The sequence below is a fragment of the Electrona antarctica genome (genome assembly GCF_951216825.1).
Source record: "Electrona antarctica genome assembly, chromosome: 6".
NCBI classification, from domain to species: Eukaryota; Metazoa; Chordata; class Actinopteri; order Myctophiformes; family Myctophidae; genus Electrona; species Electrona antarctica.
Window position 1 is genome coordinate 5,800,308 of NC_136811.1, and position 144,179 is coordinate 5,944,486.

The 144,179-nt window shown below is 44.5% G+C and overlaps 3 protein-coding genes across 5 annotated transcripts; all 3 read left to right on the forward strand.

The window, feature by feature from the left end:
* Positions 1 to 2,908: 2,908 nt before the first annotated feature.
* LOC306924415 (uncharacterized protein) lies at positions 2,909 to 36,467 on the forward strand (the record flags this gene model as incomplete). Its single annotated transcript, XM_079502909.1, has 3 exons — positions 2,909 to 3,099; positions 33,802 to 33,971; positions 36,276 to 36,467. Coding segments are annotated over exons 2-3 (360 nt in total), but the record flags the coding sequence as incomplete, so codon positions are not given.
* A 51-nt stretch (positions 36,468 to 36,518) lies between these two features.
* On the forward strand, positions 36,519 to 67,836 carry LOC306925719 (transcriptional repressor p66-beta-like). The gene is made up of 10 exons (XM_079504744.1): positions 36,519 to 36,667; positions 44,964 to 45,072; positions 45,762 to 45,890; positions 49,361 to 49,486; positions 53,842 to 54,012; positions 55,485 to 55,845; positions 56,380 to 56,582; positions 62,244 to 62,330; positions 63,488 to 63,896; positions 66,226 to 67,836. Exons 1-10 carry the CDS (start codon positions 36,606 to 36,608, stop codon positions 66,360 to 66,362), a joined length of 1,794 nt encoding a protein of 597 aa, XP_079360870.1. The 5' UTR covers positions 36,519 to 36,605; the 3' UTR covers positions 66,363 to 67,836.
* A 23,998-nt stretch (positions 67,837 to 91,834) lies between these two features.
* On the forward strand, positions 91,835 to 109,850 carry cmtm7 (CKLF-like MARVEL transmembrane domain containing 7). 3 transcript variants are annotated; one of them, XR_013790292.1, is made up of 6 exons: positions 91,835 to 92,076; positions 94,344 to 94,520; positions 100,960 to 101,058; positions 101,516 to 101,765; positions 103,074 to 103,155; positions 109,507 to 109,850. XR_013790292.1 is itself a non-coding variant. In XM_079504695.1 (5 exons), the coding sequence occupies exons 1-5, from the start codon at positions 91,963 to 91,965 to the stop codon at positions 109,518 to 109,520; spliced, it is 486 nt and encodes a 161-aa protein (XP_079360821.1). In that variant the 5' UTR covers positions 91,835 to 91,962; the 3' UTR covers positions 109,521 to 109,850. The 3 variants fall into 3 exon arrangements, 1 of the variants encoding a protein (XP_079360821.1); XR_013790293.1 differs by having other exon boundaries at positions 101,530 to 101,765; XM_079504695.1 differs by lacking the exon at positions 101,516 to 101,765.
* The last annotated feature ends 34,329 nt before the right edge of the window (positions 109,851 to 144,179 follow it).

The window sequence follows — 144,179 nt, forward strand, 5'->3', positions numbered from 1 at the left end:
TGTAGTTAATAGAGACTGTGTCCTGGCCAGGTGTAGTTTATAGAGACAGTGTCCTGGCCAGGTGTAGTTTATAGAGACAGTGTCCTGGTCAGGTGTAGTTTATAGAGACGGTGTCGTGGCCAGGTGTAGTTTGTAGAGACAGTGTCCTGGCCAGGTGTATTTTGTAGGGACAGTGTCCTGTCCAGGTGTAGCTCCTACACCTGGACAGGAAGCTTCAGACAGGCCTCCTGCAACTTCTGAGGCCATGTTGATGATGTCAGTCTTGGGCGATGCATGTGACTTCCTTGTCTCTGTCAAGGACTATTAAATGAGGACAGGAAGCGAAGACTGTACGGTGGACTCCATGTTGCTCCCTGGAAGGAAAGAAACATGCGCAATGGGCTATAATATGCAGCCAACACTTCCGCTTTCAGCTTCCTTGGTCTCAACTGCGCATGTTTCTTTCCTTCCATGGAGCGACATGGAGTCCACCGTACGGTCTTCGCTTCCTAACCTTATTTAATTAACCTTGGTATCTGTCTTTCCAGGGTTCGATTTGTAAATGTTCTTCCACTTACCCCCTACAGGGCGGCTGTGGCTCAGGAGGTAGAGCAGGTCGTCCAATGATCCATGGGTCGGCGGTTCGAATCCCGGCTCCTCCTGTCTACATGTCGAAGTGTCCTTGGGCAAGACACTGAACCCCAAATTGCTCCCGATGTGCGGGTTGGTACCTTGCATGGCTTCCGCCGCAATCGGTGTATGAATGTGTGTGTGAATGGGTGAATGTAATGCAAAATCTATGTAAAGCGCCTTGGATAAAGGCGCTATATAAATGCACCATTTTACCATTTACATAGGCTACAGCTAAATTATCACTTGAGGCCAATATAGTTCTGAAACTTATTTGGGCCTGCGGACCTCCATCTGAAAAGGTTTTGTTCCCTGCAGGGACCCCAAGAAGAGAAGATTTGTGTTCGTAAAACATTATAAAGTTATTCAACTTTTTTGTATATATATTTGTTCAAATATTTTCAACTATCTAGAAGATGCAGCGTGGAACAAAGTGACAACTTTTGTAGATCTGCTACTCTTGAATAGCCAACGGAAAAGTGGTTACATCATTGCGATGTATTATGTTTAACTACTTTTGCTGGGGACCTCCGCCTAATAATGCATGTAAATCTGGGGGTCGTTGAAATTAAAATGGTTGAGAATCACTGCTAGAGCAGAGCCGTACAAATCTTCTCTTATGGGGGGGTCCCTGGCATATATTTTCAAATGGGGGTCCGTGGGCTATAATGCGTGTCCATTTGGGGGGTCCTTGACATGAAAAGGTTTGAGGACCACTGTCCTATACATAGCCTCTTCATACTTCTGTGACTGATTGACTGATTGATTAAATACTTTATAGTTTGCAGAAAAAAATAAAATAAGTTTAGTTCAATACAAGGTCTGCTTATAACCCATAAGCACTATAGGCTTTGTTTGTTCCCATTGGGGTCCTTATCTTCATATTCAATTCATCTGATTAGCATGCAGCAGCAGCAGTGTACATGTTCTAAGGTGGATGGTGGAGGTTAAAGGGTTAAGTTGGCCATCGGACATTTTAGATGCAAACAACTCTGGGTTGAGAGACCATTGGATGTGGATTAAAGACCTGCCGGGCTTTATAAACTGGCCTCCGAGAAAACGCGACATGGATCCACTTATAGCAGGATCACACTCTCTCTCTCTCTGTCTGTCTGCGTTTCATATATGCATAGGGTACTTTATTATGCCTGCAATTAAAAACCACACACATTATCTTAATCAATCAATTAACCTAATTAAAAACGGAACGGTGCGAAGTGAATCTGGCATGAGGCAAAAGTTCCCAAACTCTCCGATTAGCATTCTGTTGCCGTTTATAATAACGATTAAAAGGGCTTTGTGTAAGTTTGAAAAGTTGCCAATGTGGCACTTTTCTTTCCCCTGGCATGCTAAGCCGCTTAGAGAGGCGCAAAAGTACCCCAGACCATTGAAAACGTGCAGTAGCGAAATCGCGCCACTGGGTGGCGTCGTTGAAGTGATCATCAAGACTGTTACTGCTGAGAATTAATTTAAAATGTTATAATAAACGCATTAATAATCCCATGGTTAATTAATTATAATACCCATGTGTGCGTGGTGAGAACAATACCATATTAATGGTGCTATGCAGGAGCACGTGCATTTAAAAAAATAATAATGTTTTAACAGTTACTATTAATAATTGCAGACAGTAGTCTCACACGATTCTCACAACAACATCATAAATGTGATATATTGATTCTGTTTCGCTCCCTAGAAACAATAGAATGCACTCTGCAGAAATCTATTATTGTACAGTATAGGGTACAGTGTCTCGCACGCACGCACACGCACACGCACACACACACTTTATCAATGTATAGGCTATTCAACAAAAAAATAGATCTGTACAGCAGGCTGTACTTAAATATTTGAAAAAATATTTAAAAAATATTTGAACTTTGGGGATTTGGATTTAACACAAATATTCTTTTCTAGGGGGGGGGGGGGGGGGGGGGGTCCAGATGGGGGTCCACCACGGCCTGTGTGTGTGTGTGTGTGTGTGTGTGTGTGTGTGTGTGTGTGTGTGTGTGTGTGTGTGTGTGTGTGTGTGTGTGTGTGTGTGTGTGTGTGTGTAGCCTACTGTACAGTGTGTATACACACACACACACACACACACACGCACGCACACACACACACACACACACACACACACACACACACACACACTCTCTCTCTCTCTCTCTCCCTCTCCACTTTTTTGTTCCCTCCCTCCCTCCCACCGCTGACACACAAACAACCGTCCATAATTAGTCTGTCTGCTGGTCGCTGTGGGATCTGCTAGTGCTCCGTGACTCTCTCTCCCTCTCTCCCCCTCTCTCTCTCTCTCTCTCTCCTCAGTCAGTAGCGTGTGTGTGTGTGTATATGTGTGAGTGTGTGCGTGCGTGCGTGTCGGTACCGGCGGGGCAGCAGGCTGCAGCTATAGTAGCTCCACTCCACCACGCCATCCCCGGAGCGGAGCCCAGCCCCGACCCGACCGAGGGAACCTGTGTTGCCGAACAAACAAGTCAGGTGAGACCGAGGTCTGGTCCGCGGCCTGGCCCTACTGTGCTGTGCTGTGCTAAGGCTGGCTGGCTGGCTGGCTGGCTGGGGCTGGCGGCTATATGGATATGGATGTATGGATGGATGGTTGGTTGGTTGGTTGGTAGGGGGTCCGGGGACCACCGGTCACTGGCTGGCATGGGGTTCTTCTGGTTCCGCTTGTTAAGAGTACACATTAACCGGCATTCTTAAAAAAACCCGTTAAAAAACCGTTATTTGTTCGAAATCCATTGTATAATTATGATGACGACCCGGGACTGTGTGTGACTGTCTTGTGTTCTAAATTCGGTTCCGTACGTAAACCGTTTTTTTGGGGGGGTGGGGGGGGGGTTCTACTATGAGTACAGTATTGGGACTTTATTATTATTATTATTATTATTATTATTCTTATAACGGTACAGGACTTATTTATACGCGCGGGTTAAATAGTTATTTATAGAAGGAAGCGGAGAGAGAGAGAAGGGGGGAGAAACAAAAACGTGTTTAAAATATTCTTTTAAATGATGGCATGCCGAATGCATAATGCATGCTCACTGTGCATTCATAAACGACCCTATTGTTTCCGCCTAGCTGTGATCGAGTGACTATACTGACGATTATAAAACACCTAAAAAAAATGATGATGATGGTGATCAGCTTTATTGTTTTAATAGGGATGATTATAAACCGTTAATTACTACTAATGCGTTACGACAGCGTACGTGGTGTCGCTTGCCGACAAAAAAAAAATCCCCCACGCCGCCGTCACATCTTTTCGGCAAGCGACAAAAAAAATTATGTCAAGTAGTAGCCGAGCCGAGGTAGTGTTTTGCGAGGATCCGGGGGGCTGCTATAGCTGTGTGTGTGTATGTGTGTCTGTGTGTGTGCGGGGCGCGTGCGTGCGTGCGTGCGCGTGTGTGTACTCCACTATAACCTGCCTGCTTGCCTTCCTGCGTGCGCGCGCGTGTTCGTGTGGGACTGGGTGCGTGCGTGGCGTGCGTGCGCGCGCGCGCGTTGCATGCAGATGTCACACGCTAGAAGTGAATGGTATAAATTCATCATCAGCCATTTAACGGCGAGGAGAGAGAGAGAGAGAGAGGAGACTTGTTTTTCTGTGAATGCAAATGGCCTCCAACCGCTGGAAGGAACAAGAGGAGCAGATCAGGCTTATGAAAGCCCAGGTTCTGGTGCTGTTTCTGGGGGGGCTTTTCTGACACGCGCTGTGCGCGCGCGTGTGTGTGATGTGTGTTGGACTGTATACTGTACTGTACTGGCCCGGACCCCTCTTCTATCTATCTATGATCAAACGAGGATGATACAAAAAAAACCAAAAAAAAAACCAGGGGGGCTTAAATTACAAACATTTCCACCCTGCACGCACGAAACAAACCGCACGTTTGATGTGATCCCCCCACGAGTCATGCTATTCTCATTTGCTGTACACAAAGACAAATTGATTTCCCCCCCCCCCCTCCACTTTTTTTTCCTTCCCCTTCTTCAGCTGTACGTGTGAGGCCTTTTACAGCTCAGAATGAGTTCATGAACTTGAACTGTTCATTTTCATGTTCTGTTGTATATGGTTCTGTGCTGTGCTGTGCTGTGCTGTGCTGTACTGTACTGTGCTGTGCTGTACTGTACTGTACTGTACTGTACTGTACTGTACTACAGAAGAAACCTCTTCCCGTTTCTTTCCTATAGAATCACAGCACTAGTCTGTAATAATCTGTATACATACAGCATATATTACATGTATATATTACTTTATATACACAATAGAGCAAACTTTTCATAAATCAGCAGTCTAGGTCTACTGTTATAGTCCTATAAAAACCCATTCTGGGCGGGAACCCCTTTTGGTGTTAGCATCATGTTATGCTTTAGCTATTGAAAAATAGCAGATCTACAAGCTCGTAGGTCTGCTGTTTTTGAAAAAAATCGAAGAAGGACTGACATAGAAACATAGCTTTTTCGGAAAACTGTCAGGATGTAGAAGACATTTTTTTAGAATCTGATCTCAGGTCAAAAATGGGATAAACGTCTAAATGGGTCTGCAGACAGACAGCGACAGTGTTGTAGGCCTTCTACTACTGTAGCTTTGTTTTAGCTTCTACTAGGAGGCTAACCTGATAATAAAGATACAAAGGACCTCCCATGTCACAGACAATGGGAAGTGTGTGTGTGTGTGTGTGTGTGTGTGTGTGTGTGTGTGTGTGTGTGTGTGTGTGTGTGTGTGTGTGTGTGTGTGTGTGTGTGTGTGTGTGTGTGTGTGTGTGTGTGTGTGTGTGTGTGTGTGTGTGTGTGTGTGTGTGTGTGTGGCCTGCAGTGTCATGGGGGGGGGGCTCGACCCCTTGAACCCTGGGCTCCTGGCCTTTGGCCCCCCTGACTGCACGGTTCAAGAGCTCCGTGAGTGAGTGAGCCTCGGAAGTCAAGCTTCCACTTGATCGGCGATTCTCAGCCTTTTGTCCATTTCAAGGACCCCATCCCCTCCCCAATTTGACGTGTGTTATTGCCACCCCAGTCTACACCGTATAAAGTCCTCGGTGTTAAATAATCTAAACTCTGAGAGCGTGTACACATGGAACCAAAAGTGGACCCTTGAGCCATTCGGAACGGGAACCCCTTTTGGTGTTCTTAGCGTTGGTATACTTTTAGCTATTGAAAAATAGCAGATCTACAAGCTCATAGCGCGGCACCGAGTGCCGCGCTACGAGCTTGTAGGTCTGCTATTTTTTGATAGCGAACGGTTTATAACTCGAATCTTTGCTTCTGAGGGGTTCCTGGAACAACATATTTTCAGATGGGGGGGGGGGGGGGTCGGTGGCCGATTACATAATGATTGTCGGGGTCCTTGACATGAAATATTGAGCACCATTGATATAGAAACATGAGGTATTTCAGAAAACTGTCAGGATTTTGAACTTGACATTTTTTTTAATTTCGACGTCAGGCCTAAATGGGTTAAGTGGGTCTCAGCGTTCGAGAAAAGCGTTCGGTGGGTGGGTGGGTGGGTGCACTTTGATGATGCTTAGTTGTGACATAATCTTTCCTCCCTGTCCAGAGTCAGAGGAGAGGAGACGGACGCCTCCATGCTGTGTCTCGGTTATTGTTTGTGACAAATTGTTTGTGCCTCTGTCAATACATTGCACTCCTCAATGGGCTCCTTTTCCGGAGGGCAGACAGCGGGGTAGCAGGTTTGGAGGTGTCGCTATAAGTGTTGCTCTTGACGTACTAGGTGTGCTAAATGGCTGTTATGGTTTTTACGTGTCACCGCGTGTACAGTCTTATTGTATTTTTGTGTGTTGCTGTGTATGTACTGTATGTATACAGTATGTATGTTTGTGGCAGCGGTGGCCGAACGGATTTCGGAGCGGTCTTGATACCGGAAGGTCGCCAGTTCGAATCAGCGGTCCGACACGTTAAAATTACCACCGCTGAAGTGCCCTTGAACAAGGCATTGAACCACTACCATGAAATGTTCTATGAGCAGGGCCTGGCTGGAAACAAGTTCTTGAGCTTAGCCCAGATACCCTGGGTAAATATAGTAATCATTTCATGTATGTATGTATGTATGTACAGTATGTATGTATGTATGTATGTATGTATGTATGTATGTATGTATGTATGTATGTATGTATGTATGTATGTATGTATGTATGTATGCATGCAGCTGGTCCTTGTGTCGGCCAAGACAAACCTCTCCCACGGGTGTCCGGGGCGAACTCGCCAGTTTACCGACTCGCCGAGATTTCGTGCATTTTAGTTTTTACTTCACCTTCATTTAAATTGCATTGAAGAGAGAGAGAGAGAGAGAGAGAGGGAGAGAGGAAGGATAGTTGTTTAGAGTTAACACTTAGAGAAAGTAGGGATGCTAAAAGTTTGAACACCAAAGTACCGAAACAATGTAATTCATTAGTAAACAATATCCTGAAATGTTAAGCCTAATATCATTGGTATTCACATACTCGCCTTTTTATCATCATCGTCATCTAGCTGACCATTTAATTGCACAAAATAATTCGATCACTTTGGGAATGAACTATAACATCTGTGAGTTTGACGTAATACACTGATGAAGACAGCATGGTGTTTGCATAACGATGAAGACATTGATGAAAAATCGTCGCCATTTTGGGTGGGAACCCCTTTTGGTGTTAGCATTATGTTATGCTTTAGCTATTGAAAAATAGCAGATCTACAAGCTCATAGCGCGCCACCGAGTGGCGCGCTATGAACTTGTAGGTCTGCTATTTTTGAAAAATCGACTGACATAGAAACATAGCTTTTTCAGAAAACTGTCAGGATGTAGAAGACAATTTTAGAATCTGATCTCAGGTCAAAATGGGTTTTAAGGGAGACAAAATAAGGTAACCTCGAACCTTGAATCAAACACTGGACATTCCTCAACGCTGCAGTCTGGTGGTCACTGTGGGACCGGACCAGATCTTAGACCGTGGTTCTGCCTACGGTTTCTTCCCGTTTATAGGGGCGTTTTTTTTTTTTTCTTCCTGGGATTCGATCGTAATTCCGACGGCACACGACGAGGGTTTCGAACGACAGTTTCGCTCACCAAAACATGTACCCAGGGGGCAAACCACCCTTTTTTTTAGGAAACCTGCATTTGTCATAACATACAAAGTTGTCCACCAGAAATAATATCTATGACCCCACAGGATCACAACCTATATGGACAACCCGGTCGATGTTTGTGTTTTGTGTTCATATTCATATCATTGATCAACCTGAGAAGTTTCGTGGAAATATCTCTCAGTTTAACATTTTGCCCTACTCACCCCCCATTATAACTAATAGGGGCTAATATTGGGGCGGCCATATTGGACTTTCGCCCAAAAATTGACCGGGTTGTCCATATAGGTTGTGATCCTACTGGGTCATAGATATTATTTCTGGTGGACAACTTTGTATTGTTATGACAAATGCAGGTCAACCCCCTTTGCCCCCTGGGTAATGTGAAGTATTTTGGTTTAAATGGGCTCTTTACTCCTTACTTTTACTCCCTATTAGTTTTTGTTTAGGTAGTTGTGCTGTTAACCCATTTTGACCTGGGAACGATTCTAATGTCTTCTAAATCCTGACAGTTTTCTGAAAAACCCCATGTTTCTCAAAACATTTTCATGTCAACGACCCCCAAGATTATCTGTAATTGGCCGCCGACCCCCATCTGAAAATATGTTGTTCCAGGCAGGGACCCCCCCCCCCCCCCCCCCCCAGAAGCAAAGATTTTAGTTCAAAACTTTGGCTCTGAAAGAATATATATTCAAAGATTTGCGCCACATTTTCATGATTTTTCAAAAATAGCATACCTACAAGCTCGTAGCGCGGCACTCGGTGCCGCGCTATGAGCTTGTAGATCTGCTATATGTTTCAACAGCTAAAGTACAACATGATGCTCAAAACACCAAAAGGGGTTCCCGCCTTTTAAAAATAACCATAAAAACCGTCATGAAAACATATTGGGATAATATCGTGTATCATGATACTGCTTGAAAAATATCAATAATGATATTATATTTTTCCATATCGTCCACCCCTAAAGTCTGATACTGTTGTACTGTGGGAGCTGACCAGTACAACCACAGTCTGATACTGTTGTATTGAGAGCTGACCGGTACAACCACAGTCTGATACTGTTGTACTGGGAGCTGACCAGTACAACCACAGTCTGATACTGTTGTACTGTGGGAGCTGACCAGTACAACCACAGTCTGATACTGTTGTATTGAGAGCTGACCGGTACAACCACAGTCTGATATGTTGTACTGTGGGAGCTGACCAGTACAACCACAGTCTGATATGTTGTACTGTGGGAGCTGACCAGTACAACCACAGTCTGATACTGTTGTACTGTGGGAGCTGACCAGTACAACCACAGTCTGATACTGTTGTATTGAGAGCTGACCGGTACAACCACAGCCTGATACTGTTGTACTGTGGGAGCTGACCGGTACAACCACAGTCTGATACTGTTGTACTGGGAGCTGACCAGTACAACCACAGTCTGATACTGTTGTACTGGGAGCTGACCGGTACAACCACAGTCTGATACTGTTGTACTGGGAGCTGACCAGTACAACCACAGTCTGATACTGTTGTACTGTGGGAGCTGACCGGTACAACCACAGTCTGATACTGTTGTATTGAGAGCTGACCGGTACAACCACAGTCTGATACTGTTGTACTGGGAGCTGACCAGTACAACCACAGTCTGATACTGTTGTACTGGGAGCTGACCAGTACAACCACAGTCTGATACTGTTGTACTGTGGGAGCTGACCGGTACAACCACAGTCTGATTCTGTTGTACTGGGAGCTGACCAGTACAACCACAGTCTGATACTGTTGTACTGTGGGAGCTGACCAGTACAACCACAGTCTGATACTGTTGTACTGGGAGCTGACCAGTACAACCACAGTCTGATACTGTTGTACTGTGGGAGCTGACCAGTACAACCACAGTCTGATACTGTTGTACTGGGCTGACCGGTACAACCACAGTCTGATACTGTTGTACTGTGGGAGCTGACCAGTACAACCACAGTCTGATACTGTTGTACTGGGAGCTGACCAGTACAACCACAGTCTGATACTGTTGTACTGGGAGCTGACCAGTACAACCACAGTCTGATACTGTTGTACTGGGAGCTGACCAGTACAACCACAGTCTGATACTGTTGTACTGGGAGCTGACCAGTACAACCACAGCCTGATACTGTTGTACTGTGGGAGCTGACCGGTACAACCACAGTCTGATACTGTTGTTGGTCACTGGGAGCTGACCAGTACAACCACAGTCTGATACTGTTGTTGGTCACTGGGAGCTGACCACCAGTCCGGTACAGTCTTATAAATATGTTGGTCAGTGGGAGCTGACCGGTGCAACCACAGCCTTCCACTGGCGGCGGTGACCACTGGATGAACTGGGGCAGCACACTTATCGGCGTAATCCTCTTGGTCCCCCTGTGGAACATAAGGCTGTGACTATATCTGCCTCCATCTGCTCCTGCCGTGTGACTGTCTCCGCGCAGCATGCTGCGCCTCCATCGCCCCCCCATGTGAGGTCTGCCATCTCCAGGTCTGAGGTCACAGTTTCTTCTCTGTGTTGTTGTACCCCCCTCCCCCCCCTGGTTTCCTCCTCCCAGGTGGTGGGGGATGCGGGCGGGGGGTTCCGTCTCAACGCATCAACGCGACTACAATGATTCAGACTTTCCCTCGATATAGATATTGGTCGATGAAGATGATAATAATAATAATAATAATAATAATAATACAACTTTATTTGTATAGCTCAAAGTGCTTTACAGAGCAATGGACAAAGAAAGAAAAGAAAAGCAAGGCATAAAACGTTAAAAATAATAGCAGTAATGCAATACCGTGAGCACATGAATAATTTAATAATTTTATAGAAGTATAGAAGTGGGTCTTGAGCTGTGCTTTAAAAATGTCTACAGAGGCTGCCTGTCGAAGGTACAGTGGGAGTTTGATGATGGCCTGATCCTGATTGGTTGATTACCCCCCCCCCCCCCCCCCCGCCTGTGTCAGAACGTACAAATCTGTCTTTCTTTAATGTAATTTCGTCCAATAATTATAAAAATATATTATAATATATTTTTCTTTCCTTTTTTTTCTTTTACTCACATGTTAGACACACACTAGCCTCCACACGGATCCGACACGCACGCGGCCGCACGCACGCTTAAAATAGTCCCTTTTCTCCTCAAAATGAGACAAACTACGATCCTTTGAGACCTTATAAAAGTCTAAAGTTTGACCACGCTATAAGAAAGTGAAACCGCCGTGCGTCGATGCATAGCCTGGAATGAGAATTTGTCTCAAATATGGGCGGCTATCACTCCCGGGGCGGGGCGTGGGCGGAAGTGACCCGTCTTGAAAGCTTATAGCGCGGATTTCTTTGGCACTGGGCCCACGTTGTGGCTTATAGGAGAGGCGCAGATTGTGTAAATTGTTTCATTGTTACAGATTAATCTTTACATTGTTGTTGCTCGTCGGTAGATGTTATTGGTAAATGGGCAGATGCTCATCGTTAGATTAATTAGTACATATATTGTCCAGTTTGAAATTAACCCATTTTGACCTGAGATCGGATTCTAAAAATGTCTTCTACATCCTGACAGTTTTCTGAAAAAGCTATGTTTCTATGTCAGTCGTTCTTCGATTTTTTTCAAAAATAGCAGACCTACAAGCTCGTAGCGTGCCACTCGGTGGCGCGCTATGAGCTTGTAGATCTGCTATTTTTCAATAGCTAAAGCATAACATAATGCTTACACCAAAAGGGGTTCCCGCCCAAAATGGGTTAATTAATTTGTTAATTAGATGTATTGTTAAAACAAGTATATATACATGCAGAAGCACGTACGTGTATAATATTAATCTGGACATAATCTGGATAATTATGAGACCAATACTTCATCACCTCCAACAGGGCCGCGGTTCGATACCTCTGCGGCGCCAAATGCGAGATTAGTCGCGGTCGCCGCCGCACATGCATATTTCATTTATTTTTATTTTTATTTTATTTTATTGTTTTGAGGGCTGTACACAGTGCTCCGAGCGACCTACCTGGAGCCCTATAGGCCGGGGAACTGTTCCACCTGCCCCTCTCGGGCCTCGGGGCGGCCCTGACTAGGGATGCTCCGATCGGGTTTTTTTGGGGACCGATACCGATTGTTTTTCTCATGATCGATAGGTCCGATACCGATGCTGATCTTGTGAAATGTGAAATTTTAATATTTCCAAAATGATTATAATGTCAAAAACCCACGTCAAAACTGTTCCTGTGTGTGTGTGTGTGGGGAGGAAGGGGAGAATGTTTAGGCCTGTCACAAAAAAGCAAAATTATGTTATATTATATACTGTATCTGATTTATACATACATATACATACATTTATACCACTTAAATGGTGTAAAAGATCAGTTTCTCCAGATAGGGTAAATTGCCGATCACAGATAGGGTAAATGCCGATTAACGATCAGGCATTTACGGAGTATCTCTACTCTAGCCCCTGACCCCCCAAAACAACTTTTTTTTAATAAATTTCTCACCCTGTGAAGCCTTTTAATTCTTGGATTTGTTTTCATTAGCAGTCAATTAAGAAAACAACAGACACAAATAAATGCTTGATGAATTGGTGTTAATAATAGGAGGCCATGGTCCAAAAAAAAAAAAGACCACCACTATTGTCAGAAGAATCCATTTATAAACTCCCACACAACTCTCACACAGTGTATATACATGTGTATATATAATCCAAGTGGCTGGCTGGTGGCGTCCAATAATATTATGCACACGGTATTTCCAAAACGCAGCATTTTCTTTTGCTCAAACAGCGTCACGCATGATCGAGGAGGAGCACACCTTTGCGAGAGTGTGTGCGTGCGTGCGTGCGTGCGGGCGTGCGTGCGTGCGTGCGCGCGCGCGTGTGTGTGTGTGTGTGTGTGACTGACTTCAGCTGGTTTTGTAACCCAGGGCACGCCCCAGGCACGTCAAATATTGTCTTCGTTTTTGCATTCTTCATTCAGCAACAAAGGCATGATGTGACAACAAATAAATAAAAATAAAAACATTTTTAGAAGAAGGCCGATGCACACCTCGAAGGTTAGTGACGGCCATGAGGGTCCCAAATGTTCAGAAGTGGTGTAAACCACTCCAACAACTGGCTTTGTACCCGTGTCTGTTCGTACCAGCATTTTTTTACCCGTGTCTGTTCGTACCAAAAAAAATGAGCATGGTTGCTATGGTCACCCAGTTCACACGGGTGTGATTTCATTACGTCAGACATTACGTCAGACCACAGCTGATCAGTCTATATAAGACCTTACACCACTCAGTTCACACGGGTGTGATTTTTTTATATCAAATCACAAAGAAAGACAAAGATGATGTATAGACCGAAACATCAATTTAACCCATTTAGACCTGAGGAAGATTTCTACAAATGCCTTCTAAATTCTGACAGTTTTCTGAAAAACCCCATGTTTCTGTGTCAGTGGTTCTCAAACGATTTCATGTCAAGGACCCCCAGAATTGTATGTAATTGGCCCGCCGACCCCCCCATCTGAAAAGATGCGGGGATGCTCTGAAAGAATATAACCTATTCAAAGAGTTGCGCCACGTTTTCACGATTTAAAAAAAAATAGCAGATCTACAAGCTCATAGCGCGGCACCGAGTGCCGCGCTATGAGCTTGTAGGTCTGCTATTTGTCAATATCTAAAGCATGACATAATGCTTTAAAACACCAACAGGGGTTCCCGTCCAGAATATAGGTTAACCCATTTTGGGCGGGAACCCCTTTTGGTGTTGAAAAATAGCAGATGGCGCGCTACGAGCTTGTAGGTCTGCTATTTTTGAAACATCGAAGAACGACTGACATGGAAACATAGCTTTTTCAGAAAACTGTCAGGATGTAGAAGACATTTTTAGAATCTGATCTTAGGTCAGAATGGGTTAATAAAGTCCATCCTTTTTACAAGACAGTGTGCGGGAACCTTTTGTTTGATTCGATATCACAGCCCCGTTCACACCAGCCGTGCCACGAGGCTGGCTGGCACCTTGCACTGCGTGAAAAGAGGAGTTAACGGGCAATTATGGGCACTGTATTTTGCCCGTAAACCTCAAGTTTAGCAGCGTATACAGTTAATATACGGTAATATACAGGTGTGATGGTACAATTCGGGAGTTTACCGGAGTTTGTTGGAAAGTTTAACGGGAGTTTCCTGTAATACAGGGGTTCCCAAACTTTTTTGGACCAGGTACCCCTTTTGGGGTAGACATTTTTCCAGGTACCCCCTCATCTGAAGCAGAAACCTTTCAAGTGTCCTGAGTCTTTTTGTTGTTTCTGCAGCATGCGTCCTGCTGTTACTGTTTTGGGTTGACTGATTTTTTTAGTAATCATGTCAGCTATTGGCCCAAAGCAAACATGGGAGAAACACAATGAACAACACAAAAAATATGTTTATTGCGCAACTTGGCAGAAATGACCACGTAGATAAACATAATTTTAATGTTAAAACAAGTTAAAAAAAATATATATGTTTTTTTTCTGGGAATTATTTTGGGTACCCCCTGGCTATGCGTCTCGTACCCCTAGGGGTCCGCGGACCACACTTTGGGAACCGCTGCTGTAATATACACATCCATATTCCATGCTTTTTGCGCAGTGTTGTGAGTGAGCAGCGAGTTGCATTGCAAAGCAGTGGTTCTCAACCAGTGGTCCGGGGACCACCAGTGGTCCTTGAGGGTGGATCCAGGTGGTCCCCACAATGACGGAGAGTCGGTAACCAAATGGACCCTTATAGATCTTTAACCCATTTTGACCTGAGAAAAGATTCTACAAATACCTTCTAAATCCTGACAGTTTTCTGAAAAACCCCTGTTTCTATGTCAGTGGTTCTCAAGCATTTTCATGTCAAGTACCCTCAAAAATATATGTATTTGGCCGCCGACCCCCATCTGAAAATATGTTGTTCCAGGGACCCCCCCCCAGAAGCAAAGATTTGACTTAAAACGTTTGCTCTGAAAGAATATATATTCAAAGATTTGCACCACATTTTCAAGACTTTTCAAAAATAGCAGACCTACAAGCTCGTAGCGCGCCACTCGGTGCCGCGCTATGAGCTTGTAGATTTTTCAACAGCTAAAGTGACATCATGACCAGTGACAAAATCATTAGGCAGATATTTTTTTAAACAAAATTTGTTTTTAAATATATTTAGATTTGTATTATCGTGAGAACGATGGCTTCAACCTTTGCATTGCAACTTTTCAGGAAAAGAAAGCCTGCCGTTTCTATTAGCTTGGATTCACCATCGATGATGTCACTGGTGGACGGGTTTCTGAACTGCCCACAGCCTTCCTATGAGACACAGACTGAGTAGGAAAAAATGGTGGTATTTTATCATGAACATTAGTTAGGACCAATTATAGGAAGAGAAGTTGAAAAGTGGTGAAGTGGTCCTTTAAAACACCAAAAGGGGTTCCCGCCCAAAATGGGTTAACTCTTGAGAGCGTCAAATGAATCCAAATGGACCGTTTGGCGGGTCCATTCGGTTTTTATTTTACGTTCTCAAGAGAGTTACGTTATTGTAATTATTATAACATCTGCACTACTTTAATTTAAAAGAAGTCTTACGCAATTAGAACATGTAGAAGAATTGTTGTTTTGATCAACGTTTGCCGTGTTATCTCTCCTATACGGTACCAGCGTCAATACATAGGGCGGCTGTGGCTCAGGAGGTAGAGCAGGTCGTCCAATGATCCCTGGGTCGGCGGTTCGAATCCCGGCTCCTCCTCCTGTCCACATGTCGAAGTGTCCTTGGGCAAGACACTGAACCCCACCTTGCCTCCAATGAGTCGGTCGGTGTGAGCTCGCCACCAATTGGTGTGTGAATGTGGGAAGTGAGGACGCTGGCGTCGACTGTTCGCCGCTTCACCTCCCAATGTATGAATGAATGAACCATTGTAAAGCGCTTTGAGCACTCGGAAAAGCGCTATAAAAATGCAATTCATTACATGGCATGGAATTGTGGATATCCTATATCCAACGATAAGAAAATATTTGGTGTTTGGGTCTGAGAGGCTAAATGTCATCAAATGGTGGTCCGTGGCTCAAATGCAGAATAAATAATGGACGTCTCAAGTTTGACTCAAAAGTGCACTATACATGGCCTGGGCCATGGCTCAGTGGTCCAGGCACCTTGGCTGGTAATCCAGTCTGGCAGTGTGCCGCGGGTTCGACTCCCGATCCCGACGGCCTTCACTGCATGTCTTCCCCCCATCTCTCTCTCCCCATTTCCTGTCAGCCTACTGTCTGTTAACCTGACTCCGCCAGATGGGGCAGCAGAGAGTACACTGGGTTCCCCCTCCTGCTCCCATCTGGGAACTCTCAGGCAGACTTGATGCCCGGCCACAAAACGGCCTGGCCAATCAGCAGCAGCTAGAGGCGGGATAGCTGCTGCTGATTTGGCCAGTGTACTCTCTGCTGCCCCATCTGGCGGAGTCAGGTTAACTGTCTGTCCCTCCATACAAAATATAAAATAAAGGCAAAAGCCACAAAAAAAAAACATTAAAAAAAAAGTATACTATAGCGTCCAACCAGTCATAACCCATGTTATTGTTCCCCAGTTCTCCACCCATCAGGGAGAAATGCTATTCTGTAACTTGCACCGCATTACTTAACACCAGGAAATAAATCACACCCGTGTGAACTGAGTGGTGTAAGGTTTTATATAGCATGATCAGCTGTGGTCTGACGTAATGTCTGACGTTAAAGATCTTTGGCTAGGTAGACTCGTCTTCTGATGTGATGATTTGTGACCATGAAGTTGATTCAGCTGGAGTTTTTGTCCGATGTGAGGTATTATATAAGGTAAGGTATTATATAGCCTGATCAGCTCTGATCTGACGTAATGAAATCACACCTGGATGTGATTTCACAACTGGCTTTTTTTGTGCAGAGAAAATGAGCATGGTTGCTACGGTCATCCAGTTCACCCGGGTGTGATTTAATTACGTCAGAAATTATTTTGAACATAGCAACCATGCTCATTTTTTTCTGCACACAAAAGCCAGTTGTAGGAGTGGTTTACACCACTCAAAAATATTTATTAGGATTGTATAGCTCACTTTAGTGTCATTTTGGGTTTCACAGTGGACTAGCTCACACACATGGGCAACAAAAATAATTCAGGATTTAAATTAAAATATAGCAAAATTAGCCGATCTACAAGCTCTACAAGATCGGCTATTTTTGCTACGACAGTAATATGCAATGTGGCCCCCCTGGAGTGAGAGTGGAACTATAGTGGCCCTCTGGAGTGAGTGTGGAACTATAGTGGCCCTCTGGAGTGAGTGTGGAAATATAGTGGCCCTCTGGAGTGAGTGTGGAACTATAGTGGCCCTCTGGAGTAAGTGTGGAACTATAGTGGCCCTCTGGAGTGAGTGTGGAACTATAGTGGCCCTCTGGAGTGAGTGTGGAACTATAGAGGCCCTCTCCATCCTCAAAGTTGCCCACCCCTGGACTGTCGGGCGCTGTCTTTTCCTGGTGTTTCGCCACCGGTCCACTTGGTTTTGAGGTTAGGTTTAGGCATAGTTTCTGTGAGGTTAGCGTTGGGGCATGGTGTTGATGTAGGCATAGGGTTAGGTTAACAGGCGAAAGGGCCTTTCTGTGTGGAGTTTGCATGTTCTCCCTGTGTCCCCTAGGGTACGTACCCTCACATGTTCTCCCCGTGTCCCCTAGGGTACGTACCCTCACATGTTCTCCCCGTGTCCCCTGGGTATAGACTCACATGTTCTCCCTGTGTCCCCTGGGTATAGACTCACATGTTCTCCCCGTGTCCCCTGGGTATAGGTATCCTCACATGTTCTCCCCGTGTCCCCTAGGGTAGGTACCCTCACAAAAAACATGCAGTAATCCTGGTCTCTAAACTGCCTCCCCCTGGCCACCCGGGGCGCCTGATGGAGGGGGAAGGAACTGGTTGGAATAACGTGTTCCTTCCACGCGCTACGTCCAATCAGGGAAAACTCCCCCCTGTCAGGTGTAAAGGAGCAACTTGGACACTCATGCATGAAGGAAGCATGAGTTCAAGTCCGTTGCTCTCCCCAGGTTGGCGGAGGGTGTGTAGAGCCCAGGATCACGTTAGATAATTGACACAGGGGTGAAAAATGGGTTACAAAATCGTGGGATAAAAAAAAAAAAAACCTTTACTTCAGTGTGTCCGTTTTTCAATACTTTACACCGGTGGTTTTCAACCCCTTTCATATCAAGGTCCATTATTTTTTCGGCATTCGAGCCACGAAGCACCATTTGATGAGGTTTCTTTAAAAAAAAAAAGGCCTCTGTTGATGAACTCGCCCCACATTTGCATACTGGCGTCTGGGGCCTGACATTGGTGCCCCACATTTAAGGTTAAACGCGAAGACTCTAGGGCAGTGGTTCCAGGGTTCAAGGTTTATTTATTTTCGTCTCCCCCCGAAGGAGAAATTTGTCTTGGACCCCAAGGACCCGCCCTGCAGCATACAGATACAATGCAATAGAATACAATAGAATACAATGCAAAAGGCAAGGCAAGGCATGGCATGGCAGGACAGGACAGGACAGGACAGGACAGGACAGGACAGGACAGGACAGGACAGGACAGGACAGGACAGGACAGGACAGGACAGGACAGGACAGGACAGGACAGGACAGGACAGGACAGGACAGGACAGGACAGGACAGGACAGGACAGGACAGGACAGGACAGGACAGGACAGGACAGGACAGGACAGGACAGGACAGGACAGGACAGGACAGGACAGGACAGGACAGGACAGGACAGGACAGGACAGGACAGGACAGGACAGGACAGGACAGGACAGGACAGGACAGGACAGGACAGGACAGGACAGGACAGGACAGGACAGGACAGGACAGGACAGGACAGGACAGGACAGGACAGGACAGGACAGGACAGGACAGGACAGGACAGGACAGGACAGGACAGGACAGGACAGGACAGGACAGGACAGGACAGGACAGGACAGGACAGGACAGGACAGGACAGGACAGGACAGGACAGGACAGGACAGGACAGGACAGGACAGGACAGGACAGGACAGGACAGGACAGGACAGGACAGGACAGGACAGGACAGGACAGGACAGGACAGGACAGGACAGGACAGGACAGGACAGGACAGGACAGGACAGGACAGGACAGGACAGGACAGGACAGGACAGGACAGGACAGGACAGGACAGGACAGGACAGGACAGGACAGGACAGGACAGGACAGGACAGGACAGGACAGGACAGGACAGGACAGGACAGGACAGGACAGGACAGGACAGGACAGGACAGGACAGGACAGGACAGGACAGGACAGGACAGGACAGGACAGGACAGGACAGGACAGGACAGGACAGGACAGGACAGGACAGGACAGGACAGGACAGGACAGGACAGGACAGGACAGGACAGGACAGGACAGGACAGGACAGGACAGGACAGGACAGGACAGGACAGGACAGGACAGGACAGGACAGGACAGGACAGGACAGGACAGGACAGGACAGGACAGGACAGGACAGGACAGGACAGGACAGGACAGGACAGGACAGGACAGGACAGGACAGGACAGGACAGGACAGGACAGGACAGGACAGGACAAGACAAGACAAGACAAGACAAGACAAGACAAGACAAGACAAGACAAGACAAGACAAGACAAGACAAGACAAGACAAGACAAGACAAGACAAGACAAGACAAGACAAGACAAGACAAGACAAGACAAGACAAGACAAGACAAGACAAGACAAGACAAGACAAGACAAGACAAGACAAGACAAGACAAGACAAGACAAGACAAGACAAGACAAGACAAGACAAGACAAGACAAGACAAGACAGTGACTCGTACAACATTTACCACACACACCAACATACCGAGTGCAAAAAGGAAACTTCGACTCATAACCTTGAGGGCGTTCCAGGGGGTCCCCAGCTAATTGATAGTTTGGAACCAAATGGACCCTTATGGGTCTGTAACTCTGAGAGTGTACACTCTCAGAGTTAAATTAAGATTGATTTTACAATATAAATTGGGGGTCCAGAGATAGAAATTCCATTAAATAGGGGACCGTAGTAGCCTAATTCAGTTCAAACTGGGGGTCCTTGAAATTAAACGGGTTGAGAATCACTACTAGAGCTGTAAATAATCTTCTCTCATGGGGGGGGGAGTCCCTGGCGTATATCTTCTAATGGGGGTCCATGGGCTAATGAGTGTCAATTTGGGGGTCCTTGACATGAAAAAGGTTTAGGAACAACTGGACTAGGGGGTGGTACTTGTTGTCATCCCCTGATGACCCCAATGATGTCCCAAATGAGAGACTCACTGTTGAAGATTCTTGGAATCGTCTGCCATATGATATTTCTAACATAAAACGTTGGCGTACTCAACATGCCCAGGTTCACATTCTGGCAAGTGGACTATATTGCAGTGTGTGCTACTGTGTAGTTCTCTGATGGTCATACAGTATTTGCTATGCAAATAAATGTGTGTTTAAAAAAGAAATCATATTGTGAACCCAGTATCGTGATTCGAATCGTATCGCGAGTTGCGTGAATCGTTATTTTTGCCTCTGCAGGCACCGCCTCCTTTATGTGTATAGAAACTTTGTTTTGCTCCTCCTCTTTATTAGTCCACCTCCACACAGAAACACCCGGGGCTTCTGTGTTTATTCCTGCTAACAACAACACTACATCTGAGAATCTGTCTTGAGAAGTTACTTTACTACTTGTCTGTCTGTCTGTCTGTCTGTCTGTCTGTCTGTCTGTCTGTCTGTCTGTCTGTCTGTCTGTCTGTCTGTCTGTCTGTCTGTCTGTCTGGCTGTCTGTCTGTCTGTCTGTCTGTCTGTCTGGCTGTCTGGCTGGCTGTCTGTCTGTCTGTCTGGCTGTCTGGCTGTCTGTCTGTCTGGCTGGCTGGCTGTCTGGCAGACAGACGTCTGTCTGTCTGGCTGTCTGGCTGGCTGGCTGTCTGTCTGTCTGGCTGGCTGTCTGTCTGTCTGGCTGGCTGTCTGGCTGGCTGTCTGTCTGGCTGGCTGGCTGTCTGTCTGTCTTGCTGGCTGGCTGGCTGGCTGGCTGGCTGTCTCTGTCTTCTTGCAGTGCTGAAGAAGTTCTCTTCTCTCAAGAACAGATTCTGACGAAACAAACAGCAGAGGGCGCTGTTTTTCCTTTTTTTGGCCGATGGGTTCCCAGATTGCTGTAGGCCTACCAGTGACTGCACAGCAGTTAACTTCATAGTGACTTAACTGTTCCCTTTTCCAAATAGCATCTATCAATATAGAGATCATACCTGCAAGTGCGTGCGTGCGTGCGTGCGTGCGTGCGTGCGTGCGTGCGTGTGCGTGTGCGTGTGCGTGTGCGTGTGCACACATATGTTCATTGGTTTAATTGATTATAAGCTTGTAGATCAGCTATTTTCGGGGCGCAACCCAGCACTCTTTATCTAGGCAGACTTGATGCCCGGCCACAAAACGGCCTGGCCAATCAGCAGCAGCTTCTAGCAGCAGCTTCTAGCTTCTAGCTGCTGCTGATTGGCCAGGCCGTTTTGTGGCCGGGCATCAAGTCTGCCTGAGAGTTCCCAGATGGGAGCAGGAGGGGGGAACCCAGTGTACTCTCTGCTGCCCCATCTGGCGGAGTCAGGTTAGGTGTAACGACATGGATTTCGAAACAAATTTGTTCAACGCAAAAATGTTACGTTCCAAGTTCAGGAGACTTCATGGGGAAAAAAGCAATTCTCCTGAATGCTGCCTTCCTTCCGGTGTTTATATGGCATGGAAAGGAGTGGCCGTTTTGCATTTCTTTCACCATGTAGTAAATGCATGTATATGCACAGAAAAACAAGGCCAAAGTCACTTATAATAAGCAGACATGGCAACACTGATTACCAGAGACGAAATGTTTTTATAATCGTCATGGGAGGGGTTTCTAAGGTTACTAAGGGTTATTTACGCCAGGGGTTCTCAACGTTTTTGGCCGGGGACCCCCGGAAATGCTTTGGCAATGTCTCGGGACCCCCACCCCGCCCCCTCCCGACCCCCAATATAAATTGACTGCTACAATAACCTTAAACCATTTTGGGCGGGAACCCCTTTGGTGTTTTAAGCATTGTTATAATTTAGCTATTGAAAAATAGCAGATCTACAAGCTCATAGCGCGCCACCGAGTGGCGCGCTACGAGCTTGTAGGTCTGCTATTTTTGAAAAATCGTGAAAATAAAATTAAAAAAATTATTTTTTGAAAATAATTTGGGGACCCCCTAAAATATTTTGGCGACCCCCCCGAGGGGTCGCGACCCACGGGTTGAGAACCCCTGATTTACGCGACGTTTGTTTACTTCCTGTGTAGTAGAACGGAAGTAGTTCTACGCATGCGTGACTTATGTCACGGACCCACACGGACACGCGCCACCTAGCGACCTGGCATATATATGCATGCACTTTGTAGCGTTTTCATAAAGTGTGCGTTCTCGTGTAAAGGGTCAATACAAAATGAGAACATTCTCTGGAGAGACCATGTTGAGCATGTTGTTTTACAGACGGGGTAAAAGGGCAGGGGCTGAAGCCCCCTTTGATGTCTATGTGTGCACGTCCCTGATTGGCCTCCATTGTTCTCTAGACCATGTGGGACCTGCTTTAACCCTGTATACACGACCTATTTGACAAAACTCTATTTGAAAACATTAAACGACATAAATCTTGCAACGTAAAATCTCTGGCACAAAATATTTTCAGGTGTCCATATTAATTTGAGGGTGCATGCGTTGGTTAGACATACAGTCCGACAACACCGGCGCTCCCGACATGCGTCGCCAGTTAAAACTAACCCGTGGCAGGTTAACACTCCGAACGCCCAGGACGAAGTTCTTTGTCCTTTCTATTAGTAACGCCCGTCGCCCAGGACGAAGTATTGTCCAAAAGACGAAGTTTGTTGATACGAGAACGGATCGCCTGGCTGTATAGCCCAGGCGCGCCTGCTGGGCTCTCCTCGGTGACGCGCAAGAGTGAGACGTCATCCAAAAACTCCCTCCCCTGTTTAGCTGATGAAAACGAAAATCTTAAAACGTTCATAACTCGCGATCTAAATCATCCCGTCTTTTTCTGAAAAAAGATCCTGTGTTAGACGGCGCTCCGCGGTCCAGTCGCTAGTCTCGATAGATTTATTCTTGTCTCCCGTTGTTGTCGCTCGATTCTAGAGTGGTGTGGCTATTGTTAGCTGCTACACAACATCATGAACTTCCGGCCGGTCCGTCCGGAAAAGGCGTCCGTGTTTATAAATCAACTGGGCGCATGAGTGTTAACTTTTTCGCTGCCATCTACGTTCATAAACGTAGCTAGGCTAACGGTACCTACTGGTGCTATCTACGCGTATGTTCGTAGACAACCGTATACTCCATATATGAAAGCGCCGACCGTTTGTTTACCTTTTAGCATTGCTCCGGCTAGTATGGAGCGCCTCCGTCCCCACCAGCTATGGGATTTTTAAATCCAGCTCGGTTGAGCCCATAGAGTATATAAAGGATAGAGACCGAACTGGAGCGTTAGCCCTGCCCCCCCGCTATTAATTTCAGTGGAAGTTGCTCAGTGGCGTTTTGAAGACTTTGGAAGTATAATTATAACTCAATGGCTCGAGCGAGCGGAAGTTTAGCCTAGCCTAGCCTAGTGCTTACGCACGTGACGTCATGAACGTGCGTCCACTTCCAATTAAGTGCTGCAATTCCACATTTCGCCAGTAGGTAGTAGCATCTTCAACGTTGGATAGCCTTACTGGGGGGCTTGGTTGAGCCTCAAAGCGCCGTATCTCTAAATGGTTCGAGAGCTGTCCATTGTGAGCCGCCGCGCATCCCGTCGACGATCGACGATAAATCATTTGTGAGTTTGTACCGCATCGCTGAGCACATGTAACTGGTTGCAATGCTAGCTAAGGGGTCTGAGCTAATGCGAGTGGTGATGTACTCATACAGTTGGAGGCCATCGATATTGTCCTTTTCTTTTTGCTGAGGTTTGCGTGATCTGCGCAAAAGGACAGTTAACCCATTTTGGGCGGGAACCCCTTTTGGTGTTTTAAACATTATGTTATAATTTAGCTATTGAAAAATAGCAGATCTACAAGCTCATAGCGCGCCACCGAGTGGCGCGCTACGAGCTTTGTAGGTCTGCTATTTTTAAAAAATCGTGAAAATATTTATTTCAGAAAACTGGAGGATTTAGAAGGATTTTTTTAAATTTTGAGGTCAGGCCTAAATGGGTCAAATGATAAGGGACAATATCGGTGGCACCAAACTGTAACAAAGGCCCCCGGAATAACCCGGAAGGGAAACAAGCACCGTAGAGTGAGAGCGGACAAGTGGCATTCCTTAGGTGTGCGTATGCTACCGCGTATGCTACCGCGTATGCTACCGCTAGCCGGCGTTAAGGAGTTAAAAACACTTAGCGCCATTGCAGTAGATGTACAGTTGGGTGCCACCGATATTGTCCCTTATCATTTGACCCATTTAGGCCTGACCTCAAAATTTAAAAAAAATCCTTCTAAATCCTCCAGTTTTCTGAAATAAATATTTTCACGATTTTTCAAAAATAGCAGACCTACAAGCTCGTAGCGCGCCACTCGGTGGCGCGCTATGAGCTTGTAGATCTGCTATTTTTCAATAGCTAAATTATAATGTTTAAAACACCAAAAGGGGTTCCCACCCAAAATGGGTTAACTGTCCTTTTGCGCAGAACCTCAGCAAAAAGAAAAGGACAATATCGATGGCCTCCAACTGTACGTCAATTAAAGCCTGTTATTTAATATTTAATTATAGCGCTTTCGATCAATCAAGCCATAATGCTACCAGGCATAGTCATCCATTCTACAGTATCTGTTTCTTTCAATTGCCTGTATTCCTTGTCCCAGATGGCATTTTTGGTCAAAACAAGGTTTATTTGATGGCACAGAGCCGATGCTGTGGAGCCCTCCAGTGCACCGGCATAGATCCGTTTGGTAAACAAGACCTGTCCAGGACCCGTTTAACTTCCTAGTTTGAGTTCAGTACCGGAAGTCTTGGAAATGTGGCTTTTCAAAATAAGAGCTCAACTGGGAAAAATGCTTTGTCAATAAATGCTAGCGGTCTAAGTGTTCAGAGTTAACCCGTCGTTTCCCTGTGAGTTTAGGTAAGGTTTGGGTTTTTGGGGTGTAGGGTGTCGGGACTAATGTCTCTCGGGGCTGTTAGTAGTCTATACGCCGGACCCAAACACAAGCCCCCCCGTTAATTTTAGGGGGGGTTGGGGGTCCCTCCTTCTCCTAGACATGAAGAAAACGGGTCCTCCTCCCTAAAACCCAAAGTGTTTACCTGTGGTCTATTTATAGCGCTGCAAAAAGCTCTTTGATTTACAAAGAGAACTCGTGACGACGGTGGTGGAAAGTGTTTTCACGTGTCTGTCCACAATGTGGAAAGAAAGGGAACAGAGAGACCCAATGTTTACAGTTTGTTAGTCTGGGAAGACGTGTGCGTGTGTGTGTGTGTGTGTGTGTGTGTGTGTGCGTGTGTGTGTGTGTGTGCGCGTGTGTTAAGCCATTCTGGACGGGAACCCCTTTTTTAGTGTTTTAAGCGTCATGTTATGCTCTTGGCTGTTGAAAAATAGCAGATCTACAAGCTCGTAGGTCTGCTATTTTTGAAAAAATCGTGAAAATGCTGGCGCAAATCTTTTGAATATATATTCTTTCGGGGGGTTTTTTCACTCAAATATTTGCTTCTGGGGGGGAGGTCCACTGGAACAACACATTATTGTCGGCGACCAAATTACAGATAATTTATGGGGGTCCTTGTCGACGTGAAATAGTTTGAGAACGACTGACATATATAGAAACATAACGGTTCTTCAGAAAACTGTCCATGATTTAGATTAGAATACATTTTTGTGGAATGGTTCCTGCCGGTCTAAATGGTTTAACCCATTTTGAGCGGGAACCCCTTTTGGTGTTAGCATCATGTTATGCTTTAGCTATTGAAAAATAGCAGATCTACAAGCTCGTAGCGCGCCACCGAGTGGCGCGCTACGAGCTTGTAGATCTGCTATTTTTGAGCTTGTAGGTCTGCTATTTTTGAAAAATCGAAGAACCACTGACATAGAAACATAGCTTTTTTCAGAAAACTGTCAGGATGTAGACAAGACATTTTTTAGAATCTGATCTCGGGTGAAAATGGGTTAATAAATGATAAACAGATCGAGTTATGTATGAAGCGGCGGTGCTGCGGTGGTGACGGTGAGCCGCTGAAAAGCACATACATAACAGACCTATATGGGTTCAGTCCCGTTTGTTCATATAAGCCACAAGTGTTAATGGTTTCACGGAATCACTGCTAGTGTTTAAGCATTCAGAAGAAAAAGAAGAGGGAAAAAAAATAACTGTAACGAGGGCATGTGTGTGTGTTTCGGCGTGTGTGTGCGTGCGCTGCGCGGCGCGGCGCACGGGCTACATGCGCACATACATATACAATACTCCCAGGCATTTGATGACTTAAACATGTGCATCGGAGGTGAGAAGGTTCATCTGTCCTGCATTTTATCCTGCGCACATACTTAACTGGCGTGCGTGTGCGCGTGTGTGTGTGTGTGTGTGTGTGTGTGTGCGTGTGTGTGTGTGTGTGTGTGTGTGTGTTGTGTGTGTGTGTGTGTTGTGTGTGTGTGTGTGTGTGTGTGTGTGTGTGTGTGTGTGTGTGTGTGTGTGTGTGTGTGTGTGTGTGTGTGTGTGTGTGTGTGTGACTCATCGGTTGGCAGGGTAGGTTGGTTGCACCGCAGGAAGTCTAGTGCCGTTTTGTCCGTCCCACACTACTCCACTCTGACCAATCACGGGGCACGGAGGAACATGTTAAGAGGCCGACTGTGATTGGCTGAGGAGGCAGCAAGATCAAGCGGAGGGAATGGGGAGGGGTCAGGCTGGTTATAGTTAGCACACAATGACTTAGACACACACGCGCGCACAGGCGCGTGCGCGCGCACACACACACACACACACATGCAGGCGCACGCACGCGCACACACACACACACACACACACACACACACACATGCAGGCACGCACACACACACAGTCACACACGACACGAAGACGACGCACATCACACACACACATGCATACATTACACCCATTATAAAAGCTTCAACATTCTTTATTGTCTCACACACACACACACACACACACACACACACACACACACACACACACACACACACACACACACACACACACACACACATGGGTTTTCAACATTGAAGCAATACACTGAAAAAACAGCAACAGAAATACAAGTTCACAATGTACATTACTGTAGATACCTCTGGTACAGTAGGTGCTGTGTACTGTACATGCCCCCACCCCCCCTCGGCCTCTCGCTCTGTCTCTCTCTCTGTCTCTCTCTCTCTCTCTGTCTGTCTCTGTCTGTCTCTGTCTCTCTCTCTGTCTGTCTCTGTCTCTGTCTCTCTCTCTCTCCTCCATCCCTGACCACACCTCATGTGGTTGTTTATAGCTATATATCTCGTGTTGTGTTTATAGCAGACTCCTCACTCAAATGTGAACTTGCAGTTTGGGCAACTCCAAAGCAAGCTCCACATGCCCCAGCATTGTATTTACCTGCCATAGTGTCAACCCCTTACCCCCTGTGTCGGATCAGTGGTTAGACTGGCATATTCGCCGATACCGATATGAACCGATAAGACCAAATAAGAGCCGATCCGATACTTTTCCGATACCGATACAGTATCGGGACATCTCTAGTTTTGAGTATATTCAGTCGTAGTTTTCATTTGTTCATAATCATAGTTAGTTTTAATAAAAAGTTCCTCAGTGAAAAAAGGTAGTGGACCGCCATTTTTTCTGACGTGGTTTTAGTCGACGGAAGGCTGCTTCCAGGCCCATTACATCAGTGCTTTTCAACCATTTTCATCTCAAGGTCCATAATTTATTAAATATTCCGCATTCGAGCCACGGATCACCATCTGATGAGATTTTGACCCAAGACTATAGAATATTCATGTTGCCGTTGGATCGGAGAGATAACAGGCACACGTTGATCAAAACAACAGTTCTTCCACATTCTCTTAATTGTGTATAGACTTCTTGTAAATTACACGTAATGCAATTGTTTTTAACAACAATTTGACTCTTGAGAGCTTGACATGAAACCAAAAAATCACACCTGTGTGAACTGAGTGGTGTAAGGTATTATATAGCCTGATCAGCTCTGACGTAATGAAATCAGCTCTGACATAATGAAATCACACCCAGGTGAACAGGGTGAACATAGCAACCATGCTCATTTTTTCTGCACAACAAAGCCAGTTGTAGGAGTGGTTTACACCACTCAAAAATGGACCCTTGTTATGGGTCCATTTGGACCCTTGTTATGGGTCCATTTGGTTTCATTTTACGCTCTCAAGAGAGATCTATAATACGGGTCCATTTGGTTAGAAACTCTCCGTCATTTAGCTGCATGGGGACCACCTGGAACCCCCTCGAGGAGGACCACTGGCAGAAGAAGAACTGTGCGTTACATAATGGTGTGTATTGTGGTGAACGGTATAGACTGGCTGCTCTGCTCATGCACCTTATGTCCCGTAAGAAGCCACGTTTGGACAAAAATAGCAGATCTACAAGCTCACAACGCGTCGCAGCGCGACGCGTTGTGAGCTTGTAGATCAGCTATTTTCGGGGCGCAACCCAGCACTCTTCGGGGCATCTGGTTAGGATGCCTCTCGGGCGTCTCCCTATAGGGAGGTCCTCGATGCACGCCGTCCCACTGGGAGGAGACCCCCCCGGGGCAGACCACCAAGGCGCAGATGGAGGGATTACATCGACTCACTGGCCTTGGAACGTCTCGGGACCCCCCCAGAAGGAAGTCACTGTTGTTGCTCTGGAGAGGGAAGTCTGGAGCTCTCTGGTGGAGCTGTTGCCCCCCGCGACCCGACTACGGATAAGCGGTTGAAGATGGATGGATGGATGAAAGCAGCACTCTTTAGCTAGTGGAGATGCGGTGTGTGTAACGACATGGAACAAATTTGTTCAACGCCAAAATGCTGCGTTCCAAGTTCAGGAGACTTCGGGTAAAAAAAAGCAATTCTCCTGAATGCCGCCTTCCTTCCGGCGCGTGGCATGGAAAGGAAAGGAGTGGCATTTTGCATTTCTTGCGCCATAGTAAATCGTGGTCTGGAGAGGGCAGTTGTTTTACAGACGGGTAAAAGGGCAGGGGCTGAAGCCCCCCTTTGATGTCTATGTGTGCACGTCCCTGCTCATGTCTAAACTTCATCATCATGTACAGTACACATGTACAGTACAGTACAGTACAGTACAGTACACATTGTACGTGTAAATATGAAGATGCCTTTTAGTTGTTGTTTTTTGTATTCTTTCTTTTGCACACCCCGTATTGCCGTCCTCGAGATTTTAACGATTCCGATTCTCATTCAATGCCAGACTAGAAAAGTTGCAATTTTGAAAAAATTGCAAAGTGTGGTTGCTGCAGTCGCTTACATACGCCCCTTCCACTAATATTGTTTTCCTTTTTTGTATGAATGTGTGTGTGAATGGGTGAATGTGATGCACAATCTATGTAAAGCACCTTGGATAAAGGCACTATATAAATGCACCTTTACACATTTATATTTTTTATATACTTTACACAAACCTGCGACCTGACCAGTGTTGTTTTCTGACAGTGAATTTTAGTTTTCGTCATAGTCTTTTTTCTTCTTTTTTTTTATGTTTTTTTGTGGCTTTCGCCTTTTATTTTTATATTTTTTATAGAGGGACAGACAGTAGGCTGACAGGAAATGGGGAGAGAGATGGGGGGGGGGGAGTGACATGTAGTAAAGGCCGTCGGGATCGGGAGTCGAACCCGCGGCACACTGCCAGGCTACCGGCCAAGGTGCCTGGACCGCTGAGCCACGGCCCAGGCCTCGTCATATAGCCTTTTGAATCATTTTCATTTAGTTTTAGTCACATTTTAGTCACCGGAAATGTTCTAGTGTTAGTCCAGTTTTTGTCGACTAAATGTAACGCGATTTTAGTCGACTAAATGTCACGCGATTTTAGTCGACAGTCTAAATCTACAGTTGATTTAGTCGACTAAAATGTGTTTTGATGGGCCTTGATGTCGTTGTAATGGCAGATTTTACACTTTGGTCGCATGCTGAAAATAGCAGATCTACAAGTGTGGTTGCCGCAGTCGCTTACATACGCCCCTCCCACTAATATTGTTTTCCCCTTTTTAGCCCTGTCTTGGTCAATGTGTCCTTCAGATTTTTTAAGGGGAAAACCACCCATTTTCAACATTTTACTGTCATTAATATACATTAGAGCTGTTGTGTGGAAATAATAAAAAAGTCCCCCCATTCTGTGTTTCCTAGAACTGTAATTATGAAAAAAATCATTAACATGGTGAAACACATCTTGATGACATCATCAAGATGTGTTTCACCATGTTAATGATTTTTTGCAGACCTCTAGTTCTAGGAAACACAGAATGGGGGAACTTTTTTATTATTTCCACACAGCAGCTCTAAGGTACATTAATGACATAGTAAAATGTTGAAAATGAGTGGAATGCCCCTTTAAGTGATTTGGAAATTCTGTAACGCTTGAATAATTGGTCTTTTGACCCTTTGCTACAACCTCTGTCCAATTTTCCTTGACTCTCTTGAAAAGTAATTTGAACATTTCTATAACGCATGAATAGTTTGGTCTTCTGCCCCTGCCCCTGATTGTAAAACATAGATTGGTTACGTAACCAACAACAGCCAATTAGCTACTACAAACGTTATGCAAAGCTCGGCCAATCACAGCGGAAGTTAGGTAGGTTACTCCAGAAGAATAATACAGTGTGACAATAACTGTAGTGTGGTTGCCCTCACACTAATTAATCATACAATATTTTCTTATTTTGAAAGCCAAAACCCCCCCGGGTCGTAAAGTGTCCTGCATTTTTATTTAAATTCGCCTGAAACATACATTTTTGTAACCACGATCATCGGCGCTTATAGTTATGGGCCGTTTGAATAAAGCTTTGTTTTGACCAAAAACGCAATCCGGGAAAACATTGAGGTGGATGGAGCGGACTTTTTCACTTCCGGTTCATTTCCTAGCAACCTGCAAGAGCTATTCATATGGAGGTTCTTGGGGGCAGTAGTGCTGTCGCCTCACAGCTAGAAGGTCCTGGGTTCGATTCCCGCTGGGGACGCTGTGGGGGCGTGTTCCCTCCTCCGCGTCATCGGTGCCCATACCCTTGGCGAAAGGGCCTTTCTGTGTGGAGTTTGCATGTTCTCCCCGTGTCCCCTAGGGTATAGGTACCCTCACAAAAAAACATGCAGTAAGACTGGTCTCTAAACTACCCCCCCTGGCCAGCCGGGGCGCCTGATGGAGGGGAAAGGAACTGGTCGGAATAACGTGTTCCTTCCACGCACTACGTCCGGGGAAACTCTCCCCTGTCAGGTGAAAAGAAGACTCCTCATGCGTAGAAGGAAGCAGTCAGTCCGTTTACCCCCCCGGTTGGCAGAGGAAGTGTAGCGCCCAGGATTAGATAATAAAAAATAAATAAATATGGTGGCTCTTCAAATGGAGCTTAGAAGACCACTCTTGAGAAGAACACTCTCGGAGTTATCATGGCCCCCCAGGAACCCCCAGGCACGCGCCCAGGGGGGCGTGCCGACCCGCGTCCGAAACGGTTGAGAAATGACAGAGTTACCGTGTGCCGGTCCCTCTACTGTACTGTACTGTCACTGTACTGTACTGGCACACCCGAAATCATCATATATACAGTTAATATGTGCGTGTGTGTGTGTGTGTGTGTTAGGTTGCGCACAGGTGGTGAAAAACAACCATGCTGTTTTCGTGCTCATACCCAGCCAGGCACCCACCCACCCAGCCAGCCAGCCAGGCCACCCACACACATAACTCCGTAAGGGAGTGGTTGCACCACTCAAAAAAGTGTGTTCCAGAAACCTTCCTTTCCTGGTTCCTAAGACCTGGTCCTCTCCCCCAAAAAAACGATGGAGCTTGCCCAAACAACTAATGTCACCCAACTGTTTTACAGTGGGGCGGCAGTGGCTCAGGGGTAGAGTGGCCGGTAGAGCAGCCCCGGAATGGAACCGCGAGGTTCCCATGCAGTTCGATCCATGTGGGCTCCCCAAGTGCCGAGTGGAATAGTAAAGAGAGTGGCGAAAGAGAGCACTTCCGCATTCCATTGTTACAATGGGAGTCAACGCTAGAGCTAGCACTACATAGAATGCACCGTTTACCATTTACACCAGGGGGCGGTGGTGGCTCAGGGGTAGAGTGGCTGGATGGTAACCGCAAGGTTGCCAGTTCGAACCCTGCGGGCTCCCCCAGAGTTAGTGTCGAAGTAGCCTGGAACTCACCTATGCTTTTTATGGCATAGGCAGCGCCCGGCAGGATCAGAAATCAGCAGAGAGTGAGAGATGTTTGCGCTACTCTATGCCGAATTGAAGTGGACTCGGACCCAGACTTTTTTTTTCTCCCTGGAAATAAAAACGTCTGGGTTTCCGAGGCTAGTGTCGAAGTGTCCTTGAGCAAGACACTGAACCCCTAATTGCTCCTGATGTGCTGGTTGGTGCCTTGCGTGGTTTCCGCCGCCATCGGTGTATGGATGTGTGTGTGAATGGGTGAATTGATGCACAATCTATGTAAAGCGCCTTGGATAAAGGAGCTATATAAATGCACCTTTAACATTTTACACAAACCTGCGACCTGACCAGTGTTGTTTTTGACTGTAAATTTTGGATTTTAGTTTTCGTCATATAGTCTTTTGAATCATTTTCATTTAGTTTTAGTCGCATTTTAGTCACCCGAAATGTTCTAGTGTTAGTCCAGTTTTAGTCGAGTAAATGTCATACGATTTTAGTTGACAGTCTAAATCTCCAGTTGATTTAGTCTAAAATGTGTTTTGACGGGCCTTGATGTTGTTGTAATGGCAGATTTTACACTTTGGTTGCATGCTGAAAATAGCAGATCTACAAGCTGAGTGGCCAAACAGCATTGACCACGCCTCCAGGTCTTAAGTTAAGTCATAAGACCTGGTACTTAAGACACGCATAATACTAGTCTTGTAGTTTTAGTCATCGTAGCTTAGTTTTCATTTAGTTTCCATTTAGTTTTCGTCAGTGAAAAAAGGTAGTCGACAAAAAAAATCACACCCGTGTGAAGTGAGTGGTGCAACTCCGTATGGGGGTGGGGGGGTGGGGCGGAAGTTCCAGACCCACAGGAACGCACCCAGGGTGCCGGCCCGATTCCGAGGGCCGCCCCGCGTCCGAAACGGTTGAGAAATGACAGTTACCGTGTGGGGGTCCCTCTACTGTACCCTCTACTCAGTAGAGAGTACTGTACTGTCACTGTACTGTACTGGCACACCCGAAATCACCATATATACAGTTAATATATGCGTGTGTGTTTGTGTGTGTGTTACGTTGCGCACAGGTGATGAAAAACAACCATGCTGTTTTTGTGCTCAGACGCACCCACCCACCCACACACACACATAGCTCCGTAAGGGAGTGGTTGCACCACTCATAAAATCATCTTAGTTTTAGTCGACGTTACCTGCGACCTGACATAATAAATAAAGGCGACTCATGTGAACTCATCATCATTTTTCGACCGCGGTCGAGATCATGGATTTCACAATGCCACGCCAGACTTTCCGGTCCTTCATTGCCATCCCCCAGTTCCTGCTTACTGATGCATGTGTCCCTAGCGATGACATCAGGGAACGACAGTTTTCTACCTCTGGTCTGCTTTGAGGCAGGACTCCAGAGAAGAAGGGAAGATATAACCTCATTGTCAGCTCTGTAGCAGTGGCCGGCAAACTGTGTTCTTCTGGATCGGACTAGTGAAGAAACACGGGGAAGGTTGCCGTATATTAGATCAGTCGATGGGTGGCTCTTCCAAGACAGGTTTTGCGCTCTCATTAGAAGGCGGGTGTAAGTGCCATCCAACCGTTTCTCTAGTTTCTTTGAAAGTGTCCATGTCTCGGAGCCATAGAGTAGAATCGGCTCAACGGTCGTCCTAAATAATATGTGAACTCACTCTCTCTCTCTCTCTCTCTCTCTCTCTCTCTCTCTCCTGTGCAGGTATGGAGCGGTTGAACGAGGAGGCGTTGAGACTGAGTTTGCTGAAGCGCAGCCTGGACACCTCCTCCTCCACCTCCTCCTCCACCTCCTCCTCTCTGGTGGGGGGCGGGGCCGCGGCGGCCGCGGCGGCGGCCGCAGAGAGGGAGGAGCTTCTGTGTAAGCGTGTGAAGGTCAGTGTTGTGGTCAGTGCATGGGGTCAGGGGGTCATGTACCCTTTTTTGTATACACTCGACTTCACTTCAGTGTGTCTGTTTTTTTGAGTGGTGCAACCACTCCTCTAGACAGCTATGTGTGTGTGTGGGTGTGTCTGTGTCCGTCCCTGTGTGTCTGTGTCCGTCCCTGTGTGTCTGTGTCCGTCCCTGTGTGTTTGTGTGTCTGTGTGTCTGTGTCCGTCCCTGTGTCCCTGTGTGTTTGTGTGTGGGTGTCCCTGTGTCCGTCCCTGTGTGTCTGTGTCCGTCCCTGTGTCCCTGTGTGTCCCTGTGTGTTTGTGTGTGGGTGTGTCTGTGTCTGTGTCCGTCCCTGTGTGTCTGTGTCCGTCCCTGTGTCCCTGTGTGTTTGTGTGTCTGTGTGTCTGTGTCTCCGTATCCGAGCACGGAAGTATAATATTGTCACCACCAAGTGTCACTGTTGTGCAGTGTCCCTGTTGTGCAGCCTAACACACACAGACAGAGGCCACGGAGGATAGCTTGTACAGTACAGTACAGTACAGTACAGTACAGTACAGTACAGTACAGTACAGTACAGTACAGTACAGTACAGTACAGTACAGTACAGTACAGTACAGTACAGTACAGCACCACTCACTTCAGACGGGTCTGATTTTTCAATACTTTACAGCAGCGGTTCCCAAAGTGGGGTCCGGGAACCCCCAGGAGGGGTCCTTGAGAGAGTTCCAGGGGGTCCCCAGCTAAATGATAATTAGGAACCAAATGGACCCTTAATATGGGTCTGTAACTCAGAGAGTTAACACTCAAGAGTTAAATTAACTTATTTTTTTGCAATATACATAAACCATCAGGATTTAGAAGACATTTCTTTTAAATTTCGACGTCAGGCCTAAATGGGTTAAGTGCTTGTTCTTCCCCCCTGGTACAGGTGGAGGGCCTGATGTTAAAGTACTTGTTCTTCCCCCCCTGGTACAGGTGGAGGGCCTGATGTTAAAGTGCTTGTTCTTCCCTCCCCTGGTACAGGTGGAGGGGCCTCATGTTAAAGTACTTGTTCTTCCCCCCCTGGTACAGGTGGAGGGCCTGATGTTAAAGTACTTGTTCTTCTCCCCTGGTACAGGTGTAGGGGCCTCATGTTAAAGTACTTGTTCTTCTCCCTGGTACAGGTGGAGGGCCTGATGTTAAAGTACTTGTTCTTCTCCCTGGTACAGGTGGAGGGCCTGATGTTAAAGTACTTGTTCTTCTCCCTGGTACAGGTGGAGGGCCTGATGTTAAAGTACTTGTTCTTCTCCCTGGTACAGGTGGAGGGCCTGATGTTAAAGTACTTGTTCTTCTCCCTGGTACAGGTGGAGGGCCTCATGTTAAAGTGCTTGTTCTTCTCCCCTGGTACAGGTGGAGGGCCTGATGTTAAAGTACTTGTTCTTCTCCCCCTGGTACAGGTGGAGGGGCCTGATGTTAAAGTACTTGTTCTTCTCCCTGGTACAGGTGGAGGGCCTCATGTTAAAGTGCTTGTTCTTCTCCCCTGGTACAGGTGGAGGGCCTGATGTTAAAGTACTTGTTCTTCTCCCTGGTACAGGTGGAGGGCCTCATGTTAAAGTGCTTGTTCTTCTCCCCTGGTACAGGTGGAGGGCCTGATGTTAAAGTACTTGTTCTTCTCCCTGGTACAGGTGGAGGGCCTCATGTTAAAGTGCTTGTTCTTCTCCCCTGGTACAGGTGGAGGGCCTGATGTTAAAGTACTTGTTCTTCTCCCTGGTACAGGTGGAGGGCCTGATGTTAAAGTACTTGTTCTTCTCCCCTGGTACAGGTGGAGGGCCTGATGTTAAAGTACTTGTTCTTCCCTCCCCTGGTACAGGTGGAGGGCCTGATGTTAAAGTACTTGTTCTTTCCTCCCCTGGTACAGGTGGAGGGCCTGATGTTAAAGTACTTGTTCTTCTCCCCCTGGTACAGGTGGAGGGCCTGATGTTAAAGTACTTGTTCTTCTCCCTGGTACAGGTGGAGGGCCTGATGTTAAAGTACTTGTTCTTCTCCCTGGTACAGGTGGAGGGCCTCATGTTAAAGTGCTTGTTCTTCTCCCTGGTACAGGTGGAGGGCATGATGTTAAAGTACTTGTTCTTCTCCCTGGTACAGGTGGAGGGCCTGATGTTAAAGTACTTGTTCTTCTCCCTGGTACAGGTGGAGGGCCTGATGTTAAAGTACTTGTTCTTCTCCCTGGTACAGGTGGAGGGCCTCATGTTAAAGTGCTTGTTCTTCTCCCCTGGTACAGGTGGAGGGGCCTGATGTTAAAGTGCTTGTTCTTCTCCCCTGGTACAGGTGGAGGGCCACCAGGCCATGGAGAGGCTCAAGATGCTGGCCTTCCTGAAGAGGAAAGACCTGGCGGGGCTGGAGGCCATGATGGGGCTGACGGAGTTCAAAGGTCACCACGCGGCCGCACACCACGGCGCGCTGCTGGCGGCATCGGCGGCCACGGCCGCCCGGATGGCGGCGGCGGCGGCGGGAGGCGGAGGCGGAGGCGGGGGCGGGGGCGGGGGCGGCGGCGGCGGCGCTTACGACGAGAGGACCAATGGGAGCCTGCGCCTGTCGTCGCCGTCCTCGTTGCCGGGGGGCGTGTCGTCGTCGTCGTTGTCGTCTCACGCTCAGCCAATGGGACGCAGCCGGAAGGAGAACATGGGGGAGGAGCCCGTGGACATGAGCGCCAAGAAGAGGTGAGGCGATGGGAGATAATAATAATAATGGATTGCATTTTTATAGCGCTATTCTATGCACTACGTGCTTTAAGTTGTGGCAAATCTGCAAAAAAAATGCTTACCACTAGCTTTCTTCACAGATGTGTTCATAAAGGTGTCTACAATCACATATAAATTTGTTCCAACCCAACTCACTTGGGAAACTTTGTGACAGCTGCTGAAAGTTGGCATACCATTAACAACCAATATAAGCCAAATAATTCCACATTTCATTATAATGTAAGTAGCATGTGACATGTCAAACTAGGGGTTTTCATGATGCTGAATCCATTCCAAGCATTAGTTTTCCACGAAAATACTCCTTGGGCTAAATTCGGCCATAGCCACTTGCCCAAATGTGCCCAAATGTGCTGACCTCATCACATTTGTGATGACGGCTATGGGCATTTTTAGGCAAAGGAGTGTTCTTTGTGCAAAACTAATCCTTGCAATGGATTCAGCATCATGAAAACCTCCTAGTTTGACATGTCACATGCTACTTAAAGTATAATGAAATTTGGAATGTTTAGCCTTATATTGGTTGATAATGGTACCCCAACTTTCAACAGCTGTCACAAAGTGTCCCAAGGGAGTTGGGTTGGAACACATTTATATGTGATAGTAGACACCTTTATGAACACATCTGTGAAGAAAGCTAATGGTAGCCTAAGCATTCTTTTTGCAGATTTGCCACAACTTAAGCTAACTTTTTTTTTAAATTTTAAATGTTTTTTTTGTGGCTTTCGCCTTTATTTTATATTTTTTATGGAGGGACAGACAGTAGACTGACAGGAAATGAGGAGAGAGCCACGGCCCAGGCCAACTTAAGCTAACTTTACCTAACTAAATGGTGGCGACCGCATGGAGACAACGCGGGGTTCAGTGTCTTGCCTTAAGGACACCTCGACATGTAGACCTGCTCTACCTCCTGAGCCACAGCCGCCCTACACTTAAGGGTTATTATGGTTCTTGGTTTGAACGGCCCTTTGGAGCTAGCTTGAACGGGAGTTAAGGGCCATTCGCACTAAGCACCTACTATAACTATAAACGTAATGGTGTTCAAAATCCTTGTAGCTCAAGTGGACGGCGGAGTCCACACGCCACAACTGAAACGACAACACTGTGGCGCGTCAGCAATAGCTGTCGTTGCAGTAGCAGCGCTCGGAGTGAACGGCCCTTTGTGCCTCGTACACGGTAGGGCATTAAGCAACTAGTCGACTAGTTTACTAGTCGACTAGTAAATCCACTAGTCGACCTTGTTGGTACTAGTTGACTAGTTGATAAGAAAAAAAAAGAAAAAAAAAGTTTATTTTTTTTATTTTTTCCCCGATTTTGTAGGCCTCAAGATCAGGTAGATTATAGTTATAGTCACCATGTACACAGTTTTTCAATGTACAAATATTTATATTTATATATTTTTTTTACATAATAGGTAGTTAAACAACTAGTCGACTAGTCGACTAGTAAACTAGGCAACTAGTCAACTAGTAAAAATGACTAGAAGTGAATGCCCACACGCTGCACGATATTTGCTCCGGTTATGCTGTCGGGGACAGAAACTCCCGATCTGACGTAAGATCGGGCTTTGACCGCCGAGGTTTTGCTCGCCGTGCGAGAAGATATAGCGCCGATTAAAAGCGCTCGCCGACGCCTTTCCCGAACGTTTCTGAATACCTAACAGGTTTGATATTTGGCTCTCTCGCCGACTGGACATCGTACAGTACGAAATGGGTTTGCGACCGCGTCCCGGGAAGGCCTGTATTTCGGCCAATGAGAACACAGGACAGCTGTGCTCACTGACACTTTCTTGTCTGTCTGTCTGTCTGTCTGTCTGTCTGTCGGTCTGTCGGTCTGTCGGTCTGTCGGTCTGTCTGTCGGTCTGTCGGTCGACTGTATCGATAGCGCGCACATACGGAGAGAGAGACAGAGTTATTTCATGAAAATCAAGATTTAATGTCATGTCTCGCTGTAGCGCACGTAGGCTACACGCTATCACAAACATTTCGCCCGGTGTGTGTGGCATGCACGCAGAGAGAGAGAGAGAGAGAGAGAGAGAGAGAGAGAGAGAGGCGTCCTAGCTGCGCGTGCGCGAGATGTCAAAATGAATTGGAATAAAAAAACAAATGCTGTAGCCTATTATGTATCGGGTCTGGATCGCATCTTGGTGAACTCTTGCAGTGTGTGATGCCTAGTCGGCTATCAATCGTTTAGTGTGAAAGCCACAACGATAATATGACAGCCGATAAAAAAAGACTCCTGTAGTGTGAAATACATAACGATCTGAGGACTCGCCGACAACTTTAAAACTCCTACAGTGTGTAGGGGCCATTAGGCTAGGTTAACAGGAGTTATTCCTGTTAAACGCCAGTTAGAATAGGTTAACAGGAGGTACTGTATTCCTGTTAAATGCTAATTAGAATAGGTTACCAGGAGGTACTGTATTCCTGTTAAATGCTAATTAGAATAGGTTACCAGGAGTTATTCCTGTTAAATGCTAATTAGAATAGGTTAACAGGTGTTATTCCTGTTAAATGCTAATTAGAATAGGTTAACAGGAGTTACTGTATTCCTGTTAAATGCTAATTAGAATAGCTTAACAGGAGTTATTCCTGTTAAATGCTAATTAGAATAGGTTACCAGGAGTTATTCCTGTTAAATGCTAATTAGAATAGGTTAACAGGAGTTATTCCTGTTAAATGCTAATTAGAATAGGTTAACAGGAGTTATTCCTGTTAAATGCTAATTAGAATAGGTTAACAGGTGTTATTCCTGTTAAATGCTAATTAGAATAGGTTAACAGGAGTTACTGTATTCCTGTTAAATGCTAATTAGAATAGCTTAACAGGAGTTATTCCTGTTAAATGCTAATTAGAATAGGTTACCAGGAGTTATTCCTGTTAAATGCTAATTAGAATAGGTTAACAGGAGTTATTCCTGTTAAATGCTAATTAGAATAGGTTAACAGGAGTTACTGTATTCCTGTTAAATGCTAATTAGAATAGCTTAACAGGAGTTATTCCTGTTAAATGCTAATTAGAATAGGTTACCAGGAGTTATTCCTGTTAAATGCTAATTAGAATAGGTTAACAGGAGTTATTCCTGTTAAATGCTAATTAGAATAGGTTAACAGGAGTTATTCCTGTTAAATGCTAATTAGAATAGGTTAACAGGAGTTATTCCTGTTAAATGCTAATTAGAATAGGTTAACAGGAGTTATTCCTGTTAAACGCTAATTAGAATAGGTTAACAGGAGTTATTCCTGTTAAATGCTAATTAGAATAGGTTAACAGGAGTTATTCCTGTTAAATGCTAATTAGAATAGGTTAACAGGAGTTATTCCTGTTAAACGGTTGTTAGAATAGGTTAACAGGAGTTACTGTATTCCTGTTAAACGCTAATTAGAATAGGTTAACAGGAGTTACTGTATTCCTGTTAAACGCTAATTAGAATAGGTTAACAGGAGTTACTGTATTCCTGTTAAACGCTAATTAGAATAGGTTAACAGGAGTTATTCCTGTTAAATGCTAATTAGAATAGGTTACCAGGAGTTACTGTATTCCTGTTAAATGCTAATTAGAATAGGTTAACAGGAGTTATTCCTGTTAAATGCTAATTAGAATAGGTTAACAGGAGTTATTCCTGTTAAATGCTAATTAGAATAGGTTAACAGGAGTTACTGTATTCCTGTTAAACGCTAGTTAGAATAGGTTAACAGGAGTTATTCCTGTTAAATGCTAATTAGAATAGGTTAACAGGAGTTATTCCTGTTAAATGCTAATTAGAATAGGTTACCAGGAGTTACTTTATTCCTGTTAAATGCTAATTAGAATAGGTTAACAGGAGTTATTCCTGTTAAATGCTAATTAGAATAGGTTAACAGGAGTTATTCCTGTTAAATGCTAATTAGAATAGGTTAACAGGAGTTATTCCTGTTAAATGCTAATTAGAATAGGTTAACAGGAGTTACTGTATTCCTGTTAAACGCTAATTAGAATAGGTTAACAGGAGTTATTCCTGTTAAACGCTAATTAGAATAGGTTAACAGGAGTTATTCCTGTTAAATGCTAATTAGAATAGGGGTTAACAGGAGTTATTCCTGTTAAATCTTTGAGAGTTTCAAGGATTTCTATATAGTTTGTAGACTTCTCTATGGCAGAATGGCGTTTTTGAATGATTTATTGAAAATTCTCTGTTGTGAATGTGTGACAACGAAAGACCTTCAGAGAAAGCTTGACTTGTCTGCTTCCAGGAAAAAAATGAACTGAGTTGATAAAATGTTTAGTTCTTGTGTTGGAAGCCATTTAAAAGAGCCTGCATTTACACTGTTTCTGTTTCTAGGACAACCAAAAAAAGTTATGCCCGGTTGAAGTTTTATTTTCTAAATAACTTTTTTTCTGCTGGGCATACATAGCCATGCAATATCTCATTTTAAAGGGTGAGTTGTCTAGTTCAATTAAAATAAAATAAAAAGTTTCTCACATGTACCACTGTAGATATTTTGCCATCTATAAATAGCATGGTCAGTCATGATCAATCTGACCTATCCAGCTAAAAGTCCCCATAGCTCTGAAATTGGAACATCATATAAACTCAATTCTTTTTTGGGGTAAAATTAGACATTCTAACGCACATTTTGATACATACCATGTTTACATAGTCTTACCAGTACCTTGTCTATTCATGCATGTATCTCAAAAACCTGTTATGAAGAAACACAGTTTTGATAAAAAACACATCCAAGGACATTGTTTTGATATGACTTGGTGCCCATGATATGTATCAAAATATAGACTTGAATGTATACTGTATTATAAAAAATAAATTGAGTTATTACCATCTACCGTTACAGAGTAAATCACAGTTGAAACTTGCTTAGTCATATACAATAAACCTCACAATAGTGAACAAAATAGTCATGACAGGTCTAACTCATTGTAAAAGCGTCTTTTATTTTTTACGACTACTAACATAATAAAATGATAAATATTACAGAAAATAAATAGGCCTACATACAAAACAGTTACTCCTCCCCTAGCTCTGATCCATAGCTCTAAATGCGCATTTAGAGCTATGGATCAGAGCTACTCCTCCCAAATGTCCCCAAACCCAGTCCTTGACGGTGTGTGTGTGTGAGTTAACCTGACTCCGCCATATGGGGCAGCAGAGTGTACACTGTGTTCCCCCCTCCTGCTCCCATCTGGGAACTCTCAGGCAGACTTGATGCCCGGCCACAAAACGGCCTGGCCAATCAGCAGCAGCTTCTAGCAACTTCTAGCAGCAGCTTCTAGCTTCTACTAGCTGCTGCTGATTGGCCAGGCCGTTTTGTGAGCAACTTCGCTTCTAGCTGCTGCTGATTGGCCAGGCCGTTTTGTGGCCGGGCATCAAGTCTGCCTGAGAGTTCCCAGATGGGAGCAGGAGGGGGGAACCCAGTGTACTCTCTGCTGCCCCATCTGGCGGAGTCAGGTTATGTGTGAGTAGGCTAAATAAAAAAAACACCCAAAAACTGCCCCCCCTGAAATGAATGAATGAATGAATCCGGTTCAGTGTCGGAGAACGCCATCGCAGTCTTGACTCTTCATCCTCCTCCTCCTCCTCCTCATCTGATGCCAGTTCTAAATATATAAAAAGAAATAAACATTTTAGCTGTAGTCAGTGCACGCTACTATTACATGGCGTTTTACCCGGCTGCTGGCGATCAATGATTTTATTGTGCAGTGTCTTTGTGGGCCGAGTCGTGGCATGACAAATACAAATAGATGCTTGTATAAGTAGTATCACGATAAAATAATATGGCAACGTTAGAATGAAACACCAATGAGTGATCGGTGGTCATGTAGCTAGCTGCCCAGGGTATATCCAGCACCATTGCGTCGCAATCATCCAGCAACATTGGTACTGGCTATTGCCCGGGCTTGTGGCCCGGCCAATAGCCAGTACCATTTGTGCAGTGTTTGTTAGCAACTACTACTAGCCAACAGCCAGTGGAATGTGGTGACGTGATGGTGCTGGATATACGCTGGGCAGCTACATTACACGCGATCACTCATTGGTGGTGTCATTCTAACGTCGCCATATTATTTTATCGTGATACTAATTATACAAACATCTATTTGTATGCCACGATGCCACGATTCGGCCCACAAAGACACAGTACAATACATTCATTTGATCAGATGTTTTTGTTAGCTACGTCGATCACCTATAGTACCGACCCTTGTTATATATTCTCCGACTATGCATGTCACGATGACTAAACCAGTTAGATCTATCCATATATGGTTCTACCACATCTATCTGATATCAGCACTAGGTCGGCTCGGGCCAAATATAGGGATCGTCTTACTAGACATGTCATATTAGGGCATTTTCGAATACAATAAAATTACCTTTTAGCGAAGGCATCAGCCTTGGTGGTAACTCCGGTGGGGAGAAGAAAAAACATTGCACACGTGTAATCCGCGAGGGTGGATGTTGCAGCCCGGCCAACGGTCTGGGACTGGAGAATGCCACTGGACACGGATGGATCATTTTTCAGATTGTTTTTTTTGCGGCGACTGCAAACCTGGCTGAAAAACTCTTCCTCCAGTGCCCACCTCGGAGGAGTCAACCAACCCCCCTGTTCACTGGGGGCTGGGCGTCAGTTTCCAATAGGAAAGCATACACGTGTGTCACGTGACACGGGAATTCTGGGAAATGTAGTTGATATTTATGCTCAATACTATATACAGAGGTGCGGACCGAATTAATATATTGGTATTAATAAAAAAAGAGAACTACGGAAAATCACGTACAGGGCAGAAAAGACTAATGCAAAACTCCACGTGTTTTCCAGTAGTAATCTGTCTAAGGGTTAAATGCTAATTAGAATAGGGGTTAACAGGAGTTATTCCTGTTAAATGCTAATTAGAATAGGTTAACAGGAGTTACTGTATTCCTGTTAAATGCTAATTAGAATAGGTTAACAGGTGTTATTCCTGTTAAATTCTAATTAGAATAGGTTAACAGGAGTTATTCCTGTTAAATGCTAATTAGAATAGGTTAACAGGAGTTATTCCTGTTAAATGCTAATTAGAATAGGTTAACAGGAGTTATTCCTGTTAAATGCTAATTAGAATAGGTTAACAGGAGTTATTCCTGTTAAATGCTAATTAGAATAGATTACCAGGAGTTATTCCTGTTAAATGCTAATTAGAATAGGTTAACAGGAGTTATTCCTGTTAAATGCTAATTAGAATAGGGGTTAACAGGAGTTATTCCTGTTAAATGCTAATTAGAATAGGTTAACAGGAGTTATTCCTGTTAAATGCTAATTAGAATAGGTTAACAGAAGTTATTCCTGTTAAATGCTAATTAGAATAGGTTAACAGGAGTTATTCCTGTTAAATGCTAATTAGAATAGGGGTTAACAGGAGTTATTCCTGTTAAATGCCAGTTAATAGGTTAACAGGAGTTATTCCTGTTAAATGCTAATTAGAATAGCTTAACAGGAGTTATTCCTGTTAAATGCTAATTAGAATAGGGGTTAACAGGAGCTATTCCTGTTAAACAGGAGTTATTCCTGTTAAATGCTAATTAGAATAGGGGTTAACAGGAGTTATTCCTGTTAAATGCTAATTAGAATAGGTTAACAGGAGTTATTCCTGTTAAATGCTAATTAGAATAGGGGTTAACAGGAGTTATTCCTGTTAAATGCTAATTAGAATAGGTTAACAGGAGTTATTCCTGTTAAATGCTAATTAGAATAGGGGTTAACAGGAGTTATTCCTGTTAAATGCTAATTAGAATAGGGGTTAACAGGAGTTATTCCTGTTAAATGCTAATTAGAATAGGGGTTAACAGGAGCTATTCCTGTTAAACAGGAGTTATTCCTGTTAAACGCCAGTTAGAATAGGTTAACAGGAGTTACTGTATTCCTGTTAAATGCTAATTAGAATAGATTAACAGGAGTTATTCCTGTTAAATGCTAATTAGAATAGTTTAATTTAGGCCAGTTTAACAGGAGTTAGCTCTGTTAAATGCGAGTTGACTAGTTTAAATTAGGCCAGTTTAACAGGAGTTACGTTGTACAATAGTTGACAAAATGTCTTTGTTGTTACTTAAGTAAAGAGTGCCGTGTTGATATGACATCTAAACTATGATCTTGATGTTTGTGTGTTAAGTTACATTCATCACTATAACGACAGTTACAGCAGTCTAACGTGCGCGTGTGTGTGTGTGTGTGTGTGTGTGTGTGTGTGTGTGTGTGTGTGTGCGCGTGTGCGTATGCGTGTCTTAGTGACAGGCAGTGCAGTTCTCCTGATGTCATCGTTCTATCTGACAACGAGGCGTCGAGTCCAAAACCAGTGTGCAAGATGGAGAGACGTCCCAACGTCCAGCTGTTGAAGGTAAGACGGAATCATTTCTATAGCGCTTTTCCAAGTGCTCAAAGCGCTTTACAACGGTCCATTCATTCATACATTGGGAGGTGAAGCGGCGAACAGTCGACGCCAGCGTCCTCACTTCCCACATTCACACACCAATGGTGGCGAGCTCACACACCGACCAACTCATTGGAGGCAATGTGCCCTTGGGCAAGACACTGAACCCTACTTCAGTGTCTTGCCCAAGGGCACTTTGACATGTAGACAGGAGGAGGAGCCGGGATTCGAACCGCCGACCCATGGATCATTGGACGACCTGCTCTACCTCCTGAGCCACAGCCGCCGAAGGTTACCTGACAATCATAAAAGTATACTAAAGCCCGTTCTACACAACGGTATACGCTGCCACTATAAGCAATGGAACCCGGATGCGGTGCGCAGGTTGTGTGTGTAAGCTCCGCACGGGAATATATATTTTTGAATGTGCTTATTTTGTATCCGCGTGTCTATGGCGGTTACGCAGGCCCTTCGCCTCGCCTTCAGAAGGGGGAAAAAAGTCAGTAAATACGGAACTCCCCGCGGCAGGGACGTACAGTAGCTGACCATTAGGGTTGCCGTACTCGTAGGATATTTGTGCTGCCCCTCCCCCTCTCCCGATGAGAGCAGCTGCATTTGCTCATTCAGATCGTCTATTTTATGCCGTTTGTGTCCAGGGTAAATCGGTGGAGGAGCGACAGAAGGTGATAACGTCTCTGAAGGAGGAGCTACGCATGGAGGAGGCGTGTCTGGTTCTCCTCAGGAAGCTGAGGCACAGTCAGCTGCAGAAAGAGAACCTCAACAAGGTCTGTCTTGTCTGTCTGTCTGTCTGTCTGTCTGTCTGTCTGTCTGTCTGTCTGTCTGTCTGTCTGTCTGTCTGTCTGTCTGTCTGTCTGTCTCACTGTTTCTGTCTGCCTGTCTCTCTAGCCAAACTCCAATACTCCCAAAATCTCGGCCGCTTGAGCGTGGCCGTGTTACGGTGACATTTCTGACCTGCCCGAAATATGTGACCGTCTCGTGTGTGACTTCAGATAAGGAATTGCATTTTTATAGCGCTTTTCCAAGTGCTCCAAGCGCTTCTTTACAACGGTTCATTCATTCATACATTGGGAGGTGAAGCGGCGAACAGTCGACACCAGCGATCCTCACTTCCCACATTCACACACAAATGGTGGCGAGCTCACACTTCAGTGTCTTGCCCAAGAACACTTCGACATGTGGACAGGAGGAGGAGCCGGGATTCGAACCGCCGACCCAGGGATCGTTGGACGTCCTGCTCTACCTCCTGAGCCACAGGCGCCCCAATGCATGTAAGATAACATACATGGAGGTCTTTAAATACGCGGAACTCGATCTTGCTAATTAAACAAACCGCGAATGGTTCGCGTTCGGACACTGACGTCACGTAACGTGAGGTTATGTGACGTCTGCACACGATTGTCACATATCTATTTCAGCAGGTCACCAATTTCACCGTAGTGTGAGTGGTCGTTTGGCCGAGATGTGGGGTACTGGAATTCAGCATCTATATCTCTGTCTGCGTCTGTCTGCGTCTGTCTGTCTGTTTTTGTCTGTTTCTGTCTGTCTGTCTGTCTGTCTGTCTGTCTGTCTGTCTGTCTGTCTGTCTGTCTGTCTGCCTGCCTGCCTGTCTGCCTGCCTGTCTGTCTGTCTGTCTGTCTGTCTGTCTGTCTGTAGCCTAATTTATTCCTACAATTTTACAAAGCTTACCACAGTTATTATTATTATTATTATTATTATTCATTTTATAATTATTTCGGAATCGTTACGCAAACTTCATAAAACAATCTTTCCTCCGGGGTCTTGTTGAAATCAATCCATGCTTTCAACAACAGGCAATAAAAAAACACAACAATAACTTTGCCAAGAAACAAAAGCTTAACGTGAGGTTCACTAGCTTCAAAGAACCATGAACCCAGCGGCTTCCTGGAAGGCAGGAAATTGGACAATCTAATCTACTGGGACAAATTGTCCTCGCTAATGTAATGTATATACATCACTAGCAGTATAACAGTGATAAGTATAAGGCTGCCAGATATCTTAATTGAACATTTACCTTCATCAAGGTATCATCATGCAAGGTATACGGCACAGGGGTTCCCAAAGTGAGGTTCGGGGACCCCCAGGGGTCCTTGAGGGAGTTCCAGGGAGTCCCCAGCTAAATGATAGTTTGGAACCAAATGGACCCTTATGGGTCTGTAACTCTGAGAGTGTACAAATGGAACCAAATGGACCCGTCAGGGTCCATTTGGTTCCATTTTGTACACTCTCAGAGTTAACTTAAAGGACAAGGTTCATGTTTTAGGTTGTTATTAGAGAAAGTTTTTTTCATTTGCTGCTTTCTTTCGTTTTAGGGATTTTAGCGTTTTTTGACAGGGGGGCGGGGGCATTCGAGCATGGGGCTAAATATATTTCTTTACAAAATGTTATAGCAATTTATTTTTGTATTATTTACTATAGTCCTACTAGACCCCAAGAAATTACATCTGGCCACAAAAGATCACGAGATCTACTGAATGTGTCAAACTGACATATTGAGCCTATGACACACAGTGTGGCTTCCCCCCAGTAGTCTACCTTCACATTCAGTAGCTCCTGTGATCTTCTGTGGCCAGATGTAATTTCCTGGGGTATATTAGGACTATAGTAAATAATTAAAAAAAAGTAAATCGCCATAATATTTTGTAAAAATACATATTTAGCCCCATGTTCGAATGCCCCCGCCCCCCTGTCAAAAACCGCTAAAATCCCTAAAACGAAAGAAAGCAGCAAATGAAGAAAACACTCATCTTTTACTTTCTCTAATATTAACCTAAAACATGAACCTTGGTTGAAAAAAACTAAAGTTGTCCTTTAACATTGATTTTTACAATATAAATTGGGGGTCCGTAGACTAATATGCATGTCAAACTGGGGGTTCTTCAAATTAAACGGGTTGAGAATCGGTGCTAGAGCCGTAAAAATCTGCTCTCATGGGGGGTCCCTGGCATATCTTTTCAAATGGTGGTTCGCGGGCCAATTAGTGCCAACTTCATGGGGGTCCTTGGGGCATGAAAAGGTTTGGGAACCGCTGGCATACAGTGATATCGCGAGAGAGATGGCATTAATCGAGGTAAATCGATGGCGTATTATTATTATGCCTATTTGCCGATTGAGCGATCCCAGCGGCAAAGCGCCGTGGAGTGGAGATCCATGTATAAATAAAGCTCCTCCCCCAGAGTAATCTACTAAGAGAGTGGCGACACTAGCGTTGACTCCCATTCTAACAATGGAATGCGGAAGTGCTCATTCTACCTCAATGGGATAGTTCCAGCCATAGGAGCAATGTTTGGAACTATAGCCCATATGCACCCGCTTTGCGGCGAGATCAAATATATATATATAATATATAATATACACTCTGTCCTCCCCGCCCCTCTCAACTGAACCAGAGTGTAGAGTAGGAGAGTAGCAACACACTTTGATCTCGCCGCAAAGCGGGTGCCTATATGGGCTATAGTTCCAAACATTGCTCCTATGGCTGGAACTATCCCATTGAGATAGAATGAGCACTTCCGCATTCCATTGTTACAATGGGAGTCAACGCTAGTGTAGATTACTCTGAACTGAACGTACTTCCCAGTTGCCCCTCATGAAACTGCTTCCCCCCCGGAATCCAAACTGACTATGTTATGTTCCATCCTGAATGGCATGCAGCCTTACTGATAAGTGTCCTTTAACAGGTTGAATGCCGACAATCTACGGCCGTCTTTCAGGCTAGACTGCCTATGTTTTTAGGTTACCTTTGAACAGCCACTGCACCGACCTACCGCTGAGTTGCTTGTCATGAAAAGCCACTTTTACAACGGTGTAATCGCTTGTTGTAGTGTTGGAAAGATATTCCAAAAGTGCCGACCACAACAACAGACCGGATGGGGCAGCCGCGCTCTGCTAGGCAGCTTTCCCATTGTAAACAATAGGTACTCAATTTCCCATAACCCTTTGCACACCGGAGCGACGGACCTTTTTGCGATGACGTCATCAAAACGCGTCTCACATCCCATTCTGTCCGGGTGGATTGCCCGTATGACTTAAAACTGATTTAAAAAAACATGGATTAAACAATGAAAACATAACTCGGGCAACTCGCGAATCGCAGGGAAAGTGTTCTACAATGAATGAACTCGAGAAACTCGTGAATAGAAGTCAAAGTGTTAATGACATATGAAATATAAAATTGAATTAATATGACAAACATGTTTGTTCTGGTGCCGTGCAGGTCCCGGGGGCCCAGAATGCATCGCTGCAAGCGGGTTCCGTTCACGGAGCTCAACCCAACAACAAGATGTCTGTCCGAGCGACCGTGCACCCCCCCGAAGCCACGCACCCACACCAACCCTCACAGGTACCACCGTACCGTAGATTGTAGATCGGCTATTTTCAGCAAGTGTAAAATCAGTGATTGCGACGGCATCAAGGCCCGCCAAAATACATTTTAGTCGACTAAATCACCTGTAGATTTTGTCTACTAAAATCTCATGACATTTGTCGACTAAAACTAGACTAACGCTAAAACATTCCAGGTGACTAAAATGTGACTAAAACCGAATTAAAACTATTCAAGAGACTATAACTAAAACTAAACTCTAAATTTGCTGCCCAAAAACAACACTGCAGCACACTAGCCCCAGCCTCGACGACCTTGCGGGCTTATGCAAAAGTTTAAAAAGTTTCTATGCATTCTTTTTTCTATAACTTTTATCCCACGATTTTGCAACCCCATTGTTTCACCCAGTGTCAATTATCTAATCCTGGGCGCTACACTTCCTCTGCTGACCTGGGGGGCAGCGGACTGACCTCATGCTTCCTTCTGTGCATGAGGAGTCCAAGCTGCTTCTTTACAATTTAGGCATTTAGCAGACGCTCCAGAGCGACTTACATTAAGCAAGAACAAAAACGCATGGCAATACATCACATACATAAAAAGTAGTATTCATGAAACATGCGTAAGCTAAGAACGTAACAGTGGAATATCTGTATAATGAAACTATACATATAAACTATACATATACAGTATACTATACTATGCTATACATGTATACTATAAAGTGCTATGACTACATACAATGCAATTCTAGTACTGTCTACATAACATGCTATAAGTCTGTATCAAATGCTACCTAAGTCTACAAAAAGTGCTATCTAAGTCTGAAAAGGTGGGTTTTCAGACTACGGCGGAAGATTGGGAGTGAGGCTGCAGTTCTGATTGTAATAGGAAGTGCATTCCCATAGTTTTGGAGCGAGAAGGGAGAAGAGTTTGGGACGTGTGGAGCGTTGTCCCGGCGTTTTTAGTGAGGGTACTTCCAGCTTCCCCGCGTTGGCTGATCTGAGCGCGCGGGAGGGTTTGTAGGGTTCGGTCATACTTGCAAGATATGGGGGAGCCATACCTTTTGGTTGCTTCGAATGCCAGCATCAGAGTTTTGTATTCTGTGGGGGCAGAATACACCTGACAGGGTGGGAGTTTCCCCGGCCGGACGTAGCGCGTGGAAGGAACGCGTTATTCCGACCAGTTCCTTTCCCCTCCATCAGGCGCCCACGGCTGGCCTATTTCTATGCATTTGATGAACCACCTTGTGTTGTTCTTGCTTACTGTAAATCGCTCTGGATTAAGAGTGTCTGCTAAAAGAATGGCTCAATTGTAAATGTGTAATTTAAATAGTTAGTAAACTCTTGACCTTCCTCTCATGTGGAGTTGGACGTGGTGTTGTTTTTGGCAGCAAATTTAGTCATGGTCTCTTGAATAGTTAATTTAGTTTTAGTCACATTTTAGTCACCTGGAATGTTTTGGTGTTTTGGAGTCTAGTTTTAGTTTTACGACTAAATGTCATAAGATTTTAGTCGACTAAATCTACAGGTGATTTAGTTAAAATGTATTTCGGCGGGGCTTGATGCCGTCGTAATGACTGATTTTACACTTGCTGAAAATAGCCGCTCACAACGCGTCGCGCGTTGTGAGCTTGTAGATCGGCTATTTTCAACGTGCAACCAAGTGTAAAATGACTCCTACTGGATCTCTTGTCCACTAGTCCCTTTCTAACATTTTAGTCTAGTTTTTATTTGTTGACGAAATTGTTAGTATATATATTTAGTCTTATAGTTTTAGTCATCGTAGCTTAGTTTTCATTTAGTTTCCATGTCGTTTTCGTCAGTGAAAAAAAGGTAGTCGACGAACATTTTTAGTTTTAGTTTTTAGTTTTAGTCGATGAAATCAACAGTGCGTGGCAGTTCCCCAACCGTCCTCAGCTTAGTATTAAACTCTCCACAGTTAAGTGAACACTAAACATTTACTGTGTGCTCTCATCTAAACGGCCATATTGTAAAAATAAATCAATGGGATGGTTTGGTTTTAGGATGTAATCCACCGAAGATCCTCTCCACTCACAGTTCAATTCAAAAATAGAGCAATGTCTCCATCTAGTGGCCAGACGGTAGAATGACATGCTATGGACTCATCTCCTACAGAGTGTCATTCCTTCCTATTGAATATAATTCAGGTGTACATATTCTCTTCTGACAGTCAGAACTACAATGAAGATGGTGGCCCACCTATGTTTATTTGATTCAGGTGTACAATTCTCTTCTGACAGTCAGAACTACAATGAAGATGGTGGCCCACCTATGTTTATTTGATTCAGGTGTACAATTCTCTTCTGACGGTCAGAACTACAATAAAGATGGTGGCCCACCTATGTTCATTTGATTCAGGTGTACAATTCTCTTCTGACGGTCAGAACTACAATAAAGATGGTGGCCCACCTATGTTCATTTGATTCAGGTGTACAATTCTCTTCTGACGGTCAGAACTACAATATAGATGGTGGCCCACCTATGTTCATTTGATTCAGGTGTACAATTATCTTCTGACGGTCAGAACTACAATAAAGATGGTGGCCCACCTATGTTCATTTGATTCAGGTGTACAATTCTCTTCTGACGGTCAGAACTACAATAAAGATGGTGGCCCACCTATGTTCATTTGATTCAGGTGTACAATTATCTTCTGACGGTCAGAACTACAATAAAGATGGTGGCCCACCTATGTTCATTTGATTCAGGTGTACTATTATCTTCTGACGGTCAGAACTACAATAAAGATGGTGGCCCACCTATGTTCATTTGATTTAGTTATGTTGGGTTAACTAGATGTGTTGTGGTTAGTTATTCATTCCTTGTGTTAGGTTTAGTTATGTTGGGTTAACTAGATGTGTTGTGGTTAGTTATTCATTCCTTGTGTTAGGTTTAGTTATGTTGGGTTAACTAGATGTGTTGTGGTTAGTTATTCATTCCTTGTGTTAGGTTTAGTTATGTTCGGTTAACTAGATGTGTTGTGGTTAGTTATTCATTCCTTGTGTTAGGTTTAGTTATGTTCGGTTAACTAGATGTGTTGTGGTTAGTTATTCATTCCTTGTGTTAGGTTTAGTTATGTTCGGTTAACTAGATGTGTTGTGGTTAGTTATTCATTCCTTGTGTTAGGTTTAGTTATGTTGGGTTAACTAGATGTGTTGTGGTTAGTTATTCATTCCTTGTGTTAGGTTTAGTTATGTTCGGTTAACTAGATGTGTTGTGGTTAGTTATTCATTCCTTGTGTTAGGTTTAGTTATGTTCGGTTAACTAGATGTGTTGTGGTTAGTTATTCATTCCTTGTGTTAGGTTTAGTTATGTTCGGTTAACTAGATGTGTTGTGGTTAGTTATTCATTCCTTGTGTTAGGTTTAGTTATGTTGGGTTAACTAGATGTGTTGTGTTTAGTTATTCATTCCTTGTGTTAGGTTTAGTTTTGTTGGGTTAACTAGATGTGTTGTGTTTAGTTATTCATTCCTTGTGTTAGGTTTAGTTATGTTCGGTTAACTAGATGTGTTGTGGTTAGTTATTCATTCCTTGTGTTAGGTTTAGTTATGTTCGGTTAACTAGATGTGTTGTGGTTAGTTATTCATTCCTTGTGTTAGGTTTAGTTTTGTTGGGTTAACTAGATGTGTTGTGGTTAGTTATTCATTCCTTGTGTTAGGTTTAGTTATGTTGGGTTAACTAGATGTGTTGTGGTTAGTTATTAATTCCTTGTGTTAGGTTTAGTTATGTTGGGTTAACTAGATGTGTTGTGGTTAGTTATTAACTCATCCTTGGCTAAGGAGCTTTATTTAATGATGAACCTATAAAGTTGGCTTACCGCTAATCTCTCTCGTCGATCGGCAGCTCCATGTTCGATTGCTTCCCCTTCAGCCCCAATGCATTGAAAATCGATGAAGGTGGTGGATGAGGCCTTTCTAGGCCTTTTTTAAGAGTTTTCCATTTCAAATCGCGCTGGATAAATAAAGCGACTGTGTTTAGTGTGTTTATGTTCGGTTAAGTAAACACGTCAGCTGCCAAGCACGTCTATAGACGTCCTGTCAAATCCAACGCTTCGCTGCCAAAGACCCGTCGTGGGCCTTCAAAATAAGGGTTTTCACTGAAAAAATACTGCCGGTGGTGGACAAATGAATGAATTACCTGGTAGGTAATGTGTTAACTAGATGTGTGAGGTTTAGTCACATTAATCACTTGTGTTAGGATTTAGTTGTTAGGTTGATTAGTCGTGTGAATTTGCCGTGTTGGGTTCAGCTCATTTTGTTTCTTAAACATATTCAATGTGTTCCTCTCTCTCTCTATCTCTCTCTCTCTCTCTCTCTCTCTCTCTCTCTCTCTGTCTCTCTCTCTCTCTCTCCAGGCTCCGTCGGTGATCCGGTCAGCCGGCACCGGTGCCATGGGTCAGCTGATGGGTCAAAGGTCATTGGCTCCGAGCCCGGCCCAGCTCCTGACCCACAGACTGACCCCCAAGCAGCCTGCCCCCCGCCCCCCCACTGGGGGCCCCAACACTCCTGTCAGCTACCAGCAACAGGTACTAACCCTAACAGACCCCCCGCTGGGTGGGGGTCAACACTCCTGTCAGCCCTCCAGCAGTGCGTGGAAGGAACACGTTATTCCGACCAGTTCCTTTCCTCTCCATCAGGCGCCCCGGCTGGCCAGGGGGTGGTAGTTTAGAGACCAGGATTACTGCATGTTTTTTGTGAGGGTACCTACCCTAGGGGACACAGGGATAACATGTGAGGGTACCTAGTACCTAGGGGACACGGGGAGAACATGTGAGGGTATCTACCCTAGGGGACACGGGGAGAACATGTGAGGGTACCTACCCTAGGGTACCCTCACCTGCGTCGACGAACACTAAAGCCAAAACCACGCCGATGGGTCGGGTCGGGACGAGACTTTGCATTGGTGTGGTTGACCTTACAAAGGTTTTGTCCCTATCGGTGTGGGTTTGGGCTTCATTAAACTGTTTCGTTGCGTCTCTCTCGACCCAGTATTCAGTATTTTAGCCGTGACGTGAGCGCCCCCTCCAGAGATACTTCCGGGTCCTACTTTTGTGTCGCTTTTGTGTCCCCATGGAGTTATACTGTGTCGCTCCGTCGGACTAAATCTGAGACGGAAACAACCACGAAAGTCTCATTTTACCGCTTTCCTTGCAACAACAAAGCTACTGGTCTCCCAAATCTGGCTGTGACAGGCCGTCTGCCCCACACTGGATACTATCGCCATTTTATTTCATTGTGTCAAACTAAATCCTCATTAATGCAAACTAGATTCAACATACTCAACCCTGCACACATTCTAAATATGCCCCCGAAATATTGTACTGAGCAAATGGACTATTACCATTCAATAATAATTAATAATTAATATTGTCTCCACATCATATATTTTATTTGTCATGGACACTTGTACAGAACATTAATAATTCTACTCGAGGAAGCATTAAGAACCATGTTAACCCTCAATGGCTTCCTTTCTGAAAAATAACGTCATCGTAAAAAGATTCATGCGTTTAGATATTCTATTTACAATGAGATGCGGACGGGAGCTGGTGCCACTTGGACCCGGACGTAACGTAGGACTACAAAATGACGTCGGACTGAAATACAGAATAGGTGTGATTTTGACTATAACCCATTCAGGACGGGAACCCCTTTTGGTGTTTTAAGCATTATGTTATACTTTAGCTGTTGAAAAAATCTAGATCTGCAATTTTTGAAAATTCGTGAAAATGAGGCGCAAACCTTTGAATATTCTTTCAGAGCGAATATTTTTTAACTCAAATCTTTGCTTCCGGGGAGTTCCTGGAACAACATATTTTCAGAAGGGGGTCAGCGGCCAATTACATATAATTTTTGGGGGTTCTGGACATGAAATATTGAGAACCACTGACATAGAAACATGAGGTTTTTCAGAAAACTGATTTAGAAGAAAAAAAAATTATTTCGACGTCAGGTCTAAATGGGTTGCACGTGTCCCTCCGTCTCTCCCCAACACCAGGTGGCGATGTCTCAGCAGCAGCAGCAGCAGCGCTCCTCTTCCTCCTCCACCTCCTCTTCCTCCTCCTCCTCGGCGGTGATGTACATGAACCTGTCGTCCCAACAGCAACAACAACAACAGCAGCAGCAGCAGGCGGTGGCGGCCGCTGCGGCCGCCGCCGCCGCGTCCCCCCCGGACCCCGCCAGCAGCCAGGCTGCCGCCAAGCTGGCGCTGCGCAAGCAGCTGGAGAAGACCCTGCTGGACATCCCGCCGCCCAACCCGCCCGCGCCCCTCCTCCACTTCCTGCCGTCGGCGGCCAACGGAGAGTTCATCTACATGATCGGCCTGGAGGAGGTGGTGGACTCGGTGCTGGACAGCCAGGGTGAGTCTCGTTTCGTCGTTTCGAGGAAGCACTCTGATTGGTTGAAACAGCCTTCTAGCCGTGGTTCAAACGAGCACCACTCACACACCTAATCAAAACAAAGAATTCAGCTACTTTGTTCTCCCAGAGCGCAGCAAACTCGGTGACTAGGCTAGCTAGTTTCTTGGGACAATTTGTGTCTTGGGACAATCTGTCATTAAAGAAATGTTTTTTCAGCGATTTTCGTAGTTTTAAGGTGTTGTATAATTGCAATATTACATTCGAGGGGGTGGTTTAACGTCATAAATGCACTTTAGCTTGACGTTAAACCACCCCCTCTCGTGTATTATTGCTTAATTCATACTCCAGTTTTAGGTGTAGAGTTGGCCACCTTTTCGGTGGTCACCTCTTCACCAAAACGGTGGTTTTGATGGCGGTGCTCATATCTCCTAACCTGGGGAGAGCGGTGTCCACTGTCAGTCTGGTCATGTGTCAGTCTGTCTGTGTGTCCGTCCGTCCGTCCGTCTGATGAAAGTGCGCGTTGTGTCTGAACAGGGAAGATGTGCTCGCCGCTGTCCTCCATGGAGCCCTTCTCCTGCGCCCAGTGCCAGACCGACTTCACCCCCCACTGGAAGCAGGAGACGGGCGGGCGCATCCTGTGCGAGACCTGCATGTCGTCCAACCAGAAGAAGGCGCTGAAGGCGGAGCACACCAATAGGCTGAAGAACGCGTTCGTCAAGGCCCTGCAACAGGAGCAGGTCAGTTGTCGCAGTGTTGCCATGCCCCGCTTACTGTTATAAGCGACCGACCTTGGGCTTATTTTTTCTGTAAAGTTGCTTGTAAATGTTTGTAGTTGCGGGTTGCAGGTTTTATGGGGCTTGTTTCTAAAAGTGTAGTCGCTTATTTTGGGCTTGTTTCCTAGTGTTCAAAACATTTCCATGTCAAGGACCCACATATTTGTGACCAAATTTGACTGAGGGACTGCCACTGGATGTTTTTGAATTTTCGTTTTTTTATATTTTCATATGAAAGCAGGGGATCATAGCTTCAAATTGACATATTGGTTGTTCAGTTTGACCCACCAGTTTTGGAGATATGGCTTATAGAGTAATGTCTTGCAGAAAACAGCGAGTTGAGAAACAGGCTTGAAAGGTTCACTTCTGTGGCCTCTAACATTACACCTATAGCTACATGTTTAAGCATTTATTTCATATTTACATGTCGATTTCAGCTCTGACACTTATTTCAGACATGCTCTAGTATGTGAAGAGTCTGCCTGTGCATTATTAACTCATTTTGATTTCTTTTTTTTTATAGTTTTTTCTCCTCTGGTGAAAAGCTGGAGCTTGCGCGATGGCAGGCTCTCAGTCAAATCTGGTCACTAATGTATTTGTCCAAGGACCCTAGCACATCTAAATCTATTTTGTGCCAGGGACCCCCATACAAGATTTGTGTTATTAAAAAAATATAACAAATCACACCTGTGTGAAGTGAGGAGCGCTCTTATCATCATACATCATCATGACATAAAATAGTCACTATGCCTATTAGCTCAGACACTACGACGTAAAATTCTCCCTTCATTGTCAATGGGAACTTTAATGTTTATGTATGACAAAAATCACACCTGTGTGAAGTGAGGGGCGCTCTTATCATCTTACAACATCGAGGAGGGGATTCGGTATAGCCATGTATATCCATGTCTATTCACTTATAATGATTTGGTGATGTAAAACAAACGGTGTCAAAACAAACATTAAATTCTCTTTATTGTTAATGGGATTTAATGTTTGTGTTAGGGACAAAACAAACTTCATTGTCAATGGCGTTTTTAAAACAGACATTGACCTAAAAACAAACATTAAACCTGCATATAGCCTTAAAAATAAACCCTAAGCCGATTAGCACAGACACGTGCACAGACGTAAAACTCTCCATTATTGCCAATGGGAATTTAATGTTTTGTGTAAGACGAAAATCGACACGAATAGCTGAATATAGGAGGGGCTAGCGGCCCTCGAAAATATTCCACATTTGTCACTTTTTTTTTTTACAAGCTTTTAGATCGGCTATTTCCAAATAGCCTAGTCGCTTCTTTTCGGGCTTGTTTTCATAGAACTCCCCCCCCCCTTATTTCTCTCACGCAATCTGGCAACAGTGGTCATTTCCCTGTCGCCATAGTAACAACAGCCTGACCTGTATATCGATGGTGTTGCCATGCAGGGATACAGTGTTGTTGTTCTCAGCCAAAGCTAATCAATACGAGAGAGCAAAACCATTAATACAAACACGCACAGGAACACTGAACCCAGCTTGACGGGAGTCAACTCCTCTTGCTCTTTTCTGAACCGGTCAAAGAGGGGGGGGGGGGGCAACCGTTAATCAAACTAATGCAGTGGGTTTTCAACCAGTGCAGGGACGTGCACACATAGACATCAAAGGGGGCTTCAGCCCCTGCCCTTTTACCCGTCCTGTAAAACAACTGCCCTCTCCAGACCACGAATGCAGCGTTTACTACACGGTGAATGAAATGCAAATGCCCTCCTCTCCTTTCCATGCCATACCATACCGGAAGGCAGCATTCAGGAGAAATGTTATTTTTTCCCCGAAGTCTCCTGAACTAATTTGTTTCGAAATCCATGTCGTATACAGCGCATCTCCAGTAGATAAAGAGTGCTGGGTTGCGCCCCGGAAATTGCTGATCTACAAGCTCTCGACGTGTCGCAGCGCGACGCGTTATGAGCTTGTAGATCTGCTATTTTCGCTATTTTGGGCCAAAAGTGCCCTCTTATGGGATTTCAGCCCCTGCCCCTCTAACACTCTCTGCACGTGCCTGAGCACCAGTGGTCCTTGATGGGGTTCCAGGTGGTCCACCAGCTAAAATGTGGAGAGTTGTTAACCAAATGGTCGGACCCATATGGATCTTTAACTCTTGAGAGTGTAACATGAAACCAAATGGAAACCGTACGGTTCCATTTGGTGTTTTTGGCCAGAAAGGGATTTCTTTTCACCAGAGGAAACATATTCTCTATGGGCCAATTCTCTGGGCAATATCGGTAGAAGGCGCAGTGGAGTAACTAAAAGTATTTTTTTCCCGGTGGAAACAAAATCCCCTTTTGGCCAAAAAGTACAGTGTGGTGGGGGGCTCAAAGTGCGTCCACTGAGGAAAGTAGGCTTTCTAATGACACGACCCGCCTTTGTTTTGGTGAGTAGCAAAAACGTTATTTTTATTTACGCTAAAGAGGAGAGGCTGGTCTGCATTCATGCGAGCGGCGGAAGTTGAAAGTAACATATCTCTAAATAAAACGCATTAGAGCTATGGACCAGAGCTATCTCTCCTAATGGTACCAACATCAGCATGGAATTGTGGTCAAAATCTTATCCAACGATAACAAAATATTCTTTAGTTCTTGGGTCTGCGAGGCTAAATCTCGAGGCTATGAATTGGTGTTTCTGTGGCTCAAATGCTGAATAAAATGGACCCTGATGTGAAAAGGGTTGAAAACCACAGAACTAACGTAGCAGTCACGCCAAAGCAGTGGTTTTCAACCTTTTTCATATCAAGGCCCATTATTGTTTTCAGCATTTGAGCTGCGGACCACCATGAGATGTAGACTTGCTGACCCAAAACTAAAGAATGTTGTTATCGTTGGATAAGAGTTTGACCACAATTCCAAGTAGACTCCTTATAAATTGAGTAATGCTTAAAGGGACACTTCACCCTTATAAAAATATATGTTAATGATGTTTAGAAGATTTAGAACACTTTCCTGGGGGTCTTTATGTGTGTAATTTGTGGTTTTAGACATTTTATATTTTAGCAGTGAGCCCAGTGTCTCTGATGTCGTGGACAGTGGGCTCACTTACTTCCTGGACTACAATTCCCATAATGCGTTGGTGCACTGCTCCTCCTTGTGGATAGGGGGAGGCCTGTCTTACTGAGACAACATGTAGTCCAGGAAGTAAGTGAGCCCAGTGTAGCCTGGCTAATAAGCCAGACCGAATCAGCCGTTGGCAAAAGAAAATTGCCTGCCGGCGGATTACCACGACAGTGTGATTTGAGTCTGGCTTATTAGCCAGGCTAAGCCCAGTGTCCATGACATCAGAAACACTGGGCTCACTGCTAAAATCTAAAATATCTAAAACCACATATTACACACATAAAGACCCCCAGGAAAGTGTTCTAAATCTTCTAAACGTCATTAACATATATTTTTTGGCCAAAAGAGTGAAGTGTCCCTTTAAATCCAAGCCAAGGAACGACAGGTTACGTTTTAAGCACTATAACCCCCTGTGCCAGGACGTTTTATTTATTTATTTATTTTTACTTTTTTTTCAATACTTTTTTTTTTTTAACAATAGAAACGCTTGCACCAGGTCTGCGTTTCTATTGTAGTGTACTGGCATGGGTTGTGTTTAACAATGACTTAACTCTTCAGAGCGTAAAATGAAACCTTTTCAAATCATTGTATGCTCTCAAGAGTTAAAGAACTAATAAGGATCCATTTGGTTATAATAACTACCCCACCATTTAGCTGGGGACCACCTGGAACCCTCCCCAAGGACCACCGGTTGAAAACCTCTGCACCAAAGCATCAAAAGAAGGCAGATCCGATCCACAAGCTCGTATCTCTGAGCTCTTATACCGTATCTCTGCTACTCTCGCTAGCAGGGACGCAGTGGCGTGCACAGATAGACACTAGGGGGTGCTAGGGCATTCACTTCTAGTCATTTGTACTAGTTGACTAGTTGCCTAGTTTACTAGTCGACTAGTCGACTAGTTGTTTAACTACCTATTATGTAAAAAATAAAATAAATTAAAAAAATTAACTTTTTTTAAATTGTTTTGAAATAAATATTTGTACATTGAAAAACTGTGTACATGGTGACTATAACTATAATCTACCTGATCTTGAGGCCTACAAAATCGGGGGAACCCCCCCCCCCCCCCCCTCTTTTTTTTTTTTTTCTTATATACTAGTCAACTAGTACCAACAAGGTTGACTAGTGGATTTACTAGTCAACTAGTAAACTAGTCGACTAGTTGCTTAATGCCCTAGGGTGCTAGAGCACCCCCTGCCCTTTTGGCAATGTGCCCTTAAAAAAAAGAAAGAAAAAAAAACTTTTTTTCTTTTTTTTGTACAGTGTACACTGTACAGTATGTGGACCATTGTGACATTGATCAATTCTTAATAAAAAGCTTCTAATATATTATTTAGTCCCCAGAATCTATAAATCCCACACTATTTAGGCAACCGGCCGGTTCCACGCGCTGCACAAGGTGCCCTTTTTTTCCTTGAGCACCTGCCCCTCTAAATGTCTGTGCACGCCCCTGCAGGGACGTGCACACATAGACATCAAAGGGGGGCTTCAGCCCCTGCCCTTTTACCCGTCCTGTAAAACAACTGCCCTCTCCAGACCACGAATGCAGCATTTACTATATGGTGAAAGAGATGCAAAAATGCCACTCCTTTCCTTTCCATGCCATTCCGGAAGGCAGCATTCAGGAGAATTGCTTTTTTTCCCCGAAATCTCCTGAACTTGAACGCAGCATTTTGGCGTTGAACAAATTTGTTTCTAAATCCATGTCGTTACACCTGCATCTCCAGTAGATAAAGAGTGCTGGGTTGCGACCCGAAAATAGCTGATCTACAAGCTCTCCCCAAGGACCACCGGTGGAAAACCTCTGCACCAAAGCATCAAAAGAAGGCAGATCCGATCCACAAGCTCGTATCTCTGAGCTCTTATACCGTATCTCTGCTACTCTCGCTAGCAGGGACGCAGTGGCGTGCACAGATAGACACTAGGGGGTGCTAGGGCATTCACTTCTAGTCATTTTTACTAGTTGACTAGTTGCCTAGTTTACTAGTCGACTAGTTGTTTAACTACCTATTATGTAAAAAATAAAATAAATTAAAAAAATAAACTTTTTTGAATTGTTTTGAAATAAATATTTGTACATTGAAAAACTGTGTACATGGTGACTATAACTATAATCTACCTGATCTTGAGGCCTACAAAATCGGGGGAACCCCCCCCCCCCTCTTTTTTTTTTTGTTCTTATATACTAGTCAACTAGTACCAACAAGGTTGACTAGTGGATTTACTAGTCAACTAGTAAACTAGTCGACTAGTTGCTTAATGCCCTAGGGTGCTAGAGCACCCCCTGCCCTTTTGGCAAAAAAAAACAAAAAAAGAAAGAAAAAAAAAAGAGTGCTGGGTTGCGACCCGAAAATAGCTGATCTACAAGCTCTCAACGCGTCGCAGCGCGACGCGTTGTGAGCTTGTAGATCTGCTATTTTCGCTATTTTTGCCTCTCTAACGCTTTGAGACGTGATGCCCTCAGCTGTCAAATGTTTACCTAAAATGTACCGATTTACCCAATATTGTCAAATGTTTGTGTTGCGTGTGTTTAACAGGAAATAGAACAGAGGATGCAGATGTCCAGCAGCTCCGCCCACACGCCTCCTAGTGGCAGCAAAGATGCACTGCGACAACACAGACAGGTACGCGCGCGCATGCACACACACACACACACACACACATGCACACACACACACATCAACGTGTTGTTAGCTTGTTACCAAAGCACACTCTGTGCTAATTAATAGTATAGCTGAGCAAATACCTTTATTAACCCCGTCTGTGTCACCCCGTCTGTGATTTATCTATCAACAATGACCACTCAGTCAGACTCATACATTATCCCGGCTTACTGTACATAACTCAGGCTTGAAGCTGCACTAGGTAACTTTCCTCTTCTAACCCCTCGTGGATTTGACCAGAAACAGGACTGTGTCAAAGGTCATGACTCAAGCCCAGGCGGTGGCGTAACCGTCTGGGCACCCGACTGGTAATCCAGTCGCAGTGTGCCGCGGGTTCGACTCCCGAGCCCGACACGGCCTTTACTGCATGTCTTCCCCCATCTCTCTCCCGTTTCCTGTCAGCCTACTGTCTGTCCCTTCAAAAACCAATAAAAGGCGTAAGCCGCAAAAAATAAAAATCTTAAAAAAATAAAAAATAAAGTCATGACTCATGTTGGACGAGCTCCCGTCCACTAAAATGAAGTCCGTTTGCCTGATCCCATGTGAATGCAGCATTAATCAGAGCAAAAAATTTATTTGTTTCTGTCGGACAGTAACAAAATGTCTTTGAAATCCTATGAGTTAATGAGTTTTCCGAAAAAAACGTTGCTACAGTATATACATTTATATATATATATTTTAATGTGTTTAAAGAGCATCTGCTAAATCGCCTACATTGTAAATTGACTTTGTTCTAACACTTTTTAATCTGCTCTGAAGAAGGCTCTGCCGAAACCGAGGTTAATTATATAAGGTTAGGAAGCGAAGACCGTACGGTGGACTCCATCATGTCGCTCCATGGAAGGAAAGAAACATGCGCAATTGAGACCAGGAAGTTGTACATGCCCAAATCTGTGCATGGAGCATGGAGTCCACCGTACGGTCTTCGCTTCCTAACCTTATTTCATTAACCTTGGCCGAAACAAACCTTTGTTCTCAAACAAACATGATAAATTGCAACTGGCCCAGTCTTGCATCTTTTATTGATGAGTGCCGCTTTTTCCACTTAATTGTAAATTGACTGTCTGTCTGTTTTCTGTGTGTCCGTCCGTCCGTCCGTCCGTCCCTGGGCATTGCAGCACCAGACCTCCCACCCCCAGAGCGGAGTCCAACAGAGAGGAGGGTCCGGGTCGGTGTCGGGGTCTGCCTTCTCCCACCAGTCCTCCCACCAGGTGTCCTCCCACCAGGTGTCCTCCCACCAGGTGTCCTCCCACCAGTCCACCCACCAGTCCTCCCACTCCTCCCAGTTCTCCATGAGCGCCGGCCTGATGAGTCTCCAGCAGGCCAGCAAACACAGCAGCAGCCCGCTGGGCAGCAGCGCGGGAGGACACAGCCGCTCACACCACCATCAGCAGCAGCACCATCAACAACAGCAACAACAGCAGCAGCAGCAGCAGCAGCAGCAACATCACCACCACCAACAGCAACAACAGCAACACCACCAACACCACCACCATGACAGCCGCAGAAACATCTACAGCCTGCCTGGTGAGGAATATAGACTAGTTTCTGAAACTTATTAGCATTTTGGTCCCGGGGGGATAGTCTTGCATGGGTGGCCAGCAGTGGTGGAAAGTAACTAAGTACTTTTACTGAAGTACTGTACTTAAGTACAATTTTGAGGTATTTGTACTTTACTTGAGTATTTCCAATACTTTTACTTCTACTCCACTACATCTCAGAGCCAAAATGTGTACTTTTACTCCACTACAAGTATTTGAAAAGTTTGGTTACTGTAGTTACTTTGGTGATTTTAATTATTTTGATTAGAAAACATACATACCACTTCAACCCTATACATTTCGGCTATTTGAAAATAGCCGATCTACAAGCTCGTTGCGACGCATTGTGAGCTTGTAGATCTGCTATTTTCAATAGATTTTCTACACATTTTGAACTTGTGAAATGGCACATTCTGCACAATGAGTACTTCTACTTTTAGTACTTTAAGTATATTTTGATGCCGATACTTTTGTACTTTTACTCAAGTACATTTTCAATTCCGTACTTTTACTTGTAACGAAGTAGTTCTAAATTGCAGTATTGGTACTTTTACTTAAGTAAAACAATTGAGTACTTTTTCCACCACTGGTGGCCAGACTGTTTCCTCTTTCGAATGCTTCCGTCACACAGTCTGGAGCAACGGAGGCTCTGATCATGAGTAAAGTGGAAGTGGAGCCTCCTCCCGAGGCTGAGCTCACACCTTTAATGCAATTCTGGTGAGGGGAGGGGTGTTTCGACTGCGCCCCTCCCCCTCACACAACACAATGTTGTGTCAAACCATGTGACCTCGATTGGAAATACATTGGGCGGCCATGACACAACACAACAAGCATCCAACGAGCACGAGAATTGCATTAAAGGTGTGAGCTCAGCCCAAGTCCCCACTTCCGTTTGGTCTTTACAGTCGCGCAAATTCATCCTAATATAAATAGAAATAATCTAAACATATATAGCTTGCAAAAATAGGCTCTAAAGATATTTTAAAATATATATATTTTGTGAACGGAAATTACAAACCGATTACTCTGATCTTGGGAGGTGTAGTTCCAGACTATATAGTATTCAGAGATTATTGTGGAATAGTTCTGGGACCAGCTAGCTCTGGTCCAGAGTGTTGGTTCTGGGACCAGCTAGCTCTGGTCCAGAGTGTTGGTTCTGGGACCAGCTAGCTAGCTGGTCCCAGAACTAGTCTCGTGTAGCCAGACAACTATTCCACAATAATCTCCGAATACTATATAGTCTGGAACTACACCTCCCAAGATCAGAGTAGTTTGTCATTTCCGTTCACAAAATATATATATTTTAAAATATCTTTAGAGCTTATTTTTGCAAGCTATATATGTTTAGTTCCGTTCACAAAATATATATTTTAAAATATCTTTAGAGCTTATTTTTGCAAGCTATATATGTTAAGTTCCGTTCACAAAATATATATTTTAAAATATCTTTAGAGCTTATTTTAGCTTTATTTAGAGCTTACCTCATTCTGCTTTTTTTTCCTTTTTTTTTTTCTTTTTTACAATACTGTGTTTTCGCTTATCCTCTTTTCAATACAGTAGCAAATTAATGAAAACTATTTTTCTAATCAATTCTCTTACAATGATCCTGTATTTATTTATTTTAAAATTAGGCTATTTTTTTGGGGGCGTTGAACAAGGAAGGGGGGTTTAACTCGATTGTGCGCTCGGCTGTTTGCGTCGCAATTCATTTTTTTAAATTACATTTGGTGATTGTAATTGTCCCCAGTTTGAATCAGATATGAAAGTGGGTAAATATATTAAAGGACCACCTCACCACTTTTCAACATCTCTTCATATAATTGGTCCTCACTAATGTTCATGATAAAAAAACCTGATGTTTCCTACTCAGTCTGTCTCTCATAGGAGGGCTTTGGGCAGTTCGGACACCTGTCCACCAGTGACATCATCATTAGGCAGATTTTTTTTTAAACAAGATTTGTTTTAAAATATATTTGGATTTGTATTATCGTGAGAACGATGGCTTCAACTTTTGCATTGCAACTTTTCAGGAAAAGAAAGCCTGCCGTTTCTATTAGCTTGGATTCACCATCGACGATGTCACTGGTGGACGGGTTTCTGAACTGCCCACAGCCCTCCTATGAGACACAGACCGAGTAGAAAAAAATTGCGCCATTTTTTCATGATTAGTAGTGAGGACCTATGATATGAAGATAGGTTGAAAAGTGGTGAAGTGGTCCTTTAATGTACCACGTCTGGCAGACATTATTTTAAACCTCTCCCCCCCCCCCTCCCGTCTCTCTCTCTCTCTCTCTCTCTCTCTCCGTGTCCTCCAGGCATGTCTCTGGGCTACCTGAATCCAGCCAGTCTGGCCTCTCCCAAGTCCTCCAGCCTCGCCGACCGACAGAGAGAGTACCTCCTGGACATGATCCCGCCCCGCTCTATATCCCAGTCTCTGACTGGTCAGAAATAAATAAGAACCCCTCCCTCCCTCCGCCCCCCTCTCTACTGTAAACCCACAGTCTCTAGACTGGTCATAAACCCCCCTCCCCCCCAACCCCCTTCCAAAACCCTTCTCTTTACAGCTACATTGTGATTGTCTCCGATTTGCTCACATATAAAGAACCCTTCTCCCTCGACGACCATAGCATGTTTGCTATCAAAAACCGGAACCCTTTCTGAAAAGGATATGTTCTGAATGGAAAAACACAACAACAGAGCTTGTAAGGTTGTTGTTGTTGTTGACAAGCAAGTCCTGAACTCCCCAACCTTCCAATAACACTCCTCCACTCACCAGCAGCATGTGATGATCGCACACACACACACACACACACACACACACACACACACACACACACACACACACACACACAAACAGTGGTGGTGGTGGTCGGTCAACAAACTGGTGGAGCAAAAATGAGAACCATGATGTGAGACTTGGGTTTTTTTTCTTTTTTGTGCGTTTGTCTTATAAAGGCAGTGGTTCTCAAAAAAACGTTTAAAAAAATGTTACGGCATGGCTTATAAAGGGGCCGCGTACAGTACGTACGGGCTTAGGGGCCGACGAACCAAATGGCCGCCCCCCTTCCCCCCCAACCCCGTAACGTACGGGTTCCATTTTGGTTCCATTATTTGCACGCTCTCGGGAGTTACGGACCTGTAAGGTTCCGTTTGGTCCCCGACTATCAGTTTACCCCCCCCCCCCCCCCCTACTTTGAGAACCACGGGTCCACGGGTACGGTCACTCATCTGCTGTCAGAAGCGGCTGTAAGCCAACGCGGGGGTCAGGGGTTTGCGGGGGCAAGGTGCCGCCCGCTTTCCCCCCCCCCCTGGGGGTGTGTTGTGTAGTTCGTTTGACTTGGAACGGCCCGGAAAACACGCGTTTGGCTCACTGGAAGATGTGTCCAAGCAAGCAAAAAATGCCTTCCACAAGTAGGGGTCACAACCACAAACTTATTATTACCCTATTATTAGATTGGAAGCCACCCCAACGCTTTCGGGCGCGCCGAATCGTCATAACGCGGCAAAGAAGACACTCCAGCCCCTCCTCCCGCGTGCTCCCATAGGATGGAAGTGAACGTGGACACCGACCTGCTTCTGAAGCATCTCTTCGCTGTCGGGGCAATGAAACCTCTTAATCTCCTTGATTTCACTTTTTTGTGTTTTGTGTCGTAAACGGACGAACGCGCCTATACTTCGTCACACTACAGCTAAGTGGTTTTCAACCCCATTTTCATATCAAGAGCCCCATTATTTTAATTCAGCATTTGAGCCACGGATCGAACCACCATTTGATGAGATTTATTAGCCTCTGTTGTCGTTTGGATACGATCGTGTCCACACAATTCCATGCTTTTTTGGCAAATGTTGATCAAAATAACAATTCTTCTACATTCTCTAATTTTGTAGACTTTGTATACATTAAGTTTAACAATAATTTAACTCTTGGAGAGCGTAAAATGAACACCAAATGGACCCGGGTATACGGGTCCATTTGGTGTTCATTTTACGCTCTCAAGAGTTAAAGATCTAATACGGGTCCATTTGGTTACCAACTCTCCATCATTTAGCTGGGGACCAGGGGTTATATTTTATTATACTTTTACTGTCCATTTCGCTGGGGACCACCTGGAACCTGGAACCCCCCCCTCCCCCTCCCCCTCGCGTCCACAGTTCGCAGATCCACAAGCTCGAGACGCAGAGCGAAGCGACACATTTTGGGCTTGTCGATCTGCTACTTTTGACGCTTCTGAAGTCGAATCCTGAAAAGTTACACTTTTGGACATTATGAGGTTTCCACCCCGACAGGGACGATAACGTGCGTGACCGTTGCCGTGACGGGGTTTTTTTTTTTTTTTTTTTTTTTTCCCGGAGGACGGAAGAAGACCACCTCGGATTGGACAGGATCTGTTTTACGGATGGACTCCATTGGACGAGATAAAAATGTAACCACCACACCTTTGACGGACGTGTGGAATCGAGGACGATGTGTCTGTCAAAGCAAGGCCGACCAACTTTTTGGAGGCCTTTAAAAAAAAAAAAAGTTCTTCTAAATCTTCTTTTATCATAAAATTCTCACAACTTGTATTTAGTTCCTTACAAATACAAACTGAGCCTTTTTATTTATCTCTTCTTGCAGCTACTGCTGTTTTCCTACGAGGCTTAGCTTTACGTTTTGAGTTTTCGCCGCATTTAATGTGGCACGCATCACCCCCCCCACCCCCCCCCCCCCCCCCCAAAAAAAAGAAGAAAAAAAAAAGAAAAAAAAAGACCAAGTCATACCGCACGTTATCAACTAGTTTTCGCTCAATTGTATTCTGCATTAAAGGTGGTGTAAGTGATGTTTTTTGTTTGTTTTTTGGTTAAAAAGAAAGTATTAAATAGCTCTATATTTCGATATGAATCATTAGAATATATATAGAATGTTTGTTCAGTAACCGTCTCCCCGTATGTCTCTTTCTAGTTCTTTAACAGAAAAAAATGATTTTTCAAGCCAGGATACCAGTTATATCCAATCGGGAGAGAGAGAACTCATACTGGATACAGGAAGTGGTGTGGGGGTTGAAGCCAGAGAAATTAAAAATGGTGCATTTATATAGTGCTTTCATCCATATTGCTTTACATAGATTACATTCACGCATTCACACACCGATGGCGGAGGAAACCATGCAAGGCACCAGCCTGCTCATCTGGGAGCTATTTGGGGTTCAGAGTCTCGCTCAAGGACACTTCCACACTAGCTCTGGGGGAGCCCACAGGGATCGAACTGGGAACCTCACGGTTTTCCCATCCGGCCACTCTACCGGACACTCTATCCCCCTGAGCCACTACCATCCAAGTGAATGACCTTTGTTGAATTCTCTCCCCTGATCGGGTGATATTGCATGGTAATCCCAAGCTAAAGAAAATACATTTTCTGTTTATTAAAGACTGGGAGAAATGGGAAGACCCCTAACAAACACTCTTATGACAATTAACTACTATCAGAATATAGAGCTATAATGAAAAACTTTGAATTCGTCACCCAGGAGACTTCAATCTCAGCTCAATGAAAAAGAAAGAAAAACATTGGTCTAAAAAAAGTCTCACTGAGGAATTAAATACACAATACGGTGACTGGCTTTTTTTTGTTTTCCTGCCAGAATAAAGTATTAAAACTAAATATATAATAAAGTACAGACTTTAAGGAACGACTCTCGTGGAGAGTCAAAGGTTTTGTTAGTACGTACGTTACGGACGTGAACGACGTTATGAGTTTTTTAAGCATCAAATGCAGTCTTTGTGTGTCCTCGAGGACGACGTCGAGAGTCTCTAAACCCGTATGAACCAGACTCTCTCTCTCTCTCTCTCTCTCCATCATCGCTACCATGACGCGCCCTGTCCCGCACAGCATTTTCAGGGCTTACATTTTTGTAAGATTTTAACATTTTAAAAAGCAAAAAAAAAAAGCAAAAAAAAAAATTAAATGACGTGTCAATCAAATTTAAGTTTCTTGTTTCATATATATATATATATATATATATATATATAGAAACAAAAAAAGCTAAAACATGTCAAATGAATGGAACTCGTTCAAGCAATTTTTTTCCCTATTTGTTTCTCTCTCTTCTCGCTCTCTTTTCTCTCTCTGAACTCATGCAATGTTATTATTATTCTGAAAATGTTCCTGACTGTACATAAGGCTTCCCTCTTGGGGCGCGCAGAGGCGGTGGGTTCTCTTCTCTGCGCTTCTTCTGTCTATAGCTGAACTTATCTTTAAAAAGCCATGGCGTTACTTTGTGATATCTGTGATCTCTGTGTGTACCTGAACCGCATCCCCAACCGTTTCTATCTCCTGTTGAATGCAGCAGCACCTCTATGTCTCTCTCTCTCTCTCTCTCTCTCTCTCTCTCTCTCTACTCTCTCTCTCTGTTCTCTGTACTCCTGGATCATCTCGTTTTTCATTGTATAAAAATAATAATAATTAATAATAATAATGATATTGTGCTGTTATATTTTGCATTCTTTCAGCAATATTGATTTGTTTTTTATGCTTTAACCACTTGAACCCTGTTCTGGGGGGGAGAGGGGAGGGGGTTAGGGGGCGTGGTGTCATAGTACGCAGAGGAAGAGATTTGGGGTGTAGATTCCCAACCTGAGGGGGGGTTATTGTAAGTGGGCCCCCAAATAATTGGCAACACACAAACCTTGAAAATGATTGATTGATTGATTGATTGATTGATTGATTGATCGATGGATGCTCATGCATTGAAGGAAGCGTGAGCTCAGTTCGAAGCTCTCCCCAGGTTGGCACAGCTTTAGGCAATTAGCACCTGGTGAAGAAGTGGGTTACAAAATCATGGGTTAAAAAAACAAAACCAGTAAAAATGAATAAATAATAATAATGGGGGGGGGGGGGGGTCGACACAGTGTATATACAGGGTTTAAGTGGTTAATAATTGATGGAGTTGTCGTACGACGGTGTCCCGTGCCCCACAATGGCCGACAGACCATGTTGCGAACGTGTAGATCGTCTTGTTTCCGGCGAGCGGCATCTTCGCGCGACGACGACAACGACGACATACGGATCCGGCTTTTGCTCGACACTCGCGACCAAAGCGCGTTTGTTTGTCGCGTGTGTTTGGAACAAACTGGTCTCTCTTTCTCGCTGTGTGGGCTAAAACGCTAAGCACAGCTGCTGTTATTATGAAATGATTTACTGTTTTAATAAAGACGACAAAAAGCAAACCATTAGAGACGTTCAGTAGGGAAGAAAAAAAAAACAATGTCATTGAATGCAAGACTTATGAAGAAAAAAAAGATTGACGCAATTTTACCGCTTGACCCCGCCAATAAAGATCAATGATGTTTTCAATCGTTCAGTTGTGATTCAATTAGTGCAGTGGTTTTCAGTGGTGGAAAGTAACTAAGTATTTTTACTTAAGTACTGTACTTAAGTACAATATTGAGGTATTTGTGCTTTATTTGAGTATTTCCAATTTCCAATACTTTTACTTCTACTCCACTACTATCTCAGAGCCAAAATGTGTACTTTTACTCCACTACAATTATTTGAAAACTTTAGTTACTAGTTACTTTGGAGATTTTAATTTTGATTAGAAAACATACATTAACCACTTTACATTTCTGCCATTTGAAAATAGCCGATCGACAAGCTCACAATGCGTCGCAACGCGACACATTGTGAGCTTGAAGATCGACTATTTTCAATGGATTTTGTACACATTTTGAACTTGTGAAATGGTACATTCTGCACAATGAGTACTTTTACTTGTAGTACTTTAAGTATATTTTGATGCCGATACTTTTGTACTTTTACTCAAGGTCATTTTCAATTCTGTACTTTTACTTGTAACGAAGTAGTTCTAAATTGCAGTATTGGTACTTTTACTTAAGTAAAACAATTGAGTACTTTTTCTACCACTGGTGGTTTTTCAACCCTTTTCATATCAAGGTCCGTTATTTATTCGGCATTTGAGCCACGGAGCACCATTTGATGAGATGTATACCTCTCAGACCCCAAAATGTAGAATTCTTCTACATTCTCTAATTGTGCAGACTTCACGTAAATTAAGTAATGCATGATGTTTAACAATGATTTAACTCTTGAGAGCGTGAAAGCTCAAGAGTTAAAGATCTATAATTCCATGTATTTGGAATGGAATTTGCTCCATAATTTTAGCTGCGCACCACCTGGACCCCCTCAAGGACCACTGGTGGTCCCCAACGCTCCATAATTTAGCTGGGGACCACCTGGACCCCCTCAAGGACCACTGGTGGTCCCCAATGCTCCATAATTTTAGCTGGGGACCACCTGGACCCCCTCAAGGACCACTGGTGGTCCCCAACGCTCCATAATTTTAGCTGGGGGACCATGCATCTCGATCCCCTCAAGGACCACTGGTGGTCCCCAACGCTCCATAATTTTAGCTGGGGACCACCTGGACCCCCTCAAGGACCACTGGTGGTCCCCAACGCTCCATCATTTTAGCTGGGGACCACCTGGACCCCCTCAAGGACCACTGGTGGTCCCCAACGCTCCATCATTTAGCTGGGGGACCACCTGGACCCCCTCAAGGACCACTGGTGGTCCCCAACGCTCCATCATTTAGCTGGGGGACCACCTGGACCCCCTCAAGGACCACTGGTGGTCCCCAACGCTCCATAATTTAGCTGGGGGACCACCTGGACCCCCTCAAGGACCACTGGTGGTCCCCAATGCTCCATCATTTAGCTGGGGACCACCTGGACCCCTTCAAGAACCACTGGTGGTCCCCAACGCTCCATCATTTAGCTGGGGAACACCTGGACCCCTTCAAGAACCACTGGTGGTCCCCAACGCTCCATCATTTTAGCTCGGGGACCACCTGGACCCCCTCAAGGACCACTGTTGGTCCCCAACGCTCCATCATTTAGCTGGGGGACCACCTGGACCCCCTCAAGGACCACTGGTGGTCCCCAACGCTCCATCATTTAGCTGGGGGACCACCTGGACCCCCTCAAGGACCACTGGTGGTCCCCAACGCTCCATCATTTAGCTGGGGGACCACCTGGACCCCCTCAAGGACCACTGGTTGTCCCCAACGCTCCATAATTTAGCTGGGGGACCACCTGGACCCCCTCAAGGACCACTGGTGGTCCCCAACGCTCCATAATTTAGCTGGGGACCACCTGGACCCCTTCAAGAACCACTGGTGGTCCCCAACGCTCCATCATTTAGCTGGGGAACACCTGGACCCCTTCAAGAACCACTGGTGGTCCCCAACGCTCCATCATTTTAGCTGGGGGACCACCTGGACCCCCTCAAGGACCACTGGTGGTCCCCAACGCTCCATAATTTAGCTGGGGACCACCTGGATCCCATCAAGGACCACTGGTGGTCCCCAACGCTCCATAATTTAGCTGGGGACCACCTGGACCCCCTCAAGGACCACTGGTGGTCCCCAACGCTCCATAATTTTAGCTTGGGACCACCTGGACCCCCTCAAGGACCACTGGTGGTCCCCAACGTACGCTCCATAATTTTAGCTGGGGACCACCTGGACCCCCTCAAGGACCACTGGTGGTCCCCAACGCTCCATAATTTTAGCTGGGGACCACCTGGACCCCCTCAAGGACCACTGGTGGTCCCCAACGCTCCATAATTTTAGCTGGGGACCACCTGGATCCCCTCAAGGACCACTGGTGGTCCCCAACGCTCCATAATTTTAGCTGGGGACCACCTGGACCCCCTCAAGGACCACTGGTGGTCCCCAACGCTCCATAATTTTAGCTGGGGACCACCTGGATCCCATCAAGGACCACTGGTGGTCCCCAACGCTCCATAATTTTAGCTGGGGACCACCTGGACCCCCTCAAGGACCACTGGTGGTCCCCAACGCTCCATAATTTTAGCTGGGGACCACCTGGACCCCCCTCAAGGACCACTGGTGGTCCCCAACGCTCCATAATTTTAGCTGGGGACCATCTGGACCCCCTCAAGGACCACTGGTGGTCCCCAACGCTCCATAATTTAGCTGGGGACCACCTGGACCCCTTCAAGAACCACTGGTGGTCCCCAACGCTCCATCATTTAGCTGGGGAACACCTGGACCCCTTCAAGAACCACTGGTGGTCCCCAACGCTCCATCATTTTAGCTGGGGGACCACCTGGACCCCCTCAAGGACCACTGGTGGTCCCCAACGCTCCATAATTTAGCTGGGGACCACCTGGATCCCATCAAGGACCACTGGTGGTCCCCAACGCTCCATAATTTAGCTGGGGACCACCTGGACCCCCTCAAGGACCACTGGTGGTCCCCAACGCTCCATAATTTTAGCTTGGGACCACCTGGACCCCCTCAAGGACCACTGGTGGTCCCCAACGTACGCTCCATAATTTTAGCTGGGGACCACCTGGACCCCCTCAAGGACCACTGGTGGTCCCCAACGCTCCATAATTTTAGCTGGGGACCACCTGGACCCCCTCAAGGACCACTGGTGGTCCCCAACGCTCCATAATTTTAGCTGGGGACCACCTGGATCCCCTCAAGGACCACTGGTGGTCCCCAACGCTCCATAATTTTAGCTGGGGACCACCTGGACCCCCTCAAGGACCACTGGTGGTCCCCAACGCTCCATAATTTTAGCTGGGGACCACCTGGATCCCATCAAGGACCACTGGTGGTCCCCAACGCTCCATAATTTTAGCTGGGGACCACCTGGACCCCCTCAAGGACCACTGGTGGTCCCCAACGCTCCATAATTTTAGCTGGGGACCACCTGGACCCCCCTCAAGGACCACTGGTGGTCCCCAACGCTCCATAATTTTAGCTGGGGACCATCTGGACCCCCTCAAGGACCACTGGTGGTCCCCAACGCTCCATAATTTTAGCTGGGGACCACCTGGACCCCCCTCAAGGACCACTGGTGGTCCCCAACGCTCCATAACTTTAGCTGGGGACCACCTGGACCCCCTCAAGGACCACTGGTGGTCCCCAACGCTCCATAACTTTAGCTGGGGACCACCTGGACCCCCTCAAGGACCACTGGTGGTCCCCAACGCTCCATAATTTTAGCTGGGGACCACCTGGACCCCCTCAAGGACCACTGGTGGTCCCCAACGCTCCATAATTTTAGCTGGGGACCACCTGGACCCCCTCAAGGACCACTGGTGGTCCCCAACGCTCCATAATTTTAGCTGGGGACCACCTGGACCCCCTCAAGGACCACTGGTGGTCCCCAACGCTCCATCATTTAGCTGGGGGACCACCTGGACCCCCCTCAAGGACCACTGGTGGTCCCCAACGCTCCATCATTTTAGCTGGGGGACCACCTGGACCCCCTCAAGGACCACTGGTGGTCCCCAACGCTCCATAATTTAGCTGGGGACCACCTGGATCCCATCAAGGACCACTGGTGGTCCCCAACGCTCCATAATTTAGCTGGGGACCACCTGGACCCCCTCAAGGACCACTGGTGGTCCCCAACGCTCCATAATTTTAGCTTGGGACCACCTGGACCCCCTCAAGGACCACTGGTGGTCCCCAACGTACGCTCCATAATTTTAGCTGGGGACCACCTGGACCCCCTCAAGGACCACTGGTGGTCCCCAACGCTCCATAATTTTAGCTGGGGACCACCTGGATCCCCTCAAGGACCACTGGTGGTCCCCAACGCTCCATAATTTTAGCTGGGGACCACCTGGACCCCCTCAAGGACCACTGGTGGTCCCCAACGCTCCATAATTTTAGCTGGGGACCACCTGGATCCCATCAAGGACCACTGGTGGTCCCCAACGCTCCATAATTTTAGCTGGGGACCATCTGGACCCCCTCAAGGACCACTGGTGGTCCCCAACGCTCCATAATTTTAGCTGGGGACCACCTGGACCCCCCTCAAGGACCACTGGTGGTCCCCAACGCTCCATAATTTTAGCTGGGGACCATCTGGACCCCCTCAAGGACCACTGGTGGTCCCCAACGCTCCATAATTTTAGCTGGGGACCACCTGGACCCCCCTCAAGGACCACTGGTGGTCCCCAATGCTCCATAACTTTAGCTGGGGACCACCTGGACCCCCTCAAGGACCACTGGTGGTCCCCAACGCTCCATAATTTTAGCTGGGGTCCACCTGGATCCCCTCAAGGACCACTGGTGGTCCCCAACGCTCCATAATTTTAGCTGGGGTCCACCTGGATCCCCTCAAGGACCACTGGTGGTCCCCAACGCTCCATAATTTAGCTGGGGGACCACCTGGATCCCCTCAAGGACCACTGGTGGTCCCCAACGCTCCATAATTTAGCTGGGGACCACCTGGACCCCCTCAAGGACCACTGGTGGTCCCCAACGCTCCATAATTTTAGCTGGGGGACCACCTGGACCCCTTCAAGAACCACTGGTGGTCCCCAATGCTCCATAATTTTAGCTGGGGGACCACCTGGACCCCCTCAAGGACCACTGGTGGTCCCCAACGCTCCATAATTTTAGCTGGGGTCCACCTGGATCCCCTCAAGGACCACTGGTGGTCCCCAACGCTCCATCATTTTAGCTGGGGACCACCTGGACCCCCCTCAAGGACCACTGGTGGTCCCCAACGCTCCATAAGTTTTAGCTGGGGACCACCTGGACCCCAAGGACCACTGGTGGTCCCCAACGCTCCATAATTTTAGCTGGGGACCACCTGGACCCCCTCAAGGACCACTGGTGGTCCCCAACGCTCCATAATTTTAGCTGGGGACCACCTGGACCCCCTCAAGGACCACTGGTGGTCCCCAACGCTCCATCATTTAGCTGGGGGACCACCTGGACCCCCTCAAGGACCACTGGTGGTCCCCAACGCTCCATAATTTAGCTGGGGACCACCTGGACCCCCTCAAGGACCACTGGTGGTCCCCAACGCTCCATAATTTAGCTGGGGACCACCTGGACCCCCTCAAGGACCACTGGTGGTCCCCAACGCTCCATAATTTAGCTGGGGACCTCCTGGACCCCCTCAAGGACCACTGGTGGTCCCCAACGCTCCATAATTTAGCTGGGGACCACCTGGACCCCCTCAAGGACCACTGGTGGTCCCCAACGCTCCATAATTTTAGCTGGGGACCACCTGGACCCCCTCAAGGACCACTGGTGGTCCCCAACGCTCCATCATTTAGCTGGGGGACCACCTGGACCCCCTCAAGGACCACTGGTGGTCCCCAACGCTCCATAATTTAGCTGGGGACCACCTGGACCCCCTCAAGGACCACTGGTGGTCCCCAACGCTCCATAATTTAGCTGGGGACCACCTGGACCCCCTCAAGGACCACTGGTGGTCCCCAACGCTCCATAATTTAGCTGGGGACCACCTGGACCCCCTCAAGGACCACTGGTGGTCCCCAACGCTCCATAATTTAGCTGGGGACCACCTGGACCCCCTCAAGGACCACTGGTGGTCCCCAACGCTCCATAATTTAGCTGGGGACCACCTGGACCCCCAGACCTGATGTTGAGAACCAGTGGTTTAACCCATGGGTTCCCAACCACTGGTACTAGTACCACTAGTGGTACTTGAGCCCCCTCTGGTGGTACTCTGGTGGTACTAGTACCACTAGTGGTACTTGAGCCCCCTCTGGTGGTACTCTGAGGAGTCGCCCAAAAAAGGAGAAAAAAGACAAAAGTGGAATGAAATAGATATAGATATATTAATACAGGTAGTTGTTCTGACCAATAAGCAATTGGTTGAAATAGGCTCTCCAGCCGTGCTGAAATTAGCATGACAGCACACCTAGCCGTAAGATTTTAGGAAGCATCACATTAGAAATGTATCAGTTGTGCATCAGAGCAGCAGCAGAATTGTCTTATAGGAAAGGAACAAAAACAAAACAATTGAAAGAATAAATTACATTTTCCTCCTGGGTTAATAGTAGCTGAATAGCAGGTCTATACACTCCTGTGTTTTTTGATTGATTGATTGATTGAAATATGTATTAACAGTTTGTAGGATTACAGTACATTTCAAGCACAAACTCAATACAAAGGCTGTTAACTGTGAGTGGACGACCCAATTAAGCATTACACTTGTTTACAAGAGGGTCCACCATGTTCAATTCATCAAAACATTTAGAGACGTACAAATAGACACTTCTATATAGACAAAGAACAGAACAGGAATTCATCATAATGGAGGTAAAAAGGGAAAAGAAACATATACAGTGAGGGTAAAAGGGGGGGGGGGGGGGGGGGGGGGGGGGGGCGGTGGTTCGTTGCACTCCCTCTGGTGTTATGGGTGTGGACTTCGTTAACATTAAGGAAGTATCTAGACAGGTACATGGGTATCTTGGTGGTGTATCGAATCTTGTGGACCAGACCCATTGCAAGATGCTGTACTCTGTCGTCGACCCTAAGCCATTCCAGCCTGTCAAAGTGGGCAGGGTGAGGTGGGTTCGGGGGGTGAGGCCAAGTAGGAGCCTGACCAGTTTGTTTTGGGAAGTCTGGAGCCTGGTTTTAAGGGCCTTTGAGGTTATTGTGGTGGTACTTGGAGAACCAGATATTTTCTGTGGTGGTACTTCAGTATAAAGGTTGAAAACCACTGGTTTAAACTGTAACAAGCATGTGTCTTGGTTTTGCTCATGACACGGTTTATTATACATACACAGTTCTAAGGAGGGTTGTTGGACAGTCAGTGTAAGAAGCAGCATGACCTATAGGGGGCGCTGGAAGGGCATGTTTTCACTTTTTAGTTGTTGGGGTATTTGCAATACTATACTCTATACAGAAATTGTCGTCTGCATTTACTCATCCTAACTACCAGTATAGGCCTATCTCACAGCCACCTTTCCACGCCCACTTCCGGTAGATATAGTGGTGTCATTTAACATTAGGCATTTACACTTTTTTTCTCTGGAGAATCTAAGTACATTTCCTAATGTTAATGTTGATTTTATTAGGAACCCATAGTTAAGTGTCAAAGGTACACTTACTTCGACACAGATTGGGTGAGCCGAACTGGGGGCCGAACCAGTATAGCCTTTCTATACCCTCTCAGCTTCAGCTGTTCATGAAAGAAAACACTATGTCGCCCGAACAGGGACTTGAACCCTGGACCCTCAGATTAAAAGTCTGATGCTCTACCGACTGAGCTATTCAGGCTCTTCCAAATGTTGATTTACCCTTTTCTACTGGAGAGTCCCAGCTCAGCACGCCACGCCATGACGTGATCAAACATAGAGGCATGGTGTGTGTGGGAATATTAGCATATTTAAATGCGACATTTCCTCTTCATTGACATCCCATGTGAAGGAGATGGTGACGGGAACCCCTTTTGGTGTTTTAAGCATTATGTTTAGCTATTGAAAAATAGCAGATCTACAAGCTCATAGCGCGGCACCGAGTGCCGCGCTACGAGCTTGTAGGTCTGCTATTTTTGAAAATGTGAACGAAGTGAACGTTTTTAACTCAAATCTTTGCTTCCAGGGACTCCCTGGAACAACATATTCTCAGATGGGTGTCAGCGGCCAATTTCATATCATTCTGGGGGTCCTTCACATGAAATTGTTTGAGAACCTGAGTGGACACGCCCCCCTCCTCTAGACTGAGTGGACACGCCCCCCTCCTCTAGACTGAGTGGACACGCCCCCTCATCTAGACTGAGTGGACACGCCCCCCTCATCTAGACTGAGTGGACACGCCCCTCTCCTCTAGACTGAGTGGACACGCCCCCCTCATCTAGACTGAGTGGACACGCCCCTCTCCTCTAGACTGAGTGGACACGCCCCCCTCCTCTAGACTGAGTGGACACGCCCCCCTCATCTAGACTGAGTGGACACGCCCCCCTCCTTTAGACTGAGTGGACACGCCCCCCTCATCTAGACTGAGTGGACACGCCCCCCTCCTCTAGACTGAGTGGACACGCCCCCTCCTCTAGACTGAGTGGACACGCACCCCTCCTCTAGACTAAGTGGACACGCCCCCCTCCTCTAGACTGAGTGGACACGCCCCCTCCTCTAGACTGAGTGGACACGCCCCCCTCCTATAGACTGAGTGGACACGCCCCCCTCCTCTAGACTGAGTGGACACGCCCCCTCATCTAGACTGAGTGGACACGCCCCCTCCTCTAGACTGAGTGGACACGCCCCCTCCTCTAGACTGAGTGGACACGCCCCCTCCTCTGGACTGAGTGGACACGCCCCCTCCTCTAGACTGAGTGGACACGCCCCCTCCTCTGGACTGAGTGGACACGCCCCCTCCTCTAGACTGAGTGGACACGCCCCCTCCTCTAGACTGAGTGGACACGCCCCCCTCATCTAGACTGAGTGGACACGCCCCCTCATCTAGACTTAGTGGACACGCCCCCCTCATCTAGACTGAGTGGACACGCCCCCTCCTCTAGACTGAGTGGACACGCCCCCTCCTCTAGACTGAGTGGACACGCCCCCTCCTCTAGACTGAGTGGACACGCCCCCTCCTCTAGACTGAGTGGACACGCCCCCTCCTCTAGACTGAGTGGACACGCCCCCTCCTCTAGACTGAGTGGACACGCACCCCTCCTCTAGACTGAGTGGACACGCCCCCTCCTCTAGACTGAGTGGACACGCCCCCCTCCTCTAGACTGAGTGGACACGCCCCCCTCCTCTAGACTGAGTGGACACGCCCCCTCCTCTAGACTGAGTGGACACGCCCCCTCCTCTAGACTGAGTGGACACGCCCCCTCCTCTAGACTGAGTGGACACGCCCCCTCATCTAGACTGAGTGGACACGCCCCCTCCTCTAGACTGAGTGGACACGCCCCCCCTCATCTAGACTGAGTGGACACGCCCCTCTCCTCTAGACTGAGTGGACATGTTAGTAGACATCATATAGCCTAGAATGTAGACTCTCGTAGATGTATTTATCGATTCTGACATTTTCAGATGTCAGTATCGATAAATACATCTACGAGAGTACATTTTAGGCTACCCCTCATCTAGACTGAGTGGACACGCCCCCCTCCTCTAGACTGATTGACAACACATTGAGCAGCATGGAGCGTTGAGTTTGGAGGAGGAGCCCCCCCTCATATAGACTGATTGACAACACATTGAGCAGCATGGAGCGTTGAGTTTGGAGGAGGAGCCCCCCCTCCTCTAGACTGATTGACAACACATTGAGCAGCATGGAGCGTTGAGTTTGGAGGAGGAGCCCCCCCTCATATAGACTGATTGACAACACATTGAGCAGCATGGAGCGTTGAGTTTGGAGGAGGAGCCCCCCCTCATATAGACTGATTGACAACACATTGAGCAGCATGGAGCGTTGAGTTTGGAGGAAGAGCCCCCCCTCATATAGACTGATTGACAACACATTGAGCAGCATGGAGCGTTGAGTTTGGAGGAAGAGCCCCCCCTCATATAGACTGATTGACAACACATTGAGCAGCATGGAGCGTTGAGTTTGGAGGAAGAGCCCCCCCTCATATAGACTGATTGACAACACATTGAGCAGCATGGAGCGTTGAGTTTGGAGGAAGAGCCCCCCCTCATATAGACTGATTGACAACACATTGAGCAGCATGGAGCGTTGAGTTTGGAGGAAGAGCCCGTTGGAAATCACTCAACACCTGCGCTTTTGAAAAAGAGCACTTCCAAACTCTGACACAAAGACAATCACCCACATGGAAGTTATTGACAGAAAGTAGCTCATAACAACATGTCTACGGTGGATTTGTATCAAACTAAAATGTTGCAGAGGATAATTCAAGCCTTCCATACAGCTACATATGTTGGCGAGTTTAACATTTAATATATTTAATACATACATGTATGGGCTGTTTGGATGTATGCTTTAAGGGGCAATTCACACTATGGTCCCGGGTTCGGACTCGGGACCACTTGTCAGATGTTGTGGTAATGTGAATGATGCGTACCGTTCCCGGGAGCGGATCTCCCAACCGTCCCCGAGACCGCATGGGGGGCGGGTCTCTGGACCGTTGAAGTGTATTCAGATACGGATCGTTCCAATGTGAATGCATGCGTACCTAAAGAAGGAAGTGGACTGTTTTTTTTAAGAACGTGACATGATCTCTAGTCGACGAGCCAAGCGTCAACAAAAAAAAACACAGACGCTGCACGAAGCGTAACACCAGCTCATTTCTCAACGCCGCCCGTCGCCGCGACGCGTTGTGAGCTTGCAGATCTGCTATGTTGAATCTGCTATACACGCAGCACCGCAGTACGCGCTGATCTTGGACTACACGTGGCTCTTGGGCTTTGCTTGGCATAGTTTCCAAAGTAAAACAAAATAATAATAATGCTAAAGTAGAATCCATTAAACTAATATCAAACACGACACTGGAGCACAGAACTGACTGACACAGTGAATAGCAGGCAGGCTGACAGTGACGTAGTATAACGGCAAAGAGCCAAAAGAGGGAGTCTGGATTTATTGGAGACAATGTCGCAGAGTTGATGGTCAGTGTCCGTGCACACCAGTCATCAAGCACACCACCATCTGGAGGATCAAAGTGTGTTATGCAAGTGTACCCGGGTGCGCTGTTGAATCTCGGGCAATGTGAATCATGGCCATCGGGGACCAGGCAACCGTATTCGGAAACGGTTCCAATGAAACGGATTCAGTCCTTCTCAGTGTGAATTGCCTATATGTAGCATGTGTGTCAAACTGGGGTTTTCATGATTCTGAATCCATTCCAAGCATTAGTTTTGCACGAAAAACACTCCTTGGGCTAAAAAAAGCCATAGCCACAAATGTGATGAGGTCAGCACATTTGGGCACATTTGGGCAAGTGGCAATGGCCGAATTTAGCCCAAGGAGTGTTTTTGTGCAAAACTAATGCTTGGAATGGATTTGACACACATGCTACTTCAATGTTGTATGTGTAGGCTATGTTGCTATCGTTGGCTATATGTTGATCAAAATAACAATTCTTCTACATTCTCTAATTGTGTAGACTTCTTGTAAATTAACTAAGTAATGCAGATGTTGGACAATAATTTAACTCTTGAGAGCGTAAAATGAAACCAAATGGACCCGTAACCGCAAGGGTCCATTTGATTTAATTTTACTTAAAGATCTATACGTTTGCTTGCCATTTGCTTAGCAACTCTCCATCATTTAGCTGGGGGACCACCTGGAATGCTCTCGAGGACCACTGGTGGCTGGTGCTCCCCACAGGGACCACTGGTGGCTGGTGCTCCCCACAGGGACCACTGGTGGCTGGTGCTCCCCACAGGGACCACTGGTGGCTGGTGCTCCCTACATGGACCACTGGTGGCTGGTGCTCCCCACAGGGACCACTGGTGGCTGGTGCTCCCCACAGGGACCACTGGTGGCTGGTGCTCCCCACAGGGACCACTGGTGGATGGTGCTCCCCACAGGGACCACTGGTGGCTGGTGCTCCCTACATGGACCACTGGTGGCTGGTGCTCCCCACAGGGACCACTGGTGGCTGGTGCTCCCCACAGGGACCACTGGTGGCTGGTGCTCCCCACAGGGACCACTGGTGGCTGGTGCTCCCCACAGGGACCACCTGGAATGCTCTCGAGGACCACTGGTGGCTGGTGCTCCCCACAGGGACCACTGGTGGCTGGTGCTCCCCACAGGGACCACCTGGAATGCTCTCGAGGACCACTGGTGGCTGGTGCTCCCCACAGGGACCACTGGTGGCTGGTGTTCCCCACAGGGACCACTGGTGGCTGGTGCTCCCCACAGGGACCACCTGGAATGCTCTCGAGGACCACTGGTGGCTGGTGCTCCCCACAGGGACCACTGGTGGCTGGTGCTCCCCACAGGGACCACTGGTGGCTGGTGCTCCCCACAGGGACCACTGGTTGAAATGAAAACCATGGCTTTAAACATGTGCAGCTCAAAACCCAAAAGAGAGTTATCTTTGGGACCCCCAAAAAACTATACAAATACATTGTGAATCGATATGAATAAAATAATAATGAAAATAGTTAAATTTATATCGAACTTTCTCTAAACATTTTTGAAAACAAAATAGAAATTTTAGGAGGAAAGGTTTTTTGTTGGAAAGCTTAAAGAAATATGGGATATCCCATAAAAACAAAAAAAGTTTTATTTGGGAAAAAAAGTTTTGAACTACATTCACAAACCCAATGCCGTAGGCCTACATTGAACATGGGGGACCCTCTTGTAAACAAGTGTAATGCTTAATTGGGTCGTCCACTCACAGTCAACAGTCTTTGTATTGAGTTTGTGCTTGAAATGTACTGTAATTCTGCAAACTGTTAATACATATTTCAATCAATCAAAAATCAAACGTATGTTCATGCAAAAAGATGTAGTGCCATGACATTATGCGTCCAGCAGGTGGAGCTGTATGACAACCTGAAAATGACGGAACAGTTTATAATAAAGAACTATAACATTAAAAAAAAATACACACAGGCCTGTAATAAATCCTGCATCAATCAAGAGAGGAAAGAACCTGTGTGTGTGTGTGTGTGTGTGTGTGTGTGTGTGTGTGTGTGTGTGTGTGTGTGTGTGTGTGTGTGTGTGTGTGTGTGTGTGTGTGTGTGTGTGTGTGTGTGTGTGTGTGTGTGTGTGTGTGTGTGTGAATTTTTTTGATTTTTTTTTTTTTAAATTTTATTTGGGGACCCCCCCAAAATAATTTGGCGACCCCCCCCGAGGGGTCGCGACCCACGGGTTGAGAACCCCTGTGCTAGGGAGTGCTGCACCAGTGCACCATGAGTCATAGTTCCCAGCCTCTCCCCTCTTCCTCCCTCCATACCTCCTCTCTCTCTCACCCAAACAAACATTCCACCTCCCTCCTTCCACTCCTCTTTCCCTCGCTCCCTCCCTCCTCATATGCTAGAACAACTTGTTGTATTTATAAGCCCTGTTTTTATGCTTCGCTGTAAGATGGTGTTTCTGCTGTTGCATTAAAACAGGCCGCCTTCTTCAAAACGTTTGGCCTATATTATGATGACCTGCTCAAAATAGGGGGACACATGGACTGAAAGTGGTTAAGCAGTAGGCTATCGTCATCAGAAAAGTCGACTTTAGACTAGTATAGGAGGCTAATAAGTGTCAGCTCATTGTGTTTATATTTGGCAGCTTGGCCCATGTTGTCCACATGCTGGTGGTGGTCACTGGTCAAGAGGCTTGAAGATTGTGGGGTTTGTCCAAGTGTAAGGCAAAGCAGCTGGCAAGTGGCAAGCGACACACTGTTCAATCTCCTCCATTATAGGCAGTGGGTCTATTTGGAGGAGAAGGTGATAATATGGCAGACTGAAGTGTACGACCAATGTTGACTGTGAATAAGCTCATGTGTATGTGTTGTTTACATTCTGTACATTCTTGTGTCGATTCAAGCACTGAGACCTGTGTGTGTGTGTGTGTGTGTGTGTGTGTGTGTGTGTGTGTGTGTGTGTGTGTGTGTGTGTGTGTGTGTGTGTGTGTGTGTGTGTGTGTGTGTGTGTGTGTGTGTGTGTGTGTGTGTGTGTGTGTGTGTGTGTGTGGGGTGAACCACAGACTAGAGTAAATATGAGTAAGAGTAATCACCAGTAAATACAGGCCACACCCAACAGTAAAGGGACATTTCATGCACCAGGAAACGGCTCATCTCACTCAAATACACACAGCAGTAGGCTATGTTACAAAAAGAGAGTCCCAGAGACGTAGATACATTATTTTTGTTTAAACTGATACCGATGATACTATAGGCTCTGTTCCATTGCGTTCCATTGATTCTGGTCAAACAGAAGTCAGGGTGCTGCTATTGTGCGTGTTGGCTCACTGGAAACACTCTGCTACACCACTGGGTCTCAAAGTGTCCTTGAATGGGTTCCAAATAATGGCCGTGTAACTCTTGAGTGTATACAAATGGACGCTTAGTTATGGCGGTCCTTGAAATGTAAAAATGTGAGAGCCACTGTACACTAAATGGAGCAGAGCCTTCATTAGTATCATCATCGGTAACACCTGTGGAAGGAAGTAGGGAAGGGGCCCGGAAGTAGGAAGAGTTATTCCATGTGAATATAGACTGGGTCCGTTTCCCAAAAATATGAATATGAATAAATATGAATATGCACCATTTACCATTTCAACAACGAGTCAATTCAAAGTTCTTTACATTAACACATTAAGCATGAACACACACTAGACACATTATAAAAGGACATTTTACTAGTACTGTTTAAAACATAAGAAAAGAAAAAAAACATATATTAAAAGACAAAATAAGGGGGGAATACAATTACAGTGCAGAATAAATTCCAATAAAACTCAATAAAGGTTAACGGCAGACAGATAGGTCTTCAGCAGCATTGCTGTGTCTACCTGTTATTACTTCATAAAAGTCAAGATAACAAACACTTTCAAACACTTTCAGTCTCCTGACCTCCCACCTCTCTCTGTATCACTCTGAACTGATAGCAGGGTGAAACCTTATCTATATATTGTTTTATTAGTTTCATTTTTACACAGTAAGTATAAGGTAATTAAGGTCAAAGTTGATCCCAATGTCCCTTTGTAAGTTATCTAGAGTGATAAGCTCTGTCTCTCTGTTTGTGTGTGTGTGTGTGTGTGTGTGTGTGTGTGTGTGTGTGTGTGTGTGTGTGTGTGTGTGTGTGTGTGTGTGTGTGTGTGTGTGTGTGTGTGTGTGTGTGTGTGTGTGTGTGTGTGTGTGTGTGTGTGTGTGTGTGTGTGTGTGTGTGTGTGTCACCTGCTTTCACCCACAGCCAAAAAGAAGGAAGCTCAAAGTCTACCTTAAAGTGCATGACAGTGAATTACACCTTTAATGAGCCTAACAATATGCTGTTGGAGGACAAGCATAAAAAGCTTTTTCTTTGTACAGTACTGACTACAGTATGTGGACCATGGTGACATTGATCAATTCTTGATAAAATAGCTTCTAATATATTATTTATGCCCCAAAATCTATACATCTCAGTCACACCATTAAGGCAACCGGCCGGTTCCACGCGCTGCACAAGGTGCCCTTTTTCACTTGAGCACCTGCCCCTCAAAATGTCTGTGCACGCCACTGACCCCTGACCCCTGCCACCTGCCCCTCTAAATGTCTGTGCACACCACTGACCCCTGACCCCTGCCACCTGCCCCTCTAAATGTCTGTGCACACCACTGCATCCAGTCCTAGTATTTCAGAAATAACAGACCTCACATCCAGTCCTAGTATTTCAGAAATAACAGACCTCACATCCAGTCCTAGTATTTCAGAAATAACAGACCTCACATCCAGTCCTAGTATTTCAGAAATATATATTTCAGTATAGTGGTGGCCGCCATCTTTAAATGGTCAATTTTGAGGGCTTAGCATCCATTTTTGAGTTATACATACAGGAGATTTGGATTCAGCAGCCCTTAATACCCCTAGAAAACATGTATGTAATAAATTAACACGATTTGCCTTCAGCACTTTAAATACCGTAAGCACATTTTCTGAAATCAAGTCTAGTGTAATAGAACCTATTCAGTCTGTCAGCACTCAGCAATCTGGCTCCTTCCTTACAAACACACAGTGTTTAAATCAATAATGTAAACAGTTTACTTTGCTGAAAGTGTCACTTCAAAGACGTCGTAGGACCTTCAAAGACAGGCTGCTTATCACCAGCTGGAGCTCATTAGAGAAGACTATTGGAAATACAACACATGTATTTCCAATAGTCTTCCCTTATTCATGTTCTACAGTTTTAAATGACTCTTCATGTGGCCACCGCGCTCTGACTTTAGGTGTGTTACCCGTTCAAAACATATCAAACTAGAAAAAGTGCCCTTCTGGGCACAGGTCTCCACCAGGAGGATAGGAGTGTGTGTGATGTTTGGCAAAATGTTTAGGAGTAATATAAACATTTTTGTTTGGGGTTGTGTGTGTGTGTGTGTGTGTGTGTGTGTGTGTGTGTGTGTGTGTGTGTGTGTGTGTGTGTGTGTGTGTGTGTGTGTGTGTGTGTGTGTGTGTGTGTGTGTGTGTGTGTGCGTGCGTGCGTGCGTGTCATGACTTGACCTGTTGTAGCGCCACCATGAGGCTGATTTGGCATTTCTTTCTCAGCCTAGTGGGAATAGGCATGCACAGTTTCACCACAAACGGACGCTGCGTTGAGGAGTTGTGGCGATTTGTACAAAACGGGTACAAAACGGGCTACTCCTGAAAACTTTGGAAGCCAATCGTAGCCAATCAGGATGGATAATTATGAGAAATCAAACAAATCACATGATCACATGACTATGGAGAGCATGTGTACTGATTTGCGTGAAATTTGGATAAAATCCGAAGGAGTAATATTAGAAAATGTGTTTTACATATGTCGGCCTCCTGGTGGCGCTATAAAGAGCAGATGTGAAAAATTCTAGGCAAAGGTTTTTCCTTGGCCTCTAGGGAGTGTGCATACAAGGTTTTACACAGATCGGTGCAGTTATAGGCAAAAACACAAATCGGCCAGTTATAGCGCCACCATGAGGCTGAGTTTTAAATATTCAAGTGGCATTTCTTCCTCGGCTTAGTGGGAATGTGCGTGCAAAATTTCACGGAAATCACACGATGTGTTCATGATTTGCAGCATTTCGTTTGAAACGGAGCACTCCTGCGAACTCTGGAAGCCAATCTTAGCCAATCAGGATGGAGTCTGAAAAATCTGAAAGACCAGTTTTGTTGAATGGCTCTAGAGAGACTGTGTGCCGATTTGCGTGATGTTTGGACAAAATCTGTAGGTGTACTGTCAAAACATTTGTTTTGCACAAAGCGGCCTCCTGGTGGCGCTATAACAGGCCAATGTGAAAACTTTGGGGCAGAGGTTCAGCTCTGGCATTCAGGGAGTGTGTGTGCAGAGTATGGCTACGATCAAGCCAGCGGTGCCAGCAGGGCCGCGGGAAGGTATTTACAGTAGGAGGTGCTGAACGTTTAGGAGGGGGTGCGCACGTGTATATCAAGGGGCCAGTGAGGCTATTCAACGTTGAAGCTCTGGGCCCTAGTGGTAGGAGGAGGGACTACAGGCGGACCCGTGTATTCATGACCGGGAAACCCCGTGCAGCTGGGCTTTAACATGTAGGACCATCACTCCCTACGTCACCCCGGACCTCAAATTTGAGGTCCGGAGGAGGTACTTCCGGCAGTCTTCCGGGTGCTTCAAAACGCCACTGAGCAACTTCCACTGACATGAATAGCTGGGGGGGCGGAGCTTCGCGTCAGTTCAGTCTCTATCCTTTTATATACTCTATGGTGTATATACTACACGTATATACTATAATAACCATCTGCCTCCCGTGCCGCAATGAACTAACGCTACGCTTGATTTTTGTCACAGACATACAAAATAAATGGTCAATAATTTTACCAGAAACCCAAATAGCTAGCCCTAAATGTATACGAATGGCCTCATAATGTGCCATAGTGACTATGCCTGTGTGCTACACATTTTAAAGGGGGGCTAATTCAAGAAGAACAGGGCCCAACAGTCTCATTGTGGGCATGACATCTATTTAGCCCTTGCCTTTTCATCTTATTATAGACCACTAATTCAAATGTGTAGGCTATAATTATGAAAAAAGAATAACAATAATAAAAACATTATTTATGATTAACATACTGATGATTGCACCTGACTTGATAAGGCAAAATGGTTGAAATTCTTCCATGTACACAAATACATATGGCTGAGATTTCAGTTCTTTATTTCTTGTTCTCAGTTCTCTGTTTGCTGGAAAGTTCTAGTCAAATGATTTGTGATTTGTCCGCAAACGTCTTTCCAAGTTCTCTTTCTTCATCATCACTGTTCAGTTCTTGCTGATGAGACAAATAATTACAGTAGAATAATGATGAGAGAGCTTTATCCAGTTCCATGTATGGTACACAAATACATATGGCTGAGATTTCAGTTCTTTATTTCAACAAACAAGGGACTAAGTTAATTTAGCTCCTATGCCACCAAAATGTGGAACTCCCTACCAACAGTCATTAAGACATGTGAATCCCTTGACTCCTTCAAAACTGCTCTCAAAGGGCACCTACGGACGGCTGCAATTTGAAACTGGCCCCTGTAAAATCTGAATCCCCCACCCACCCCTTTTCCCCCTGTATATGTTTCTTTTCCCTTTTTACCTCCTCTATGCTGATTTCCTGTTTTGACTATATAGTTGTGTATATATTCGTACGTCTTCTAAATGTTTTGATGAATTGAAAATGATGGGCCCTATTGTAAACAAGTGTAATGCTTTATGGTGTCGTCCACTCACAGTTAACAGTTTTTGTATTGAGTTGTACTTGAAATGTACTGTAATTCTGCAAACTGTTAATAAATCAATCAATCTTGTTTTTTACCCTCACACCATGATCTCGTGCGCCACCCTTATATTATCCCTAAACATATTAGCCATATTTTACCATTTTAAAAAACATTCTAAGATAGAGTGTTCAAGATAGATACATAGTTCAACTAGCCGATCCACATCGACACGTTTTGAGATTGTAGATTGTCTATGAACTATTTAAAATGTTTTTCAAAATAGTAAAAAAATGACAAAGAAGTTAAGGGATATGGGGGGTATCTCTTCGCCGAAAATGGCCGCAACGCAGTGCATTGTGAGCTTATAGATTGCTTACTTCCGCAGAATGTTTAGCATATTATTTATGGCATGCCCAGAATAGGGGCCACTAGGGCTGGGCATGTCATGTGTGGTTGAAACAGAAAGTGCTTGGGTTGGGTGCACGCAGGCAGGGGCTGGGCGGTGGCACAGAGTGGGTTTGCTTTTAGCAGAGAGAGAGAGAGAGTGATGACGAACAGATGACAACACTAATGGCCGCCGGTAACTAACGAGGTCATTAACAGAGAGCTAATGGAACTGATGAATGTCTAAGGAGGGCATGCTTCCTTCCACATCCTGGCTGTAAGCTCATCTCTGTTTTCACCACGGCAACAGAGAAGACAGGCCGGGTCAGACTTTGATTCAGGATGTTGCGCGCGCGCACGCACGCACACACGCACGCACACACACGTGCATGTGTCTTACCCAGAATTAGATTAATAGTAATTTATTAATTGAATGAACCTCGCTCACGCCTGTGGTGTAACAGATAATATATACAAGCTATACTATAAAGTATGAAATGAGAGTACTTTTTCCCCACAGTTTAGCGTTGGAGTTGGGATTGGGGGTTAGGTTGGGGTTAGGTTTGGGGGTTAGGTGGGGGTCAGTGTAGGAGCCAGGCATGCAGGAATCAAACCAGGAACCTATATAGTTTCCAGAAGGCTGCTCTTTTCTCTACTTATCCTGAGCCATAGAGATATAGTGCTGTTGGATTCATGAATTATAGAATAGATATGAATGAATTACAGAACAGACACACAACAGGAGGGCTTGTTCACCGTCAACGCTCAGAGAAAGAGAGGCACTCTGGCATGAGTGATTAGACAACAATACTTTTACCATGTAAGCCCAATTCCCACTGGAGGGGGAGAGAGAGAGAGAGAGAGAGAGAGAGAGAGAGAGAGAGAGAGAGAGAGAGAGAGAGAGAGAGAGAGAGAGAGAGAGAGAGGATCCCATAGTTCACAGGGATGGCCCCTCACTATTTCTACCAGTGAGTGGGCGTGGTAGAATTAGCAGAATAAAACTATCTTATTATTTAATAGTCTTATTCATATTTTATTGTATTACGATTCCTCTTGGTGTTCATACTCATAGCCTGTAAAGCAACTAAGTACATTTACTCAAGTACTGTACTTGAGGTTTTTTTTCTAAATACTTTCATTTTCAATACTTTTTACTTTTGTAAAATGTTTGATTACTTTTTTTTCCTCTACGATATGGGCGCGTTCGGAAACAGCGCACTGAGCGCACTCCGGTGCGGTATTTCCGAACGCCCCCCCCCCCCCCCCCCCCCCACATACTGGGGCCGTTTCCCATGACAACCGCCCCAACCAACAAATCACAGTCAAGCCATGGCCCCCCGGGCAATGGGAACCTATAAGAGTACCCTGTTAATGGACGCTTGTTCACGAAAAAAAGGAAAAAGGGGGCGAGAGAGCTCCACCCTTGAAACATCAACTGGTGCACACACACACACGCACGCAGTAGTTAGTTGTTAATACTTTGAGCGTTAAATAAAATAGTTACACATTGTAACTTTTTTAGTGTCAGAATATAACCATGTCGCACACCGTGGTGACAACGACCACCACCACCTCCTCCTCTTCGGATGGGAGTTTTCTAAACCTGGGATACAGCCGATCCGTGCCGGGATTACTGAAAATAGCACAAATCGTAAGTTTAAAAAAAATATAAGAAGTTGTTCAAGCTCAGGGTTGGTTGTGAAAGTATGAAGTATAATCTACAAGCATACAACGCGTCATCACTCCGAGCAGTGGTTTTTCTCCAACCTTTTTCATGTGGTCCATTATTTATTCAGCTTTTTTTTTTAGCCACGGACCACCATTAGATGACATTTAGCCTCTCGATCAGACCCAAAACGTAGAATATTTTGTTTTGTGTCGTTGGATAAGATATTGTGTCCATAATTCCATGCTGCAGCTACAGTATTGATGTTGGTAGGAGAGATAACAAATTAACAGGTATCAATTCTTCTATATTCTGTAATTGTGTAGAGTTGATCGTGTAAATGAAGTAATACAGATCAACAAAAAAGTGCAGTTTACTTTTTTACACTCCAGTGTTAAAGCTCTATAAGGGTCCATTTGGTTACCAACTCTCCATCATTTAAGACCACAATGGAACCCCCTTAAGGAGCACTGGTGTTCCCCGGACCACTGGTTGAGAACCACTGTTTACTGTCATTACTACTGTCTCTACTTGGGAATGAAGTCCACGTTGGGACACGATGATGAAAAGTCATATTTAAACGTAGTTACAACAATAGAGCTACTCGAGTATAAATTCCCGTTTATATTGCTTGTATGTAGGCTATATTCCACTACAGAGACAGACATAGACAGACAGAGACAGAGAGACCGAGAGAGACAGACAGACACAGACAGAGACAGAGAGACCGAGAGAGAGAGAGAGACAGACAGACAGACAGACAGAGAGAGCGACAGACACAGAGAGACACTTCTTGTAGTGGGATCCACAGTGGGCGTGTCACTAATATATTCAGGTTCAGAACCCTAAAGAACGGAACCAGCTCTATAACAATAATAATATATATAATATATTATATATAATAATAAAGCTCATAGCGTGGCACTCGTTGCCGAGCTACGAGCTTGTAGATCTGCTATTTCTCAATAGCTAAATTATGACATTATGCTTAAAACACCAAGAAGGGTTCCCGCCCAGAATGGGTTCAAGCCAAGGTTCAGGTCATACCAGAGTCTGGGGCGCCCGGGCAGCAAAAGGCCGGTTGCCCATGGTGACCAGGCGAGTCCAGGGAACTACCAAGAGAGACAAACCTGAGGATCTATAGACCAATTCAGAAACGGTAGGTGCAAGGCTGCTGTACTTTATACCTCATACTAAGCATTTCAAGTCCTAACCACACCAAAGGGTCACCATGCAACTCCAAATGGTTGCAAGGAGTTAATGCTAAAACCGTCTTGACCCTTTGGTGTGGTTTGGGACACTGAATTCCATGCGTTGAATCACTAGGGTCAACGTGGGTCAGTGTGCAACAAGACATATCACACCGCAGGGACAACGTAAAAAACGTCTTGACCCTTTGGTGTGGTTAGGGCTTAAAGTATGACGTATAAATTGCAGTAGCCTTGTGTTCATACAACAGAAAGATTGGGTATTTCACTGCTTCGTCTCACTCTTAACCATTACTCTATGGCTCTGGTCTCAGCCACCGCAGTGTATTCTTTGACATTCCGTTTCTCTCCAAATAGTTGAATGTTGCCACCACTGTTGGAGCAGCCATAAACTACACAGGTTCATCCCGATGTTCTGGGCATCTTTGTTAGTAAAAAGCAGGTAAAAGAGTAACGTTTGAGCAGACTAACATCAGTCACTCTACCATTCAATGTAGTAGAAAACCTGACTGTTTACACCACAGGTCGTCTCCGCCTACAGGAAATAAGTTTGCTGCGACCAGGGGACCCGTTTCTGAATTGGGTCTATAAGGGTGCGTGTGTGCTGCCCTGTATGGTTCCAGCATATCCCAGATATAGCTGGGAGCAGCCAGGCTCGCCTCAGTTCTAGAACCAAAGTTCTTTTGATGAGAGAGAGAGAGAGAGAGAGATACTGAAACATAAACATGCTGATCGGCCGTGTCAGTTGTCAGCAGGCCATTAACCCCCGGCAACTGTGTGTGTGTGTGTGTGTGTGTGTGTGTGTGTGTGTGTGTGTGTGTGTGTGTGTGTGTGTGTGTGTGTGTGTGTGTGTGTGTGTGTGTGTGTGTGTGTGTGTGTGTGTGTGTGTGTGTGCTGTGTGCTGTGTGCTGTGTGCTGTGTGTGGTGTTTGTGTGTGTGTGGTGTTTGTGTTTATACTGTACGTATATATGCTGACCAGTTGGTTGCATTAGAACTTTCTATAGAAGGCCAGCTAAATGACTATGTGTGTGTGCGTGCGTGCAGATCACCCTCCTCATAGCCTTCCTGTGCGTGCACTGTGCACGTGGGTGGACGGACTACTCGGCGTACCGCTACTTCGAGGTGGTGACGCTCTGGTTCCTGTTCGCCTTCCTCATCTTCTTCCTCATGTACATCTTCAGGCTGCAGAAGAAGATCCCCTGCATCAACTGGCCTCTCACTGTGAGTAACGGTGTGTGTGTGTAGTGTGTGCGCGTGTGTGTGTGTGTGTGTGTGTGTGTGTGTGTGTGTGTGTGTGTGTGTGTGTGTGTGTGTGTGTGTGTGTGTGTGTGTGTGTGTGTGTGTGTGTGTGTGTGTGTGTGTGTGTGTGTGTGTGTGTGTGTGTGTGTGTGTGTGTGTGTGTGTGTGTGTGTGTGCGAGCGTGTGCACGTGAGCAGTGGTGGAAAAAGTACTCAATTGTTTTACTTAAGTAAAAGTACCAATACTGCAATTGCGACTAGGGATGCCAAACGACTCATATTTGGCCAATCGATGAATCGAGGCTGAAAATCGACGTGTCGATCGATTTTTTTTCCTATTTATTTTCCATTATTTTTTATTTTTTTATTTTTGTTGTTGCTGCGCAGCAGTTGAGGAGAACGCAACTATGCATTCCTTTAAGCAACACAACTTCTGCAGCTGCATCCATATGTTTAGAATTTGCATCAATGATCAAAGCCCAATAATAAAAAATAAACTTTATTTTGTAAACAACGACACTGAAGGAGCAGCGGCGCTATCGGCTGCTATGCTATCAGCTAGTCCCAACTCTCAAGTGTCTGCAGCAGCCTGTCACAAGTCCCGTAATGAACTGATACGGGACGCACGTTGTTCCGTATTTTAATGTCGGGTCGGGGAATAAATACAGTATGAATGACGGCGGGATTTATTTGACAACGCTGTCCTGCTTTCTTCACGAGAAGAGAAGAGCGCTCACAGCTCAGAACCGAGCGGACCTGTCTTTGAGCGTGAGCAATGACATGCGAACCTGGGGTCTGGGGGCTCAGAGCTGCAGCCATTGGCTCATGATACGAGCACACGACCAATGGGACAGAGCATTCAGTGTTGCTAAGATACCCTTCCCCTTCACCCCACACCCTTGGACGATGGCGCTCCAACTGCAGCCAGGGCATGCATGTGAGGAGCGGCGCTGACAGGCGCAGCACAGCAGTGTCACACAGACAAACACGTACCTCTCCCATTTGGAAAACATTTGAAACAGTAAAGTTTATAACGTTTTATAACAAGCCATTACAAAAAAATAAAAAATAAAATAAAAACGATTTTTCGACTCATACGTTTTTGAGTCGCGGAAGGCATGAGTCGAAAATCGAGTCGATTTTCAACTTTTTTCAACATCCCTAATTGCGACGCATTGTGAGCTTGTAGATCGGCTATTTTCAAATGGCCGAAATGTATAGGGTTGAAGTGGTTTAATGTATGTTTTCTAATCAAAATTAAAATCTCCAAAGTAACTAGTAACTAAAATCTTCAAATAATTGTAGTGGGGAATTTTGGCTCTGAGATGTTTTGGAAATTGGAAATACTCAAGTAAAGTACAAATACCTCAAAATTGTACTTAAAGGGGCATTCCACTCATTTTCAACATTTTACTATGTCATTAATATACCTTAGAGCTTAGACCTGAAATAATAAAAAAAGTCCCCCCATTCTGTGTTTCCTAGAACTAGAGGTCTGAAAAAAATCATTAACATGGTGAAATCATCAAGATGTGTTTCACCATGTTAATGATTTTTTTCATAATTACAGTTCTAGGAAACACAGAATGGGGGGACTTTTTTATTATTTCCACACAACAGCTCTAAGGTATATTAATGACATAGTAAAATGTTGAAAATGGGTGGTAAGTACTTAGTTACTTTCCACCACTGTGCACGTGAGTGTGTGTATAACCGATGTAGCATGCAGTGCAAAGGACGTGGTTATAGTGTGTTGATCTGTACTGTGTATCATGTGTTGCCACGGCGGATAATGAAGCAGAGCCCTCTTCACAATGGTCATCATTCATTGCTGCTTTTATCTGCTGTGTGTTTTACTACATTAATATTGATGATGATGTCACATGCTCCCTCACGTTGTTAAGGGAGGATCTGGTCTCATTATTTGTGATCAGCAGACAGAGTTGGAAGCAGGACCCAGCATCAAGATCGTGGCATCGTTCTTTATTTCAAGTTGTTAGCTCATCCCAGTACAGTCAAAGTGGTAGCGTCACCCCGTCCATCCTCCCTCAGTCCCTGATTTACCTCCCCTTTATTTCCCAAACACACCCCCCAAATAGACAGTCAGTGACAGGTGTTTATTCAAATACAACAGGAAATAGACAGATGATAACAGGTGGTGGTTCACGTCTCCGTTTATGGTCGACATTAGAGCAAGCAGGAAACAACCTATTCCAAGTGATCTAAGATGAGAGCACACTATGAGTAAGTGTCTGAGCATGGGAACTCCAGCTGTCATTATTGACAGCTGTAGTTGGATGCTTCCTTTCGTTGCTATTCTGATTGTTGACCAACACCCACGAATAGGTAATAGTAACACCTTAGACTACAGCTACAGCTGTCAGGTGACAACTGTTGGTTAGTTTGAATGCGTAGTGAGTGATCGTTCCCTTCTATTTGACCGAATGGGATACAAAATAATTCTTATTGAATAGTATAATTGCCATTCTAAAATTGCCATTACAACGTGCTCTCTCACCCCGGCAAAGCCATAGAGTAAAGGAGGTCCCTTCACACTGGACGCGTTTTCGGATTTTGCGCTGCGGTTTTCCGAAAAACGCGTCCAGTGTGCAACCACCTTAACCCATTTAGGCCTGACGTCGAAATTTAAAAAAAAGTTCGCTCTGAAATAATATATATACCTATTCAAAGATTTGTGCCGCATTTTTACGATTTTTCAAAAACAGCAGACCTACAAGCTCATAGCGCGCCACTCGGTGGTCTCTTCAACATAGACTTCTATTGGAGCATGGGGACAATACAACCGGAATGCATTGGAGTCTATGTAGTCCATGAGCCAGACAAGTTTTCATTACGAAATGAGTGGGCAAAACCATACCTATATTAAATTGTTTAGAAGGTCAATATAAGTAAATTAATATATGATAACACTTCCACAGGAGCAGCTTTTTCATATTTATCACACATTTTGTTATTTTCACCTATATACATGTGAATAGGATGAAAAAACTTAAAGGACCACTTCACCACTTTTCAACCAAGCTTCATATAATAGCTCCTCACTAATAATCATAATAAAGTGGCACCATTTTTTTCTACTCAGTCTGTGTCTCATAGGAGGGCTGTGAGCAGTTCAGATACCCGTCCACCAGTGACATCATCGATGGAGAATCCAAGCTAATAGAAACTCCAGGCTTTCTATTCCTGAAAAGTTGCAATGCGAAAGTGGAAGCCATCGTTCTCACGATAATAAAAATCTAAACATTTTTGTAAAAAGATATTGTTTAAAAAATATTCTGCCCAACGATGATGTCACTGGTGGACGGGTTTCTGAACTGCCCACAGCCCTCCTATGAGACACAGACTGAGTAGAAAAAAATGGTGCCACTTTATCATGATTATTAGTGAGGACCTATTATATGAAGATAGGTTGAAAAATGGTGAAGTGGTCCTTTAAGAACTAGTGATCACCATGAAACTTCCCTAGTAGGCCACATTGAAATGCTCTGATGTATGATTACATCTATCTAGAACACTCTAATATACACATTCATATTGATACAGATAGGAGTATTAAATAATTAATGCACAAAATCTCTGTACGTGCATACACACGTCCATCTAGTAGACCATGGGTTTTCAACAGGTGGTCCGTGGACCACTGGTGGTCCGTGGAGGTATTGCATGTGGTCCCTGACCATGCATTTAGTAATGTAGGATTTGTTGATTTTTTTAAATGTTGTGAACTGAATGACCTGGTGACCTATGATGAGTCCATCCATGTCATTTACTGACAAGTTGGAGTTCAAGAAATTCAACAGAAAAAGGGAGTTAGAATCTCAAGAAAGGGGAAGTGCACTGAATGACCTGGTGACCTATGATGAGTCCATCCATGTAGTCATTTACTGACAAGTTGGAGTTCAAGAAATTCAACAGAAAAGGGGAGTTAGAATCTCAAGAAAGGGGAAGTGCACCGGATTGTCTGGTTGAGTCATTATTATTAGGACATTTTACCAGTAGTAGTCAACGGTTGAGAAACAGTGGGATGTTGTATACACATGGGATGCATAGCAAGTGTTAAGTTACAAAAGCACTAATCTTAGCCCATATCCCCACCCAACACAATAGTGGTCCCCAGGTTGATTTGAAAAAATGCATTGAATGAGTAGTGCCCATGACGCGGGAACGAAATTCATTTTCTAGCCACTTTTTCTGGGGTCCCAACACGGCCTATAGTTGATTAATTACATGAAAACAATGATTTATTGTATTACAAGTTTTCTGAAATTGTATATTTAAATATGCAAATTAGGCATTATATAGGAAAATATGCCTGATTTTGCATGACTCTGTCAATTGAATATTGTATTGCCAACATTCTTATTTAATTTTGTTAATCAAATCAAAGGTTTTAAATGAGGGAATATTCAATGTCCATATAGTAGCCAATGTATCATCTAACTATAAATGCAAAGTCTCTGTGTCTGTACAGCTGTACGTCTGTAATACATATAACACCAAAACCGTTCGCCCCACCTACTTCAAATTCGACACCCCCACAGGGATATTCGGCATGACTGTCAATAAGTCTAAGGGCCAGACACTACAACGTGTTGGGGTCTTCTGCATGAGGAACTTCTTCAGCCTGGTGTCGAGTTTTAAGCATATATGAAAGTATTGAATAAGTAAAATGACTATTCCAGTCAATTACCCATACTTGAATTATGCAGAAAGGTGTGATTATAGGTCTCTACACAATAATGGCTCAAACGTTTATCATATATTTTTGTAAGAATGTGTGTGGTAATATAGGGGGCCACATATTCAATGCATGATAACGACCACTAAGCTATGTGTCTGCAATGGTTATCATGCCAAACTGTGAAGTAGAGATGCACAACAAGTCAAAAAAATCACACCAGCTTTGCCCACCGATTTGATTCTATAGCTATGGCCCTGGCTCGTGTTATCACACTATAATAGTGTTTCTGATTGTATCTCTAGAGTTACAAAACGTACAAACACATGTTACCACTCATATTAAAGCTTAGAATGGTGAGCAGTTTTCTATAGCCATTAGGAACATGTTGGTTCTTAGCACACACTTCCAAAATGGGGATATTTGCAAGCCTTATTTTAAATTTCTTAGATGCGTGTGCAAAATACTGCATTAAAAGCCCATTTAAGCATATATGGAAGTTTTGTGGAAGTAAAATAACCATTCCAATCAATTCCCCATATTTGAATTATGCAGAAAAGTGGTTTCATTGGTCTCTGCACAAAGTAAGGTTCAAAAGTTGATCATATATTTGTTGTCACAATTTGCATGTGGCAATATAGGGGTGCATGTACTCAATGCATGATAACTACCACTAAGCTGCTAGTCTGCGATTGTTATCATACAAAAATGTGAAGTAGACAAGTACAGCTAGTCAAAAATTCAAACAAGAATTTGCCCACCCATTTCGTAATTAACGCGCAAATTAGGGGGGTCTGGCTCATGGACTAGGAGGAGGAGGAGGAGGTTTCAAGTTTCAAGTTCAAGTTTATTGGTCATTTAAAATAAACACACCTTATACAATGTATTCAGGGTATATATTTTTTGTTGACCAAAAGGGTGTGTTTGGCAGAAGCCTCAGCTTATAATGCCAGCCCTTTTAATATTCAACATAGCTATAATGGATGAAAAATACCAACAAAAACAAGACAAAAACAAAACAAGCATAACAAGACAAAAACAAGACAAAAACAAAACATACAAACAAAAAAAACGAAAAAGGACAGAGAGAAAAATAATAATAATAATAATAGTAAAAAATAATAATAATAGTAAAAAATAATAATAATAGTAAAAAATAATTATAATTATAATTATAATTATAATTATAATTATAATTATAAGACAGGTAAACACTGCTACGCCTGATCCTAGATCAGTTACCTGTGGCTCCCAGGCAGCTAAACACTGCTACGCCTGATCCTAGATCAGTTACCTGTGGCTCCCAGGCAGACAGGTAAACACTGCTACGCCTGATCCTAGATCAGTTACCTGTGCCCCCTGACAGTGGCGTGCACAGATAGACACTAGGGGGTGCTAGAGCACCCCCTGCCCTTTTGGCAATGTGCCCTTTTGAAAAAAAAGAAAAAAAACTTATTTTTTTATTTTTTTTGTATACAGTGTACACTGTACAGTATGTGGACCATGGTGACATTGATCAATTATTGATAAAAAAAAGCTTCTAATATATTATTTAGGCCCCAAAATCTATAAATCTCACACCATTAAGGCAACCGGCCGGTTCCACGCGCTGCACAAGGTGCCCTTTTTTCACTTGAGCACCTGCCCCTCTAAATGTCTGTGCACGCCACTGCCCCATGACGTAAGTGTAGAGTAAAACCATGCATGTGTCTCCGTTCTGCAGGAGTTCCTGCACTACGCGGTGGGGACCCTCCTCATCCTCATCGCTTCCATCGTTGCCGCCGTGAAGAGCGGAGGCTGGTCTGAGTTAGTGGCCGGATCGGTACGTACAGCACACACACACACACACACTGGTTCATAGTGGTTTGGACTGGTTCATACTGGTACTGTATTGGTACGTACAGCACACACACACACACTGGTTCATAGTGGTTTGGACTGGTTCATACTGGTACTGTATTGGTACGTACAGCACAGCATACACTGCTTTGTACACCACACACACACTCACTGGTTCATAGTGGTTTGGACTGGTTCATACTGGTACTGTATGAATCGGTACGTACAGCACACACTGCTTTGGGCACCACACACACTGGTTCATAGTGGTTTGCACTGGTTCATACTGGTACTGTATTGGTACGTACAGCACAACACTGCTTTGTACACCACACACACACTCACTGGTTCATAGTGGTTTGGACTGGTTCATACTGGTACTGTATGTATTGGTACGAACCATAGAGTATATATATAATAGAGACTGAACTGGCGCGAAGCTCCGCCCCCCCAGCTATTCATGTCAGTGGAAGTTGCTCAGTGGCGTTTTGAAGCACCCAGAAGACTGCCGGAAGTCCCTCCCAGGACCTCAACTTTGAGGTCCTGAGTGACGTAGGGCAACCGAGCGCTCAACGTTAAAGCCCAGCTGCACGGGGTTTCCCGGTCATGAATCCACGGGTCCGCCTGTAGTCCCTCCTCCTACCACTAGGACCCAGAGCTTCAACGTTGGAAAGTCTGCCTGCCCCCTTGGTACGAACAGCACAGCACACACTGCTTTGGACACCACACACACACACACTGGTTCATAGGGGTTTGCACTGGTTCATACTGGTACTGTATTGGTACATACTGTACAGCATACACTGCTTTGGACACCACACACACTGGTTCATAGTGGTTTGGACTGGTTCATAGTGGTTTGGACTGGTTCATAGTGGTTTGCAGTGTTGTTTTCGCCGACTGATACACTGACACCACGCTAGACAGGAACGCCCAAAAACGTCACATCCGGTTTTTAGCCTGGGGTAAGAATTTTCTATGGCTGCCAATGCAACTTGGTCCAATCCTTAATCACACACGGACAAACATCTATGCCGATGCTATCTAACTTGCGGAGGTAGCGTGCCTTGTCCACGGGGGGCAACAGATCTTTCGACGTATGGCATTGCAAATACGTTTGATAATCGCTACTCTGCTCAATATTGTTTTGAAAATGCCGCAAATTGCATTGCAGTGAACGGGCGAAAATCACAACTTCCCCCGGTTGTGGGCGGAGTCACAGTTTGAGGCGCTGTTTATGCGCCGTGGTGTCAGTGTATACTATGACGAGAAATGTCCGGCGGTCGACTACCTTTTTTTCCACTGACAAAAACGACATAAAAACTAAGCCATGATGACTAAAACTATGACTAAATATAGTACTGACAATTCCGTCAACAAATAAAAACTAGACCAAAATGTTAGGGAGGGACTAGTGGACAAGAGAACCAGTATAAGTCATTTTACACTTGGTTGCATGCTGAAAATAGCCGATCTACAAGCTCACAACGCGTCGCGCTGCGACGCGTTGTGAGCTTGTAGATCTGCTATTTTCAGCAAGTGTAAAATCAGTCATTACGACGGCATCAAGGCCCGCCAAAACACATTTTAGTCGAGTAAATCAGCCGTAGATTTAGTTGACTAAAATCTTATATTTAGTCGACTAAAACTAGACTAACACTAAGACATTCCTGGTGACTAAAATGTGACTAAAACGAAAGGAAAACTATTCAAAAGACTATGACTAAAACTAAAATTGCTGCCAAAAACAACACTGTACTCTATGCAACGCCTCCGTCCCCACCAGCTATGGGATTTTTTACATCCAGGCTCCATTTATCTCCATTAAAAGCAGGATATTCAAAGCCCTGTATCTCTAAAGTGTTAAAAGTGCCCCAAAATAGCATTTGTAATTAAAAACTGCTTTGGACGTCCCCACCATGTTTTAGTAATGCAAGTGTGTGTCCCCTTGTGTATGAAAAAGAGATAATTGAGCTGTCTATTGTTATTTTTTTGCAGGTGTTTGGTTTCATCGCTACATTCCTGCTGGCCGTCAGTCTGTGGACTTCTTACAGAGTCACCTGTGGCTCCCAGCAGACAGGTAAACAACTGCTACGCCTGATCCTAGATCAGTTACCTGTGGCTCCCAGCAGACAGGTAAACAGCTGCTACGCCTGATCCTAGATCAGTTACCTGTGGCTCCCAGCAGACAGGTAAACAGCTGCTATGTTTGATCCTAGATCAGTCACCTGTGGCTCCCAGCAGACATGTAAACAACACTGCTACACCTGATCCTAGATCAGTTACCTGTGGCTCCAGGCAGACAGGTAAACAGCTGCTACGTCTGATCCTAGATCAGTTACCTGTGGCTCCAGGCAGACAGGTAAACAGCTGCTACGCCTGATCCTAGATCAGTTACCTGTGGCTCCCAGGCAGACAGGTAAACAGCTGCTACGCCTGATCCTAGATCAGTTACCTGTGGCTCCCAGCAGACAGGTAAACACTGCTACGCCTGATCCTAGATCAGTCACCTGTTGCTCCCAGCAGACAGGTAAACAACACTGCTACACCTGATCCTAGATCAGTTACCTGTGGCTCCAGGCAGACAGGTAAACAGCTGCTACGTCTGATCCTAGATCAGTTACCTGTGGCTCCAGGCAGACAGGTAAACAGCTGCTACGCCTGATCCTAGATCAGTTACCTGTGGCTCCCAGCAGACAGGTAAACACTGCTACGCCTGATCCTAGATCAGTTACCTGTGGCTCCAGCAGACAGGTAAACAACACTGCTACGCCTGATCCTAGATCAGCCACGTTACAATATATTGGCCTCACGAGTCAAGACTGTTGCCTCGCACAGTTTTCAAATTCTTCCCCTCATGCGGTCTGAAGCAACGGAAGCTCTGATCAGGAGATATGGGGGATGTGACGCGGTTCCGATCTGCTATTGAAAAATAGCAGAAGTACAGTGGGAAGAGGGGGGTATCATGCACCCCCCGGAAATATACTTCTAATCAGTGTTTTCTTATTGGAAAAAATGTGCTGAAAAAGATGAGCTATGATAAAAAGTTGTCAAAATGTCCCACCTACCTCAAAACCCCCTTTTTGGTATATGGCTCTGGCGAAATTGTGTAAAGGCAAATATTAATTCACTAAAATTACATAAATAGACATGGAAGTCTGAAATTTGTCATGGAGTATCCTGACACATAGGGGTAAGTAGATGAATAGGATTTGGGGGGTTGCTACCATTATAGTTTAAATATGACCTACATTATCCCCAGAAAAACTCAAAAAGATGCTGTCCGCTTGACTAATAATAACAAAGATGGTTATTTTCCAACACATTATGGTGAAAATCACTGCCTCACTTGTATATAGAAAACTTCCCATATCCCTAAGCTTCAATTTGAGCCCGAGATAACCTTTCTATCTTGAAAATTACTCTTTCTGTAGCCAAAACTCTGAATTATACCTCAAATCGGTGAAAATTGTATATTCAGTCAGTATCAGCTATACATTTGGAATAAATTAATGAATGACTGAGTTTGAACTGACTCCACATCATGGAATATTTCTTACTTGAATAAGCTATGTTAAAAAGTTCTACAAGTTCTACAATTTCTATGCAAATAAGTGCTTCCATTATCAAAATAATCGATTTTCACTATATCTCAGACAATACTGCACTTAAATGAACAAATAAAGTGTATAGACCTATGTTTTGAGGGTCGAGGATCTCAGTGAAACTATTCTTAAAGTGACCACATGTGCCCGCGGCATGCTGGTGTGAAAATCAGTGCCGATGAAATCAATTCCTCTATCTCGTCGGCTTCTTGTCCATGCTTTCCAGTGTCAAGGAGATCAAGCAGTGAGGTTGGACTGCACCACAGGACACACTGGATTCAAAAACGATTTGGTTTTCAACCATCCCTGTCCTTCATCATAGGGTTTTGGTTTTTCCACCATAGCTTCATCAGCTCGCTTGTATAAGGCAACGGTGGCTCTCTTCAGAGCAGAGTAGCATGTACAGTGGTGAGCACTCCAAAGTGTCACAAGGCGAGCCAGGTCAACTTTGTCATCTGCCCCCAACACTCTTTCACTGAAGACTCACAATTTAAATAGCATATATTCTGAGCCTAGCCAAGCCATATAGGGCCTAACAAGTACACTCCCTGGCATGACTAGTATGTCGCAAGGACTTACCCCAATCCAACCCTTTGGTATTCCCCGGCTGGGGATCGAACCCCTGACCATCCAGTCTCAGGGCGGACGCTCTAACTACAAGGCCACTGAGCTGTTGATGATATCCAGAGCTTCTTACGGGTGTGTAACTCTAGAGTGTAGAAAATGGAACCAAATTGACCTGTAAGTAAGCCTTGTGTAGCCATGAGGCCCATAGGGCAGAAGCCTATCTCCTGTTTCTGTAGTATGAGGCAGCTTGATGTACAAGTACACCCCCCCTGGACATGACACTAGTATGTAGCAGGGATATGTCCGACTTACCGACTGAGTCTTTGGTATGACCCGGCCGGGGATCGAACCCCGAATTCCCAGTCTCAGGGCGAACGCTCTGACTACAAGGCCACTGAGCTGTTGATATCTTACTGGTGTGCAATTCTGAACGTACAAAATGGAACCAAATGGACCCGTAAGGGTTATGGGGGACTGGGGGTCCTTGAAATGTGCCTTGTGCTACACTATAGACCGATTCAGAAACGGGTCGCAGGCAACGTATTTCTCTCCAAAGTTGAACGTTGCCACCACTGTTGAATCAGCCATACACTACAGGTTCATCCTGATGTTCTGGGCATCTTTGTAAAGTTAGTGTTATTAAAAAGCAGGTAAAAGAGTAACGTTTGAGCACTCTATTGGTCACTCTATCCATTCAATGTAGTAGAAGAGCCGACTGTTTACACCGCAGATATGTCGTCTCCGTACACAGGAAATACGTTGCCTGTGACCTTGAGACCCGTTTCTGAATCGGTCTATATGGAACAGATCCTTAATTAGTATAGTTGCAGCAATTCATCTGTCTGCTGTATGGACAGAGTTGCGAGTCTTCAGTATGGTAAATGGTGCATTTATATAGCGCCTTTATCCAATGCGCTTTACATAGATTGTGCATTACATTCACCCATTCAAACACATTCACACCGATGGCGGCGGAAACCATGCAAGGCACCAACCAGCACATCAGGAGCAATTAGGGGTTCAGTGTCTTGCTCAAGGACACTTCGACACTAACTCTGGGGGAGCCCGGGTTTGAACTGGCAACCTTACGGTTACCATCCGGCCACTCTACCCCTGAGCCACTGCTGCCCCAGTGGACTTCACCCGTGCCAAGTTTCTGCGGACAATGGTGGGGGCAAATGACAAACTCACTTCTTAAATCTAAAGTTGACCTGGCTCGTCTTCCTCCATGCTACTCTGCTCTGAAGAGAACTACCGTGTTGCCTTATACAAGCGAGCTGATGAAGCAATTGTGGAAAAACCAAAACCTTATGAAGGGCAGGGATGGTTGAAAATCGAAGGGTTTTTGAATCCAGTGTGGTCCTGCGATCCAGTCCTACCAACCTTTGATCTCCTGATGTGACTTTATTGTAATGGCAGCACTGATTTGTACACCAGCATGCCACGGGCACATGTGGTCACTTTAAGAATAGTTTAACTGAGATCCTTGACCATCAAAACATAGGTCTAGACAACGTATTTGTTCATTTAAGTGCAATATTGGCTGAGATATAGTAAACATTGATTGTTTTGATAATGGTGACACTCATTTGCATAAAAATGGTAGATTGGACACTTTGCCAACTTTTTAACATAGCTTATTTAAGTAAGAAATATTCCATAATGTGGAGTCAGTTCAAACTCAGTTATTCATTCATTCATTCCAAATGTTTAGCTGATACTGACTGAATATACAATTTTCACCGATTTGAGGTATAGTTCAGAGTTTTGGCTACAGAAAGAGTAATTTTCAAGATAGAAAGGTTATCTTGGGCTTAAATTGAAGCTTAGGGATATGGGAAGTTTTCTATATACAAGTGAGGCAGTGATTGTCACCATAATGTGTTGGAAAATAACCATCTTTGTTATTATTAGTCAAGCGGACAGCATCTTTTTTAGTTTTTTTTTTTTTTTAATGTAGGTCATATTTAAAACTATAATGGTAGCAACCCCCCAAATCCTATTCTTATACTTACCCCTATGTGTCAGGATACTCCATGACAAATTTCAGACTTCCATGTCTATTTATGTATTTTTAGTGAATTAATATTTGCCTTTACACAATTTCGCCTGAGCCATATACCAAAAAGGGGGTTTTGAGGTAGGTGGGACATTTTGACAACTTTTTATCATAGCTCATCATTTTCAGCACATTTTTTCCAATAAGAAAACACTGATTAGAAGTATATTTCCGGGGGGTGCATGATACCCCCCTCTTCCCACTAGACTAGATCTACAAGCTCGTAGTGCGGCACTCGGTGCACTTACCCATCTGAAACAACATATTTTCAGATGGGGGTCTGCGGCCAAATACAGATAAATCTGGGGGTCCTTGACATGAAAATGTTTGAGCACCACTGACATAGACACATTCGTTTTTCAGAAAACTGTCTTTTTAGAATTTAGATGTTTAGAATTGAGAAGAAATGTATTTGTAGAATCTGGTCTCAGGTCTTAATGGGTGAAGGTCGTTTCGCTCATAGTGAAAGAGTTAGGTGTGTGTGTGTGTGTGTGTGTGTGTGTGTGTGTGTGTGTGTGTGTGTGTGTGTGTGTGTGTGTGTGTGTGTGTGTGTGTGTGTGTGTGTGTGTGTGTGTGTGTGTGTGTGTGTGTGTGTGTGTGTGTGTGTGTGTGTGTGTGTGTGTGTGTGTGTGTGTGTTGTGTGTGCGTCCTCTCCCCTTAGACAGCACTTCTTAGACTTATATAGCATTTGAAACAGACTTATAGCATGTCATGTAGACAGCACAATAAGTGCATTGTATGTAGTCATAGCACTTCATATTATATATGTACAGCATAGTATAGCATATATGTATAGTTTATATGTATAGTGTCATTATATAGATATGTTCTAGTTATAGTTTATATGTATAGTGTCATTATATAGATATGTTCTAGTCACGTTCTTAGCTTACGCATGTTTCGCGATAAATGCATTTTACATATGTGATGTATTCCCATGCTTTTGTTCTTGCTTAATGTAAATCGCTCTGGATTAAGAGCGTCTGCTAAATGCCTAAATTGTAAATTGTAAAACAGTGGCTACACAGGACTACTTCCTCAACGTGAAGCGGTAATGCCGATGCGTAATGTGATAAGCGTGAGTCAACTGCCAACACAATGGGGACTTGGGTTACTTTCAGAATGAGTCATCTATAGGAGGAAATGGTGCATTGGTAGTAGTGAAGCGGGTCGGTGCAGCTGGGATTCAATGCAGCTGGAGGGAGGGAGCCGGCCGTCATGGCTGAAAGTGGATGTTGAATCTGAGGCTAACCGCTTAAGCTTACTGACCGATTTTACAAATGTCTTCTAAATCGTGACAGTTTTCTGAAAAAAACTATGTTTCTATGTCAGTCGTTCTCAAACATTTTCATGTCAAGGACCACCAAAAATATATGTAATTGGCCGCCGACCCCCATCTGAAAATATGTAGTTCCAGGGACCTCCTCCTAGAAGCAAAGATTTGAGTTAAAAAACGTTCGCTCTGAAAGAATATGATACATTCAATGATTTGCGCCACATATTTCCCCGATTTTTCAAAAATAGCAGATCTACAAGCTTGTAGATCTGCTATTTTTCAATAGCTAAAGTATAACAATGCTACCAAAAGGGCTTCCCGTCCAGAATGGTTTAAGCTTACTTAATAGCCGATCTAAAAGCTCACAATGAGTTGTATTGTGTGACGCGTTGTGAGCCTGTATCCAAAAATATGAACGTTGTTCTTTGACCGTTCTGCTTTATCTGCTTTATTGCTTTAGAATGGCGAGAGTTAGAATGAAACAATCTACGCAAACGAGGGCAAGTGTGCTTTGCTGGCAGATTGCCAAACCGACATGCACACTTTCCACAGGAGGAAAGTCTGTGATGTCATAGTATGGCACAGTGGGGCCAAACAGCCGGGACCCTAAGTTGTAGAGGGTGTCGGTGTTGATTTTGTCGACTGAAACTAAATGTTCGTCGACTACCTTTTTTTTCACTGACGAAAACTAAAGGGAAACTAAATGAAATCTAAGCTATGATGACTAAAACTAAGACTAAATATACTGACAATTTCGTCAACAAATAAAAACTAGACTAAAATGTTAGGAAGGGACTAGTGGACAAGAAGTATCTGCGTAGCTGCGTTTTTCCGTCGGTTTTCCGAAAAAACACCTTTATTCTGTAAAACGTATACATGTCAAATGATGAATACTGCTGTTCTCTCCTCTCCCTTCCTCTGCAGGTGCAGCAGTTTAAACCTTAAAGGGGAGCGCTGTTGGAGAATGTTACAAAGTACAGAGGTAATGGACTACTGATCTAGGACCAGTGACCTCAGAGCAGCTGCAATTAAACACACACGCACGCACGCACGCACGCACACACGAAACCTTGACAACAGAGACATTTCATTTGACCTAAGCTACACGTTTTGAAAGTCAGACTTTCAGCTTCAGTTCTGACCTTTTTAGCAGGATGAAATATAAGCACTCGAGAGCCTAATTTGCCTGATTTGATATGCTGTATGAAGGAAATTGAATTACATTTCAAACCTCTTTACCGGACATTGCTGCAACCAGTCGCTTTTGAGCTGGTGAGAGGGGGGGGGGGGGGGGGGGGGGGAGAGGATGATGAAGTGATTTTAAGTTTTTGTTTTTTAATTTGAAGAAGAATGTTTTGGAGTTGTGTGTTGCTTTTTCTACGCATGTTAAAATAACCGATTTGAACTGTTTTGGATTTGTTGCATGTTTACACATTGAAGGCTCACTTAAAGGACCACTTCACCACTTTTCAACCTATCTTCATATAATAGGTCCTCACTAATAATAATCATGATAAAATGGCACCAATTCTTTCCCCCACTCGGTCCGTGTCTCATAGGAGGGGCTGTGGGCAGTTAAGAAACCCGTCCACCAGGGACATCATCTGACATCATCGATGGGGAATCCAAGCTAATAGAAACTGCAGGCTTTCGAGTACTGAAAAGTTGCAATGCGAAAATGGAAGCCATCGTTCTCACAATAATTAAAATCTAAACAAAATAATCTTGTTTAAAAAAAAATATCTGCCTAACGATGATGTCACTGGTGGACGGGTTTCTGAAATGCCCACAGGCCCTCCTATGAGACACAGACTGAGTAGGAAAAAAATGGTGCCATTCTATCATGATTATTAGAGGACCATTATATGAAGATAAGTTGAACAGTGGTGAAGTGGTCCCTTAAGTCAGCTCATTTTAGAAATGGGTCCAATAATTTCATATAATCAGAGCTCTGAGTGCTCGTCGAGGACGGACTTAACCCATTTAGGCCCGAGGACGATTCTACAAATGTCTGGTTCAGTGGTTCAGTGGTTCAGTGGTTCTCAAACATTTTCATGTCAAGGACCCCCAAAAACTATACGTATTTGGCCGCCGACCCCCCATCTGAAAATATGTGAAGCAAAGATTTGAGTTAAAAACGTTTCACGGTTTAAAAGAAATAGCAGACCTACAAGCTCGTAGCGCGCCACTCGGTGGCGCCCTACGAGCTTGTAGATCTGCTATTTTTCAATATCTAAATTATAACATAATAATGTTTAAAACACCAAAAGCGGTTCCCGCCCAAAATGGTTTAAGGGCTGTCCACACCGAGAACCATACTGGAAATGCTATGAGCTACGACAGTGGCGAATGATATCACCACTTTCAGAGCAATGTCATGAGCAAGAGAAAGATGGAAGGAATGGCTTCCACATCAAAAATCTGCCTGAATTTTACAGAACTTTATCGTTCATTCGTCAGTTGTGGATGCTCACATCATTATTAATTATCCTTTTAGTTATCAGTCTAGTAAGCCTGTCACGATTACACAATTAAAGTCAACGATTAATTGTCGCACAGATAATTGCGATTAACGATTTAATTGTATTTTTTTGCATTGAACATTGGAATGTTACAATTTGTATTTCTATATTTGTAATCACAAATTGCACAGGGCAGATATGACAAATAACTTCACTATAACTGAACTTCACTTCACTAAAAATCACATTTAATATTTTTTATATTATTTTCTTTCCACCTCTAATAATTCAACAAAAGTCTTTCCAATAAACGTACAAACTAGCGGAAATAGTTGATCTACAAGCTTACTACACGTCTCTTTGTGACGTGTTGTAAGCTTGTAGATCTGCTATTTCTGCTATTTTGCGATTAACAAAAAAAGTAACTAAAACAATTTTCAACATGGAAACGATTGACGATTATGCAACGATAATTGCAATCATCTCAACTAATCGTGATTAGGCGACTATGTAATAATTGTGACAGGCCTACAGGCTGGGTGTGGACAGCTCCATAGACCGGAGGAGCACAAACGTTGTTGAGTGGTGCAACCACTCCTATAGACAGCTATGTGTGTGTGTCTGTCTGTCCCTGTGTCCCTGGCTGTGTCCGAGCACGGAAATAGCGTTATAGCGTTTGTTCACCACCAAGTGTCACTGTTGCACAGCCTAACACACAGACACACACAGGCCAGGGAGAAGGGCTTGTACAGTACAGTACAGTACAGTACAGTACAGTACAGTACAGTACAGTACAGTACAGTACAGTACCACTAACTTCAGATGGGTCTGATTTTTTAACAATGACCCAGCAATGAACCATCCATCATTAGAATGACCCACATGTAGTATTTACTCATGATTAGCTGCTCAAGCCCTGTATGTATTCACTTTGTTGCAAGACCAATAGCAAAATGATCCATTCCACAAACACAACGTTCTGTGAACTCGGTAGATTCGCTATTTTCAGAGTAAAAGACTCAAACAAGCAACATGTTTGACTGAGAAGGACCCCATGCCCTTAACCCATTTAGACCTGAGGACGCATCTGTGTCATATTATAGCTTTTAACCCATTTTGGGCGGGAACCCCTTTTGGTGTTTTAACTAAGCATTATGTTATACTTTAGCTATTGAAAAATAGCAGATCTACACGCTCATAGCGCGCCACCGAGTGGCGCGCTATGAACTTGTAGGTCTGCTATTTTTGAAAAATCATAAAAAATGCGGCACAAATCTTTGAATATATATTCTTTCAGAGCGAACGTTTTTTTTATTTCGACGTCAGGCCTGAATGGGTTAAAAGTACGTATAACTGGTAGGGGTGGGGCGATATGAAAAGAAATATATAATACCACGATTATTTTCCAAGCAGTATATCACGATCCACGATATTCTTAACAATTAAGTTACTCAACAGTACAACCACCTACAAGGTAACATATCGCCCCCCCTAGTAGGATGTAACACCTACACCAGTAAACAACATACAGTATGAGCAGTGGTGTGAAAAGTACTCAATTGTTTTACTTAAGTAAAAGTACAGACTTGAAAATGTACTTGAGTAAAAGTACAAAAGTATCGGCATCAAAATGTACTTAAACTACTAAAAGTAAAAGTACAGAATGTGCCATTTCACAAGTTCAAACTGTGTACAAAATCGATTGAAAATAGCCGATCTACAAGCTCACAATTGTGAGCTTGTAGATCGGCTATTTTCAAATGGATAGGGTTGAAGTGGTTAATGTTATGTTTTCTAATCAAATTAAAATCTCCAAAGTAACTAGTAACTAAAGTTTTCAAATAATTGTATAGTGGAGTAAAAGTACACATTTTGGCCCTGAGATGTAGTGGAGTAGAAGTAAAAGTACTGGAAATTGGAAATACTCAAGTAAAGTACAAATACCTCAAAATTGTACTAAAGTACAGTACTTAAGTAAAAGTACTTAGTTCCTTTCCACCACTGAGTATGAGTAGCAGCAAACGCACGTAAAACTCCACGATGTTTAGCTCCGCCAACACAGTCTGTGCTCAGACTGTGTATGATGATAGTGTTAAGATGTGCTGTGTAAGGCTGTTTTTTTATGTTTATGCATGCCAAAAAAAGGAAAAGAAAAAAATATCTAGCTACTGTATTTGTATTATTATTATTTTTATTTTTTTAAGTTTTTCTTTTGCTGTATTCTACAGACCAGTTGAGTATTTAAATGCTTTTCTTTCCTGTCGGGATGTTGTGCCTGATTGATAATATCCACTGGACAAAAAAGAAAAACACATTTCAAAAGTATGTGAATGCTGCCGAATGTTTTATTAAAGTTGTGTTTTTTCCACGGTATGGAGATGCCTCTGTCTTGTATGAAGCTATAGCGCATGAATAGGTGAAGTTTGATGTACAGTTGGGTGCCACCGATATTGTCCCTTATCATTTGACCCATTTAGGCCTGACCTCAACATTTTTAAAAATCCTTCTGAATCCTCCAGTTTTCTGAAATAAATATTTTCACGATTTTTCAAAAATAGCAGACCTACAAGCTCGTAGCGCGCCACTCGGTGGCGCGCTATGAGCTTGTAGATCTGCTGTTTTTCAATAGCTAAATTATAACATAATGTTTAAAACACCAAAAGGGGTTCCCGCCCAAAATGGGTTAACTGTCCTTTTGCGCAGATCACGCAAACCTCAGCAAAAAGAAAAGGACAATATCGATGGCCTCCAACTGTATACTTAAGGCTCATACATAGTCTGGATTTTCGGTGGTGAGGTGACCACCGCTCCGGTGGTGAGCTGCCCACCGGAGCTGAAATAACGTTGAGCGGTGGCGAGTAAAAACAGAGAGATGGGCTTGCAGGGCGGTGGCGGTGGTTTGCTCTTCACCGCGTCTCGTGACGTCATGTTGTAGTTCGGTGGTCACCTAACCACCGAAAATCCAGACTATGTATGAGCCTTTAGCCAATCTACAAGCTCACAATGCGTCACACGGCGACATGTTGTGAGCTTGTAGATTGGCTATTTCGGTGCGTGACACTCACAAACTGTGTAACTCACTCAGAGTGAATGTAGTTTTACCTCATGTTTAGTTTTCATCATAGATAGCAGATGGTTGATTAAAATATATCAATTTTGTTGTGACATAGTAGTGACAACATGATAAATATATCATCGTGAGTGATTATAAACATCTGCATTACTACATTTACAAGAAGTCTACACAACTAGAGAATGTAGAAGAATTGTCTTTCCTGTTCTCTCCTAATGGTACCAACATCAAATACAGCATGGAATTGTGGACAAAATCTTACATTTTGGTGGCTCAATTGCCGAAAAAATAATGGGCCTTGACATGAAAAAGGTTGAGAACCCCTGCCCTATAGTACAGCGAGACTATGGAGAATATACCATCAGCATTTAATATTTGTATTAAGGTTTTGCAACAAAAAAAAAGAACAGACAAAGGAATTGAAAAGAAAAAAAGAGAGAGAGAAAAAAAAGCATAAACAACAAAAAAAGAGAGAACAGGGCATGATTTCAAATCAATGAGTTACACTGCTAGAGACTAGAATATATCATATTGAAAGTGGAGGACACACAGATGCTGCATGCAGACTAAATGCTACAGTAAGTGGGATCAGTGAGACATTTGAGCAATGTGTTCTAAGAATTGCTGCCAAATCTCATGGAACTTGCTTGAATTATCCATCATAACATAACACATTTTCTCCATGTGTAATATACAGTACAAGTCAGTTCAGATAACCAAGAGTGAGGTCTGTTATTTCTGAAATACTAGGACTGGATGTGAGGTCTGTTATTTCTGAAATACTAGGACTGGATGTGAGGTCTGTTATTTCTGAAATACTAGGACTGGATGTGAGGTCTGTTATTTCTGAAATACTAGGTGTAAAATAGCTCGAACCAGTGCTGGTTATTTAGTTAGGACCCACGACAGTGGTGTTCGATACGAACTTAACCGGGATGTGGAAACCTCCAATGAAAAGCTCTATAATTTGCTTGGCCAGATATTCCGTCCTATCCAACTGACTCAGGCCAAAGATATTAGAAGATATTCTGCCACCTTAAGTCTCTGACTGTAATCCTTTTATACTTTTTAGTTATATGTGTGTCATAATGACAATGCTATCCAATCGCATATGACGATGACACACGTGTACATCCCTATATGGGGTTCCCACATCAATCCGATGTCAGCATTGGATATTTCCATTATCTCCACATATGGGCCATAAATCATCATCATATGTGGAGATCCAAGTGACAGCCTTTTATCCCCATATATGGAGATCCATTTGAGAGCCTTCGCAACAGCCACCCCCAGATTTCCCATGGAAATATGTAAAATATCAAGAAGGCTTGAACAGTTCGCCCATTGCAAGCGTACCTGGCCCTTGGGCCACCCCATCGAAAGCGTACCTGGCCCTTGGGCCACCCCATCGAAGGCGTACCTGGCTCTTCGAGCCACCGCATCAAGAGCGTACCTGGCCCTTGGGCCACCCCATCGAAGGCGTACCTGACTCTTCGAGCCACCGCATCAAGATCGTACCTGGCCCTTGGGCCACCCCATCGAAAGCGTCTCGCCAGACCTTCACCAACTGTGTCTTCCTGGTGAACGAGACCCTCGTCGGATGTTGTATCTTGCTGGTGAACGTGACCCTCGTCGGATGTTGTATCTTCCTGGTGAACGAGACCCTCGTCGGGTGTTGTATCTTGCTGGTGAACGAGACCCTCGTCGGATGCTTGTGTCTTCCTGGTGAGCTGGATCCTCGTTGGATGCTGTGTCTTCCTGGTGAGCTGGACCCTCGTCGGATGCTGTGCTGTGTCTTCCTGGTGAGCTGGACCCTCGTTGGATGCTGTGTCTTCCTGGTGAGCTGGACCCTCGTCGGATGCTGTGTCTTCCTGGTGAGCTGGACCCTCGTCGGATGCTGTGTCTTCCTGGTGAGCTGGACCCTCGTCGGATGCTGTGTCTTCCTGGTGAGCTGAACCCTCGTCGGATGCTGTGACTTCCTGCTTCTCGTCGGCTGCTGCATCTTCCTGCTCCTCGTCGGCTGCTGTATCTTCCTGCTCCTCGTCGGCTGCTGTATCTTCCTGCTCCTCGTCGGCTGCTGTATCTTCCTGCTCCTCTTCGACTGCTGTATCTTCTGCTCCTCGGTAGATTCCGCCATCGGTGGTATATCCATCGTAGTCTTGATGTCCGAGCCTGCTCTGCTGTCCCAAGAATCGATTCCCATGCCGTTTTGAAGATGAACTCTCCTGTCCTACGCCGGGTCCTTCAATCTCTGCTGGACATGGAAATCCCACAACGTCGGGTCCCTGGCATCCAACCAACTGATGCCCAGAACCTCCGGAGCCCACCTGCTCCGAAGGCGAAGTGTGTCCCACCACTTCGGATCCCTGGCATCTAACCAACTGATGTCCAGAACCTCCGGAGCCCACCTGCTCCGAAGGCGAAGTGTGTCCCACCACTTCGGGTCCCTGGCATCTCACCAACCGATGTCCCGAACCTCGAAGTGTGTCCCACCACTTCGGGTCCCCGGCATCTAACCAACCGATGTCCAGAACCTCGAAGTGTGTCCCACCACTTCGGGTCCCCGGCATCTAACCAACCGATGTCCAGAACCTCGAAGTGTGTCCCACCACTTCGGGTCCCCGGCATCTAACCAACCGATGTCCAGAACCTCGAAGTGTGTCCCACCACTTCGGGTCCCCGGCATCTAACCAACCGATGTCCAGAACCTCGAAGTGTGTCCCACCACTTCGGGTCCCCGGCATCTAACCAACTGATGCCCAGGACCTCCAGAGCCCATAGACTCTGGAGGCAAACGTCCAGAGCCCGTAGGCCCTGGGCCCAAATGATGATTGTTGAACTCACCTGCTCCACAAGCTATACCACCTGATGTTGTAACCTCCTGGCTCCTGGGGAATCCGTCCCACCACCATCCTCTAAGGCCTCCGACATCCTGTTACTGCCGTACGCCCTAATCCGTTCTCGAATGGACCATGTAAAATAGCTCGAACCAGTGCTGGTTATTTAGTTAGGACCCACGACAGTGGTGTTCGATACGAACTTAACCGGGATGTGGAAACCTCCAATGAAAAGCTCTATAATTTGCTTGGCCAGATATTCCGTCCTATCCAACTGACTCAGGCCAAAGATATTAGAAGATATTCTGCCACCTTAAGTCTCTGACTGTAATCCTTTTATACTTTTTAGTTATATGTGTGTCATAATGACAATGCTATCCAATCGCATATGACGATGACACACGTGTACATCCCTATATGGGGTTCCCACATCAATCCGATGTCAGCATTGGATATTTCCATTATCTCCACATATGGGCCATAAATCATCATCATATGTGGAGATCCAAGTGACAGCCTTTTATCCCCATATATGGAGATCCATTTGAGAGCCTTCGCAACACTAGGACTGGATGTGAGGTCTGTTATTTCTGAAATACTAGGACTGGATGTGAGGTCTGTTATTTCTGAAATACTAGGACTGGATGTGAGGTCTGTTATTTCTGAAATACTAGGACTGGATGCAGTGGCGTGCACAGACATTTAGAGGGTCAGGGGTCAGTGGCGTGCACAGACATTTAGAGGGTCAGGGGTCAGTGGCGTGCACAGACATTTAGAGGGTCAGGGGTCAGTGGCGTGCACAGACATTTAGAGGGTCAGGGGTCAGTGGCGTGCACAGACATTTAGAGGGTCAGGGGTCAGTGGCGTGCACAGACATTTTGAGGGTCAGGGGTCAGTGGCGTGCACAGACATTTTGAGGGGCAGGTGCTCAAGTGAAAAAAAGGGCGCGTGGAACCGGCCGGTTGCCTTAATAGTGTGACTGAGATGTATAGATTTTGGGGCCTAAATAATATATTAGAAGCTATTTTATCAAGAATTGATCAATGTCACCATGGTCCACATTCTGTAGTCAGTACTGTACAAAGAAAAAGCTTTTTATGCTTGTCCTCCAACAGCATATTGTTAGGCTCATTAAAGGTGTAATTCACTGTCATGCACTTTAAGGTAGACTTTGAGCTTCCTCCTTTTTGGCTGTGCGGGTGAAAGCAGGTGACACACACACACACACACACACACACACACACAGAGCTTATCACTCTAGATAACTTACAAAGGGACATTGGGATCAACTTTGACCTTATTTACCTTATACTTACTGTGTAAAAATGAAACTAATAAAACTGCTTTTCATTCATGTGATTAAAATGATAAAAAAATATATAGATAAGGTTTCTTCCTGCTATCAGTTCAGAGTGATACAGAGAGAGGTGGGAGGTCAGGAGACTCAGGACACCACTGATAGGTTTTTTGGGACTTATTTGTAGATTTGTTGTTTTGCGGATGTCGTATTACATGTGCCCTGCTTAATTATAAATCTTATGCCCCATGCCCTGCAATAATTATGAATCGGTACATGTGCCCTAGGCCTTCGTATCTTCATGCCCTGTGTCCTACTGATTTGAATTATTCCCCCAGTCAGCGAGTAAGATATAGAATTGTTGTTTCCCGTTTATCTCCTCCCTGTGAAAAACATGTTTTTGCCCTTGAGTTTGTATGCTCCCGTAGCAGACAAGCAGTCTCCCTTTAACTTTACTAGTCTCCAACTAACTTGACTAGAACCCAGTTTAGTTATGGACTACAAAGTCACCCTTAAACTACATATCCCATGCATTATGCTTCCTGGTTTTGACAGGATGTGATTGTATGAACTTCTCTGGCTGTCTTGACACGTTGCTCTTGTGTAGTGTTTTCAATCTTGATTAAGATTATATATATACCGTCTCCATTTTGCGAGACGGAGAGAGACATTTTGTAATTGGCTGTATGTGGATCTGTTCTGTGCTCTCCGAACTAAAATGAATTGGGTAAAATCATATATGCTCCTTCTATTGGGTATTTAAAGGTATTTTTCTAAGAGTATTTCCTGCTTAAGGTAACATTTGGAATTGGATATTGATCATTCTCCTTAAAAGGTATTCCTGTTAAAGCTAATTATTAACTTTATAATCTAAGAGGTTTAAAACCATTTTTGTAAATTGTTAGAGGCTCTCTGCCAAGGTTTTTGGGGCTGAGTATTTATCTTAAAAAAACAACAAAAAAAACAACAACCTTAACTTCTTTGCCATTTTTTTTACTATTTTGAAAAACATTTTAAATAGTTCATAGACAATCTACAAGCTCAAAACGTGTCGATGTGGATCGGCTAGTTGAACTATCTATCTATCTTGAACACTCTATCTTAGAATGTTTTTTAAAATAGTAAAATATGGCTAATATATTTAGGGATAATATAAGGGTGGCGCACGAGATCATGGTGTGAGGGTAAAAAACAAGATTGATTGATTTATTAACAGTTTGCATAATTACAGTACATTTCAAGTACAACTCAATACAAAAACTGTTAACTGTGAGTGGACGACACCATAAAGCATTACACTTGTTTACAATAGGGCCCACCATTTTCAATTCATCAAAACATTTAGAAGATGTACGAATATATACACAACTATATAGTCAAAACAGGAAATCAGCATAGAGGAGGTAAAAAGGGAAAAGAAACATATACAGGGGGAAAAGGGGTGGGTGGGGGATTCAGATTTTACAGGGGCCAGTTTCAAATTGCCCTTTGAGAGCAGTTTTGAAGGAGTCAAGGGATTCACATGTCTTAATGACTGTTGGTAGGGAATTCCACATTTTGGTGGCATAGGAGCTAAATAAAGTCCCTTGTTTGTGCCGAATCTGGTTTGCACATGGTTTGTTGAACTCCCTCTGGTGTTGTGGGTGTGGACTTTGTTGGCGGGACCCCCTTTTGGTGTTTTAAGCATTATGTTATACTTTAGCTATTAAAATTCAGATGGGGGTCGGCGGCCAAATACAGATAATTGTGGGGCTCCTTGACATGAAATAGTTTGAAAACCACTGACATAGAAACATAGGTTTTTCAGAAAACTGTCGTGATTTAGAAGGAATTATTTTGTAGAATCGAGCTCAGGTCGAAATGGGTTAAAGAAGTAGACGGCTAAGGATGGATGAATTGAACAAGGTGGACCCTCTTGTAAACAAGTGTAATGCTTTATTGGGTCGTCCACTCACAGTTAACAGTCTTTGTATTGAGTTGTGCTTGAAATGTACTGTAATTCTGCAAACTGTTAATAAATATTTCAATCAATCAATCAATCAGTGCCCTGGCTGGGGGACCCTGGTCACTGATGTACAGGGTTTCAATTTAATTCAATTTCATACAGTGTCAAATCACAACAAGTTGTCTCAAGACACTTTACATGTAGAGCAAAAGGACCAACAGAGATCCCACCGCCCAGAGTAAGCGATGTTGTGACAGATTTGAGTGGTTTTTAGTGGTTATGGTCAGTGGTAATTACTAATTACTGTGGTCTAGATTTTCATATAAATTAAATGTTGCTATATTTAAAATCCTGCATCGATAATAGTTATTGGGAGTGGGACAGGAGATAATAAAAGTAATTCTCTGCTTCACAATTCTGTTCTCTTGTTTCTGTAAGACAGACAGACGGTATGTCTCTGCAGGACACTTTGTTTATCGGTTTGATTGATTGAATACTTTATAAGAAATGTAAACAGCACAGAGTACAGTCAAACACTTAGGGCTCCATTTTCGTCACCGCTAAACCCTTAATCCCTAGCCTTTTTTTTTAAACTATTTTGAAAAACATTTTTGAATAGTTCAACTAGCCAATCTACATTGACACGTTGTGAGCTTGTAGACTGGCCATTTTAACTATTCAAAAATGTTTTGCAAAATAGTAAAAAAAGGCAAAGAAGTTTAGGGATAAGGGGGGGTTTAGCGGTGACGAAGATGGAGCCCTTAGTCTAAAAGGATGGTCTCGTTTCCATTCTGGTCCTATGTATTCAATTCATAAACATGACAAAACGGGGGGGGGGAGTGATAATTTCCTCTCCCTTAACCCATTTTGACCTGAGATCAGATTCTAAAAATGTCTTCTACATCCTGACAGTTTTCTGAAATAGCAGACCTACAAGCTCGTAGCGCGCCACTCGGTGGTGCGCTATGAGCTTGTAGATCTGCTATTTTTCAATAGCTAAAGCATAACATAATGCTAACACCAAAAGGGGTTCCCGCCAAAAATGGGTTAAGGCCTGCTGGGAGCGAGGAACAGTGTTGGACAGAGACAGTGTTGTTGTTTGTTGTTGTCATAGAAACCTTTTGGACAGACCTCCACTCAGGGTGAAGGCATAGGGGTAAAGTTCGTCGAACAAGAAGTAGAAGAAGAAGAAGAAAAGTAGAAAACATAAAAAAAGTAAAAAACACAAGCAGCAGCCTTGTTTTCTAGCATAGCCCAATATATGTAGGCCCTCAAGGCCTACTATAGCTAGAACACTCTCCTCTCTGTCCCTCCTTCAAACCACAACTCCTAAGTCCCAGGGAGCAAATTCTTGTTATACTGTAGTGTTCCTCGCACATAGAGAGTATAGGGCTGCTATTCTCGCGTTAGTACAGCGAATGAGCCACCCTTAAAAGGTAATATTCGGTTGTGTAAACAGGAACCGGCATATTACGCTAATAGGCAGGCCGGCCGGGCTGCAAATAGGACATTACCGGAACAGCTGTACCTCCACCCTGCTCGCTCAGCCACAATAGCGGCAGGGAAAGTCTCTCTCTGACGGCCGCGCAAATGGAGGGAAATTAGGCTCCAGTGCATTAATGAAATGGGCCGGCAGGGACTCAGGAGGAGGTAGAGCAGTCACTTGGGAATCGGAGGGTCCTCAGTTCAATCCCCAGGTCTACCCTCTCTGGTTAGTGGTTCGTGTCAAAATGTCCGCCTCAGTTATACAGTAGGCTACTTGTTGTAGTTGCGTGTCCGTGTCGTGCTCAGTAAATAGCAGATCTACAAGCTCACCGTGCGCACGGTGAGCTTGTAGATCTGCTATTTTATGGCATTCAACACCAGCAAGACACTATCGGGCTTTAAAGGTTTCATGACATTAATTTTCATTAATTTTTCGTTTTTCTTTTAGGTTTTATGACCTCAATTACACCCCAAAAACCTGAACTTTGAACATTCAGTGGATTTTCTGTGGTCTGGAGGCAAAACAGTGAAAACAGTGACATCTGCTGGCAAATCCCATTGACATAATATGGGATTTGCAGGCTGTGACATCACAAACAGCAGGAAGATCACAGCACTTGTTTGAGCCAGAAAACCCCAGAACACAGAAAATCTACTGAATGTAAAAGTTCAGGTGTTTTGGGTGCAATTGAGCTCCGAAAGAAAGATTACAAAAAACTTTGTTTTAATGTCGCAATCCCACATACTTTATTGACCAGTGTCAATAAAGTATCCCTGGAGAGGGAAGTCTGGAGGAGCTCTGGTGGAGCTGTTGCCCCCGTGACCCGACTACGGATAAGCGGTTGAAGATGGATGGATGGATGGATAACCAGGGTGGGATCTGTACCACGGTATAGCCCCCCCCCCCATGTGTTCCCTCTGTACCATATCTCTTGACTTTGCCCATAGTTCCAGGCCTACAAACGGTGTGAGCGTTGTAGATCTGCAAATGAGGCCAAGAGTCCAAGACAAGAATTCAGACAAAAGATTGAGTGATTTTACCCGAGTAAGGAGCCAAAACTTTGCATGACCTGTTCACCACCTGTCAATGCAATGGAAACCAGTCGTGGCTCATTGAACAACAGGGATTCACAGTTTATACATGATAATCTGCCCACCATGCTACAACTATAGGAAACAGACGTGCTGCATGTCACATGAGGGTCTGTAGATTGATTAGTTCAGATAACGAGCAGTCAAACAGTCACTACATAGTAACATAGACAAGTAAGACGCGCAAACGCGGGAAGCGAACGCAGCTCGCAAATTGCAATAACAACAATTTTTTTAAGTGTTTTTGTGTGTGTATGTGTGTGTGCGTGTGTGTGTTTTTTTTTAAAGTTTTCTTTAAGTTTTTTTTTAAGTTAAGTTTTGTGTGTGTGTGTGTGTGTGTGTGTGTTTTGTGTGTGATACAGCTGCGCCCTCTGGTGGCGGGCGGGTGGTGTTACAGCGTGACACACACACACAGACAGACATGTTCTGCTAGGTCTCATAGTTAGTAGTGCTCATTGCGTTCGCAATCACTGCGTTCGCAATTACATAATACACAACAACCATGTGAATCCTCACTAAAGATTGATTGATTTGATTGATTATTTTATTAGACAATAGAAAATGCAAACAGTACAGGGTTCAGTCAAAGCACATTGGAAAAGGATAGCACCGAAAAAAGACCTTGTTGCGGTCTTGTTTCCATTGCATTCATTCACAAACACAACAATGACAACAATCGAGATATCTCCAAAACATGATAACTATATATGTACAGGTCGAAATACAAAGAATTCAATCAATCGGAGGGGGGGGGGTGTAAGGAGGTGGGGCAATAATCCCCTTCTCTCCTTTTGATCCACTGACAATGAATTTTCAGACCTGTTTTAAAGGAACCAGTGATTTGCGTGTTTTGAGGGAAGGGGGCAGGGCATTCCACACCAGAGTGGCAGTGCTGTGGAAAGTGAACGTATCATTATTTATGCTCCCTCTGGTGCTGTGGCTGTGGGAGTTGCTCACCTTTTTATGAGGTAATCAGCAGTGGCGTGCACAGACATTTAGAGGGGCAGGTGCTCAAGTTAAAAAAGGGCACCTTGTGCAGCGCGTGGAACCGGCCGGTTGCCTTAATCAATTTTGGGCGGGAACCCCTTTTGGTGTTAGCATTATGTTATGCTTTAGCTATTGAAAAATAGCAGATCTACAAGCTCATAGCGCGCCACCGAGTGGCGCGCTACGAGCTTGTAGGTCTGCTATTTTTTTTAAAGAAAAAGTTTTTTTCTTTTTTTTTTTTTCTTCAAAAGGGCACATTGCCAAAAAGGCAGGGGGTGCTCTAGCACCCCCTAGTGTCTATCTGTGCACGCCACTGGTAATCAGTCAAGTAAATGGGCACATGGAGGGCAGATCTGCATTTACAATTTTGAATGTAAATGCACGATAAACTCGCGTTGCTCCGGAACTCCTCTGCCGGGATTGGGAGGTAGAACAATCTGGCGCGTGGAAAGGACTATAGGCTCTGTGTTGGTTGACTCCTGTCCGGGGCCCTCCTACTGTACGTCTCTCCAGGGCCACTCCTGCCTGCCCTCACCAGGTCCAGGACCTGTGCGTTGCACCAGATTCCCAGCAGCAAGACACTTCATTCGGGAGTTGTGGATTCTGCAGGCTCCACCTTGGCAACGGTGGTGTTGCATGAATGGCCCTCCTAAAGGCCTCACCGTGGATTTTTTGGGCTTCCTCCTTCACGGAAGACACAGGCTGGGGCGCCAACCCATACTGCTCCCGGGTACCGTCTACATTCCGGGTGTCACCCGTCTCTCGAAAAATGTTGAATTCAACACTAACCTAGCCCGTTTAGACCTGAGGCCGATTTAAGAAAAAGCCTTCTAAATCCTGACAGTTTTCTGTAAAAACAATGTTTCTATATCAGTGGTTCTCAAACTATTTCATGTCAAGGACCCCAGAAATTATATGTATTTGGCCGCCGACCCCCATCTGAAAATATGTAGTTCCAGAGACCCCCCCCCCCCCCCCCCCCCATAGCTCCCCCATAGTTCATAGCGCGACACTCGGTGCCGCGCTATGAACTTGTAGATCTGCTATTTTTCAACAGCTAAAGTATAACATAATGCTTAAAACACCAAAAGGGGTTCCCGTACTGAATGGGCTAGAGCCAAATCCCAGTTATTTAGCACTACATTTAAACGGAGCCCTTGATCTTTTTTTAAATGTGCGTAACGTTGATGTTTTACAGATAAAAGCAGCAATGAATGATGATCATTGTGAAGAGGCGTTTGCTTCAGTTGTTGCCATGGCAACGGATAATACACAATACACAGATAAACACACTACAGTATCACCACATCCTCTGCCTGCTACAGCGGTTGTACACACGCACGCACGCACGCACGCACGCACTCACGCACTCTCTCTCACACACACACACACACACACACACACACACACACACACACACACACACACACACACACACACACACACACACACACACACACACACACACACACACACACACACACACACACACAACTTGTGTGTTTGTAAATTAATCAATCGAGTGACTCGCTGAGTTTCTGACCGACTGACTCTCTGTCTGTCTGTCTGTCAGTCGGAATGACCTTTGACCTGACCTGTCCTGTGGGGACCGTGTCTGCTCTCTGGGGAAATAAAGAACGGAGGTGACATCATGCAGTGTTGTGTTTTTGGCAGCAAACTCATTTCAGTCCCTTGAATAGTTTTCATTTAGTCACATTTTAGTCACCTGGAATGTTTGAGTGTTTTAATGTGTTTTAGGCAATGCCTCGGTGTGTGTGTGTGTGTGTGTGTGTGTGTGTGTGTGTGTGTGTGTGTGTGGTGCTGTCATAATATGTGTAACTCCCTCCGAGCACAGACAGACACAAGTGGTTTCCTTGAAACTGATTTATTTGAAGACTTGTGGATCCTCCAAATTCACCGTGAAAACTATAAACAATACAATAAAACAAGCACGTTACAATTAACATAAATACGACATGACATGCACAGCATGTAGATGCAAACATTTTACCAAAGTAAAATACAGACATAAAACAAACAACAAATACCTCGTTGGCTGCTGCGTGCAAATAACAAAGAATGGAATCTCTTCAGTCTTAGGTCCTTATAACCTTTCTTATGACAGTCTCTTGTAACTTAGTCTCTTTGTGTGACCAGTGCAAAAGGAGCTGCTGCAACCTGCTGCTGCTAGCAACCTGTGTACCCAATTTACATGAGCAGACCAAACGAGACACGGAACATGACTTTGACTCTTCAAAATAAAAGCATTACAACAACTTGACACAAATACATGAAATAATGTTTTAAACGTAAATGTGACTTAATTATGAACTTCTTCATTATGAACTTGGACCTTTTAGGAATAAAGCAAACTATATCACCTATAGTGGCAACAGTTACAATATGAATGTGTTTAAATGCCAGTGTAGCTGGTTCACACACACACACACACACACACACACACACACACACAAGGCAGCAGGCATTAGACAACCTGACAGCCACCAACCTGGCAACCCTGAATGAGCCAATCAGCTGCCAGTCTCTGGTGTGTGTGTGTGAGAGAGAGAGTCCTCACAAGTACTGTTAAACAAAATCTACCCTAACGTCACTAAAAAGTACATTAAAACAGTTTTTCCTTTCCAAAACAAACACAACGTACATTATGACAATATTTCACCCTTTGCATTGGTAAAATAGACTTTTTTATTTTTTTCTTCCCTTCCTTCCAAAAAAACTAAATTACCCAAAATCCATGTTTAAGAGTATTCCACGATGGCTCAGTGGTTCTGGCAGTTGCTGATGGTGTGAGAGGATGCTGGTTCGCGACAAGTCAAGATTCGGGACCTCGGACCAAGGACTAAGGATCCAGAATAAATACATCAAAATAAATCAGTCTTTACCTTTTGGTCAAGTAAATGTACTATTGGAATGTATTTTGGCGGACATAATCCAAGATAATCCACTGTCAATTTGTAACAGTCAGCAGTGCCAGTTGGTGCCACAGGGTGGTGCACTGCTCCCTTTTGTTTTGCTTTGTGTAGAAGATCTGACGTCAATTCCACCTCTTGCTATAGATAGACATGACATGACATGATGTGTGTCAAACAATTATCACACATGGATGGATGATTAGCCGTGTTTATTTATTTATTTCCGGGGGGAATGAATGAATGAATGAATGAATGAATGAATGAATGAATGAATGAATGAATGAATGAATGAATGAATAAATAAATAAATAAATAAATAAATAAATAAATAAATAAATAAATAAATAAATAAATAAATAAATAAATAAATAAATAAATGGATGGATGGATGGATGGATGGATGGATGGATGATGGATGATGGATGGATGGATCATATTTCCGGGGGCATTTCACACACCTCACATTTTGCTTATGCAAATTAGTGGGCTGCGTCCCACCTGCTTTGTGGGTGTGGTTTCGACTACTTTGTGGGAGTGGCTTATGCAAATGAAGGGGCGTGGTTCCGGCTAGTTCGTGGGAGTGGCGTGGTATGCAAATGAAGGGGTGTGGTTCCGGCTACTTTGTGGAATTAGTTTACGCAAATGAAGGTGCGTGGTATGCAAATTAAGGGGCGTGGTATGCAAATGAAGGGGCATGGTTCCGGCTACTTTGTGGAATTAGTTTATGCAAATGAAGGTGCGTGGTATGCAAATTAAGGGGCGTGGTATGCAAATGAAGGGGCATGGTTCCGGCTACTTTGTGGAATTAGTTTATGCAAATGAAGGTGCGTGGTATGCAAATGAAGGTGCGTGGTATGCAAATGAAGGGGCGTGGTATGCAAATGAAGGGGCATGGTTCCGGCTACTTTGTGGAATTAGTTTATGCAAATGAAGGGGCGTGGTATGCAAATGAAGGGGCATGGTTCCGGCTACTCTGTGGAATTAGTTTATGCAAATGAAGGGGCGTGGTATGCAAATGAAGGGGCATGGTTCCGGCTACTCTGTGGAATTAGTTTATGCAAATGAAGGGGCGTGGTATGCAAATGAAGGGGCATGGTTCCGGCTACTCTGTGGAATTAGTTTATGCAAATGAAGGTGCGTGGTATGCAAATGAAGGGGAGTGGTATGCAAATGAAGGGCGTGTTTCGGCTACTTCGTGGGATCGGCTTATGCAAATGAAGGGGCGTAGTATGCAAATGAAGGGGAGTGGTATGCAAATGAAGGGCGTGGTTCCGGCTACTTTGTGGGAGTGGGTTATGACAATTTGAAGGGCGTTGTTTCGGCTACTTTTTGGGTGTGGGCTATGCAAATTAGTGGGTGTCGCTTATGCAAATTAGTGGGTGTCGCCACACCCTTCATTTGCATACCACTCCCCTTCATTTGCATACCACTCCCCTTCATTTGCATACCACGCACCTTCATTTGCATACCACACACCTTCATTTGCATATACCAATCCCACAAAGTAGCAGAAACATGCCCTTCATTTGCATACCACTCCCCTTCATTTGCATACCATGCCCCTTCATGTGCATACCACGCACCTTCATTTGCATACCATGCCCCTTCATTTGCATACCACGCACCTTCATTTGCATACCACTCCCCTTCATTTGCATACCACTCCCCTTCATTTGCATGCCACGCCCCTTCATTTGCATTTGCATAAACCAATCCCGCAAAGTAGCCGAAACATGCCCTTCATTTGCATACCACTCCCCTTCATTTGCATACCACTTCATTTGCATACCACGCACCTTCATTTGCATAAACTAATCCCACAAAGTAGCCGGAGCCATGCCCCTTCATTTGCATACCACGCCCCTTCATTTGCATACCACGCCCCTGGATTTGCATAAGCAAATCCCACAAAGTAGCCGAAACACACCCTTCATTTGCATACCACCCCCCTTCATTTGCATACCAATCCCCTTCATTTGCATACCACGCACCTTCATTTGCATACCACGCACCTTCATTTGCATAAATTTATCCCACAAAGTAGCCGGAACCATGCCCCTTCATTTGCATACCACTCCCCTTCATTTGCATACCACGCACCTTCATTTGCATAAGCTAATCCCACAAAGTAGCCGGAACCATGCCCCTTCATTTGCATACCACTCCCCTTCATTTGCATACCACTCCCCTTCATGTGCATGCCACGCCCCTTCATTTGCATAAACCAATCCCGCAAAGTAGCCGAAACATGCCCCGCATTTGCATGCCACGCCCCTTCATTTGCATAAACCAATCCCCTTCATTTGCATGCCACGCCCCTTCATTTGCATGCCACGCCCCTTCATTTGCATAAACCAATCCCACAAAGTAGCCGAAACATGCCCTTCATTTGCATACCACTCCCCTTCATTTGCATACCACGCACCTTCATTTGCATACCACGCACCTTCATTTGCATAAACTAATCCCACAAAGTAGCCGGAGCCATGCCCCTTCATTTGCATACCACGCCCCTTCATTTGCATACCACGCCCCTGCATTTGCATAAGCAAATCCCACAAAGTAGCCGAAACACACCCTTCATTTGCATACCACCCCCCTTCATTTGCATACCAATCCCCTTCATTTGCATACCACGCACCTTCATTTGCATACCACGCACCTTCATTTGCATAAATTTATCCCACAAAGTAGCCGGAACCATGCCCCTTCATTTGCATACCACTCCCCTTCATTTGCATACCACGCACCTTCATTTGCATAAGCTAATCCCACAAAGTAGCCGGAACCATGCCCCTTCATTTGCATACCACTCCCCTTCATTTGCATACCACTCCCCTTCATGTGCATGCCACGCCCCTTCATTTGCATTTGCATAAACCAATCCCGCAAAGTAGCCGAAACATGCCCCGCATTTGCATGCCACGCCCCTTCATTTGCATAAACCAATCCCCTTCATTTGCATGCCACGCCCCTTCATTTGCATGCCACGCCCCTTCATTTGCATAAACCAATCCCACAAAGTAGCCGAAACATGCCCTTCATTTGCATACCACTCCCCTTCATTTGCATACCACGCACCTTCATTTGCATACCACGCACCTTCATTTGCATAAACTAATCCCACAAAGTAGCCGGAGCCATGCCCCTTCATTTGCATACCACGCCCCTTCATTTGCATACCACGCCCCTGCATTTGCATAAGCAAATCCCACAAAGTAGCCGAAACACACCCTTCATTTGCATACCACCCCCCTTCATTTGCATACCAATCCCCTTCATTTGCATACCACGCACCTTCATTTGCATAAACCAATCCCGCAAAGTAGCCGAAACATGCCCCGCATTTGCATGCCACGCCCCTTCATTTGCATAAACCAATCCCCTTCATTTGCATGCCACGCCCCTTCATTTGCATGCCACGCCCCTTCATTTGCATAAACCAATCCCACAAAGTAGCCGAAACATGACCTTCATTTGCATACCACTCCCCTTCATTTGCATACCACTCCCCTTCATTTGCATGCCACGCCCCTTCATTTGCATTTGCATAAACCAATCCCGCAAAGTAGCCGAAACATGCCCTTCATTTGCATACCACTCCCCTTCATTTGCATACCACTTCATTTGCATACCACGCACCTTCATTTGCATAAACTAATCCCACAAAGTAGCCGGAGCCATGCCCCTTCATTTGCATACCACGCCCCTTCATTTGCATACCACGCCCCTGGATTTGCATAAGCAAATCCCACAAAGTAGCCGAAACACACCCTTCATTTGCATACCACCCCCCTTCATTTGCATACCAATCCCCTTCATTTGCATACCACGCACCTTCATTTGCATACCACGCACCTTCATTTGCATAAATTTATCCCACAAAGTAGCCGGAACCATGCCCCTTCATTTGCATACCACTCCCCTTCATTTGCATACCACGCACCTTCATTTGCATAAGCTAATCCCACAAAGTAGCCGGAACCATGCCCCTTCATTTGCATACCACTCCCCTTCATTTGCATACCACTCCCCTTCATGTGCATGCCACGCCCCTTCATTTGCATAAACCAATCCCGCAAAGTAGCCGAAACATGCCCCGCATTTGCATGCCACGCCCCTTCATTTGCATAAACCAATCCCCTTCATTTGCATACCACGCCCCTTCATTTGCATGCCACGCCCCTTCATTTGCATAAACCAATCCCACAAAGTAGCCGAAACATGCCCTTCATTTGCATACCACTCCCCTTCATTTGCATACCACGCACCTTCATTTGCATACCACGCACCTTCATTTGCATAAACTAATCCCACAAAGTAGCCGGAGCCATGCCCCTTCATTTGCATACCACGCCCCTTCATTTGCATACCACGCCCCTGGATTTGCATAAGCAAATCCCACAAAGTAGCCGAAACACACCCTTCATTTGCATACCACCCCCCTTCATTTGCATACCAATCCCCTTCATTTGCATACCACGCACCTTCATTTGCATACCACGCACCTTCATTTGCATAAATTTATCCCACAAAGTAGCCGGAACCATGCCCCTTCATTTGCATACCACTCCCCTTCATTTGCATACCACGCACCTTCATTTGCATAAGCTAATCCCACAAAGTAGCCGGAACCATGCCCCTTCATTTGCATACCACTCCCCTTCATTTGCATACCACTCCCCTTCATGTGCATGCCACGCCCCTTCATTTGCATAAACCAATCCCGCAAAGTAGCCGAAACATGCCCCGCATTTGCATGCCACGCCCCTTCATTTGCATAAACCAATCCCCTTCATTTGCATGCCACGCCCCTTCATTTGCATGCCACGCCCCTTCATTTGCATAAACCAATCCCACAAAGTAGCCGAAACATGCCCTTCATTTGCATACCACTCCCCTTCATTTGCATACCACGCACCTTCATTTGCATACCACGCACCTTCATTTGCATAAACTAATCCCACAAAGTAGCCGGAGCCATGCCCCTTCATTTGCATACCACGCCCCTTCATTTGCATACCACGCCCCTGCATTTGCATAAGCAAATCCCACAAAGTAGCCGAAACACACCCTTCATTTGCATACCACCCCCCTTCATTTGCATACCAATCCCCTTCATTTGCATACCACGCACCTTCATTTGCATACCACGCACCTTCATTTGCATAAATTTATCCCACAAAGTAGCCGGAACCATGCCCCTTCATTTGCATACCACTCCCCTTCATTTGCATACCACGCACCTTCATTTGCATAAGCTAATCCCACAAAGTAGCCGGAACCATGCCCCTTCATTTGCATACCACTCCCCTTCATTTGCATACCACTCCCCTTCATGTGCATGCCACGCCCCTTCATTTGCATTTGCATAAACCAATCCCGCAAAGTAGCCGAAACATGCCCCGCATTTGCATGCCACGCCCCTTCATTTGCATAAACCAATCCCCTTCATTTGCATGCCACGCCCCTTCATTTGCATGCCACGCCCCTTCATTTGCATAAACCAATCCCACAAAGTAGCCGAAACATGCCCTTCATTTGCATACCACTCCCCTTCATTTGCATACCACGCACCTTCATTTGCATACCACGCACCTTCATTTGCATAAACTAATCCCACAAAGTAGCCGGAGCCATGCCCCTTCATTTGCATACCACGCCCCTTCATTTGCATACCACGCCCCTGCATTTGCATAAGCAAATCCCACAAAGTAGCCGAAACACACCCTTCATTTGCATACCACCCCCCTTCATTTGCATACCAATCCCCTTCATTTGCATACCACGCACCTTCATTTGCATACCACGCACCTTCATTTGCATAAATTTATCCCACAAAGTAGCCGGAACCATGCCCCTTCATTTGCATACCACTCCCCTTCATTTGCATACCACGCACCTTCATTTGCATAAGCTAATCCCACAAAGTAGCCGGAACCATGCCCCTTCATTTGCATACCACTCCCCTTCATTTGCATACCACTCCCCTTCATGTGCATGCCACGCCCCTTCATTTGCATTTGCATAAACCAATCCCGCAAAGTAGCCGAAACATGCCCCGCATTTGCATGCCACGCCCCTTCATTTGCATGCCACGCCCCTTCATTTGCATGCCACGCCCCTTCATTTGCATAAACCAATCCCACAAAGTAGCCGAAACATGACCTTCATTTGCATACCACTCCCCTTCATTTGCATACCACGCACCTTCATTTGCATACCACGCACCTTCATTTGCATAAACTAATCCCACAAAGTAGCCGGAGCCATGCCCCTTCATTTGCATACCACGCCCCTTCATTTGCATACCACGCCCCTTCATTTGCATAAACCACTCCCACAAAGTAGGCGGGGTGACACCCACTAATTTACATAAGCGACACCCACTAATTTGCATATACCACACCCACAAAGTAGCCGAAACCACGCCCATCAAATTTGCATCACCCACACCCACAAAGTAGCCGGAACCACGCCCTTCATTAGCATAAACTGCTCCCACAAAGTAAGTTAGCGAGAAAAGTCGCGAAATTCGACAGAACAAATCCGAGACCATCACCGCAACCGGGTCGCGGCCCCGATCGCAGCCGTATAGGGTTTGGGCCAAACGGACATACGGTCGCGACAGTAGCCCTGCACGAAAGCCTCGAAATTTGCGACTTTGACGCGAAAGTCGCAGAACAAATCCGAGACCATCACCGCGGCCGGGTCGCGGCCCCGATCGCAGCCGTATAGGTTTCGGGCCAAACGGACATACGGCCGTGGCGGTAGCCTTGAACGAACGCCTACAAATTGCCGACTTTGACGCGCGCCAACGCGCCAACGATAAAACATCACGGTCCGACGTTCGGATATGTCGGAGAGCCAGCCGAGACGAACGGTTAGGTGTCTCGGACGTACGCCTCCGACAGTCGTACAAAACGTCCTTCACTTTGGCTCTGTGCATGCAGACACGTCATAGACCCATAGACTCTAACAGCGTCCTGGCTGAAAAAGTGAAACGAGACCGTGCCTCTTAGAAAGGTCGCCCGAGGACGTTCTATAGATCCATGCGTGCGTCTCCGGGAGCTCTATAACATATCCGAAAATCATCCCGGAAGGCCTCACCGTCGTGGCGTTCCAGTGAAGCAAAGTTTGACGTTCACGCGCGCCTATGACGACGATCGTAAGTCTGTTCGGGATGGGCCGAACACCTCTGCGATCGCGGCGACGAGCCGATCTTCGTGATGGTCTGAGTTTTTTTCTGCGACCTCGGGAACCTCAAATCTGACCCGAGGCCTAGCATTGCAGTGTAGTTCCCTTTATCGGACGCTTGTAAGAGTCCCACAAAATCGAGACCAACGCCATTTTATTCGCCATGGCCTGAATATGGATATTCGGGGGTGTTACATATTTAAAAAAATATCTATCACTTAATTGTTAAGGCATTTGGCCCAAAGGTCACCGTGGCAGTCTTTCGGCTGACCTTTGACCTTTGCAAACGTCGTGGAAATTCGAGACCGGTTCCATTGGATTCGACATGTCCTGAATATGGATATTGGAGGTTCTTACATATTTAAAAAAATATATATCACCCCGTTTTTTTTAAGAATTTGGCCCAAAGGGTCACCGTTGCAGTCTTTTTGCTGACCATTGACCTTTGCAAACGTCCTGGAAAGTCGAGACCGTCCCCATTGAATTTGGGACGCTCTAAATATGAATAAAATGTCTCGTTTGCGAAGAATAGGGTTAGGGAACATATTTTAAAGGTGTGTTTTGTCTGTTTTCACTTCTGTGGAGAGAGGGGAGAGAGGAGGCAGTCTTTTTGCTGACCATTGACCTTTGCAAACGGCGTGGAGAGCCCAGACCGACGCCATTGGATTCTGCATTTTCTAAATATGAATAAAATGTCTAGTTTGTGAAGAATAACATTAATGAACATGTTGTGTTTTGTGTTTTGTCTGTTCATTCAAAAAGAGAGGAGAGGAGAGGAGGGGAGAGGCATATGCCTTCATACATGTGGATGGGCTGTGGCGCTGTTCTGAATTCCACTGGCAGATGACGGTCTTTTCTTTGATTCGTTTCTCTGACTTCCTATGTAAGTGCTGCTATTAAAATGCTTACTTTAAAAAGACTAAAATAGCTAAAATACAACAATTCATGGTCATAAGTTCATAAAGCATAATTCATAATAATGTCATGATACAATAATAAATATGTGGTTCATAATTGATTTCATATGAGGTTAAAAATGTAAACATGATGTGATGATAACTTTCTGAGGCAGAACCAAGTTCCCTGTCTGTCAGTAGCAACACTGGACCATGATTGATTGACTGATTGATGCATGATTGCCTGGCATTGCACACAGGTGGTACAAACATTTCTCTCACTCATTCAGACTCTGGTCTGCACAAGGAAGCACACTCGCAGCAGAGTAGTGTGTTTGAACTGTTTAAAGTTATTAAACACGGTCAAAAGGACATTCAAAGGACTGTATGAAACTCAAGAAGCATCAAGAACCTCTTTACACAACAAGCGGCCAACGAGGTATTATTATTTGAGAGCTATCTTTGTTGTGTTGTATTGTTTTGACGGACATGTTCACCTGCGCATCGCGCATTTCTACATGTTTTGTATTTCTTTGTTTGATCAATATTATGTATTGCGACGTAATTTGTTGATTGTTTGTGTTTATTATTTTGTGTGAACATAGTTCTCACGGCATGGAACAGCAGAGGGATGAGAAGAATGCCCAATAAATGCCCGTTTATAAAGAACCGACCTGTGTCGTCAATGTTGTGAGAAGAGCTACATCCTACGTGTGTGTTTGTTTCGTGTCGTGTCATTCATCATCACTTTGTTTACTTTACTTTATCACAGCTAACAGTCACATCAAGGTCTGTGAAATAGTTAGTAATGAATGAATAGCTGACTCTGTCGCGATTTTGGCTTTTATGGTGAATGTTTTACAACTATATGAACTTCAACTTTGGCCAGTAGTTGTACAAAGCCATGGGTCTGAATGTAAACAAAGTATATGCTGCTTTATAAGACAACGTTTTATTTTTATATTGAGTGGTGGTGTGATTTGCATGTTATGTAATGAGTCCGAGTTTGTATTGTGCTAAACCAGTCACCAGTAGCATGGATAAGAAGCTAACTATGCTAATCGGAATTAGCATTAAGCTAACTGCATCCACTATAATGTTACACATTATATTAATGTGCTCTGTGTGTTCAGCCATGGCCAGGACGTCGAGGCACGACCGAGAGATGGCGCTGGACGCCAAGAGACGTCTGTGTGTGAGTTCAGATCCCGTGGAGAGGCTGAGGCTGCAGTGCCTGGCCCGAGGGTCGTCTGGCATCAATGGCCTGGGCAGGTGAGTGTGTGCGCGTGCGTTGTGTGTGTGCGCGCGTGCCTCCCTCAGGCACAGCAGAGGCGTACAAACAGACAGTTGGACTGTGAGGTGACGTGGCAGCCCTCCTCCTCGCCATCACCCAGGAAGCCTTGGAGGTGTCGGCCGGTGTTGCTGGGCTCTATAACATATCCGAAAATCAGACCGGAAGGCCTTACCGTTGTGGCGTTCTACAGAAGCAAAGGTTTTAAATAGCAGACCTACAAGCTCGTAGCGCGCCACTCGGTGTAGTGGAACGTTCGCGCGCGCCATGTCGACTAGAAAGGTCGCCCGAAGACGTACTACAGTTCCACGCGTGCGTCTCTGGGAGCTCTATAACATATCCGAAAATCAGACCGGAAGGCCTTACCGTTGTGGCGTTCTACAGAAGCAAAGGTTTTAAATAGCAGATCTACAAGCTCGTAGCGCGGCACCGAGTGCCGCGCTACGAGCTTGTAGATCTGCTATTTTTCAATATCTAAATTATAACATAATAATGTTTAAAACACCAAAAGCGGTTCCCGCCCAAAATGGTTTAAGGGCTGTCCACACCGAGAACCATACTGGAAATGCTATGAGCTGCGACAGTGGCGAATGATATCACCACTTTCAGAGCAATGTCATGAGCAAGAGAAAGATGGAAGGAATGGCTTCCACATCAAAAATCTGCCTGAATTTGACAGAACTTTATCGTTCATTCATCAGTTGTGGATGCTCACATCATTATTAATTATCCATATAGTTATCAGTCTAGTAAGCCTGTCACGATTACAAAATTCAAGTCAACGATTAATTGTCGCACAGATAATAGCGATTAACGATTTAATTGTATTTTTTTGCATTGAACATTGGAATGTTACAATTTGTATTTCTATATTTGCCTTTCAGGCTTTGTAATCACAAATTGCACTGGGCAGATATGACAAATAACTTCACTGAACTTCACTTCACTAAAAATCACTGAGACATTTAATATTTTTTATATATTTTTTCTTTCCACCTTTAATAATTAAACATCTTTCCAATAAACGTACAAACTAGTGGAAATAGTTGATCTACAAGCAGATCTACAAGCTGTAGATCTGCTATTTCTGCTATTTTGCGATTAACAAAAAAACCGAAAAGAATTTCACCGTGGAAACGATTGACGATTATGATTGCGATCATCATAAATAATTGCGATTGGGCGACTATGTAATAATTGTGACAGGCCTACAGTCTGGGTGTGGACAGCTCTATAGACCAAAGGAGCACAACGTTTTTTTAACAATGCCGAAATATGTCAAATTCATTAGAATGACCCACATGTAGTATTTATTCATGATTAGCTGCTCAAGCCCTGTATGTATTCACTTTGTTGCAAGACCAATAGCAAAATGATCCATTCCACAAACACAACGTTCCGTGAACTCTGTAGATTCGCTATTTTCAGAGTAGAAGACTCAAACAAGCAACATGTTTGACTGAGAAGGACCCCGTGCCCTTAAAAGTACGTATAATGAAAATAAATATATAATACCACGATTATTTTCCAAGCAGTATATCACGATCCACGATATTCTTAACAATTAAGTTACTCAACAGTACAACCAGCTACAAGGTAACATATCGCCCCCCCTAGTAGGATGTAACACCTACACCAGTAAACAACATACAGTATGAGCAGTGGTGTGAAAAGTACTCAATTGTTTTACTTAAGTAAAAGTACAGACTTGAAAATGTACTTGAGTAAAAGTACAAAAGTATCGGCATCAAAATGTACTTAAACTACTAAAAGTAAAAGTACAGAATGTGCCATTTCACAAGTTCAAACTGTGTACAAAATCTATTGAAAATAGCCGATCTACGAGCTCACAATTGTGAGCTTGTAGATCGGCTATTTTCAAATGGATAGGGTTGAAGTGGTTAATGTTATGTTATCTAATCAAATTAAAATCTCCAAAGTAACTGAAGTTTTCAAATAATTGTATAGTGGAGTAAAAGTACACATTTTGGCTCTGAGATGTAGTGGAGTAGAAGTAAAAGTATTGGAAATTGGAAATACTCAAGTAAAGTACAAATACCTCAAAATTGTACTAAAGTACAGTACTTAAGTAAAAGTACTTAGTTCCTTTCCACCACTGAGTATGAGTAGCAGCAAACGCACGTAAAACTCCACGATGTTTAGCTCCGCCAACACAGTCTGTGCTCAGACTGTGTATGATGATGGTGTTAAGATGTGCCGTGTAAGGCTGTTTTTTTATGTTTATGCATGCCAAAAAAAGGAAAAGAAAAAAATATCTAGCTACTGTATTTGTATTATTATTATTTTTTTTTTTAAAGTTTTTCTTTTGCTGTATTCTACAGACCAGTTGAGTATTTAAATGCTTTTCTTTCCTGTCGGGATGTTGTGCCTGATTGATAATATCCACTGGACAAAAAAGAAAAACACATTTCAAAAGTATGTGAAAGCTGCCGAATGTTATTAAAGTTGTGTTTTTTTCACGGTATGGAGATGCCTCTGTCTTGTATGAAGCTATAGTGCATGAATAGGTGAAGTTTGATGTACAGTTGGGTGCCACCGATATTGTCCCTTATCATTTGACCCATTTAGGCCTGACCTCAACATTTTTAAAAATCCTTCTAAATCCTCCTTGTTTTCTGAAATAAATATTTTCACGATTTTTCAAAAATAGCAGACCTACAAGCTCGTAGCGCGCCACTCGGTGGCGCGCTACGAGCTTGTAGATCTGCTATTTTTCAATAGCTAAATTATAACATAATGTTTAAAACACCAAAAGGGGTTCCCGCCCAAAATGGGTTAACTGTCCTTTTGCGCAGATCACGCAAACCTCAGCAAAAAGAAAAGGACAATATCGATGGCCTCCAACTGTATACTTAAGGCTCATACATAGTCTGGATTTTCGGTGGTGAGGTGACCACCGCTCCGGTGGTGAGCTGACCACCGGAGCTGAAATAACGTTGAGCGGTGGCGAGTAAAAACAGAGAGATGGGCTTGCAGGGCGGTGGCGGTGGTTTGCTCTTCACCGCGTCTCGTGACGTCATGTTGTAGTTCGGTGGTCACCTAACCACCGAAAATCCAGACTATGTATGAGCCTTTAGCCAATCTACAAGCTCACAATGCGTCACACGGCGACATGTTGTGAGCTTGTAGATTGGCTATTTCGGTGCGTGACACTCACAAACTGTGTAACTCACTCAGAGTGAATGTAGTTTTACCTCATGTTTAGTTCTCATCATAGATAGCGGATGGTTGATTAAAATATATCAATTGTGTTGTGACATAGTAGTGACAACATGATAAATATATCATCGTGAGTGATTATATTCACTCACATTCCTGTCCATGGAGATCTGATTGTTCATAATACTTGGAATCCTTGGAATGTACTGGTCTGTTTAAAATAATATGAATCATACCAGTATACCGGTTCATGCAATGGGACGATAATCGGTATAATCGTTTACCGTGATTAAAGATCGATCACAGTAATCGTATCGTGGAGATTTTATCGTGAAATTGTCGTACACGAGGATGAATTCTCTTTTGTTGAGCTGCAAATTCAGTACCACTTAAACCCTCTGTATTTGATACAAAAACTGAGAGGACATTTGGTACATTCTTAATTCACTCTAGTGAAAATAGCCCATCTACAAGCTCACAACGTGGTGCGAAGCGTCGCGTTTTGCGCTTGTAGATCTTCCGTTTGAGTTCATGCCTATGTTCCCTCAGCCCTATGTTCCCTCAATCCCTAACATTTAAAAACAAATCCAAATTAGGCCCTTTGGTTTCATTTTAAGCTCTCAAGAGTTACATTATTGTTAAACATCTGCATTAATACATTTACAAGAAGTCGACACAACTAGAGAATGTAGAAGAATTGTCTTTCCTGCTCTCTCCTAATGGTACCAACATCAAATACAGCATGGAATTGTGGACAAAATCTTACATTTTGGTGGCTCAATTGCCGAAAAAATAATGGGCCTTGACATGAACAAGGTTGAAAACCACTGCCCTATAGTACAACGAGACTATGGAGAATATACCATCAGCATTTAATATTTGTATTAAGGTTTTGCAAAAAAAAAAAAAGAACAGACAAAGGAATTGAAAAGAAAAAGAGAGAGAGAAAAAAAAGCATAAACAACAAAAAAAGAGAGAACAGGGCATGATTTCAAATCAATGAGTTACACTGCTAGAGACTAGAATATATCATATGGAAAGTGGAGGACACACAGATGCTGCATGCAGACTAAATGCTACAGTAAGTGGGATCAGTGAGACATTTGAGCAATGTGTTCTAAGAATTGCTGCCAAATCTCATGGAACTTGCTTGAATTATCCATCATAACATAACACATTTCTCCATGTGTAATAATATACAAGTCAGTTCAGATAACCAAGAGTGAGGTCTGTTATTTCTGAAATACTAGGACTGGATGTGAGGTCTGTTATTTCTGAAATACTAGGACTGGATGTGAGGTCTGTTATTTCTGAAATACTAGGACTGGATGTGAGGTCTGTTATTTCTGAAATACTAGGACTGGATGTGAGGTCTGTTATTTCTGAAATACTAGGACTCAATGTGAGGTCTGTTATTTCTGAAATACTAGGACTGGATGCAGTGGTGTGCACAGACATTTAGAGGGTCAGGGGTCAGGGGTCAGTGGCGTGCACAGACATTTAGAGGGTCAGGGGTCAGTGGCGTGCACAGACATTTAGAGGGTCAGGGGTCAGTGGCGTGCACAGACATTTAGAGGGTCAGGGGTCAGTGGCGTGCACAGACATTTTGAGGGTCAGGGGTCAGTGGCGTGCACAGACATTTTGAGGGTCAGGGGTCAGTGGCGTGCACAGACATTTTGAGGGGCAGGTGCTCAAGTGAAAAAAAGGGCGCGTGGAACCGGCCGGTTGCCTTAATAGTGTGACTGAGATCAGTGAGATGTATAGATTTTGGGGCCTAAATAATATATTAGAAGCTATTTTATCAAGAATTGATCAATGTCACCATGGTCCACATTCTGTAGTCAGTACTGTACAAAGAAAAAGCTTTTTATGCTTGTCCTCCAACAGCATATTGTTAGGCTCATTAAAGGTGTAATTCACTGTCATGCACTTTAAGGTAGACTTTGAGCTTCCTCCTTTTTGGCTGTGGGTGAAAGCAGGTGACACACACACACACACACACACACACACACACACACACACACACACACACACACACACACACACACACACACACACACACACACAGAGCTTATCACTCTAGATAACTTACAAAGGGACATTGGGATCAACTTTGACCTTATTTACCTTATACTTACTGTGTAAAAATGAAACTAATAAAACTGCTTTTCATTCATGTGATTAAAATGATAAAACAATATATAGATAAGGTTTCTTCCTGCTATCAGTTCAGAGTGATACAGAGAGAGGTGGGAGGTCAGGAGACTCAGGACACCACTGATGTTTTTTGGGACTTATTTGTAGATTTGTTGTTTTGCGGATGTCATATTACATGTGCCCTGCTTAATTATAAATCGTATGCCCCATGCCCTGCAATAATTATGAATCGGTACATGTGCCCTAGGCCTTCGTATCTTCATGCCCTGTGTCCTACTGATTTGAATTATTCCCCCAGTCAGCGAGTAAGATATAGAATTGTTGTTTCCCGTTTATCTCCTCCCTGTGAAAAACATGTTTTTGCCCTTGAGTTTGTATGCTCCCGTAGCAGACAAGCAGTCTCCCTTTAACTTTACTAGTCTCCAACTAACTTGACTAGAACCCAGTTTAGTTATGGACTACAAAGTCACCCTTAAACTACATATCCCATGCATTATGCTTCCTGGTTTTGACAGGATGTGATTGTATGAACTTCTCTGGCTGTCTTGACACGTTGCTCTTGTGTAGTGTTTTCAATCTTGATTAAGATTATATATATACCGTCTCCATTTTGCGAGACGGAGAGAGACATTTTGTAATTGGCTGTATGTGGATCTGTTCTGTGCTCTCCGAACTAAAATGAATTGGGTAAAATCATATATGCTCCTTCTATTGGGTATTTAAAGGTATTTTTCTAAGAGTATTTCCTGCTTAAGGTAACATTTGGAATTGGATATTGATCATTCTCCTTAAAAGGTATTCCTGTTAAAGCTAATTATTAACTTTATAATCTAAGAGGTTTAAAACCATTTTTGTAAATTGTTAGAGGCTCTCTGAGGTTTTTGGGGCTGAGTATTTATCTTAAAAAAACAACAAAAAAAACAACAACCTTAACTTCTTTGCCATTTTTTTTACTATTTTGAAAAACATTTTAAATAGTTCATAGACAATCTACAAGCTCAAAACGTGTCGATGTGGATCGGCTAGTTGAACTATCTATCTATCTTGAACACTCTATCTTAGAATGTTTTTTAAAATAGTAAAATATGGCTAATATATTTAGGGATAATATAAGGGTGGCGCACGAGATCATGGTGTGAGGGTAAAAAACAAGATTGATTGATTTATTAACAGTTTGCATAATTACAGTACATTTCAAGTACAACTCAATACAAAAACTGTTAACTGTGAGTGGACGACACCATAAAGCATTACACTTGTTTACAATAGGGCCCACCATTTTCAATTCATCAAAACATTTAGAAGATGTACGAATATATACACAACTATATAGTCAAAACAGGAAATCAGCATAGAGGAGGTAAAAAGGGAAAAGAAACATATACAGGGGGAAAAGGGGTGGGTGGGGGATTCAGATTTTACAGGGACCAGTTTCAAATTGCAGCCGTCCGTAGGTGCCCTTTGAGAGCAGTTTTGAAGGAGTCAAGGGATTCACATGTCTTAATGACTGTTGGTAGGGAATTCCACATTTTGGTGGCATAGGAGCTAAATAAAGTCCCTTGTTTGTGCCGAATCTGGGTTGCACATGGTTTGTTGAACTCCCTCTGGTGTTGTGGGTGTGGACTTTGTTGGCGGGACCCCCTTTTGGTGTTTTAAGCATTATGTTATACTTTAGCTATTGAAATTCAGATGGGGGTCGGCGGCCAAATACAGATAATTGTGGGGCTCCTTGACATGAAATAGTTTGAAAACCACTGACATAGAAACATAGGTTTTTCAGAAAACTGTCATGATTTAGAAGGCATTATTTTGTAGAATCGAGCTCAGGTCGAAATGGGTTAAGGAAGTAGACGGATGGACGCTGTGCCTTTGTGTCTTTGATGAATTGAACAAGGTGGACCCTCTTGTAAACAAGTGTAATGCTTTATTGGGTCGTCCACTCACAGTTAACAGCCTTTGTATTGAGTTGTGCTTGAAATGTACTGTAATTCTGCAAACTGTTAATAAATATTTCAATCAATCAATCAAATCAGTGCCCTGGCTGGGGGACCCTGGTCACTGATGTACAGGGTTTCAATTTAATTCAATTTCATACAGTGTCAAATCACAAGTTGTCTCAAGACACTTTACATGTAGAGCAAAAGGACCAACAGAGATCCCACCGCCCAGAGAAAGCAATGTTGTGACAGATTTGAGTGGTTTTTAGTGGTTATGGTCAGTGGTAATTACTAATTACTGTGGTCTAGATTTTCATATAAATTAAATGTTGCTATATTTAAAATCCTGCATCGATAATAGTAGTTATTGGGAGTGGGACAGGAGATAATAAAAGTAATTCTCTGCTTCACAATTCTGTTCTCTTGTTTCTGTAAGACAGACAGACGGTATGTCTCTGCAGGACACTTTGTTTATCTATGTAGGTTTGATTGATTGAATACTTTATAAGAAATGTAAACAGTACAGAGTACAGTCAAACACTTAGGGCTCCATTTTCGTCACCGCTAAACCCTTAATCCCTAGCCTTTTTTTTTAAACTATTTTGAAAAACATTTTTGAATAGTTCAACTAGCCAATCTACATTGACACGTTGTGAGCTTGTAGACTGGCCATTTTAACTATTCAAAAATGTTTTGCAAAATAGTAAAAAAAGGCAAAGAAGTTTAGGGATAAGGGGGGGTTTAGCGGTGACGAAGATGGAGCCCTTAGTCTAAAAGGATGGCACAAAAAAAAGTCCTTGCGGTCTCGTTTCCATTCTGGTCCTA

Coding starts and splice junctions, on each gene's coding strand:
- LOC306925719 (XM_079504744.1), top strand. CDS start 36,606: ATGGGACGCAGCCGGAAGGAGAACATGGGGGAGGAGCCCGTGGACATG. Junction 45,073..45,761: donor CCAACGTCCAGCTGTTGAAG/GTAAGACGGAAT, acceptor GTTTGTGTCCAG/GGTAAATCGGTGGAGGAGCG. Junction 62,331..63,487: donor CACTGCGACAACACAGACAG/GTACGCGCGCGC, acceptor TGGGCATTGCAG/CACCAGACCTCCCACCCCCA.
- cmtm7 (XM_079504695.1), top strand. CDS start 91,963: ATGTCGCACACCGTGGTGACAACGACCACCACCACCTCCTCCTCTTCG. Junction 92,077..94,343: donor TACTGAAAATAGCACAAATC/GTAAGTTTAAAA, acceptor GCGTGCGTGCAG/ATCACCCTCCTCATAGCCTT. Junction 94,521..100,959: donor GCATCAACTGGCCTCTCACT/GTGAGTAACGGT, acceptor TCCGTTCTGCAG/GAGTTCCTGCACTACGCGGT.